Here is a 118288-nt window from a genome sequence, read left to right as displayed (position 1 = left end):
TTTGAGGAAGGGTGGGATAAAAATGAGCTAAACGAATAAATAAACGTCTCCAAGCCAGATTGGTCTCTCCCATTGCTGCTTTGGAGCAAAGAAGCAAGCTGTTGATGGCGGTATAGTGGTTAAGAGCGGTGGACTCTAATCTGGAGAACCGGGTTTGGTTTCCCACTCCTTCACATGAAGCCAGCAGAGTGACCTTGGGCTAGTCTAGGGTTGCCAGGTCCCTCTTTGCCACCGGCGCGAGGTTTTTGAGGTGGAGCCTGAGGAGGACGGGGTTTGGGGAGGGGAGAGACTTCAATGCCATAGAGTCCAATTGCCAAAGCGATCATTTTCTCCAGGTGAACTGATCTCTATTGGCTGGAGATCAGTTGTAATAGCAGGAGATCTCCAGCTAGTAACTGGAGGTTGGCAACCCTAGGCTAGTCACAGTTCTCTCCGAACTCTCTCAGCCCCACCTACCTCACAAGGTGTCTGTTGTGGGGAGAGGAAGGGAAGGAGATTGTAAGCCGGTTTGATTCTCCTTAAAAGGCAGAGAAAGTTGGCATATAAAAACCAACTCTTCTTCTTCTTCCTTCCATGTATCTGAGAGGAGTGTGTAGCTGAGCCCTGACAGTTACCGCATCACACATAAGATAGGGGTTGCCAGGTCCCTCTTTGCCACTGGCGGGAGATTTTTGGGACGGAGCCTGAGGACAGCGGGATTTGGGGAGGGGAGGGTCTTCAATGCCACAAAGCGGCCATTTTCTCCAGGGGAACTGGTCTCTGTCAGCTGGAGATCAGTTGTAATAGCAGGAGATCTCCAGCTAGTACCTGGAGGTTACTACTTGACTTGCCGGTTGATTTATTACAGCTACTCTGTTTTACAGCTCTGTTTTTATAGCCTTGTTTGTATTAGGCACGAGTCTTCAGTGGGTCTTTCAGCCTTTGGGGTAGTTCTGACACTGGGATTCATATGGTTAGGATCACTTGCGGCATTTTGTGGTATAACCCTTGTATTTAAATATTGTACTTGTAAGTTGTTAATAGACTTTAAGATTTGTATGTTCAAGGTATCTTGCCAGTTACAACGTTATGTTTAATTGGTTATGCTTATAGAATTTAATAACAATAGAGACAGACAGTATATGTTATTATATGTTGCATCTATCTTCATTCATAGTAAGAACCGTCTTGAAATAACTAGTGAACCATTTGATTAAATAAGCAGATTATTTAGTTAGCCATTAGTGCTGGTTATTTTTTATTCAGTACCTGGAGGTTGGAAACCCTAACATAAGAACATCCATGCTGGATCAGATCTAGTCCAGAATCTAGTTTCCCCCAGTAGCCAACCAGATACCCCAGAATGCCTGCAACGTTTGCTGTGCAAACACATCACAGAGTCTAAGGCCCTCTTGTCAGCTGCAACGCAGCAGCATCCAATATGCAGAAGTATTAGGGTTGCCAGGTCCCTCTTCACAACCGGTGGGAGGTTTTTGGGGTGGAGCCTGAGGAGGGCAGGGTTTGGGGAGGGGTGGGACTTCAATGCCATAGAGTCCAATGGCCAAAGCAGCTATTTTCTCCAGGTGAACGGATCCCTATCAGCTGGAGATTAGTTGTAATAGCAGGAGATCTCCAGCTAGTACCTGGAGGTTGGCAACCCTAAGAAGTATTCTACCTCATATTAAGAATCATACTACCTCTGAACAGGGAGGCTCCATTTAGCCACCATTGCTAATAGCTGTTGATGGACGTCTCCTCCACAAATCTGTTCGAATCCCCTTTTCACTCCGGGAAGAGCGGATCAACTGTCAGGAGCCCGAAAGAAAAAGAAAATCTGTTTCCTGACAAGTTCAGTTCAGTCCTCCTGGGAATGGATGGAAGGCTATGTGAAGGAATGGTCTGTGGATGCACTAGGACTGGGTAATTCTTGAACTTTTGGAGAAAGCATTGCAGAGCACATTAGCTAGTTGGTTGATCGGCAACTGCGTTTCTAAACGATCACTTCTATTACCAGGAGGTAAGGAAAGTGAAGGAGCTTTGCAGGAATCCAAGCAGAGAGGAAGCGATGTGGCTCGCACACCCTCTGCTGGTTAACAATAATAATATTTGTGAGCCATCAAGTCACAACAGACTAGGGTTGCCAGACAATAGTTATGGTTAGAAAGTCAAACAACTGTAAGTAGTTAAGCTAAGTTGAACAAAAAATAATAATGAGAAATGCAGGAGAAGTAATAGCATGGTGTAACATTGATATAAAAATGAATTTCATGAAATAGTATTAATGACATTAAAAAGATTAGCATATAGATCAAATAAAATGATTACACAACAGTAGTCCTACTATTTAGAACTGTAAATCTAAGATAAATATAATATAGAATATTGATAGCAATTCGATCATTTTACGACAGCTTGTTAAATAATGACAAAGTGCTCTATGTATTGGCTCTCTTGAGAAGATGTAATTTTGGGAATGTATGTGTTGTATGTATGTTCTATTTACTTTTAATAAATAAATATATATATCGAAAGACTAGGGTTTTACAACCAGCGGGAGGTTTTTGGGGCAGAGCCTTAGGAGGGCAGAGTTTGGGAGGGACTTCAATGCCATCAAGTCCAATTGCCAAAGCAGCCGTTTTCTCCAGGGGAACCGATCTCTATAGGCTGGAGATCAGTTGTAATAGCAAGAGATCTCCAGCTAGTACCTGGAGGTTGGCAACCCTACAACAGACTCATGGAGCTCCCAGGACCATGGGGGTTTCGACACAAGAGATGAGCAGAGGTAGCTTGCCATTCCCCTCCTCTGTATAGTAACTAGGGTTGCCAACCTCCAGGTACTAGCTGGAGATCTCCTGCTATTACAACTGATCTCCAGCCGATAGAGATCAGTTCCCCAGGATAAAGTGTGGCCGCTTTGGCAATTGGACTCTATGGCATTGAAGTTCCTCGCCTCCTCAGACTCTGCCCCAAAAATCTCCAGATATTTCCCAACCTGGAGCTGGCAACCCTAATAATAACCTAGGTATTCCTTGGTGGCCTTCTATACAAGTACTAACCCCCTTGGCCACCAGCTGGGGGTGGGAGTAGGATTGTCAGATCCAGGTTGAAAAACTCCTGGAAATTTGAGGATGGAGCCTGGGGAGGACAGAGACCTCAGCGAGGTATAATTCCACAGATTCCACCTCCCAAAGCATCCATTTCCTCTCGGGAAACTGATCTCTGTATGGAGATTAGCTGTAATTCTGGAGGAGCCTCAGGTCCCACTTGATTTTAGATTGGAATTGGTGGATTTAAATCAATACTGAATTGAATTTTGAATGTTTTAATTGTATCGTATTTTATGATGTTTTAACTGTTGTTAGCCGTCCTGAGCCCAGCTTCGGCCAGGAGAGAGGGCAGGATATAAGTCAAAAATAAATATATTTTTAAAAACCCTATCTTAGTCTTTGTAATGTTTGTTTTATTTACAAATAAGCAAGTCAAATATAATGGAGACATATTGACTCCCTTACGATAGGCAGCAAATCTGCAAACATCTGATTTATCCGAGTCAGCCCCAACACACCAATCTGCTTTGCCTTCTGCCAGCTCGCAGCTCCAAACTCTTTGTTTATCTCTGTTGTCCATTTAAACTGCAAAATAGCGCTGAGCTCTTTCTCTGCTCTTTTGCTTAGCTCTGACTGGGGTGTCGCTTTTCCAGAGCTTGATGGGAAAGAATGGAGAGAGATCCCCAGTGACCAATAAAACATTCCTGTTGTTGAAGATCACAAAGGGTCTTTGGTTGAAGCCCCTCTCCACTCACCAGCAATCAATTCACATTGTTCTGGACTGCCAGGTTGTACAGCTTATTAAAATGGTTTGTTGTTTCTGGGATAGAAATAAAGAGAAGGGGTAGGGTACCCTACCTATCCTATCCTGTGGGGTCCCATGGGGCACAATCCTATTCCCCATGCTCTTCAAGCTTTATGTAAAGCCCATAGGCCAAATCATTCGTAGTTTTGGGGTTGGCTGTCATCAATGTACAGATGATACACAGCTATATATATCCTTATCCAAATCTCCTGGGACTGTGGTAGAAGTCCTAAATGGTTGCCTGGCTGCTGTGCTTAAATGGCTAAGAGTGAACAAATTGAAACTAAATCCTTGAAAGACAGAAGTAATGCTGGTTAGGAAGGCGGAGGACTTGAAGGTAGGGCTGCCAGCTCCAGGTTTGAAAATATCTGGAGATTTTTGGGGTGGTGCCTAAGGAGGGCCGGGTTTGGGGAAGGGAGAAACTTCAGTGCCATAGAGTCCAATTGCCAAAGCATCCATTTTCTCCAGGTGAACTGATCTCTGTCGGCTGGAGATCAGTTGTAATAGCAGGAGATCTCCAGCTACTACCTGGAGGCTGGCAACCCTACTTGAAGGACATTATGTTTCCTACTTTCAGTGGGGCTCAGCTGACCCTTGCCACTCAGTTAAAAGCGTTGGGATTATACTGGACTCAACATTCTTGCTGGAGAAGCAAGTGAATGCAGTTGCAAAAAAGGCTTCCTTCCAACTCAGCCTAACTCGAGAAATGCCCCCTTACCTTGATATGGCTTATCTGGCCACCTGGATCCATGCCTTGGGGACATCGAGACTAGACTACTGTAATACACTGTACATTGGTCTCCCCTCAAAATCAACTGGGAAACTCCAGTTGGTGCGGAATGCCGCAACTTGGCTATTATCGAGAGCTAGATAGAGCATGCATTCATCCATTCTCCAGTCAGTCCACTGGCCACCCATCAGTTCATAGAATCATAGAATTGAATGGGACCACTAGGATCATCTAGTCCAACCCCCTGCACAACGCAGGAAATTCACAACTACCTCCCCCCACACCCCGGTGACCCCTACTCCATGCCCAGAAGATGGCCAAGATGCCCTCCCTCTCATGATCTGCCTAAGGTCACAGAATCAGCATTGCTGATAGATGGCCATGTAGCCTCTACTTAAAAACCTCCAGGGAAGGAGAGCTTACCACCTCCCGAGGAAGTCTGTTCCACTGAGGAACCGCTCTGACTGTTAGAAAGTTCTTCCTAATGTTTAGATGGAAACTCTTTTGATTTAATTTCAATTCATTGGTTCTGGTCCGACCTTCTGAGGCAACTGAAAACAACTCGGCACCCTCCTCTATATGGCAGCCCTTCAAGTACTTGAAGATGGTTATCATATCACCTCTCAGTCTTCTCTTCAGGCTAAACATACCCAGCTCCTTCAACCTTTCCTTGTGGGACTTGGTCTCCAGACCCCTCACCATCTTTGTTGCCCTCCTCTGGACACGTTCCAGCTTGTCTACATCCTTCTTAAATTGCGGTGCCCCAAACTGAATACAATACTGTAGGTGAGGTCTAACCAGAGCAGAGTAAAGCAATACTTAATCAATACTTAATTTAAAGTATTGCTTATCCCATACAAAGCCCTTCATGGCCTTGGACCCTCGTATCTGCGAGGCCGACTCTCCCCCTATGCTCCGCCATGATAGCTTCGCTCATCTGAGCAAGGCCTTCTGCACATGCCAACCTGCAAACGGGCCAAATCAAGAACTGCCCGTACAGGTGCCTTCCTTGCCTGAGACCTTGGAGAGCCGCTGCCGGTCTGAGTAGACAATACTGACTTGGATGGACCAAGGGTCTGGTTTAGTATAAGGCAGCTTTATGTGTGTGTGAACTATGCATATTTACAATATGGACATGTGAATTTAAAATCAAAAGAGTTGACTGTGTCTTAAGAAATACACGTGTCTTCTGCACAATGCATGCCCTTGACTGCTCTTAAAAAAAACAGAGGAGGGAAAGATGCTCCTCTTAGGGAGGGAAACAAGGCCCTGCTGCCATAGCAACCCGCAAGCCCCGCCTCCTCCCCGCTCCCCTCACAGAGGCCGCACGCCATCGAGGCGGCGGCGAAGCCCAGCGCGCCCCTTTACCTCCGAGGGGGTCCGCTCTAGGGCCGCTCTTTTCTGTGGTCTCCGCCGCCCTCTCCCGGCTTCCAGTCCTCCTCGGTCTCGGCTGAGGCGTCCGCGGTGATTCCTGGGTGGGGGAGCGCGACGATCCAGCGCCATCCGCCAAAATGGTGAGCGATCCCTTGGGGGGGAAGGCCCGGGACCCCCGGGGGGGACCCCCGGCCGCCAGCCCCCGGCCCTATTTCGGGGCGCGGGCGCCCTCCGGGGACTCACGACCCCTTCCTCTCCCGACCGGCCCTCCTCTCCCCACAACCACCATTTTCAGGGCAGTTGCTCCCTGGGTGGGTGGGGGAGGGGAGGCGCCGCCGCCATTTTCCCCCCGCCAGCCCCCCCCCCCCGGGGTCCTTAGGCACCTGTCACTTGGGGGCCGAGGCAGCTGCCCCACGGCACTGGGGGAGGCGAGAGGAGATGGTGTGGGGAGGGGGGGACAGGAGAATTTCCCCTGCATGGCACATTTGTATGTCGCATGAACAGGTTGGCAGCTTTGCCATTGCCCCCCCCCCAAAAAAAACCTCTGTTATCCCCCCAAAAAAACCCTGTTGGTCCCTTATTTATTTATATATAAAATGGCTTTTGATTTGGGGGGAGATTCTCCCACCCATGAGCAGGTTGGAAGCTTTGCCATTGCTCCCCCCTTTGCCATTTATCCCCCCCCCCCAAAAAAAACCCTGTTGGTCCCTTATTTATATATAAAATGACTTTTGTTTTGGGGGTGGATTCTCCCACCCATGAACAGGTTGGAAGCTTTGCCATTGCACACACCCCCCTCCGATTTATCCCCCCCCCCAAACCCTGTTGGTCCCTTCTTTATTTATAGATAAAATATACGCAATGGCTTTTGTTAGGGGGGGGGATTCTCCCACCCATGGACAGGTTGGAAGCTTTGCCACCGCACCCCCCGCCTCCGATTTATCCTCCCCAAACCCTGTTATGTTTGGTCCCTTATTTATATATAAAATATATGATATGACTTTTGTTTTGGGGGTGGGATTCTCCCCGTTTGGGCCTGCGAGGCAACCTGCGTAATGGTGGTTTGACAGCCTGGTGCATGTTTATCTGAGAAATGGCGAACCCGAATCCGCTGGCTTTAAAATGCAAATAGGATCCAGGTTTACCGTAACAAAATAAGCCGTCCTTAGTGATGAAATCTCCAAAGCGGGACCGACGGTGTCGCCTGAATGTCACTGTGGATTTGTAGAAAAGGTAGAGAGGTGTGCATATTCAATAGGCGACTAAATTATATTGCTGCATCTGCTGGAAAGCGGGTGGGAGGTGGGAGATAAAGTGTATTTCTTCTACCCCGAACATCCTTCATCTTGGCACGAAATGTCCTTTAAAATGTGGACGTTTCTTTCCTCCTTCCTCCCTTATCCAGGTGGCGGATAACTGCGTGGCTTGTGTTTATATTTTTTGCATGCACATGAACACAGAGATGCATAATTATTGCAGTGTTCTGATCTGGTCGGGTGCCGGGAAATCAACTAGGACTCTCGTGCGGTGTAATTAAGGACTGGCAGAATTTAAAATAGTGGAAGAAAAAAAGTGTGATTGTTTAAAAAAAAGCTTACACTGTAATTGTTGTTCTTTGGGGTAATTTTGCACCTTGTCCTACATAGATCAACTGTGTTCACCAAGGGGGAATCCGTGTACTGCAGGTCTCTGCATGTGTATGGGCGATATGTATTGTTTGTGTGTGGGGGGGTTGGCTACCCCCCACCCCCTCCAGCTTTAAATAGCAGCAGAACAAACCATGTTCAGAGAAGCACAGCCAGGATTTTTCTGTCTACATCAGTGGGGGAAATTGAGTCAATGCCATTTGGCAAAATATTAATAATAAAGCTTAGCAGTTATACAATGCACTTCAGGTACTGAATGTGCTTCATGTATATTCTTTCAGTAGTTCCTTACAACAGCCCTGTCAGGGTGGTCAGTATTATGGCACCAGTAGACCCAGCGTGGTGTAGCGGTTAAGAGCGGCAGACTCTAATCTGGAGAACCGGGTTCAATTCCCCGCTCCTCCACATGAAGCCTGCTGGGTGACCTTGGGCCAGTCACTCTTCTCTCCAAACTCTCTCAGCCCACACGAGGCAGGAAATGGCAAACCACCTCCAAAAGTCTCTCGCCTTGAAAACGCTATGGGGTCGCCATAAGTCAGCTGTGACTTGATGGTACTTTCCACCACCACCAACAGTGCTCATACGGAGGCCCACTAGCAGTAATAGCTGTGGTGACATTTGAACCAGGGACTTCTCAACTTGTATTCACAAAGCCTGATCCTATGTGTGTTTATTATGAGGCGTATCCTCCAGAATTTAATGTGCTTTGCTGGGAAATAAGCGTGCCTAGGATTAGAGCCGCCCTGACCTGGATGGCCCAGGCTAGCCTGATCTCGTCAGATCTCAGAAGCTAAGCAGGGTCAACCCTGGTTAGTATTTGGTGGGAGACCACCAAGGAATACCAGGGTTGCTGTGCAGACACTGGCAAACCTCTGTTAGCCTCTTGCCATGAAAACCCCAAAAGGGGTTGCCATAAGTTGGCTGCGACTTGAAGGCACTTTACACACACACAGGATTGGAGCCTCCCTGACCTGGATGTGCCAGGCTAGCCTGATCTCGTCAGACCTCAGAAGCTAAGCAGGATTGGCCCTGGTTAGTACTTGGAATGGGAGATCACCAAGGAATACCAGGGTCGCCATGCAGAGGCAGGCAATGGCAAACTACCTCTGTTAGTTTCTTGCCTTGAAAACCCTACTGGGTTGCCATAAGTCGGCTACGACTTCATGACCGTTTACACACACTGGATTGGAGCCAGCTAAATATATCTGTTCCTCTGGAGATCAAATGGCTGGAGGGTGTCCCATCTTTGTGGAGCTCCCTTCCCAAATTCCACCCTTCCCAGGTTCTACCCTCAAATATCCAGGAATTTCCTGACCTGGAGTTGGCAACCCTAGCGGGAAGGGAGGAAGAAGACTGGTGACCCCTGTCATGATTTCCAGTAGTCTAAACAAACAGGTCGCGAGCGTGCAAGACTGGTGCCGATGAAACCATCCAAAGCATTCTTTGTAGCTCAGGTTTTTCTGGTACAGTCTTACCAAAAATGTTAAAAGTTGTACAGTGGTTTACTCTAGAAGCCGGCCTGTAATCAGATGCTGCCAAGACAGTTGTGCAAAATGGTCATGACGGAAGAGTGTGTATTGAAGGATAGTCAGCTGGCCGTATCAGGCCTATAACAGCGGTTGAGTCCTGCAGCTCATTCCTGGAAAGGTTCTTGGTTGCCTACAGAGGGGAGTGACGGGAGGACACTGGCTTGCTCTTCTGTTCTAGCACTGTCCTCTGCTGTACCCTGAGCTCCTTCGTGTGCTTAGAGCAGAGTGCTGTGAGAAAGCCAAGGTGTAGGGGTAGGATCAAGGTTGGGGTGTGAATTCAGCATCGCCATCCCTGTTCTAACGCTGCCCCTGTCTCTAAAAATAGTCACACAGTCCTGCCTGTAACCCACCTTTTCAGGATAGGTGAGGTAAAGCAAGCCTCTGCAATATTTCTTTAAGATACAGCTCAAAAAGTTAGGACCCAGACTTATTTTTTTGGCCTTCAGGCTGCCCCTCTGACCTCCTGTAGTCTTTCAATGACTACAGAATTATTACTACGAAACCTAATGCAACCTCTTCTCAGTTTCTTGTAATGTTTTTAATTCTATGACAAATGTATTGTGGTATGTAAACACAGGAATAACCCTGGTTACCATCACAAAAAGCTAACCTCTCTAATCCAGATGTAAAACGCCAATTTTTGAAGAACCGCAAAACTGTCAAAAAGAAAGTCGGTTTGGTTTACAGATATGCTTAAGGGTCTGTTAAGATATTTAGTCCCCTTTTTCTAACCTTGCACCAATAGCAGTTAATTTTTGCTATCTGCTTATGTGTCTGCCCCTCTGATGACCTTCACCATCCAGTCAGTGCAGCTGCTAATCTTGTTGATTAATGATGTAACATTTCTACATCACCTCCTGTTTCCCTTTACATTGGCCATTCATGCAGGGTCAATTTTGATGCTCGCTCAAAGCTCTTTTTTTAAAAGAGACTTTTAAAATGCCTATTCACAGTCCCAAAGCAAAAGGAGAAATTTCACACACACCCCACTCGCCTGCTCCTTCGGTGTCATAGCCATCGGCAATGATCGTTTGCATAGCTAAGCCGAGTTTGTGATTTTTCATGGTTCCTTCAGTAAATGCTTCGGTGTGGGGGTGGAGCAAACACAAAAGGTCGCTTTAAAGGGGCTCTGAAGAAATGCAAAGCAGGTATGTTCTGGCTTTGAAGTCTCTTCCTGGATGACAGTTCAGTGTGAAAAACTCAAAAAAATATGCGGGGTGCTTGAGACTGGACCACTCTAATTACCATGCATAAATGGCCATTTAGATTTACCTTTGAAAGTCTCAGGGAACAATTCACAGCAGGCCTTGGCTCTCTCCACCCCCAACTTTCCCCATAAGATTTCCTGGGAAGATTTTTCCCTGGGAAGATTTTTCCCTTCAGATATCTATCTGAAGAAGTGGGCTGTGACTCATGAAAGCTCATGTTGAAATAAACGTGGTTAGTCTTTCAGGGGCTATTCATAAGGTTGCCATAATTCAGAAGCGACTTGACAGCTCTTGACTACAGTTTCATCCCTGCAGGCACTGTTTGCTTTACATATGCTCCAAGCACTTCTGAGGGTCTGTGTAACAGAGGATGAGTTACTGATACAAAGAAAACAGCTTAAGGGTCTCTACCTTTTCAGTCTCTAAGGGGGTTAAGCTTGCAGTTTTGAGAACTGTAGTGCTGGGATGTCATGTTTATTTTAATCCCCTGTCATGAAGTGGACAAGCTAGGGCAGGGCTGTAAGGCCTGGATTCTTTGGGGTATCCAGTGCAGCATTTGCTAAGGTGAGTGTCCTCTGGCAAGTGTGAAATGAGGCATGACAGAGAGCAGAACCCCCCACCCCCCCACATCATGCAAGGAGTCGTTCATTTCAGCATCTCACCTTAATTCTGTGAAAACACTACTGTCTCAGTATGCCATGTAAAAAATCCTTGGCATGAATATATTTCATCTGTGTGTCTAAGAGAAGAGAATTTTAGCTCAGTTTTCTTTCCCGTTTCTCCTCAGGTGAACTTCACGGTCGACCAGATCCGAGCGATCATGGACAAAAAGTCCAACATCAGGAACATGTCTGTGATTGCGCATGTCGACCACGGGAAGTCGACTCTCACGGACTCGCTGGTATGTAAAGCAGGCATCATCGCTTCGGCCAGAGCAGGCGAAACACGATTTACCGACACGCGGAAAGATGAACAGGAAAGATGCATCACCATCAAGTCTACGTGAGTGTCATTTAATAGTGCGTCGGATCTGGTTGGCTGTGCACCACCAATCGAGCGGGAGGTGGGGTGTTTTAAGACCGGCCTTCTCAGAATTGATTTCACGTATTCTGGCGTAATTACTGTACGGCTCAGACTCCGATCCAGCAACCCAGAGCTGTCAGGTTGCTCGTAAGAAAGGCGCGAAGGCCACAGTCACGGATGGTAGGCTAGGCAAGAGGATGGCGAAGTCGCCGGATGACGGTTCAAGTTCAGTAAAGACGAAGCTCCCAATTGGAAAACTGTTTGCAAAGGCTGCAGTTGCAGCCAGCGTGGTGTAGTGGTTAAGAGCGGTGGTTTGGAGCGGTGGAGTCTGATCTGGAGAACCGGGTTTGATTCCCCACTCCTCCACATGAGTGGTGGCAGCTAATCTGGTGAACTGGGTTTATTTCCCCACTCCTACACACGAAGCCAGCTGGGTGACCTTGGGCTAGTCACATTCTCTCAGCCCCACCTGCCTCACAGTGTGTCTGTTGTGGGGAGGGGAAGGGAAGATGATTGTAAGCCGGTTTGAGTCTCCCTTAGAGAAAGTCGGCATATAAAAACCAACTCTTCTTCTTCGAGAATAAGCCCCGTTATTTCAGTTGGCTTAAACTCTGCAAGGGTTGCCTGTGTATCAGTATGCCTGGTTTTATCAGTATGCCTGGTTTTATCTGTGCTTCAGACCTGCTGCAGGCTCAGGGTGTGGCTTCAGCAGCTGCTTTCAAAGTGGTACAAAAACAGATGTTTTCATATTTTCATACTTTTTATTTATTCAAATGTTTATACACCATCTTTTCCTCGTGGGTTCAAAGTGTCTTGTGATTCCAAGATTAAAACTGTATGCATTGCAGCAGTGGTTCCCAACCTGGGGTACGCATACCCCCAGGGGTACGAACCAGGACATTTAGGAGTACGTGAAGAAAATTGAATAATGGTGGGAAAGGGCATTTGAAATAACAGCAACTATATTAATTACAAACATTTTTGTAATATAAGTAGTACAATTTATAGAAATGGGTTGCCAAGGCAACTAGTGAACAAAGGTGGGAACCACTGCATTACAGTAAATCCTCAATGTTGTTTGTTTAAATACCAAGCCATTTCCCAACTGGGCCCACGTTAACTTTGCAGGACCCAACATTTAAAAGATACCTTTGTTCTGTTTCCCTGGTTTATTGCCTTTATTATTACATTTCTTTGTCATTCTGTTCTCTATAGTTTTTTTCTTCTTGTGTTATGATCACCTGAGTGTAAGCTGGTTTAATTCTTCCCTAAGTGGTAGAGAAAATGGCATATAAAAGCCAACTCCTTCTTCTTCCTCCTATCACCTGCACATCACACCTGAGGTTTCTGTGCAGCTAATCTTAATTTTTATGAGATGGGGGTAATGTAATATTTTTACCTGACTCAAGCCTGGTGGTACGGAGTGTGCTAGAACTTTCACAAAGTAACTATTTTGGGCGGGGGGATCTTCCCCATTCTTACAGGGCCATTTCTCTGTACTACGAACTCTCCGAACACGACTTAGCCTTCATCAAGCAGTCCAAAGATGGCTCAGGCTTCCTCATTAATTTAATCGACTCCCCCGGGCACGTGGATTTCTCCTCCGAAGTCACGGCTGCACTTCGTGTCACCGACGGCGCTCTTGTGGTTGTCGACTGTGTTTCAGGTATTGGGCGGCTCAGAACTGGGCGGCTTTCGCTGCATCGGAGGGTTCTTGTTTGGGAGGCAGCCAATCACGGGAGATTCCAGGCATACCTCATTGTATTGCTCCTTGCAGACATTGCGCTTTTGATCAAGTATATGGGTGTCATTTTTCCAACACCATGTGCTCACTTTATGTCTCTGTCGCATTTTGGTAATTCTCGCAATAAGTTTGAAATGTACTTGCTCCAGCTTCCCAGAATAGTTATCCACCTGTGTGAAGACAGAGACCCTGCCTTCAGGCTGGTAACGTAACTGAGCGCTCCTGGGTTAGGCTAGTAAGCTGACAATAATAGCTTCAAAAGCTTTACTGATAGAAAAGTATTCCCAAAAGTTACAAACTCACAAGTTGCATTGTCAGAGGCAACAGCATCGATAAAACAAAGAAGTCTAGCTAACGACATGCTTACTGAAAGGTTTCATAATAAATGCTGGGTGTTAAAGCTATAGGTCTTGTTCAGCTCAGCATTATTCAGAGCGGCCAAGTGACGTGCTGACAAGCGAGAATGAAGAAAGAATTGGCAGCATTTCAGCCTACTCAAACTTATGCAAAAGGGAACCAAGAACGGGTGACCCTAAGCTCCCAATCAGGATGACATTTGGGGAGAACTCTAGGCGCTACAGACCAGAATAAGGTTCTCAGGGGAAATGAGCGATCTCACCCCTCCCGTCTCACACACAGGTTTTCACGGAGTTGGATTAAGAGTGGTGTGAGCAGGTGACCTTGATGACTAGGCCTTGTCAATGGTACGAGCTGCACCTCGCGTTATGAGGGAATCGGTCGGTGTGGTGGTTAAGAGCGGTGGTTTGAAGCGATGGACTCTGATCTGGAGAACTGGGTTTGATTCCCCACTCCTCCACATGAGCGGCAGAGGCTAATCTGGTGAACTGGATTTGTTTCCCCACTCCTACACATGAAGCTGGCTGGGTAACCTTGATCTAGTCACAGCTCTCTCAGCCCCACCCACCTCACAGGGTGTCTGCTGTGGGGAAGGGAAGGGAAGGTGATTGTAAGCTGGGTTGATTCTTCCTTAAGTGGTAGAGAAAGTCAGCATATAAAAACCAACTCTCCTTCTTGCTCAGATCTTGCAAATTGAGGGCCGTGGCTTCCACTGGAGTGGCTGCAGGCTTACTTTGCTTGTAGTAACTTGGCCGAAACCACTGCACTTCCAAGCTGAGAACTAGCGTGGTGTAGTGGTTAAGAGTGGTGCTTTGGAGCAGTGGACTATGATCTGGAGAAGCGGGTTCGATTCCCCACTCCTCCACATGGGAGGCGGAGGCTAATCTGGTGAACTGGGTTGGTTTCCCTGCTCCTACACATGAAGCCAGCTGGATGACCTTGGGCCAGTCATGCTTTCTTAGTCCCACCTACCTCACAGGGTGTCTGTTGTGGGGAGGGGAAGGGAAGGTGACTGTCAGTTTGATTCTTCCTTAAGTGGTAGAGAAAGTCGGCATATAAAAACCAACTCTTCTTCTATGAATGGAAAGTTACTGAATGCTGCATCTAAGGGAGACAACAGATGAAGCAGAGGTAGCAGCGGTTCAAAATGGTTCTTCTGTCTTGACAACCTGTTAGGTAGCAAGCCGTTGCACTCTGCCCCCTCTTTGAGAGCCGGCGCTTTTGGAGAACATTAACGGGGTCCACCTTTTCTGCGAGTGGTTCCACGACGGGTTCTCTCTAGAACAAAGCTTCTTAAACTGTGGGTCGCAACCTCATATGGGGTTGCTTAACAATGTGGGGGGTCGCAAAAAATTTGGCAGCAGTAAATGAATTGTTTTAAAATAAATTTATTTATGATTTATTATCAGTAAATGCTTGATTTGCATACCTATTTTATATACCTATATACGCGGTGTCGCATAAAAATTTCTCGGGCAAAAAGGGGTCGTGAGCGGAAAAAAGTTTAAGAAGCCCTGCTCTAGGAAGCAGCCTGGAAAAACATAGGCCGCCCGCTTTCTCGCCCAGGGGTTTGTGTGCAGACGGAGACCGTCCTCCGCCAGGCGATCGCTGAGCGTATCAAGCCGGTGCTGATGATGAATAAGATGGACCGCGCTCTGCTGGAGCTGCAGCTGGAGCCGGAGGAGCTCTACCAGACCTTCCAACGCATCGTGGAAAACGTCAATGTTATCATTTCCACTTACGGAGAGGGTGAAACCGGACCCATGGGTAATATTATGGTAAAGAAAACTCACATACAGATTGCGGTGGATCTGAAAGTTAGTTTAAGGATGGCGGGTGCGTACATGCTAGACATAAACCCCACTAGTCAGAGCCTGTTGTTGAGGTGGGATTATCCGTGCACAAGTTGCTCCAGTGGTCTGTTAATCCAGAGCCAGCGTATTGTGGTGGTTAAGAGCGGTGGACTCTAAATCTGGAGAACCGGGTTTGATTCCCCACTCCTCCACATGAAGCCTGCTGGGTGACCTTGGGCTAGTCGCAGTTCTCTCCGAATTCTCTCAGCCCCACCTACCTCACAAGGTGTCTGTTGTGGGGAGAGAAAGGGAAGGTGGTTTGTTAAGCTGGTTTGATTCTCCTTTAAAAGTAGCCAAAATCAGCATATAAAAACCAACTCTTCTTCATGATGCAAAAGTCACTGATGCAGTCTTCCCATCTTTTCCCAGCATTACATTACTCCCAACTTATTGCATGGAACCCTACCTTATTGCACATGGTTTGTATGCAAAAAGTCTCAATTTCAGTTCCTGGCATCATTCAATAAAACTATTCAGTTAGGAGGGAGGGGAAAAGCCTGAGGCCTTGGAGAGCTGCTGCTGGTCAGAAAGACACAACTCGGCTAGAGAGGCCAGAGGCAGACTTGTGCTCACAGTGCAGGCGAGCAAAACAGTCTAGCAGGGGTCACTGGGGGAGTGGAGGGGGAGGGGAAGATAGTTGTGAATTTCCGTTGGGCAGGAGGATGGACTAGATGACCCTTGATGTTCCTTTCAGCTCTATGTTTCTTAAGTAAATAAGTTTTAGGGTTGCAGATCAGTTAATTCTCCTTCTGTTACAGATCGATCCGGTCATCGGTACAGTCGGCTTTGGCTCCGGCCTGCACGGTTGGGCTTTCACTCTGAAGCAGTTTGCTGAGATGTACGTGGCCAAATTTGCTGCCAAAGGAGAAAAGTCTCAGCTCTCGGCAACAGAAAGAGCGAAGAAGGTGGAAGATATGATGAAAAAGCTGTGGGGAGACAAGTGAGTCACCGCGCGTGCACTCTTACGGGTCGCTTTGGACGTTGCTCCCTGTAGTCGGTTTAGGGAATGTTTACAGTGGAGGGCTGGGCATCTGCACGTTTAATGGAGCCAGTGTGCTGTGGAGAGTTCGACTAGGGTCTGGGAGGCCCAGGTTCAAATCCTGGCTCTGCAGAGGAAGGTTGCTAGGTGACCTTGGGCCAGTCTCACACACGCTGCCAGCCTAACCTACCTCACAGGGCGGTTGTGAGGATAAAACGGAGGAGAGGAGAACTTTGTAAGCTGCTTTGGGGTCCCTGTTGGGGAGAAAAGTGGAGTGTAAAATGAAAATAACACAATGGTGGTAAGAAATTGGGTTAGTTGCTGACAGGCCTAGAAGCAGTTTTGTCTGTGGCAAAATGGCGCGGAGGATGTTGCGGAGTTGTTTTCTGTTGCCCCAGAAGGCCGGACCAGAACCAACAGGTTGAAGTTAGATCAAAAGAGTTTCTGTCTAAACATTAGGGGATCTTCTGGGCATGGAGTAGGGGTCACTGGGTGTGTGGGGGGGGAGGTAGTTGGTGTATTTCCTGCGTTGTGCATGTGGTTGGACTAGATGACCCTGGTGGTCCCTTCCAACTCATTGATTCTATGATAAATATACAAGTCTATTAAGTTCCCTTCTGGAGCTGTAAATTAATAAGTGTGAGACGGAGGAGGACGGGCTTTCTTTTACAAATGAATCGACTAGGGTGTCACGAGAATCGGCTTCTTTCCCAGTGCCTCAAAATTGATATGTAAAATACTGTCCCATTTTTATCTAGGTATTTCGACCCAGCAGCTGGGAAATTTAGCAAGTCAGCAAGCAGCCCTGATGGAAAGAAATTGCCGCGGACGTTCTGCCAACTTATCCTGGACCCCATTTTTAAGGTAAAACTGTCCTTAACAAAAACAGGATCGCCATAGAAACTTCAGTTGTTAATTTTCTCCTCTTAACACTTAGAACTCAGTCACCAAATCCCTTTTTCCAAGATCTGGTTACTTTCTTCTCAAGGATTCCGCCATTTTTAAGATGGTATAGCCTGAGGAACCCCAACCACTTACTACCAACAGAAGGGATGCATTAATGGTTACTCTATAAAGTATAAGTAAATACTTTAAAAGTGGATTGCCAAACTAGTTGAGCCAGGATATTTAGTTTTAAGACTATTTACATCCCAATCCTAAGCCTGATTGTGCCACAAAGGAGACCGTTAAGTTACAATGACTACTGCTCTTGAAAAATCACAGAATCATAAGAGTTGGAAGGGGCCACACAGGCCATCTAGTCCAACCCCCTGCTCAGTGCAGGATCAGCCTAGAGCATCCCTGACAAGTGACGAACATCCAGCTGCTGCTTAAAGACTGCCAGTTGTGAGGGTAAAATGGAGGAGAGAATGATGTAAGCCACTTTGGTTGCCCTTTGGGGAGAAAGGGGGGGTATAAAGGAAATAATAAGTACAAGATATGTGTGGCTGTTATTCTGCCGAGTTTTGCAGGACACTTGTGTTCAGAGCTGATTTAAAGAAGCTTGTTTAGTGGAACTAACAAATTTAGCAAGGCCTGGCTCTAGAAGCTTACCCAGAGGGAAATAACTCCCTCCCTTTGGCTTTCAGCTCTCAGTTCAGGGCTGCAGGTTGACAATAACGTCCAGGGGTATCTGGTGGCAAATAAAAGCTTCCCTTTTTTAAAAGCTTGTTTTTATTATTATTTAATAATAGGAACAGAGCAACAATATTAAAAATAAAGCATAGAAATATGATACAAACAAAAAGATACAGAATAATAACATACAAATATTAATAACCTAGCTGAGTTTGGTGCAGAATATACTTTTACCCTAAGATATTAGTTACTTTCATATATTCATTTACTCTAGTCTACCTTCATAACTTAACGTTGCTCCCTATATCCAGGAGATTCGAGGAGTAAGACAGCCAATCTCTATGGGCTTAACAACAATCAAGCAAAAGCTACAATAAAATACCCAAGAGATACCAAAGCTCCCCTTTTTGACCTCCTTTCATTGTGCCAGGTCTTTGATGCCATTATGAACTTCAAGAAGGAGGAGGCATCCAAGCTGATAGAAAAACTGGACATCAAGCTGGATGCTGAAGATCGAGAAAAAGAAGGGAAGCCCCTTCTTAAGGTAATTTGGGATCCTTTCCCTCCTTCCCTGTTCCCCCCTTCTGTTTTAGCGCAGCAGTCTTTCCCTCCCAGTGGGAGTATTTCTCTTGTGTGCAGAGCGTTCCAGAGCCATTCTTTCATACCAGGGCTGGGGAAGGCCTCCGCTTCGTATGTTCAAGCGACACAGGCGGGCTTTGGAAACACATTCCGTTTCTTCCACCTGCTCAAAGTAATTCAAGAAGGACACCCAACGATTTCTCAGTAGCTCAGGCAAGGTCTCTGTGCTTCCCAGGCCGTCATGCGTCGCTGGCTGCCCGCCGGAGACGCCTTGCTTCAGATGATCACCATCCACCTTCCTTCCCCGGTCACGGCCCAGAAATACCGCTGCGAACTGTTGTACGAGGGGCCTCCCGACGACGAAGCTGCAATGGGTAAGACGAGAAAATGAAGCCCTTCTAGGTAGAAACAGGGCTGCTTTGGGAACTGACAATTGTCCGATTTAGGTCTTCAGAGCCTTTCCACAAATTGCAAGATGTCATAGTTCCACTGTACACAGCATTGGTCAGGCCGCACCTGGACTATTGTGCTCAGTTCTGGAGGCCTCACTTCAAAAAGGATGTGGACAGAATCGAGCGGGTGCAGAGGAGAGCAACGAGGATGATCAGGGGCCTGGAGACGAAGCCCTATGAAGAAAGGCTGAGGGAGCTGGGAATATTTAGTCTGGAGAAGAGGAGGTTGAAGGGGGGACATGATTGTTCTCTTGAAGTATGTGAAGGGCTATCACTTAGAGGAGGACAGGGAGCTGTTCCTGTTGGCAGCAGAGGATAGGACTCGCAATAATGGGTTTAAATTGTGGTTCCAGCTGGATATCAGGAAAAAAATTACAGTTAAGAGTTGTTTGACAGTGGAATCAGCTACCTAGGGAGGTGGTGAGCTCCCCTCACTGGCAATCTTTAAGCAGAGGCTGGGCAAACACTTGTCAGGGATGCTCTAGGGTGATCCTGCATCAAGTAGGGGGTTGGACTAGATGGCCTGTATGGCCCCTTCCAACTCTATGGTTCCAAATAAGGAGCGAATCCTGGTAGTGGATGGGGTACAGCATTGAGAAAGGGCCTCCATCCTGATGTGTGGAAACCGACGAAACGCGTTTTTCTGTTTCGTCCCTGCAGTGAGTCAGATCTGACTTCTGTCCTGGCAGTCTCCTTTCACCCAGTGGTGTAGTGGTTAAGAGCGGTGGTTTGGAGTGTTGGAATCTGATCTGGAGAACCGGGTTTGATTCCCCACTCCTCCACATGAGCGGCAGACGCTAATCTGGTGAACCGGGTTGGTTTCCCCACTCCTACTACAGATGAAGCTAGCTGGGTGACCTTGGGCTAGTCACACTCTCTCAGTCCCACCTACTTCACAGGGTGTCTGTTGTGGGAAGGGGAAGGGAAGGTGATTGTAAGCTGGTTTGAGTCTCCCTTAAATGGTAGAGAAAGTCAGCATATTAAAAACCAACTCTTTTTCTTCAGTTAATGGCTGGTATCTGCCCGCATGTGATATTTTATTTAGGTTAGAGGAGAAGGAAGGCAAAACCAGACTGCAGTAATGGCAGCTAGGCTTTAAAAAAACCCATCTTGTTTCCCTGCAGGTGTGAAGAACTGTGACCCCAAAGGCCCTCTGATGATGTACATCTCCAAAATGGTCCCCACGTCCGACAAAGGTCGTTTCTACGCCTTTGGGCGAGTCTTCTCCGGCATCGTCTCCACCGGCCAGAAAGTGCGCATCATGGGCCCGAATTACACCCCGGGAAAGAAAGAAGATCTCTACCTAAAACCCATTCAAAGGTAGTCGGGGCGTGACTTCGCTTCTTTTCAAGATGAGTGCATGCAAAATATTCGGAACGTTACGAAACTCGTTTTGTTTTGCTGGGGGGGGAGCCCGATAGGAGGAGATGCACTCTCTCTTTTAATTAGTTCCCCTTCTCGCTCTGAGGGGGAGGGCAACTTGAGAGTCGAGTGATTCTCCTCCCCGTGCATGGAGAGGCAGGAACTAGTTCTTTCGCTTCCTGTTTCTGTGGCGGGGACACCCACCCGCCCAGTTTCCCTCCCCTGCCTCGCCACAGAGTGGCAGCAGCAGAAGTTGCTCCAGAGAAGCAACCCATACCTAGAAAAGTAGGCTCCGGATTTTGCCTACCAGCAGCAAGAGAGACCCCCTGATCTCTCCACAATCCCAGAATAGAGGAAAAAAGAAGGGAATGAAACCCAACCTAGAAAACAGAAGCTGGGTACCCAAGGTTGGGTGGGATAATAAAATATACAGATAATGAAAATATAATTTATTTAAAGCGCTATGTCAAGATAAAAATTATTTTAAAAACATTAAAACAGCACAATGGCATTTCCTAAGGTTGATGTCTATAACCACCTGCCAGATGTGTTTTGGCCTATTTGGCCTTCCTCAGTGGTCAATTGAAAACCATGTAAAACATACGCACATTTACAGATATGTATACATATACAATATATCAGACCAGGCATGCATATTGGTTGTATCATATATTACCAATTATGCAAACATCTGGTAAGATTGTCTCAAGTTGTTATACGTCTCCCATATAAAATGTGTGCAGTTATCAACCTGGTAAAACAAGGGAACCGACCATTTGGGCACACAAGGCGGATGGGCCAGGAGACCAAAAGGGACAGCTTCCTCTCCAAAGAGGACCACGTGGCTGGCCTGGTCTCTCTATGCACGGGTAAGGGAATCACCCGACTCAAGATGCTCTCCTTACCTCAGAGCAGAAGGAACCCTCACGGTAAGTAATCAGGGGTCCATTTTCTGGGGAGGCAGAGCCATCAGAATATTAGTAACTGAAAGGTACGGGAGAGAACTAAGAACATCTTTTACGTTCAAAGGGGTTAATTAACGATACTTCAGATGATAAAAAGAAACAGATGTTCAAGGCTTGTTACCCCCCAATCCTCTGTCTTTGTAGAACCATTTTGATGATGGGTCGTTATGTTGAGCCCATTGAGGAGGTCCCTTGTGGCAACATTGTTGGTCTAGTTGGTGTTGACCAGTTTTTGGTGAAGACGGGCACCATTACCACCTTTGAGCACGCCCACAACATGAGAGTGATGAAATTTAGTGTTAGCCCCGTGGTGCGTGTGGCAGTGGAAGCCAAAAACCCCGCCGACCTGCCCAAGCTAGTGGAAGGTCTAAAGCGTCTCGCCAAGTCTGACCCTATGGTCCAGGTGAGTGGTCAGTCGTACCTTTGTGGCTTTAGAGTGGTTGGTTTTGCAGTGGCGCTTCTCTGAAAGGGGAGAACTCACCGCTGTCCTTCTGCTACCTGTGCTTGCAGCATGCCGTTTAGGCTGAAAATAGGTTCCTTCCCAGTTCGGCCGGAGATCTAAATTCCCTTGAAATAGCTCAAAGCAAAGTCGGTGGGTACAGAAATAAAAGGTAAAGGTAAAGGTCCCCTGTGCAAGCACCGGGTCATTCCTGACCCATGGGGAGACGTCACATCTCGACGTTTTCTAGGCAGACTTTGTTTTGCGGGGTGGTTTGCCAGTGCCTTCCCCAGTCATCTTCCCTTTACCCCCAGCAAGCTGGGTACTCATTTGACCGACCTCGGAAGGATGGAAGGCTGAGTCAACCTTGAGCCGGCTACCTGAAACTGACTTCTGTCAGGATTGAACTCAGGTCGTGAGCAGAGCTTTTGACTGCAGTACTGCAGCTTAATACTCTGCGCCACGGGGCTGTACAGGAATAACATATTGCTAAATAGATTTCCAAATCGTTTAATCTCTGGCTTACTCCAGAGTACATTATTTTACTCCTTTTTGCTTACTCTATATTATTTTACTTCTCTCTGGTTTATTCTAGAGTGCATTATTTTACTCCACCAGTAGGGAGGTTTAGAAAAATAGTGTAAGATCTGTGTTTGCTGATCAGATGTTCTACTGTCCAAACGGGTGAGGCTTATTCGGAGTACTCTTTTTATATTTTAATTGTTGAGTAGCTTTCCCTGAGTGGAGACCATTCTGGGAATCTTTAGAAATCTTGGTTAAAAAGAAAAATACCTTTCATGTCGCTTTAGTGTTTTTACCTTGCTCGCTCATGAGAGATTGGGACGGGATGATGGAAATGCACCATCATCTTGGCTTTCTTGGGAAAATATGAACAGGAAAGGCAGTTCCAGTCGGCAGGAGAAGGGTTTCAGAAAGTCTGGATCAGGTGGGAAGCATGCCTTTTAGAGCATGTTGGCCGGTTGCGCCCTCCGTGCTGGAGAGGTCACAGAGGCGTCGAGTAGCTTCGCTCCTGATCTTGTACACCCCTTGTGCTTCCACCTCACTTCCATACAAGCGGAGAGTTCTGTTGGAGAACAGAGAACCCTGGCACAAGCCGAGCTCTATATATTTTTTAATTTGTTTGATGAAAAAGCTAGTTTGTAGAGGAAATAAACAGGATAAAAAGCCTGTACTTATTAACATAAGCACGCTTAGTCCTGAGGTCTAAATTTTAGGTTGTGTACATTACTTCGACGCTTTCAGAATCAGGATTCACACCTTGCCTGACCCCTTTTTCTATATGGTAGTCCAGCTAATGCATTTCATTCATTAGTACATGAGTGCTAGAGCAGCAGAGTTTCACCCGGCCGTGCTCTGTATTTCACACACAGGTGTATTGCTGGGGGAAAGCATGTGAAAATGGCTTCTGAAACAGCGTTCGATTTCCCCATGATTACTCTTGTATGGCTGTTTTGGAATCACGTATACTGAGTTCGTTTCAGAGCTTCAGTACAATGCCGTACTCGAACGATCAGATTGCTGTGGTGTTTTGATTCTGTCAGCCTGTGGGAAACGATCCCGGAACAGTTTCATTCACCGCTTCCCTCCTGTTCTCTAGTGTATTATCGAGGAATCCGGGGAGCACATAATCGCTGGGGCTGGCGAGCTGCATCTAGAAATCTGCCTCAAAGATTTGGAAGAGGACCACGCCTGTATCCCCATCAAGGTGTGCCAGCAGAATCCTTGGGCGGGCAGGTGGGAGGACATGCTCAACACCAGAGGTCACGATAACGGTGGATCTAAAATGAGAATTGTGTGACTGGCTCTATTTCCGAGCCAAATGAGTAATGCCGAGAAATAACTTACGAGGAACTGAGTGTGTATATAGCTGTGAACAGTGAACTCTGCTTCTAAAGCTTGGATTAAGGTTGAATTTAGTGGGGTGGGGATTGAGAGCCAGCGTGGTGTAGTGATTAAGAGCGGTGGTTTGGAGCGGTGGACTGATCTGGAGAACCAGGTTTGATTCCCCACTCCTCCACATGAGCGGCGGAGGCTAATCTGGTGAACTGGATTGGTTTCCCCACTCCTACACATGAAGCCAGCTGCGTGACCTTGGGCTAGTCACAGCTCTCTCAGTCCCACCTACCTCACAGAATGTTTGTTGTGGGGAAGGGAAGGGAAGGTGATTGTAAGCTGGATTGATTCTTCCTTAATTGGTAAAGAAAGTCAGCATATAAAAACCAACTCTTCTTCTAAGGGTGGGAGAAGGCACAGATAAAGATTGGGAAGAAGGTTCAGTGTTGGGCGTAGAAGCCGTCCAGGTGTTCATTAAACTTGTTTGCTGCGTAAGATGCTCATCAAAGTGAAATATTGAAGCAGGCACCAGATTCTGGGCTACCCCCTGGCCCCTTCCTCTCAGCCTCTATTGATAAGAACGTAAGAAGAGGCCTGCTGGATCGGACCAGCAGTCTCTGTGGTCCAGCATACTGACTCACACAGCAGCCAATCAGTTGCCAGGGAGAGCCAAACAAACAGGACGTAGAGGATGGGGTCTTCTCCCGATGTTGCCTCCTGAGACTGGTGTTCAGAGGTTTACCACCTCTGTGTGTGGCGGTTCCCTTCAGTCACTGTGGCTCGTCGCCATTGTTAGACCCCCTCCTCCATGAATCTCTCTTACCCCCCCCCCCCTTCTAAAGCCATCTGTGGTCATGGCCATTGCCGCTGCCACCTCCAGTGGCAGTGAATTTCACAATTACTCTTGGAGTAAAGCAGCTTTCCCTTTTGTCTGTCCTGAATCTGCTGCCCATGAACTTTATTGGGTGCCCCCAAGTTCTCACGGCAGAGAGAACAAAGCCCCTTCCGTTGAGCATCAGCTGAAACAATTACCGTGTTCTGCCGCTGCAAATTGTAATAGCACGGTGGTTTTATTGTCATCAGTGTTTTTGTTTCTTAACTGAGTTTGAAATAAATATAAATGAACTCCATAGAATCTGATTGTGGGGTGCAGGTTCCTAACAGCGTAGTTGCACTATTGCGTCTGGTGTAGTTCTGGTTGTTATCTGCGAGGTTTCTGCAGAACAACTGCCTAGAAGCCCAAGCCAGCATGGTGCAGTGGTTTGGAGCGGTGGACTCTGATCTGGAGAACTGGGTTTGATTCCCCTCTCCTCCACAGGAGCAGCGGAGGCTAATCTGGTGAATTGGATTGGTTTCCCCACTCCTCCACATGAAGCCAGCTGGGTGACCTTGGGCTAGTTACTCTCTGAGCCCCACCTATCCTCACAGGGTGTCTGTTTTGGGGAGGGGAAGGAAGGTGATTGTAATCCAGTTTGACTCTGCCTTAAGTGGTAGAGAAAGTCGGCATATAAAAACCAACTCTTCTTCCTCATGCCATATTCTTTGGGAATTTCCCTTGCTCATAAAGTTCATGCTTGCAAAACCCCACCTGCAAAATAACACTCCAGAAAATATGTCCCCAACTATGTTGAAATGGCTTTTAACTTTCTGTGCTGCTCATACAAGTGCCTGAGCGGAAGGCTGATCTCACGCATGCCTGTGTTGCAGGTTCGGCCAGGCAGTAAAATTTGCAGTGCACAAAACGTCTCTGTGGGGTAGGGTATCCCATGCCCTGGGGCCCCCAAATCAAAGGCCTGCTTTGGGAAGAGGGAAGTGTCTGTGTATAGCAGGGGTCTCCAGTGAGGTGCCCACCAAATGTTTCTAGAAAATGGGCGGGGCCAGGTGGGGCTTTTGCCCAGCAAGGCTTCTGATTGAGCGCTGGAGATTTGATTTGACCATGCAGATTTTTAAATATGTTGCTTTGTCAGCAGCTGCCACCACAGCACAAGGATCTACACTATGTGGTTGAAGGTAAGTGGTAGCAGCTGTTTTGTGGCTGTGCCCACCCTGTGTGTCAATATTCCAGAGGTGCCCACAGGCTCTAAAAGGTTGGGGACCTCTGGTGTGGAGAGATTCTTTCCCTTATGTCCTTCATCTCTGAACAAGGTGGAAATTTTAGGTCAGACTCGGTAGCAGAGGTTGATTTTAGCAGATAACAAACACACAAGAGGGGCTATGTTTATCTGATGGGTTGTTTGTCGCATTGCAGAAATCAGACCCGGTTGTATCTTACCGAGAGACGGTGTGTGAAGAGTCCAGCCAGATGTGCTTGTCCAAATCCCCCAACAAACACAACCGGCTCTACATGAAAGCCCGCCCATTCCCCGACGGGTTGGCAGAGGATATTGACAAAGGGGACGTCAGCTCCCGCCAAGAGTTGAAGCAGCGAGCCCGCTACCTGGCTGAGAAGTACGAGTGGGACGTGTCTGAGGCCCGGAAGATCTGGTGCTTTGGCCCTGATGGGACAGGCCCCAATATTTTGGTCGACATCACTAAGGGTGTCCAGTACCTCAATGAAATCAAAGACAGCGTGGTGGCTGGATTTCAGTGGGCAACCAAAGAGGTACGTCTGACGTTTTGTAAACATTTCCTGTATCTCCGTATCATCAAGACTATCACTGTCTTTTAGTGAGACGTTACTTCCCTTATCTTTTCCTAAAGCTGTACTCTCTCTCCCCCCCTTCTCCAGGGTTAAGTCTTGGGATAGGCTGTAGTGACTGACAGCTTACGAGTGTTAGGCTCTAAGATCAGTTCTAGGCATGTCGGATAGCAGGACTGGGAAAGCCTTCTGCCCATTAAACAGGGTTAGATTGTCCCAGTCCTGCACGGCAGCTTCCTTTGTGGCTTGGATTGGCCATTTTTCAGTTAGGAAGCTAGGCTTCCTAGCTGAAGATAGGAACTGCTGGGGTGTGGCCCTGATACAAAGCAATTACACCAGCTGCCGATTTGCTCCCCAGCTCAATTCAAGGTGTTGGTTTTGTCCTTTACATCCCTACATGGCTGTAAAGGGGGAGGGGCTGTGGCTCAATGGTAGAGCATCTGCTTGGCATGCAGAAGGTCGCAGGTCCAATCCCCGGCATCTCCAGTTAAAGGGACTAAGCGAGTAGGTGATGTGAAAGACCTCTCTACCTGAGACCCTGGAGAGCCGCTGCCAGTCTGAGTAGACAATACTGACTTTGATGGACAAAGGGGTCTGATTCATGTGTTCATGGCTTGGGACCGGGGGAATCTTAAGGACCATACGTCCCATACGTTCCTGCCTGGGAATTAAGATTACAAGGTAAGGCCATCCTGAATGTCCCATCAATCGAGCTCATTTAGTGAGTACACAAGAGAGGGCCTTTTCAGTGGCAGCCCTACAGTTGTGGAACAAACTCCCCAGGGAGGTTTGCCTGGCCCCCTCACTTTGAATCTTCAGTAGGCAATTGAAGACAAGTTTACTTTAGGACTGCCTTTGACTACTTTGGTTTTTATTTATTGGCAGTCCTAATTGTGATTTTTATAATCATTGTTTTATTTGCAAGGTAGAAAGGCACCTAATAAATGGTTTAAATAATAATAAAAAGTACCATTAATGTTTACATTTGTAGTCCTCACTTTGTTTGGGAGGGGCTGTGGCTCAGTGGTAGAGCGCATCTGCTTGGCATGCAGAAGGTCCCAGGTTCAATCCCCGGCATCTCCAGTTAAAGGGTCTAGACGAGTAGGTAATGTGAAAGATCTCTCTACCTGAGACCCTGGAGAGCTGCTGCCGGTCTGAGTAGACAATACTGACCTTGAAGGACCAAGGGTCTGGTTCCGTATAAGGCAGTTTCATGTGTTGTGAATACTTACCCTTAGTTTTCTGTAAGCCTTCCAGCACCATAATAGAGCGAGGTCTTCCTAGTAACATGAAGATTTCTACTCTACAATCAGCAACATAAGGTCGTGTACAAAAATCTGAATATTTGTTTCAGCTGAAGTACCAGCTTAGTCATAGAATCATAGAGTTGGAAGGGAGCACCAGGGTCATCTAGTCCAACCCCCTGCACAATGCAGGAAATTCACAACTACCTCCCCCCCACACCCCCAGCGACCCCTACGCCATGCCAAGATGCCCTCCCTCTCATGAACTGCCTAAGGTCATAGAAATCAGTATTGCTGACAGATGGCCATCTTGCCTCTGCTTAAAAACCTCCAGGGAAGGAGCACTTACCACCTCCCGAGGAAGCCTGCTCCACTGAGTAACCTCTCTGTTAGAAAGTTCTTCTTAATGTCTAGATGGAAACTCTTGATTTAATTTCAACCATAAGTCAATCGTAAGGTGTTGGTCATCTTGAGCTGTCTTGCAGGGCGTTCTTTGTGAGGAAAACATGCGAGGGGTTCGTTTCGACATTCACGACGTGACTCTCCATGCTGATGCCATCCATCGTGGCGGGGGCCAAATCATCCCCACGGCACGGAGGGTCTTGTACGCCTCAGCCCTGACCGCCCAGCCCCGACTAATGGAACCCATCTATCTTGTAGAGATTCAGGTACGTTACCTGGGGGTCGGCCTCAACGGTAAATGGGAGTACGTAGCTGGCTGTGTTTTGGGGATTGAGGGGCAGGCGGTCTCAGATTCTCATTTCCCTCTATCTTCACTCAGGTCCAATGTAGTTTGAGAGGGGCAGAGTGTCAACATATGTCAAAGTTATGCCTAGTCTGCAGTTTGCTAAACAGATCATACTGATCAGAGTGACAGCTAAGTCATGTGATGATGCTGGTCTGATCCAGTTTGTAAAGCCAGGAATGGGGATTTCCAGAATGACTCATCTCAGGTGAACTGTGATTGGTCATGAATGTGTATATAAGTCTGTATAGTGAATGTCAGTTACCTCTTGCTGAAATATATATGCTGGCGGAGCATGCTGTTGCTCAGAGCTGTGAATGTTAACAGCCAAAGGACTCTGTGTAAATATTGTAAATAAACTGTACATAGCAGTACTGCGTGGTGTGAAGTTGCTACCAGGTAAACTCCTGAAGTCCAGACAAGCTGTGCGCGACAGGGTTATGGGCCCAGATAGACTGCGCTGAGAGCTGGAGGTTCTATTGGAGTTGGTGAGCTACTGCTGTGAGTTGCTGCTGTGAACGGTTTGGATGTCTACAGAGGCCAGCGACGCTGAGGACCTTGATATACAGTCTGAAGACGGTTCAGTTGTTTCTGACAAGGAGTCGGAGGAGGAACCAGGGGAGGATAATCAGCTACTGCCGGTGAGAGAAGATATCATGGCGCAAGCTGTTTCTGTCCTGCTGGTTGATAAACTGACCGCAGATAACTGTGCCGTGTGGTCTCTGCGAATGGAGCATTATCTTAAGCGTGAGTCATTGTGGACGTATGTGGATTCTCCCCCACAAGCTCCCACACCTGAGGAAAGTTTAAAAGACCAGAAGGCATTGGCCACGTTGATATTAAGTGTTGCTGATGACCAGTTGGTGCATGTGGCGGGACAGGGGTCAGCTAAAGATGCCTGGAATAGCCTCAAGGCTGTATATGTGCAAGACACGGCTGGATCTCTTATTTCCCTGATGAGAAGGATTTATAGAAAGACTATGGAGCCAAATGAGAGTGTTAGAGCTCATTTGAATACCTTAGCCACGTATTTTCAACTGCTGGCTCAGAGGGGAAAGCAGATTTCTGACCAGGACCAGGTGTTTATTGTCTTAAGTTCCCTGACGGAGCGTTTCGACCCACTTATCTCAGCCCTTGGATCTGTGGATGCAGCAAAGTTATCTTTGCAGTACATCTCAGGGAGATTGTTAGAGGAAGAGGCGCGATATACGCAACGGGAGTTGGCAGTCGGCCAGACCGGGAGCTGTGCCAAGCAAGAGATAAGGAAGGATACAAGCCTCAGCTGTGAAACAAGCAAGCCTATACCTGTGGCTTTACGTGTCAAGAAATGTTACAGATGTGGAAAAGAGGGGCACATTCAAAGATTTTGCCCTGCTGCAAGGAAATACAGAGAAGGAAAAAAGACTCAATTTGTGACCAAACAGCAAGCTACGCTGGTGAGAGTGAGTCCAGACTCCCTGAATGACTCTTGGATAATTGACTCAGGAGCTTCACAAATATTTGTGAGGGAGGAAAGGCTACTAATGAACTCACATCAATCGGTGTTAGGTCATGTAAGTTTGGCAGATGGACGTTCTGCAACTGTTTCCTGTGAAGGAAGTGTAATGTTTGGAAGTTTAAACCATACATTCAAAGATGTGCTTTGTATACCCTCTCTTGAGAAAAACTTATTAAGTATAAGTGCACTAGATTCTGCAGGATTCAGTGTGACTTTCAGAAATAAGTGCTGTAATATTCTCAAAGGTGATAAGATTATGGCAGTGGGGAAATTGAAAGATAATGTGTATGTGCTAGAGAACATGGCAGGTAAAGCACAAACAGTGTTAAATAAAAACCCTCACCATAAGTGTATACATTTGCTACATAGAAAACTCGGCCGGGTGGGCTGGGGCACCTTAAATAAAACTCTTGCCCTGCTGGGCAAAGAGAAGGTTGAAGGGTGCAAAACATATCTGGATTGTGATGTGTGCAAGCAAAGTAAGTCTAAAGCACACCCAGTTGCACCAAAGAGTGACAGAGTAACAAAAACCCCTCTATATCTTATTCATAGTGATGTGGTAGGCCCTTCCCAGACAGTATATCTAAAAGAAAATATCTTCTTTTGATAGATGATGCCACAAGGTTCACATGGGTGTATCCCATAGCAAAGAAGTCAGAGGTGTGTGATACTATAAAGATGTGGGCTAACAGTGTGCAAAGGCAATTGGGGCATAATATTTGTAAGTTCCAAAGTGATTTTGGGGGCGAGTACATGTCTGGTGAAATGGCTCATTGGTTTAAGACTCAAGGTATTGAACATAGAATTGCTAATGTATCTATGAGTCAAGAAAATGGTGTTGCAGAGAGAAAGGGAGGAGTACTGAAAACAGTGATAAAATCAATGCTACTTGATGCTGGATTGCCAAAAATGTTCTGGGCTGAAGCGGCAAAAAATGCTTGTTATATATCAAATAGAATTTGGACAATTGCCACAAATAACATTCCATACAAGGCTTTGTATGGGAAAGATCCCAGTTTGGATCATATCAGGATATTTGGCAGTAAAGCATGGGTTAATATACCACTGAAACAACGTAGGAAAGGTGGTGAAAGAGCAAAAAAGTTGACATTCCTGGGGTATCAGACAGGAATGAAATCTTACCGTTTTGTAAATAACCAGAATGCATTAAGTTTCAGTCGTTCAGCTACATTCTGTGAGGATGCTAATTGGCCTAAGATACATGCAAACCAATTACCATCCACAGTATTGTTATCTATGAATGATGATTCTGATAACATGCCAGAAGTAAAACAGGAGGTGCAGTCACCAATACATGCAGACTCTGAGAGTGTGCAAAGTGCAGATCAGAGAGTAGTGCCAAGAGTGTCCTCTAGATCTACAAAAGGTATTCCACCTCAAAGGTATGGTGTAACTGCTAACCATGTGTTTGTAAAAGTTCCAACTGATTACAATGTGTTAAGTCTAGCCTCAGAAGAGAAAAATGCTTGGCTGCAAGCCATGGAGGCGGAATATAACTCATTGGTGTCAAATGAAGTATTTTCCTTATCTGAATTGCCGGTAGATAAGAAAACTGAGTTGCCGTTGGTTGTACAGACTCAAAACCTTGCCAAATGGGAATGTTAAATATAAGGCAAGATTAGTTGCGAGGGGATTTACGCAGGTGGTTGGACAGGATTATTATGAATCATTTGCCCCCACGATTCGCATGGAAACAATTAGAGTTGCATTAACCAAGGCTGGAGCAGAAGGAATGCTAGTTGATCATTTTGATTTTGATACTGCATATCTGAACGCACCTATTGAGGAAGAGTTATATCTTGATCAAATACCAGGGTTCAAATGTCAAAATGCCAACACAGTGTTAAAATTGCACAAGGCATTATATGGCTTAAAGCAATCTGGACATGCATGGAATATGTGTATAAAAAATGCTTTAACCAAAAAAGGGTTTAAGCAGAGTGTGTCTGATCCATGTCTGTATCAAGTGGAAATATGTAAACAAACCTGTTATTTATTACTTTTTGTGGATGATGTATGTTTAATGTACCACAACAGGAACAGTTGAAATGGTTTATGCAGACCATACAGGAAATGTTTAAAATGAAACATCTAGGCCCTATTAAGAATTACCTAGGGGTGCAAGTCTCCAGAAATGAGAATGGTTGGTGTGCACTAAGCCAGGAGACTGAAATGTTTGAATACTGAAAAGTTTCAATATTTAAAGAAATGGCTGTGTTTAACAAACGTTTGACTAGGGAGGCGTGTCAACATATGTCAAAGTTATGCCTAGTCTGCAGTTTGCTAAACAGATCATACTGATCAGAGTGACAGCTAAGTCATGTGATGATGCTGGTCTGATCCAGTTTGTACAGCCAGGAATGGGGATTTCCAGAATGACTCATCTCAGGTGAACTGTGATTGGTCATGAATGTGTATATAAGTCTGTATAGTGAATGTCAGTTACCTCTTGCTGAAATATGTATGCTGGCGGAGCATGCTGTTGCTCAGAGCTGTGAATGTTAACAGCCAAAGGACTCTGTGTAAATATTGTAAATAAACTGTACATAGCAGTACTGCGTGGTGTGAAGTTGCTACCAGGTAAACTCCTGAAGTCCAGACAAGCTGTGCGCGACACAGAGGAGTTAAAGCTGCTGGGGATTTCCTTTCCCACAGGAGGATAGATTAATCTGCTACAGCTGATGGGAGGAGACGACACGGGTTTTATTGACAGTCTGGAGAGTGGCAGCCTGCTCTGCAAATCACATCAGGCCTTTATCTGGCTTGTGGCAGGGGCGTGGCTTCTCCAGCAACGTCAGTCCCTTTCAGGAGGGAGGGGAAACACTACCTGAGTGCCAGCGGATCTGAGCTCAGGTACCCTTTCATGGTGTAGTGGTTAAGAGCAGTGGACTTGGAGCGGTGGACTCTGATCTGGAGAACTGGGTTTGATCCCCTCACTCCTCCACACGAGCAGCGGAAGCTAATCTGGTGAACTGGATTTGTTTCCCCACTCCTACACCTGAAGCCAGCTGGGTGACCTTGGGTTAGTCACAGCTCTCTCAGCCTCACCTACCTCACAGGGTGTCTATTGTGGGGAGAGGAAGAGAAGGCGACTCTAAGCCGGTTTGATTCTTCCTTAAGCGCTGAGAGAAAGTCAGCGTATAAAAAACAACTCTTCTTCAAGCACTGCAAAGCTAATGTAACTTCTGCCTCTAGCTCACCTCCCAGTTTTGAAAACAAAAATAATATGGGGCATATGCATTCATTGTAAAATGCTTCCTTAATCATTACCAGCAATCTAAAAATTGTTCTTAGCCCGTCTCCTACTGGCTCTGCCTGAGGAGGCAACAGCTTGGTTGCTCCACTGTAATTTCTGATCTTAACCACTCACACTTTGGTTCTTCGGTGATAGAATCATAGAGTTGGAAGGGGCCATACAGGCCATCTAGTCCAACCTTCTCAATGCAGGATCAGCCTAGAGCACCCCTGACAAGTGTTTGTCCAGCCTAATAATCCAGCTGGTACCTCTCCGCCTGCAATTTAAACCCATTATTGCAAGTCGTACCCCCTGCTGCCAACAGGAACAGCTCTCTGCCCTCCTCTAAGTAACAGCTCAGCATCGGCCTGTGAGAGTGTCCACAAATTTAATAATGTGAACCGTTTTGTACATTTTCTGGTTCTGCATTTTGAAAATGCAAAAAACAAAACACCCTGCTTGTAGAAGATACTGAGCAGTAACTGAAAGGGAAAAAAACCTCTCAAACCCCAAGGTGTGATTGGCGTAAAGAGATTAATAAGTGGTCAGAGCTGCAAAGGGCAGCTTCATTTCTGAATTAGTGAGGCTCACCACACCATTCCCACTTGGGTGCAGACAGGCATCTGAAGAAGCTCCTTTGACCACTGTCTAGACTCAGAAAATACTTAGCATTACTTTGCTAGGGCCCATGAGGAGTAATCTTATCCACATTTTTTCACTTTTCTGTCCTCAAAAAGGAGGGAAAAGGAGCATGAGGTAAGCTCATTTGTGTCCCCCAACGGGGGGGGGGGGATGGAAGAGATACATGAAACAAAAGAACAACCTTGGGCCAGTCACACACTCTCAGCCTGACCTACCTCATAGGGTTGTTGTGAAGGTAAAATGGAGAAGAGTTGGTTTTTATATGCCGACTTTTTCTACCGCTTAAGGTAGAATCAAGCCAGCTTACAATCACCTTCCCTTTCCCTCCCCACAACAGACACCCTGTGAGGTAGGTGAGGCTGAGAGCATGACTACCCCAAGGTCACCCAGCTGGCTTCGTGTATAGGAGTGGGGAAACAAATCCAGTTCACCAGATTAGCCTCCGCCGCTCATGTGGAGGAGTGGGGCATCAAACCCGGTTCTCCAGATCAGACTCCGCCGCTCCAAACCACTGCTCTTAACCACTACACCAAGCTGGAGGCAAGGAGAACGGTGTAAGCTGCTTTGGGTCTCCATTGGGGAGAAAGGTGAAGTTGTGAAGTAAGTAAGTAAATATGGGAAGGAATCGGGACTCCGATTGCTAAATAGCATTTGCTTAATATCACTTAACCCTGACAAGAATTTTGCAGCACAAAATTCTGGTCTGGTGTCACAGAATGAAGGTTTTAGTTCAGCTGATGGGAGGAGACTGGTGATCCATATTCAGATTCCTGCTCAGGGTGGAAGCCCTCTGGATCAGGCCTGAGCAAATCCGTCTGCCTTATATAATGGAGCTAAAAAGTGTGTTTGGGAGAGGATACCGTGACCGGCCCCTGGGCCAACAGGAACAAACTCAACTCTTCGCCTTTTCTTCCTAGTGCCCAGAGCAAGTGGTTGGAGGCATCTACGGAGTCCTGAACCGGAAACGTGGCCACGTCTTTGAAGAGTCCCAAGTTGCTGGGACCCCAATGTTTGTGGTCAAGGCATATCTGCCTGTCAACGAATCTTTTGGTAAGAGATCTCAGGGGTTTCTGTTATTTTGCTCTACCAAGGGTTTTTAGTGCCTATTTTATTAGGTGCTTTGGAACACAGGCAGGATGGTGCTGCTGCAGTCGTCGTGTTTGTGGGCTTCCTAGAGGCACCTGGCCGGCCACTGTGCGAACAGACTGCTGGACTTGACGGGCCTTGGTCTGATCTAGCATGGCTTTTCTCATGTTCTTAGAGAATTAATCTTAGGGATGAACATAGGATAGTGCTGAGGACAGGTCCTATTAGGAAAGTAGGTACAGATATCTAACTCCACTACTCTTTTATCAGAAATAAGTCCAGCTAAGATTGTTTTGAGTCCCAGTAATCTAAGGGACAATGGAGGTGAAAGACTGACAATGAAGGTGTTTTTTGGATTAGAGTTTATGGATACCATGGACCTCCAAAAAGACAAATGATGGTTCTAGGTCAAATCAAGCCTGAACTCTCCCTAGAAGCTAAAGTGACTAAACAATGGCTATCGCATTTTGGTCACATTATGAGGAGGCAAGAGTCGTTGGAAAAGTCAATAATGCTAGGGAAAGTTGAAGGCAGCAGGGGGGGAATCCAACAGGAGATGGATTGACAGAATTGTGAAAGCCACCACCCTGAGTTTGTATGACCAATCAACGATAGGATGTTTTGGAGCTCATCTATTCATGGGGTCACCGTAAACCAGACGTGACTTGACAATCCATAACACGCAGGCAATCTAAGGGATGTCTTTAAGCTCAAGTGATGGTTTTGTGTAAGGTTTAAAGCACTGGTTTGCAATCCTGTGTTGGAAGCAAAGAGACCTCCTCTAAGGAGTCTCCTGCTGTGAAGCCAAACATCTTCTCTGGGCTTCAGCCTTGATCAGGATGAATTGATGGTGAAGTAAGTCTAGCTGTCCATCTGGAAACTCATTTTAAAGTTCAAGGAGCACAACAGGTTTCTCTATACCAAACTTTCCTTCCCCCAACTGTGGTTAGCATTTAGGGTGTTCCCCCCCTTAAATCTCACTTTTCAAAGATGCTTGGGGAAGTCTTTTACTGGCTTAGCCATAGGAAATATAGGGCAGTGGTACCTGAGACCCAACAGGGAGGATGTGCATGATAGAGATAAGAGACAATGCCAAGGGTTGGACACCAACAAACAGGTTGATGTAATAGAATAACAGCCCATTCCTGAGCCTAAAGGACAGAAGTCCTTTGGAGGTCAGGAAGGGGCTGTGCTGGCGCCTGGGCCACTTACACCGGCCAGGGAGGCCTGGACGCTGCCCTCCTGTCACTGCCTGTGACTCAGTGGTAGAGCCTCTGCTTGGCATGCAGAAGGTCCCCGGTTCAATCCCACATCATCAAACAGGTGATGTGAAAGACCTCTGCCTGAGACCCTGGAGAGCCGCTGCTGGTCTGAGTAGACAATGCTGACTTTGATGGACCAAGGGGCTGATTCAGTATAAGGCAGCTTCATGTGTTCATGTGCCACAGCAGCGCCTCAGGGACGCCAGCACAGCCTCATGCCAGTGTCTGGACGTGTGCCGTCCTCTTGGGGGCGTTCTGGCACAGGGGCAGGGAAGGAGCCACTTTTAGGAAGCCTCCAAGGCCCTTTCATCCTGGTAACGCCCTTTCTATTTTCCCCGAGATATGCCATCTTTTTAGGGAAGGTATATCCCTGTGCATCCCTATGGAGAGGTTGCACAGGTTTTTCTGGGGAGGTGGTGGTTTTGGCCTCCAGTCGCTGCAGCCCTTCCTCTCAGGAATGGGCTGTAAGATACTCAGCTCACCAGAGGAGGTTCAGTATTTTGCCGCAAATGATTACTTTTGCTGGTAGGGATTTGCCTGATGTGATTCAAGTGACGACGTTGGTTTGTAACTGAAAAGATATGACCTAGCTCTTCATTTTGGGGCATGAGGCATTCTGTTCACCTGACAAACAGCTTTCGAAATGGCAGAGTCCCTCCTGACGACTCCTTTCCCTCTGTCTAGGTTTCACCGCTGACTTGAGATCCAATACCGGGGGCCAGGCCTTCCCCCAGTGTGTCTTCGATCACTGGCAGGTTTTGCCTGGAGACCCTTACGATGCCAACTCGCGCCCCTGTCAAGTTGTGGCCGAAACACGCAAGCGCAAAGGCTTGAAGGAGGGCATCCCACCCCTAGACAACTTCTTGGACAAACTGTGACCGCAGCCAGGCCAGGGCTGTCTCCTTTGGCACCCAACATCATCATGGAATTGGATTACTTCAAAGCTAGGGGGAAGGAAACTGAAAGCAACAAGCTGAAGAAAAAAACACACAAGCCAGCCAGCATCTAGCGATTATGCCATGTTCACCTACTGAGAAATAAAAGTATGTGTTAAAACTACTCAGGTGGTGGTTATTCGTTTCTGCTCTAAGCAGACGCGTTAACTGATGTTTCTAAAATTACTGCAGAAGACTCCCTAGCCAACATTGCTTTAGCATGTCCACAAAATAAATAGATAAAACAGCTAAAGACACTTTCTGAGAAGTGGATACTGCGTTATCTGCCGTCAAATAGATTGGTCAACTGTGTGAGATGTGGCAACTTTTCTGTTTATAGTGTCAAAGAAAAATTAAATTTCATTTCCCCTTTCTAAAGTGTGAAGTGGTTGATGGATAGCCAGTGGCTGTTAAATCTAAGGAAAGGAAATAGGTCTTTCATATCACCTATTTGCCTAGTCCCTTTAACTGGAGATGCAGGGGATTGAACCTGTGACCTTCTGCACGCCAATCAGATGCTCTGCCACAGCCCCTCCCCATGACTTAATAAATTAACTACTCAATTGTGGGGCTGGCTCCTACATCCTAAGAAAGGTTATCAAGGTCTACTAAAGCTTACATTAGCCATAGAACAGCAAAGCACGCAAACATGTCAGGAGTATGAGAAACCAGCATGGCTTTAATTGGAGCCTAGGATACCAGATTACTTCAGTAAGTACAAAATTAGCCAACACAAATCAGATGAAATGCAAGACCCCATCCTGTGAGCTGGGAACTCAGCCTTGCGCAAAATGAAGAGATTTTATTTTTGGCGGGGGGGGGGGTGCAGAACAAACAAGACGCAATATCTGCATTCGACAATTCAAGACACCTCTGGGTAGAGTCAGTCCGGACAGATATTTGTAGAATACCACTGAAGACTTGCCTAGCAAAAAAACAAAAACAAAACCCACCACTGAATCAAGTGCAAGTACTTAACAGGTGGGAGAATGAACTGTTTAATTCTTAACAGGGTAACATCAATGGGGGAAATTACTGTAAAAGATGGCCTTTGACCAATTACCTTTAGTTACTACAGGGGAGCAAAATTCAGGTGCTCAAGTCAACACCTGCTGAAATCCCCTCTTATATAATTACTATAAAGTTACAGGATTCGCAGGCCCATTAAAGGAAATAACCTAAACCAACAAGCAAGCCTATGCTGTAAAGAGCACTGCGAAATATAAGGAAACAGCACAAAGGCTCAAATTCTCAATATATGAAATCGATTAGATGACTAACAAAGCAAAAATAACATAATTATATACAAGATTCCACAAGAGACACACCAATCATACAATCACTGTCATAACATAGAACCCAATAACTGATAGTCCATCAAACATCTAGTAGTATATGTCTAACGGTGTCCAAGAGACTTCTGTTGGTTCACATGTACTGCTTGATGTTTGATGGACTATCAGTTATTGGATTCTATATGTCATGACGGTGATTTTATGATCGGCGTGTCTCTTGTGGAAGGAATCCTGTATATAATTGTTATTTTTGCTTTGGTAGTCATCTAATAGATTTCATATATTGAGAATTTGAGCCTTCGTGCTGTTTTCTTATATTTAACAGGGCCCATTAGAGGCATGGTTGGTCAGCATGACTTCCCCTCCAACCAATGGACAGGAAAATACACACGCCATGATTTTACGACCACTATGAGTAGCCTGCCTTTCCGCCCCGGCTGCTTTTAGTAAGACAGGTCAAAGTAGGGTGCTGTGTGCTTTGGACCCTCTGTCAACACACCTCAAAAGCTGCACCTGTTAAACAATTTACAATTGATGTAGCTCTTTATAGTCCCACCCGGCTTTAAAGAAACAGCTATCGTTAATTGTCACCAAAAAGCCAATCCACATATTTCTCCGATCACTGGAGGATTCCCAGCATGAGGTTTGGGTAAATGGGGGGTCAGAACGTTACAAATGAAGGAGCTACACAAATGAAGGAGCTACACGCCAGCTATGTTTGCGTTCTTGTTACCAAGATGCTCAGGAATTGTCCGCTGATGGGTAAAAACTGTGCATGCCCTCCTTAGAGGTGACCTCCACATAAGGTAAGCTACCTGTACACATGCTGCTCAAAGTATCCATTAGCATCTCGAGGGAAAAGGGCTTAAAAAATGGCGATTTGGCAAAGATTATCAATCGATGCAATCAAGTATTTCGTTCCCACAGCTACTCAAAAGAGGCTGAGTATGTCGTTACCATGAAACTGCAAAAAAAGAAACGAGTTTCCATCTCATGATGGAGGCGAAATGTGGCATAACACCACATTCCCATCTGAAGCACCGGCTGTTCTGTAGGGCATGGCTTGCAGAGATGCAGAAATCTCTTCCTTCATCCAAGGAGAACCAGTCGCCCCAGTCCAGAAGGTGATTGCTGGACTTTGCATTCACATTTTTATTAACATGGATATGCATGAAGCTGACTTTGCATAGCATTCTCTTCCCCTGCAAAGAAAAATGTCATTTTTTTCAAGCTTTTCTTTTTTGTTGTACTTTTAACTGAGCAGTGTTGGAGCAAAAATGAACCATGCCACATTTGGAAACCAGATGGGGATATATTGGGACAGGAAGGCACAAAGGAAGCTCAAAGTACATGCAGGGGTTATTTTCCAGAACTTCACCTTCCTTCTGCATCGAAGACACATTCCCAAGTGAAAGGATAGTTTAAACACCACGGCTCTTTTCTCTCGTCCTTACATCTGGGTTAAAATCAGGCTCTTGTCATGTCAATCCAGAGTAATTAAGTGCTTTTTACTTTACAAAAAAGGTTTTTTTTTTTTTACATTATTGCTGTTTATAAAAAATTAAAATCCACACTTGGACCACCTCCCCCGCCTATCCCAGAATCCATGCAGCAACAAAGTATGTCAGTTTCTTCATAATGAGCTTGAAGGGCTGACTTGTTCCGAAGCAGATTGTATGCCTCCAGAGTAGGAAAAAAACCCCCAAAATATCCTTCCAGTCAGTTTTCTTCTTGCGCTGGTTTTCGTTATCCACTTGACAAGGGTAACTGAAATCCACAGATTTCTCTCCTCCAATAAATACCCCACTGTAAGGTCCATGGGTCCATGCACGCGAGGCTCTTGCGCTCAGTCCAGGGAGATGATGTCGGGAATGCTGGTCCCACTGCTCGTGATGACGGCCGTCTCGCTCCGGCCTGAGGAGCTAACGCGAGTACTGCTCTCGTGGTGGCTGGTGGAGGTGATGATGTTGCCGGGGGTGGTGCTTGTGGGCAACGTTGAGGTGAGACTATCCAAAAACATAGGAGGACAGTACTGCTTGAAACAAACAATGGGGCAGATGAGGAGGAGAGACGAGAGGCACAAAGGGAAAAAAATAAAGCGCAAGCGTCCAAATGGCTAGGCTATGGCGGGTGTCTGCTAAGATCGCATGCAAGTTAACTGCTCTGCCCAAAGCGCTGCTTGGGCCTACAAGGAACCTGCTCATACTGTATGCTGCCATGCTTCTAGACCACGCAGAAGGGTGATCGGACTCCTATAGGCCCCATAGTACTATACCTCCCGATAGGCAGATCTGTCAGGCGCAGGAGGAGAAACATACTTCCTCCACCCCGTCTTGACTGTTTCTAAAGGTACAAGCAGGACTTCTAGGATTCTGGAACAGGTGGGCTGGGCCTTGGAACTAGAAACTGGACCCCTCCCACTACCAAATTATTCCACCTTAATTTAGATTATGCACGTGAGCCACAAAAGCACAAGTGACTCGTTTATAGTCAAAAACACTTACCTGGGGATCAACTGGGATTAAGGAAAGGAAATCCAGACCTAGAGAGAAGAAATTAATCCACCTTGAGAAAACAGGCCACTGATTTCCTTAAAGGCTACATCAGACTTTGGACTCATGCAGAACAGACTGGTGTCACATGAGAACTGCTTCCTGTAAACCCCTCTAAAAGCCCATCCCTAAACCAATGCCTCCTTGACAACAGAGTTGTTCTCAGAAGGGAGGGTCCCCAAAATTATGCAAAGGTGTACAATTTAAGGTGGCCGATCATGGGTCTTCAAGGTTTATCCCTTTTTAAAAAAAATCCAAGGCAGAGGACCAAATCTGGGGCCTTCACAGAACCATAGAGTTGGAAGGGACCACCAGGGTCATCTAGTCCAACCCCCTGCACAATGCATGAAATTCACAACTACCCATTCCCCCCCACACACACACCTAGTGACCCCTACTCCATGCCCAGAAGATGGCCAAGGTGCCCTCCCTCTCATGACCTGCCTAAGGTCATAAAATCAGCATTGCTGACAGATGGAAATCTAGCCTCTGCTTAGAAACCTCCAGGGAAAGAGAGCTTACCACCTCCCAAGGAAGCATTCTGCAGGTGCTGTAGCACTGAACTTGGACTCCTCCCTTAAACACAACCCACTGAGGCACCGCCACCACCAGTGCCTTTTTACTAGCTGATCAGTTCGCTAGACAGCCTTGAAAGAAAACCCAGGATAATTTGTTCAAGGGAACGGGGCACAGTAAATCTGCTGGCCAGTTTACCGCTGGCATATTTCAGAGGCTCCACCCTTTCCCCTCAGCCTAGAAAAGAACAGCAAACGCTCCCCACCCCCACCCCATCGTGCTATTCTTTGGAAACTCAAGGTGAGACCTTCAAGTTAGGTTCAGAGGTTAGCCATGTCGGCCTGCAGTAGAACAGCTAGATCTGAGTCCGGTAGCACCTTAGAGACCCACACGATTTTCGGGGTATGAGCTTTCAAGAGTCAAAGCTCCCTTCGTCAAATACCAGCAGAAATGGAGATTCACGAGCCCTTGTATCCAGCACTGGTGCAGTGGTCAGAGTCCCCACTCGTGCCATGGAAGCTTGCTGGGTGACCTTGGGCCAGTCACACATGCTCAGCCTAACCTACCACACAGGGTTGTTGTGAGGATAAAACAGAGAAGGATGTGCGCCACTTTGGGTCCCTACTGGGATGGAAGGCGGGATATAAATAAAGTAAATAAATATTGCAAGGGGCTCAGGCTTCAGAATGCCAGTTGGGTCATAAAGGCTCAGGGATTACCATTCCTAGTTGTATTTGATGAAAGGGTGCTTTGACTTGAAAGCTCATACCCCAAAAATCTTGCTGTCTCTAAGGTACTACTGGACTCGAATCTAGCTTTGCAATTAGCTTTGCAAGTCAATCTGAAGGGAGGAAGAGTCCATCTTTCCCTGGGGCGGATCCCCTGGAAGCCACACTAGGCCTCAGAGACCCTTTGAGACTTTGCTTCTTTCTGCAGTTCACTGCAACAGGGACCGGACCCCTCCCGCCCAACTCAACAGCTGGGGCAAAGGGAAGGGGGCTCATCCTGGCAGGGCCTCAAGTGTAGGGCAGGGGTCTGCAAACTGCGGCTCCCGAGCCGCATGCGGCTCTTTGGCCCGTCGAGCGCGGCTCTCTGAACTTGGTTCGGAGCCCCTGCTCTCGCGCCCGCTCGCGCCGGCAGCCGGGCTGCGGAGCCGGCACGCCTGAGAGAGAGAGCGAGAGCAGTCAAGCGGGCGTGCTGTCTCTCTCCCCCGCCGTGGAGAATGGCCGGGTCCCCCTTTCCCTTGCCCTCAATGGTTGGGAGGCTAAAGCCTCCCCTCCCCTTTAGCCGCGCGATTGCTGGGCGGTCGGCTCAGCGGTTCCTGCCCCCCCGCCCACCTATCAGCTGTTGGGCGGGGCGGGCTTCCTTTGGTAGACCTGGCCTCCGGCTGAGTCCCATTGGGAGGCCATGTCTACCCATTGGCTTTCTTAGCGGTAGACCTGGACTCCGAGGAGGGGAAAAAGTCCCCCTTCAGAGGCCAGGTCTACCAATTGGCTTCTGTGGGCCTCTGGAGGCCAGGTCTACTGCCAAGAAAGCCAATGGGTAGACCTGGCCTCCCAATGGGACTCAGCCGGAGGCCAGGTCTACCAACAGGCTTTTATGGCGGTAGACCAGGCCTCCAGATGAGGACTCCGGACGGGGAGGGGGAAATGGCAGGGACTTACAATTTAATTTTTATCAATAAATAAGATCAGTATTAAGTATGATATCAAGTTTTATTCAGTGTACCTATAGTTTAATTAAGACTTAAAGCTTTAATTAAAGTTTATTAAGTTAATAAACAGTGTACCTACCTATATAGTTTAAGTTTAAGAAATTTGGCTCTCAAAAGAAATCTCAATCGTTGTACGGTTGATATTTGGCTCTTTTGACTAATGAGTTTGCCGACCCCTGGTGTAGGGTGACCTCAGGCAAGACTGTGCCCCACTCTAGAGGGGGTGGGGGCATTGCTGCGGCCAAAAAAAAAAAAATGGCCAGCTTCCAAGATTACTCTGTTCTTGTAGGCAAATCAACAAATACATTCCCAAACAATGAAATATTTTCTGGGGTGCACGGCAGCATTATGGGTTTTAAACACGTGGATGAAATTCGTATTTCAATCCAAAATGCACCATTTTGCATTATCTCAGAGCCTCGAGAATTTGATGTTTTGTATCACCATCTATTTGTAAAATTTGTTTTTACTTATTACAAGACATCCTTGGGTGCCTTTGTAGCAGAAGGGATAGCATACTCTTAAATAAACTAAAAACGAACGGAACATTGTGGATTGACCTTATTAAAAAGTTGTGAGCCTTTCCATAAGTTCTGCACTAGGTGCACATTCCAAAGGCACAAACCCCTTTATGGGGGGGGGGGGATATGTTGGAAATATTGATGCAGTCAGGAAGTAATTATGATTGCAAGACTCCAATGGAATGAAGCTGCAACAAAATATATTATTAATACAGGTTTGCCAGTAGCACCAAATAATTTCTAAAAAGCAGGAGCAGATACCATTTTGTGCAAACAAGGAGATGGTTAAAGCATGATAAAAGGTAAAGGTATTCCCCGGGTCATGGGATGACGTCACATCACAACGTTTACTAGGCAGACTACGTTTACGGGGTGGTTTGCCATTGCCTTCCCCAGTCGTCTACACTTTACCCCCACATTATAAGGGACATCTTATCCACCCTCTTGAGAACACACTAATATACAGAGCAGGTAGGCTGCCCCTATTTTGGATTCTGGCACCAGAGCTAGGGAGCGGAGCTTGACAGCTTTCACCTGGATCTTGAACAAAGTGATCTTCCAATTGCATATTCAACAAGTGTGGAAATTTAAGTCTGGAATAAAACACAAAACGTTGTTTGTACATGCTAGAAAAAGTATTTGGGGAGGCAGAGAAAAGGAACTGAGCCTTCAGACACTTCCCCCATACATGCATTGTGTCAGAAATGTGCAGAGCATGTAGAGGAACAAACAGGCCCCCGCCACAGAGAGTTTACGGACTCAAGTTCTACAGATGAGGTAGGAGAATGACACATAAAAACACACAAAGCTGCATTATGCTGATTCAGACCCTTGGTCCATCAAGGTCAGTCTTGTCTATTAAGACTGGCAGTGGCTCTCTATTAAGACTGGCAGTGGCTCTCTATTAAGACTGGCAGTGGCTCTCTCAGGCAGAGTTCATGCACATCACCTGGTCCCTTTAACTGGAGATGCTGAGGATTGAACCTGGGACCTATTGAATGCTAAGCTGAGGTTCTACCACTGAGCCACGGTCCCTCATGAAGAGGAGGAAAAGCAAGGGAAACAGGGAAACAAGTATGTATTTGGTTCAATTACATGTACTAGGGCTTAGCAGGGAAGGAGATTAAGAGGCTGCCCTCAAAGGCTATAAAGAAATTAACACATGAAGCTGCCTTCTACTGAATCAGACCTTTGGTCCATCAAAGTCAGTATTGTCTACTCAGACCTGCAACGGCTCTCCAGGGTCTCAGGCAGGGGTCTTTCACATCACCTACCTGCCTAGTCCCTTTAACTGGAGATGCCGGGGATTGAACCTGGGACTTTCTGCATGTCAAACAGATGCTCTACCACTGAGCCACGGCCCCTTCCCATGCTGGGTTTTGGAAAAAAACTGAAAGGAAAGGAAGGGCTGCTGTGTCATGCAGGCATTCCAGAAGGCAGACAGAGAACAAGGAGCAGAAAAATTTGAGCAGGAAATCTTTAGAGAGCTAGTGGGAAAGGAAATCAAGGAGGAAATGGAATGGCTCATGATGTCTCAAGATAAATGCAGAGCGAGAGGGGGGACACGACCGTGAAAAGCTTTCAAGATATGGACAAGGGCGATTGCCCTGAATTTGAGGTGTCCTCTATAATATTTACCAAAATACGTTGGGGCTGGGGAGGGGGGAAAGAGATACCATCTACCTACCAGGCAAGTCTGACGAAATACTCGATATTGGTGGGTGGTGGAATGGTACAGAGTAGTCAGTTAATGACGGCGGAATAGCAGCAGGATCCACTGTGTTCACCCCAGGGACTCGTACAGAAGATGGCTGATACATGAGCACCCTGTTTTGAAACAGCAGGGGGAAAGTTAGAAACGACCCAGTGGTTAGTTATTCGGGAAGGGAAATCGTGTGCCGCAGGGCCCTCCTGCTCACCTACGGGCTGGACGCCACGCAAGATCACAAAACTTCCTGGCTTTGCTTTTCGCCCCACCACCCATTCCTGACCCAGAAACCCCACTGGCGCTACACTGTATTGGCAACCACGGCAGCAACAGGGGAGCCATGCCAGCTCGTCCCTATGTGGGAGCCACCACAGGAAGTGTGTTCAGAATACTGGCTGCCTCTCCAGCTATCTGCCTGATAACATAATGTAAGCATGGTGTAGTCTTTACTGTTGGAACAGTATCAGGAAGACGTGGGTTCGAATCTGCACTGTGATCCAAGGTCACCCCAGTGAGCTTCCGTGGTGGTCACAGACACAGCCTGACCTACTGCACAGGACGGGTGTTGTGAGGATAAAACGGAGAAGACGAAAATAGTGTTAGATGCTTTCGGCCCACGTTGGGAAGAAAATGGGGCAAAAGTAAATAATGAAAAAACATTAAGAGTAAATATCAGAAGCGCACAACCCCTACAACGGCACAGCTTAAAGCTGCACAGTATATTAGAGTGACTTCGAATAAGATATGCCATCAAGCTAACTTTCCTGTAGCGTCAAAATGTACAAAAAAAGGTATAGCAAGTGTCAACACGAAGCCTAAAACCATGATGCACAGAACTCTGCAGGCAAAAGAATACCATGGTTCTGCAATGAAGACTAGGCAAATTCTCAACACAGCTCACCCACACTACTAGTTTGGTTCACTCGGTATGGTAACAACTCATACCAGCCTTACTAGAAGTTCTCCCCCTGGGATTTCAAAAGCAATCTTAAGAAACAAGGACATGAATAGATGGAGTACAAGCAACTAACACCTCATTATTCACTAGAAAGTTAACAAACCCCTTGGTGGGACTTGCTTGTGTTTCAGACATATAGATGCATTTTCTTTTGGGAGGCATATCGTCTTCCTCATCAGATGAACTCTCTACGGTGAGGTCAATGACGTCAACTTTCTTCTTGCTGGCTTCGCTGCCGGCCACTGGCATGGAGCATGGCTTTCCGACAACACTGGAACCTGAAAAAGAGGAGCACACCCAAAGGAAGAAGACGGCAAAACGACTCCCACTATAAAGAGGGAGATAACAGACCGATGATTTAATATAAATTTCTACCACACTCTTCAGCGTTTAAGTTGCCATGGGGCGATCAACTCTGCAAGGGTTAACTGTTTTGAAGCACTCTACACCTTTGGCTGTGAAGCCAAGCTCCTTGAGTAAGTTGCTTACCTGGTCTCCTTCACAGAAGGATCCCATCTCAAAAGGATAAGGTCTCGCAAATAGTTTCAGAGGGTAGTCATGTTGGTCTGCAGCAGAACAGCTCAGTTTGTGGCCAGTAGCACCTGAGAGACCACCCAGATTTTCACGGCATAAGCTTGCGAGAGTCAAAGATCGATGAAAGCTTATGCCCCCAAAACCTGGTTGGTCTCTAAGGTGCTTGTTAAAGAGAAGTCCAGAAATGGCTGCTACGCCATTAGCCGAAGCAGGCAAGTCATGTACGCCTCACAGCAACAGCACAGGCCTATCAGGCCACCAGTAGCTACCGAATCATATGTCAGCCCGCCAAAATCCAGTTTCTATAAATGAAATGTGTGAACTCTAGTAGGGGTCCTCGAGCCAGAGTGGTAGAGTGGTTAAGACTAGTGGTCTGGAGCGGTGGACTCTGATCTGGAGAACTGGGTTTGATTCCTCACTCCTCCACATGAGCGGTGGAGACTAATCTGGTGAACTAGATTTGTTTCCCACATGAAGCCAGCTGGGTGACCTTGGGCTAGTCGCACTCTCTCAGCCTCAACTACCTCACAGGGTGTCTGTTGTGGGGAAGGGAAGGTGATTGTACGCCAGTTTGAGTCACCCTTAAGTGATAGAGAAAGTTGGCATATAAAAACCAACTCTTCTTCTGTTCTTGGTCCCGGGCACATTAAATACATTCTGTTTCCTGTTTTAAGGAGTCTCTGGTTTGGGTGTTTGTTTCTGGGTTCAACTTTCAGAGTGACCTGGCGTGCCTACAAGTAATTCCAGGATAATGCTACTGGACTCAAAACTAGCTTTTCTCAAATATGTCTTTAATCCCTTTCACAGGGTGTAAATATCTAGGGATGGAATGTAGGGAGCACTTGCCCACCTACCCCACACATCACTTACTTTCTATTTTTGTGCACTGTGGGCCAGCGACTTTCAGAGACTCCTTCTTCGGCCTCATGGGACACCAGCTTCCATCCTCCTGGAATTTGATCTCATCTACATCTGAACATTCATTTAAAATTTCCATAAAGAGCCTGGAAAACACCATCAAACATTCATTATTTGCTTCCATCAGTTGTGCTGAGGGGGGCTTAGAGGAGGGTAACAAAGATGCTGAGGGGTCTGGAGACCAAGTCCTATGAGGAAAGGTCGAAGGAGCTGGGCATGTTTTAGCCTGCAGAGGAGAAGACTGAGAGGGGATATGATAGCCATCTTCAAGTACTTGAAGGGCTGTCATATAAAGGATGGTGCCGAGTTGTTTTCTGTTGCCCCAGAAAGTCGGACCAGAACCAACGGGTTGAAATTAAATCAAAGGAGTTTCCGTCTAGACATTAGGAAGAATTTTCTAGCAGTTAGAGGGGTTCCCTCAGTGGAACAGGCTTCCTTGGGAGGGGGTAAGCTGTCCTTCAGTGGAGGCTTTTAAGAGGAGGCTACATCTGTCCTCAATGTTGATTCTATGACCTTAAGTAGATCATGAGAGGAAGGGCATCTTGGCCATCTTCTAGCATGGAGTAGGGGTTGCTGGGTGTGTAAAGGGGAGGTAGTTTGGATTTTCCTGCATTGTGCAGGGGGTTGGACTAGATGACCCTGGTTGTCCTTTCCAACTTTGTGATTACACACAAAAACACTGAGGGGGGAAAATCCATACAGAGCTATAGAGTGAGAACTGGGAGGGGTGAAATGGATAAAGTCCTCACTGAAGCTGCTAAAGCCTGGCAGCTCATAGCATAGCGTGGGGGTGGGGAAGCCTTCCACAGCAACCCAAAATGTTCTGCAGCCTGCGCAGCTTTCAGAACCCCTAAGGAAGCCTCTGACCCACAGCTCTATACGGCCCTGTAAAGGGTTTATGAGAGATCTGGACAGCTTGAAGAGATGGGCAGTGGGCAGAGTGGTCAGATGATTACTTCGGAGAGACTGATGCACTTTCCCCAAACTAGAACATCTTGTCCTCCTCAGATTTCCACGCCCCTCACTCTAATTGCCAATACTATTGCAGCTGGAGTTGAATCCCACCTGTAGACCCTTTCTTCTCTTCCCCTTCTGAAATAAGATGGTGGCACCATCAGGTAAAACAAAGATTATAAAGGCTTAAAAGGTACACTCGCATACTATGACTGTGAAGCCCTGCTAAGTTCTGACATGCACATATTGTCTGTCTCCTCCCAGCGATCTTCAGGTCTTCGTCCCCGCCCCAGCCAAAGTCCACATGGAGTTTGGTTGGGACAGGAAAGATTGCACTAGTTCCTGGAACCTGCAGTAACACCAGCCAGCAGCGGGTAAGTGAGTGAGAGAGGAAGGGTTCTTTTATTATTATTTTTAAATGGTGGCAGGGCCAAAGCAGCCCCAAATAATGCCAAATAAATTCAGCACAATTCACGGATCTGTTTTTATGCTCTTTTTAATTGCTGCCATTTTTGTACCGGTAAAAAAACAAAAGCAGCAACCGAAAATACCGAAAAGGTATTTTGTTTGTGAATTTGGCATATTGATATGCACACCTCTATCCAGACCCTGAATGCCAGGCTCTGAGTCTAGGATATCCCCTCCTCCTCCTCCATGATGTGTGTGTGGCTGCTTATAATTTTCTCGGTAGGGAAGTCCAGCTGCCTGCATATGCTCAAAGCCCAATTTACTGGCGGTGGGGGGAGGGGGGTAAGGAATAGCCAGCTGAGATTTCTCAAAAACGGAAAGTGATATATCGAAACCTCTCTCTCTCAACTTCGCAGAAAATTAAATAAAAATACGAGGATGAATGTAAGCTAGCTGTGCTTTGGAATTGAGGGCAGTCAGGCTAGCAGATACTTACAGGCAAGTTACTTTTGTGGACTTATCTGTGGTGTAGTAGTTAAGAGCAGAAGACTCTAACCTGAAGAACCAGGTTCGATTCCCCCCTCCTCCACGTGAGGCCTGCTGGGTGACCTTGGGCCAGTCACAGTTCTCTCAGAACTCTCTCAGTCCACACGGAGGCAGGCAATGGAAAACTACCTCCCAACATCTCTTGCCGTGAAAACCCTTCGGAGTCGCCATAAGTCAGCTGTGACTTTACAACGCTTTCCACCACCATCTGTAAGGCCAGTTTAAGATTACCAGCCAGTGCTTTGCCTGCACTTGATCCTTTATGGGTTTAGGATCAGAAGAACACTTCTGGCAATGGACATTCCAGGTTAGTTACTGAAGCTGCCGCCAAGTATTAATTCACTAAAGGGAGCAAATATATATACTTTAAAAAAAAGAATTTTAAAGACAATTAAAAGCCCAAGGCAACATCAGCATCATCTTTGCTTACCCATCTAATATGAGACTCTCATAAGCAGCCTTCTTGTCACACACAGGACAGATCCAGGTAGGTTTCTTCTCATTCATTTGGAGATAGAGGGCAGCATCAAAGCACTGCAGGTGAGTACAGGTAACAGCTCGGCAGGGGATGGTCAGCCTCATTTTCCCTAGCTGGGGACCCGGCCAGATAGAAAGAGAAAGGAAAAAGGGAAGAAGGAGAGAGAGTTGGGAATCAGAGGGGGGAAAGAAACCCATTGTTTGTGTTAACAGTGATGCCTTGCTAGTGAAAGCCCAAAAGTGAGTTCCGCATGTAGCCCACAGCCTACAATTTTCAACTTGGGTGGGCTGGTGGGTTTTTCGAAGTACAGTGTGAAGTCCTCTTTCACCCTCCCCGCTCAAGGTACCATGCTCCTTTCCAGAAGGTTTCAGTCATAACATTTCCCCATTATCTCTACAGTTTAAACCACTGCATAAATGTGGTGGTGCTATAAACAGCAAGCAAAGTCTCCCTGACGACCGGGGGGGGGGGGAGTTGCAAAGGGGGTAGTAGCTGTGTTAGTTGGTTATAGCAAAATAAAATTCTGGGGGTTCTGGCTGGGGGAGGCAATGAAGTGAAGGCTTGCACATTGAACCATTACATACTCAGAATCCCACCAGCACTGCCTTAAAGCAGGCTCACATCCATTGTCCATGAATATTTGCACACACACACACACCAAAAATAAGGTTACACAGCCTTATCCCGAGTCAGGCCACTGGTCTCTTTACCCCAGTATTGTCTATATCAGCTGCTCTCCAGGAGAGGCATTTCCAGGCCCCAAGATCTTTGAGCTGTTCCAACTACTCAACATGGTGTCTTCTGTAAGCCAAGTGTGAGGGTCCACCTGAGCTACAGGCCCCCTCACTCCCCTCTGGAATCCCTGCAGAAGCTCTGCTATAGACAGGACATCTCTACACTTGTTTCAAAAGGAAGGGGAACATTGTTTTCCCATCATGCACTTAAAATGTTTTAAGGGGATTCAAAATGACAAAATCCAGGTCCCACCTCTACAAACCCCCACTGGAATCAGCACGCAAACTGCTGTAACTTGCCAACATGGCAGCTCATGTAATTCCCAAAAGTGAAAGAAAAACAGGGCTAACTATCAATGTGCCGGCAAACAAGAAAAGGAAAAAAGATACCAGGTGAGAGCTTTATTGATCTGTGAAGCCCCTACATGTTTCGCTGTACAAGCTTTGTCAGGGGGATCAGAGTTCCTTTGTGCTGATCCTCTCCACAACAACTGAGTTGAACAATTGCTGTGGAGAGGGATCAGCACAAATGACCTCGGATCCCCCTAATTAAGCAAAATGCGTAGGGGCTTCACAAATAAATGAAGCTGTCACCTTTTTCCTTTTCTAGCTCATGTAATTGCCTTCCCCCAAGTAAGGCTAAATAACACCAAGAATTCCCTGTAAATGTTCATTCATGTGATTTCACATCTCTACTTACAGGACACATCAGCGACACCCGCAGGCTGGTAGTGGCAATTTCACTATCTGGATCCGCAGTGAGTTTCTCTTTAACTGTTAAGAGAGATTGGTAAAGACAAGATGCAGCTTTACTGCAACATAGTTGACACGACAGCCAGGAACAGACCATAACACCGCACAATTGCCAAACCGTGGCTTGGCAGTGAGTCTCCTCTTTGATCTTATGGGCTTCTCCCCCTCCTGCTCATAAAGGTATTCTGTCTCCCTTCTGTTTCCAACCAAGTCACTGGTTGAAACGCTGAAAAAGCAAGTTTGAAAACTGTGGTTCAGGCCAAAGTTAGCAAGAAACACTGGTAACAGTATTAATTCTCCCCCACCCACCTCCATCCAGTTCTGACGGAGAAATACTGAAGGATAAAGGGAGGAGAGAAACCACCCGAGCCCACATGAGCTCCTAGTCAACATAGAACTAAAATAGCACTTGTTGCTTAAGAGCTTGGAAAAAATAATTCATGTCTATTTCACCAGCTTGCAGAACACAAAACTAGCAAGTTTCAACCTGCGTGTGTGTGTGTTAAGTGCCGTCAAGTCAGTTCCAACTCATGGCAACCCTATGAATTAATAGAAAAGAGCAAGAGTCCAGTAGCACCTTAAAGACTAACAAAAATATTTTCTGGCAGGGTATGAGCTTTCATGAGTCACAGCTCACTTCTTCAGATATCTGAAAAAGTGAGGTGTGGCTCACGAAAGCTCATACCCTGCCAGAAAATATTTCTGTTAGTTTTTAAGGTGCTACTGGACTCTTGCTCTTTTCTACTACTGGAGACAGACTAACACGGCTACCCACTTTGAATTAATAGTGTCCCATTGTTAACTGCTTCGCTCAGACCTTGCAGACTGAGGGTCGTGTCTTCTTTTATAAAGTCAATCCATCTCATGATTTCCTGCTGCCTTCAACTTTTCCTAGCATTATGGTCTTTTCCAGGGACTCCTGTCTTCTCAGAATGTGACCAAAGTACGATAGCTAGCCTCAGTTCAGGCATTTTAGCTTCTAAGGAGAGTTCAGGCTGGATTTGATCCAGAACGCAACGTACTCCTGCTTTCAAAAAAAGATATTCTACACTGAGCTTGTAAGATGAAACGGGCAGAGTATGGGTCAGAAAGAGGTGGCCTGGTGCCTTACTGCAAGTTGGCATGCCAGTCTACCGGCCAGTCAAACATTATCAACCAACTGCTTATGCGTTGATTGCATTCAAATGTTCTGTGAAGCCAAGGATGCGACTGTGCAGGTGGGCAGCGGCAACAAGAGTCAGATCTAGCATCACAGCTAATCTCCCAGTAGCCAACAGGTAAACGACCACTTCCACCAAAACAGGGCCTGCTGCCCACATACCACACGTGCTCTAAAAGCTGAGTGGTTTAATAGTTGCTCTCTCTTTGCTTTGTTTCGGTTCTATTTGGCTTTCTTCTTTGGTTTCCAAATTGTAGGGTGACCCTGGTGTTCCAGGATAAAAGCCAAAGAGAAGAACCACTTATGGAAAGTTGATAATATATATATATAATTAATTCCTCGTAGAATGATGTAGCTATGATCCAGGAAAAAGAAAGCTGCGTGAATCAGCGTTATAGGTGGTTTGATTCCCCACTCCTCCACATGAGCGGCGGACACTAATCTGGTGAACTGGATTTCTTTCCCAATTCCTACACATGAAGCCAGCTGGGTAACCTTGGGCTACTCACAGTTCTATTAAGAGCTCTCTCAGCCCCACCTACCTCATAGAGTGTCTGTTGTGGGGAGGGGAAGGTGATTGTAAGCCAGTCAGTTTGAGTCTCCCTTAAGTGGTAGAGAAAGTCATCATATAAAAACCAACTCTTCTTCTTCTCTTTTCCACTGTATATGTGAAGGGGCACCCTGAAATCTGCCCCTAGCATTAGGCATGAAACGATGCAAGAGCACTGCACACTGCTTCCAACCTATCTGTCTGTCTGTCGTGCCTCTTTAATCCTTGCAGAAACAAGTTCCTGCTCTGGCAGTTGAGAGCTCCAGGGCCCGGGGCGTTTCTCTGAGACAACGTTCCTAAGCTTCCAAAGTGGCAATTTCAGAGTGCCTGCCACTATAGGGGGTACATTTTTGTCCTTAACATAATTTGAGGCTTGTAAACAAAAGTTAACAACATAAAGCCAATCAACAAGCAAGATAAGACTTAATGACAAGCATTAATGACAAGCAGTAGACAACCTGTTATTTCACAAGATATCCATAATCCAATAAAATCATAAGCAGCAGAGTAAGAACAGCCTGGTAAAAGATGCTATGAAACCAGTCCAGAATACAAGCCTTACTAAGTGATCACCCCACTACTATGTGCCTGCTGTAAAATATGACCAGAGCTAGTCACGTGTACATGACGCTTTAGAATCTTAATTTAGAAGCGGCTTTTTGAAAACCATGTTCTCCTGAACTCTGGCTGTATCTTGCTCTACCTCAAATTTAAGTTATATGGCACTCCACGAATCCAGGAGACACTGTACTGCTTTTACTGGAGAAATCTAGAGCTGATGACAAACAGGACACCAGAATAAAGAAAAATCACTCTACTCACTTAGTGCTCTTGAATGATCGGGGTTTCGAATGCCTTTCAGTTTTAGCCTCTGTAATAACATGGCTGAAGTGAGCTGGCGCACAAGATACACAGACATTGAGTAATTCTATTGGGGGAGACAAAAAAAAAAGCAATGTCATACCGACTCACTGGATAGGTCCCTCTAGTTCCAGTGATGTGGGTTTTCTGGAAAAATATGAAATCAGAAAGTTTTCCAAGAAGTATTCTGATGCCCTAAATTCAGTATATTTAGCATATTTACTGTGACCTTATTTATGCTCATCTGAAACTGTTCTGAATTTTTTAAAGGCAATTAATTTTGCAGCATACAAAAAGCTTCCAACTTACCTTTCCAATTTCAGATGCCCAAGAAATGGAAATCTGATTTGGCACTGCAGAGGATAGCCTAACTAACGACGTAATATTCAGTGGGCGTCCAGGTCTCTTTTGCTCAATCCCATTTTTGGGTGGTGGAGCATAACCCTGGAAAGCAGAGGAGAAACTATTTTTCTTCTTCAAGAAGTAGCTGGCTTAGCTACAAAACTCTAGAAAATTGGGGAAAGCACAGCCGGAATGGGATTTTTAAAGGGCTATAGTTATTTCACTGAAAGAGTTATTCAGCATTTCTAAGTCCCATTAATTTTGCTAGGATCTACCTACATGGTTAAGGAAACTTATACATACCAGAGGAAATTCCATCATGCCCCCCCTCATGAGAGGTCTTCTGGCAGCTTTTAAACACACCTTTGGTTCTGGAAGGCCTTCAAACAGGATTTTATGTCACTCTTGGGTTGCATCCTGTTGTAGACTGTGTTCATGGCATTTTGATAATTGATACTGCATTTTATGAGTTTTAAATTTGTAAGCTGTTTTATGCTACCTAAATTAAATATTCCTCTATGCTGACAAATAAGGCTTGGGTTTGTAACCTATGGCTCTAGAGCTAAGTGTGACTCAATACAAAACCAAATGTGGTTCTTAAAAATAAAACCAGTTTTTTAAAGTTAAGGTATGTTGGAGGAATAACACACTTTAACTTTAAAAAAATTATTTTCTTTTGGAGGAGGAGGGGTGCCTGACCTGGAAGGCCCAGGCTTGCCCAATCTTTTGTCAGGTCTCAAAAGCTAAGTAGGATTGGCCCTGGTTAGTACTTGGATGGGAGACAACCAGGGAAGTCCAGGGTCACTATGCAGAGCAGGCAACTCAAACCGGCTCTGAACATCTCTTGCCTTGTAAACCCTACAGGTCACCATAAGTCAGCTGCAACTTGATGGTACTTTCCGCCATCATATTACTACCGCAATTTTTAGCTATTATTGCTTTGTATGCATAGTTTTATTAAGTATATTTATTATCAATCTAGCAATTTTTAACCTAGTATTTTCCTTTTATTATGTGTTTATGGTATTGCTGACATGTTTGTAGTGGCCTACGGCTATATGCAAATAAAACCATTCATTCGTCATCATGTTGGAGGTGTAGGTGGGATGCTGGAAAACCAGAATTGACAGGAATGGAAGGCAAAGGTATTTTGGGATTAAAGGGATTCTTACAGATGTTTTACAGAAAAGTAGAGGTGAACTGCTGCCAGAAATTCAAGTGGGAATCATGCACAGATTTACGCCAGTGTACTGAACAACTGTGCAAGGTGCTCCTCTGCATATCACACTGTGAGATCTCATATGTGCCACTTCCTAATAAAGGACTTGCAACAGCCAGCATTTAGACTGCCAAAACGTAATGGATTATCAATCAACCTGTCAATTATCGGTAGCATTAAACTGTTTCAGTTATACAAACAGGCTCTCTTGTATATGGGCTCTGATGGTCTCTTTTTCTGAATTTTAACACACTATATGGCTCTTTAACTGTAAAAGGCTGGGAATCCTGCATTAGGCTTTCTAGTTTAGCACCAGGAGACTCTTCTCAAATACTTAAGAACTTACCGGCAATGGGAAAAGTTTCCCATTCACTTTTATGCATAAACTACTAGGGTAATTATCCTCTTGAGGGCAGCTGGTCTCTGCCAGGCACAACCTGTTTGCAGAAGAGAATCTTGTTGAATGGCAACCTCACAATCCAAGTTAAAGTGTATGCCAATTTTAACAGGCACGCATAAAACATTTGTGAGTAAAATTCACCTCAGCTGAACTTGCACAGTGTAATCCCTTCGGCCTCCTGGCAAGAAATCCCTGTTCACAACAAAAAGCAGCAGTTAGACAGTTCTAAAATGGCTTATTGGTGAGAAAAGCCAACATGTCATAAGAACATAAGAAAAGCCATGCTGGATCAGACCAAGGCCCATCAAGTCCAACAGTCTGTTCACACAGTGGCCAACCAGGTCCCCTACCATATGGAACACCACCTATATTTTAAAGATTACTTTGCTCAAGTGTGTGGATGCCTGCAACTGCTATGTGCTCTAAAGCTGCACATGCTTCCTAAGGATTGCTGCTGCATATACAGGACAAAAGGTGATATAACCATTTGCCACCGTAACCAAAGCTATGGATGCCTGCAACCGCTATGCGCTCTATTTAAAGCTGCACATGTTTCCTAGGATCGCTGTTGCTTATACAGGACAAAAGGTGATATAACCATTTCCCACCGTAAGCAAAGTCTGTGATCATGCGATCAGCCTCCACAGCTGTAGAGAAGCTGAAACTGGGAAGCTGACAAATCTGCTTTGAAGAAATTAATCAAGGAATGAACAACTAAATTCACTAGCTGGGTCAACTTGTATTTTAAGGGTTGACAGATTACCCTTCAGTGCTGTCTATTTCCTTGCCACGTTGTAGTGTCACATGCAGTAAAACGTAAAGGTGGCTGTAATCCCACAGATAATCACACATTTACAGTATGATTCTCAGTTCTGAAGAAGCAGCCAGCCCCATCTTGAGGTGGACTAACAAAATGTTTCTAGCTACAGCGAGGAGTCTTGTATCGTATTTCTGGTATTGGTATCCATCTTGGTGCTTGTAAGGTTTGTCTTTGTCATACATTTGGCCCCACGGACACTGAATATGCATTATACGTTCGCCGCAAGGATGTTGAATCAAGCTTTAGTCCCCAAAGGGAAAACAAGGTCCACAGATAAACCCAAGTGGTTTCCCCGCAGTTTCATTTCTTTTCCATTTTTGCCCAAGGAACTTAATCAAATTCTGCATCAGTAAACTCGTGAAAACATTCCATCGTTACCTGGAAATGCAGATTTCTCTGACCTGTTGAGGTGTTAAAGCGAAGATGAAGAACTTCTCCTGAAACCTCTGAATACTGCTCTGTACTAAAGAGAGGCACACAAAAGTAACCTTTATGGTGATAACTGCTGAAGTAGTCCAGAATGCAGTTGAGAAAAAGGCAAGAGACTATACTTGAAAAGCACACACGTATGACTTTAAACTGAATGGCTACTGTGTTGTTTTCACATATTCAGGACAAATAGAGGTCATGAATGAATCCCCCTGTAGTCAGAAGGCTTTAAAGTTTGTAAGGAGCCATTATATTTTTCAGTCCTCAGGAGTTCAGCAAGCTTATAACAGACTGGAAAGGATTTGATTGTTATACATAATGGATGGTGAGAGAGACTGCTTCTTCCTTGCTTAGTCCTGTTTATCCTACCTCATTACACTTTTGCCTCTGCACCCCCATGAATCACACCTGAAAAGATTTGTGACTCACACCAAGCCCCTCTCTGCACCAACTTTCTCTCCGACTTCTGTAATCCTTACAAAGACATCCAAAGCCATCTCCTTCCCCTACCATTGGCAGAAGTAAGCTCAGACTCTGAAAGCTCACGTTGTAAGGTGCCACGGAACTCCTGTCCCAATTTAGCCACTGCAGTACTAGTAAGTTACATACTATCATTTACAAACTAACTCCGGAAGGCAACACTTCAAAAGTAAATGTTTTAGGTGGCTCTTGACAAGTTACCATATAAAGCACAAACTTTTTGCTCCAGATTCTTAACAATTAGGCGCACTAATGGACCTCATAGGAACCTAAATCTCTGCGCAACATTGCTATTGTTAAGAATCTTTTGTTACAATTCCAATGGTTACTTTTTTTCAGCATTACATCCACAGTAGATTTTATGCATTTCTTATTTACTTCATTTATATCCTGCCTTTCTCCCCAATGGGGACTAAAAGCGGTTTACATCATTCTCCTCTCCTCCATTTTATCCTCACAACAACCCTGTGAGGTTAAGTTAGGATAGGCTGAAAAGAGTGTGACGGGCCCAAGGTCACCGAATGAGCTGTCAAGGCAGAGGGCGAATTGGAACCTGGGTGTCCTGGGTACAAGTCTGACACTAACCACTACATCAGTGGTCCTGAGTTACACCAATATCTGAAGTTTTCCTAGGGTTTTTTTTAAAAGAAGTGCGTGCTTAACATTTTTTCTATACTATGGCACTCCTGCATTCTGGCACTGAAGATTCTTCAGTGCCAGAATGCAGGAAAGTAATTAACAGCTGTGCCCTGGTGTTCTTCCTTGCACACATAATGCAAGTTTTGTTTCTACCATTCCTCCCTTAGAGAAGTGAGATTATGGCAGCCTTTTCAGACATTATGACTAGAGGCTGACAGCCATTCTGTACTCAAGATGTTAAGCAAGGCTTTACTTCTATTGAAGGGGTATGTGAGAATATGCTTAAAAGCCAATGCGTGGACACCAGACTGTGTAGCACCCGCACACTAGTGTCACTGCCTCCATTGTGCATGTGGTTGTAACTTTTAAAACTTCCCCGTGAAAAGCTTTTAGCCCGAGAAAGGGCATTCTCGCCACCTCTGTTTGATCCAGTGAATTATGCGCCGACATTCTAGCAAACGCTTACCTAAGCTGGTAGGTTTGATGAGAACGTCGAGGACATCATAAAATGGAAGGCTCTTCAGCTGGACGTCAGGATGCACCGGTGGGATCGGTGGGGACGGCTGCTGCATCTCAAAGCGAGGCTTCGTCTCCTGGAGCAGCACTGAACCAAGTGGCGAGGAAGGGGACTGAGGAGTGACTGAAGTAGAGGGTATCGGCTGCGGCTGGAACCCGCCCAGGTCAGGCTCCACGGGGGACGAGCTGCTGTCCAAGTTGAAGACCGGAGGTTTTATAGCGGACAAGTCGGAAAGGCCTTCTATCGTCCTGGGATAGCGCCGCCTGTAGAGTTCTCGGATCTTTATCTGAACCGCCGGGCTGCAGCCACTCTTCAGCAGGTGCAGTGCCCTCATCAGGAGGTCATGTTTGCGTCCACTTTTGTTACGTCCAGCAAAGCCCAACAGCACTTGTAGTTCAGAGACTCGAAAACTTGATACCATATTCTGACAGGGGAGACAGATTAAAAGCATCAGTGTGTGGAGCTGGAGGGGGTGAGGCACATGAAAGTCTCAAAATAAGGAGTTGAAGATGACCACACATGAAGCTGCTTATACTGAATCAAACTCTTGGTCCATCAAGGTCAGCCCTGCCTACTCATAAGCAGCTCTCCAGGGTCTCAGGCAGAGGTCTTGCACATCATCTACTAACAGCTCCTTTTAAGTGGAGATGCGGGGACTGAACCCATGACATTCTGTATTCCAAGCAGATGCTCTGCCAACCGAGCCATGGCCAATGTTCAAGGGGGCGAGGGCTCTTTTTCTTCCAATTTCCTTCTAGTCCCATTCATAACATTCAATAGCATTCCACAACAGCAAACAGACAGGGCTACAGACAAGTATCCTTAAGAAAATGAACCTGTGTAATTTAGCACTGGAATACCAACCCAATGAATTCACTACAGCAGGATTAGCAACGTTGCCTGTATTTAACCAAATTAATCCAAGTACCACTGAGAGTTCTCATGTGTTCAGCTAAATAAAATGATATGCTCCCCGCCCCGCACACACAATTCCTGCAATATGACTAGCTAGGTTCAGATCCAGCAGCAGCTTAAAGACCAACAAGACTTTCAGAGTATATGTTTTTGAAAGTCAAAGCTCCCTTCATCAGATATGACTACTAACCTGCATGTTAATGAGACTGAAGCAAGTCTTTACAACTCCCAAGGCAGCTTCTGGGAAAGTTCAGCATACACATCATTCAAATGTTACAGAAAACACCTAACACATTTCAGATACAACACAAAAAAAGATCAGTTCCAAACATGATCCTCTCTTTGAGTAGGCTCTAGCATTGCGGTGGTAGTCATGTGAGATATGGTCTCATTCTGAACTGTATTTCTCCCCACTTTCTGAAATCTAAACCCTACATTCATCAGAAATCAAACACAAAGCTTCACGTGAACTAGTCAGCAGAAACGCTGAAAACCACAAACACCACCTTATATTCTTCTTGTGCGCCAAGCTGAAATAGCATGCAAATACACATGGAAAGCCATTCTTGGTGAATACCCCCCAACAGTGGGTCTCCTTTTTCCTAGAGAGCCACTGAAATCTGGTCCTGACTCAATTCACTTCTGGAAAACCTGGATGATTTTCCCTATCCAAGTTAAGCAGTGTGTGTGTGTGTACGTACTGTCCACCATATATTTTAACTGGATTTTCCATTTGTTCCTACCTGCTACAAGGAAAGGAGAAGGAAAAGAAACTGAAATAGCATCCTTCTGCAGTTGAAATTTCAGCTTTTTTTGATCAACCAACCAGCCCAGCCAATTGTCAATGAACAGGTGAAAGGTCTCTAGTAAAGTGAGCGCTTTGCACACTCTGATCATCCCTGCTCTTGCTAGCAGCTTATCAGCACAGCGGTGAAAACCCATAAGTAACACAAGGTTTTTGACATGGCTTCTGTCCAGTCATGTGGAGCAATATTTTCAACGGAAGAAAAAAGCCCCCCACCCCAAATGGACTGAGCACTGGACTAGTCTGGAGGAAGCTTGCTGATTTATCAACTAGGCAGTCACTTCATTTCATATGTCACTGACTTCTGACCCATAGACACAGGAGTGGAATTCTGCAAGGTCCCAGCATATCACCAAGGACCCAACACTGGGAAGCAAGGTACCAGAAATAATAGGCATGAGGACAGCCATAACTTAAACAAATGGAGGGCAAAGAAGAGGCCCAGGGTAGAAGAGGGGGCATAAGAGACAGGGAAGTTTCAGTTATAGAAAAGTTTGTGGTTAGCTTGGAATGTCCCGAGGCCATCAAAAATAACTTGCTGGATCAGCAACACATTTTGGGTTAAGGGAAGTGGGTGAAATGATGTAATGTATAATTTTAGGACTGGCTGGAAAGGTGTGACCTCTTTCTTCTAACCTATAGAAGAAAGGGGAGGGACTATTGAATTGGGCTTGTAGGGCTATAAAAGCTTACCCCTGAGTATTGTAAGCATCAGGGACCCTTCCCTTGGTGGCTCCTTTATTGATCAATAAATATATGAACAGATCTCTCTCTGTGTCTGGTCTTCTCTATTCTCAGGTAATTATTAGATTAAGAGGATAAGAGTGTTGTGTAGCTTCTGACAGCCCCACACTTCAGAGTGTAAAACCAATAGAGGTTTACTGTCTTAAGGTACCTCTTCACTATTGCATCCTGTATCTTTAGGCATTACAGACAACAGGCTCATGTTATAACCATACAGGAAGGGCAAGCATTCTGACTGACAACAGCAGTAGCCACAATATAAGCAGTTTGGCCAAGATTAACTGCTGTTCTTGTGTCGATCCTGTATGACTGGGAATCCAGGCAGGGAGATAAGTTGCAAGAACTGGTGCCGCAACTGCAAGACAGGTTTTACTATGCACAAATATGCACTGCATAGTTGTTGCTTTTTTAATTTACCCAACAAAACAGGGTAGCTTTAATTCATTAAAAAATTAACAGTCAGAACAGCAAAGGCACAATAAGGTAGAAGTAGTAGCAGCAAAAACTTAGCAACATCAATTGCAGAGTGATAAAAGCAGCCATTTAAAGGGGGTATATTACATTACAGACACACACAAACGGACACGTCCTGTCCCTAGAAGTGAGGCTGCCACCACAGTAAGAGATGGAAAGAAAGGGTAAAGTCTGGACAAGCTGCAGTGCAACAGCAACAGAATAAGCAGTCAATTGCCAGTGTAAACTAGTGATGTGAAAACCCAGATTTTCTTTAAAAAAGGTAAGTCAGCATTTCTCGAGGACTTTTTCCAACAGAAACACTCAAGAGTTTAGGGGAACAATGGAAGGGAAAAGCTCTTATGAAATACTCTGTCATTGGAATGAACAAACAGCTTTCAAAGTTTAAGTCACTTAAAAGATACAGTACGAAGACTTTTATGTAAGAATCTATAGCATTAGGAAATGCTAATTCCTGTTTTACCATCGACATATCAAGGATATATATTTACAGCTAAAATGCAACTAATTTTGTCCACAATTAATATATTATGCATAGGAATACTACACTGAAATGCTTAATGACTTCAATATTCTGCTTAACTATAAAATATGCTACTATTTCTGTGATAGAGGCTGTTCCTGTCCAAACACCCACTTCTGTTCACCACAAAGTGTGCTTTCTCTATTTTTGGTGTTTATTTTTTTCCAACTTCTCCAATGGCAAGAACTAAAACACATGTGCTAAAGGCATCACTGGGTACAACAATCTGCAGCTCCATCTGGCATTGGTACGATTTTATATGCCAGGTTATAAAAGATGCCTTTTTATGTTAAGGCAGAAAAATAAATTTAGGTATGATTATAACTGGACACCTTTAAATTTTTCCCAGTATGTCATCCCCACCCCCCAAAAGTCCATCCCAGCCATTGCTTTAACATTTCTGGAAGCCATATGTATTTAGTATGAATGTCTAGGTTTAACTCAGGCATCACATCAAATCATATTTTCTGCTAAACACAGCATGGAACAAAACAAATGATTTTAGCTTAGAGCTGATTGTCTGCTTTTGTACTCTTTTCCTGAAGCTCAGAGCTTCATAAATTCACCTTTCCATGGTGCAGCAGCCCCCAAACACAGACTGAAGTCCATGAACTATGGTTTTTCAACTCAGACATTGCATCAAAACTGTGACTATGCTCAGCAGTCATAACAGACTGGGCACAAAAAAACAGGCCGCAGTCATGTTCACACTTCCCCCGCCCGTTATTGCAGAGCTCCATTTGGTTTGATCCAACTCCAATTTGCTGCGATGCTGAAAAACAGGCACCTGAACCAGGTGAAGCTTATTTAGAATCACGAGCTGGAAGGGGCCATACCAGACATCTAGTCCAACCCCCCACACAATGCAGGCTCACCCTAAAGCAACCCTGACAAGCATTTGTCCAGCCACTGCTTGAAGACAGCCACAGCCCTAAGCCGCTTCCACTGCCAAACTACTCTTACCGTAAAACCACAAACAGGTTTTTCATCTGAGACAGGTGAAGAATCCTGACTTGAGAACAAACTCACTCCACTTTGCCAAGGTAGCTGAGTTTAGATGTCGTGGCAACTTGAAGCATGATCCGAACGGGAGATATTGATTCAAGAGGGAGTGGGCCAACACAGCAGCAGCCTGTATTTATGCTTCATCCATTTGCTGTGACACCTAAAAGCAGCCAATGTCCGTAGGGACCAGTTTGCAAACTCACTCCAAAACCATGGTTTCCACTTCTGAATTGCCAGTCTCCAATTCATTAGAGCTTTCTTAACTTTGGCATGGTGTCTGAATTTACCTCAAGGTAGGGGCAGAAACACCTTTAAACAAGTAAGTAAAGTAGTCTATCAGGCGTGATCGGCAAGACAAACTAGTAAGACATAATACAGAATGAAGTTTGTTGAAAAGTTCAATATAAATGCATGTAGTCTGAAATAGTGAGCCTCATATGTCTAGTCTAATTTTTAATATCACATATCCATTCTTCTCCCGTAGGAACACTAGAAGCACAAAGAATTAAATTTATGGCAACTCTCTAACCTCGCTTATCTGGAACAATGCATAAATGTTACGATTTGTGTGTTCAGCTCTTATGAAAGTTGATCAGCCGCGATAGATGTTTACAGTTTTCTCTCTCGTATTTTCTTGGAAACTTTTTGCACATTTACGACAATGTTTCTAGTCTGTTTTTCTCACTGAGACTCAAGGCAGGATGGTTGATGCGGTGGTTTTTCAGAATCCAGAGGAAGGATTTGTTGTGAGGTTGCCTAGTCATAACACATACTGCAACATTAAGCAACAACATCATTGGCAGCCAGAAGAAAGGGTGGGCAAGCCGGGCCAGACCAAGAAGAAAATGGTGGCTGATAGAGGGAGCTGCTGCAAGCCATAGAAAAAGCCAGGCCTGCAACAAGGGGACTGGAAGGGGAAAGTGGTAGCTGGTGGGGCGGGGGGGAAAGCAGACAAGCAGCGGAGACTGGAAATCGCGCCGTTTTCCTCTCCCTAACTCTCATCCCAGGGAAGAAGGCCCTCAAGAGGCTGGGAAAACGAGATTATACTGCTTTCTCCTTTTTTCTTTCCTTGCCCTGCTATCCCAGCTCCTCCAGAGACAGAAAATGGCAGGGCAGAAGAAGCCCCCCTCCACCAACACCCCCGCAAATTTCTCACCACTTGCTTTCCACTAGTTCTGAATACAGTTTTGAATTTTATTTCTTCTAGCCTGGTCAATTAATGTTTTCATTTTAGCATGTAGTTATTTATGAACAAATGACAGACATTTAACATTTGAGGAGAGTTTGCAATGGGGTTTAAGAATGATAAAAGAATGTAAATGGTCTTTGAAATTGTATTTTATATAGGCGGGTAATTTCAGGAAATCTCTTTACTGAAACCAATTTGAATTCAATCCTCACTGTACTAATTCTGTCAAAACGACAGCACATAAGGTTCTAACTAAAGCGTTTGTAATTTCATTGTTAGAACAATGTTAGTTTATGATAATTTGTGGGTAGTCTTACTTGCATGACAGAAGTTTCCAATGCTAATGGAGTAGGTTTCTGTGGCTTAGCTATGTATCTTGATCGGCTTTGTAGGCGACATTTTCTTATAACGGTCACCATGTTTGTGTCTGGAAAACAAAAAAAAAATAGTAGGAAAACATAGGTACATGGAAAGTGCCTATGAAGATTTTTTTTTGTTTGAGCTCCATAGCACTCCTATTACTTTTACTAAAGAATTTAGGTGAACTAAGAATAGGAAGACAAAATTCACCCATGTTCAAAGGCTGGGTAATCTGACCAAACACATATTGGCACTGATGTTCTCAAGTACTGTTGAAGATGTATTGGAAGAAATGTAATCATCAGCAAGGAGTTAAGTATTTCTGGTGTTGCATTAGTGTAAGTTTGCCATTAATTTTCTAGCAACATTCAATGCATCATAAGAAAGGGTATTTTTTTTCCAACTTTTCAACGTAGAAAAGCAAATACTGAAAAGGAGATAGGTTGATCTTCCCTTTGGTTTTAATGAAGTATAACAGTCTCTTCTATAGTTTACTGTCTCATAGTATCTTGTGTTTCAATGTAGCGAACAGCAATTTTTCTTCCAGAAGACTCCACTCTGCCAAAGGAGATTTATAGAGCATGCTGCCAAATTAAGGGAGGAGGCGCCCAATTAGTCCTAAGCAAAGCCTCCTTGTGCTCTCGGAGATGCCAGTTTGTGCAATTAAAGTAGATGTCCAATGGGAAAAGCTGCCCCACACTGCTGACTACGCCATCCTCAGCTTCACAGAATCTTGGCCAAGGTCACACAATAGACCAACTGACACCACTTAGCTAATCAATGTTTGCATGCAGCTTCCTATTCCTAAATACAAGAACTAAGCAGAGAGCTAGTGAGCGAGGCATAGAATGGAAGTGCAAGAGAAACAACCTACTTGCTGTTTTTGTTATGGAAGGAAAAAACACCACAAAACAGAGCTCCTTAACATTTAAGGTTAATGGGAAAGGGTGGCCTTCCCCGACCCACCCAAGAAAGCTTACATCTTATGGCTTATTTTTACACTGGGTGATATTATGAACTACAGATAGCTCAGAAGACAAATAAAATGAAGTATTAGTAAGAATAAAGCTGAAGATGAATATTATAGCTGGACAAGTGGGGGGGGGGTCTGTGAAACTCAATCCCTCGCCAAGCCCGGCACGGCTCCACCACCTACCACTGAGCCTGGCTGCCAGCATCCTCTTCCGCTGTTGTGCCCAGAGCAGCTGCCGGGGGCCTGCGCTGCTGGGTCCAGAGCAGCTGCCTTCTCTACTGGTAAGTGTGCTGTCTGCACATGTGCAGAGAACGCAATTGTATTTTGAGGGGGATATAAACTTCCCCATATATTTTATTTTTTTATTTCATATTTTTCTGCAGACCTGGGGAGTCCCTCAAGTTTGCAGGAAAATCTGTTTAGCATTGGTGTGGCCCCAGTCCGTGGATTTACGTATCCGCAGGTGGAGGCTATACGTCACTGTTATATATAGATACTATTGCACAGGAGGAAAAAATTAAACCCTGTCATAAGTTGTATGTAAGAAGGGCCTATACGTTCATAGTACACGCAGCGTAAGTGTCTTGGCACGTGATTCAATCTATTTGAATCATTCAGCAAAGGTTTAGAACAGGAGTGGGCAGGCTTCCTGCCCTCTCTCTCTCTCTCTCTCTCTCTCTCTCACACACACACACACACACACACACACACACACACACAGCTAAAAAAAAAGAGGTAAATGAGTTTGTTTTTTTGCCATATCAAGTTACATCTGCCTTAAGGCAACCCAGTAGGGTTTTTCAAAGCAAGAGGCTAACAGAGGTGGTTTGCCATGGTCTTCCTCTTCATAGAGACCCTAGTATTCCTTGGTGGTCTCCCATCCAGGGTCGACCCTGCTTAGCTTCCGAGATCTGATGAGATCAGGATAGCCTGGCCTATCCAGATCAGGGCTGGTAAATGAGCAGACAAGCTCAAAACGTGTGACTTAAAAAAAAAAACGGAGAGCAGTTTTTTTTAAAAAGAGACATGAAGTGGAAAAGACATCACAAGACATTTGCCAACATAAAGGACATCACAGAAAGGTTAATATTCCTTCAAACAACTGTCTTCTCATGCAGAAGCCTGGCAAGCAGGAGTGCTAATTGGTGATAATCAAGGACCCACTAAAAGGGTGAAGTACAGAAAGGATCAGCTCTTCCGTCTGCTATTTCTAATAACATGGTGTGAAAAATCAACTGAAGGTAAAATACTCTTGCAACAGTCAATACACCATAACTGAATGGAACAGATTCAGTATTTTGCATTAGATAGTTGAATTCAAGTCCAGTAGCACCTTAAAGACCAACAAGATTCTCAGGGTATGATCCCAGCCCCAGGAGGACTTGTTTCAGAGAGAAAAATCAACTGACTTCTCAAAGTTATGAAAAAGACAGATGTCAGCCAATGAGCATGAATGTGTATTCCATTCATCTATTTCACCTAAGTTGAAACTTTCCAGTGACTATACCACATTGCTTATTTATATACGTTAACATAGTTTGAAGACAAACGTTATCCAAGGAAAAGAGCCATCACATGTAAGAACAGAACTCTTTCACTTTGTATCACTTTACTTCATACAGTTTCTCTCATGCTCACCAGACAGTTCATACCAATACAAGCCATTAGGATAACTACACAGTGATTTTTGTCAAGATAGCTTGAAAAAGAAAATAAGAACTTGCCTAATTCCCACTAAAGTAGTCCACCTCCGCATAGGAAATAAGACCAAATAAGTAATAAAGGACACTACTAAGTCGAAGAGCAAAATCCACACCACCTCTTCAATGAGATGTGCAGTAACTGGAGTCACAAGCAATAGGAAGTTGTTGAACTTCAGCTCTTTATTTCTGTAACTGACAAATAATACAAACATAGCTCACATTGGGAAAAGATCACCTCAGAATCCCGAACTATCACTCGACCTAAAAGTGGTATAGGACCCAAATGCATGTTTCTGAGGAGAAAACTAGCCTTACAAAGGGCAGGGAACAGACTACAAACCGCACACAAGAAAACAGAAGACATAACAAGAGGGAAAGGAGAGGAGGTAGTGTATTGCAAAGTGTGCAAAAGTGATTTGAAGAACACTTGGGGGTCACCAAAGAAACTCAGCAAAAGTGGGGGGTGGGGGGGAGAAGGGTGAATGGAAACGTCACAGTCTGACCTTCAGATACAGAAGGAAACAGCTATTTGCTGTTAGCAAGTAGCACCTCTAGACACCAAGAGTTTCAGGGTATGACATTTCCAGAGCCAAAGCTCCCTTAGAAGATGAACAGATGAGAAAGGGCTGTGGAAAGAGCCTCAGGAAGCCAGTCTTTTCACATGCAAAAAAAGAAAATTGGGGGGGGGGGAGAGATGCAGAGGGAGAGAAAGAATAAGGATTTTGGTGATGGGCCTTAAAGGGGCACCAACTGGGAGAAAGGCTGGTGGGGGAGGGATGCAAAACCTGGGGAGAAAAAAAATCGAGTCTCTTAAGCAGCCAGGTGAATGGCACAAGGGGACAGGGAGACAAAAAGAGAGAGACCAAGGAATGCTGAATGCAAGTGTGTGTGGGGGGGGGGGACAGAAGTGGGACTTTATTGAGGGGGAGATTAACTGCAGGATAGTTCCAGAAGGGGTAGCCCAGCTGATCACAGAATCATAGAGCTGGAAGGGACAAGGGTCATCTAGTCCAACCCCCTGCCCTAGATCAATTAGATCTAAGTCCAGCAGCACATTTGAGACCAACAAGATTTGGGGGATACAACACATGAAGCTGCCTTGTACTGAATCAGACCCTTGGTCCATCAAAGTCAGTATTGTCTATTCAGACTGGCAGCAGCCCTCCAGGGTCTCAGGCAGAGGTCTTTCGCATCACCTACTCGCCTATTCCCTTCAACTGGGGACGCCGGGGATTGAACTGGGACTTTCTGCATGCCAAGCAGATGCTCTACCACTGAGCCACAGCCCCTCTCCATGGCTCTCTAGGGTCTCAGGCAGAGGTCTTTCACATCACCTACTCGCCTGTTCCCTTTAACTGGAGACGATGGGGATTGAACCTGGGACCATCTGCATGCCAAGCAGATGCTCTACCACTGAGCCATGGCCCCTCCCCTCAGGATAATAGGCCAGCAAGACAAAAAACGTTGAGACAAGTATATCAGGACAAGCTGACCCTGGAAAAAGGTGATAACAGTTAAAAAGTGGGGGGGGGGAGAGAAAACAAGCAAAGCAGCTAACTGTTTTATCATAGAATAGAATCACAGAGTTGGATGGGACCACTGGGGTCATCTAGTCCAACCCCCTTCACAACTACCTCCCCCCCACACACACCCAGTAACCCCAATCCACACCCAGAAGATAGCCAAGATGCCCTCCCCCTCATGATCTGCCTACGATCAAATAAGGTTTTAAAAGGACAAAAAGGGCGAAGGTTTTTTTTTTGGGGGGGGGAAGGGGGAGAAGTCATGCTAGGAAAAGTGGAGGGCAGCAGGAAAAGAGGAAGACCCAACAAGAAATGGACTGACTCCATAAAGGAAGCCACGGCCCTCAATTTGCAAGATCTGAGCAAGGCTGTCAAAGATAGGACATTTTGGAGGACTTTCGTTCATAGGGGTCGCCACGAGTCGGAAGACTTGACGGCACTTAACACACCCACAAACACAAAGGGAGAATACAATAGGGACATCGGTCCTTGTGGGCTATCCGTGGTCTTGGTGCTTTCTTTCCTGACGTTTCCCCAGCAGCCGTGGCCGGCATCTTCAGAGGAGCAACACTGAAGGGCGGTGTGACAGCAAATAAACTGTCTTCTTGAAATACTGATCTCAGGTCTCTCTCTCTCCCCCCCCCCCCCGCCCCCACGAACCCTTGTTTGCCATATCAACGGTGTCTCTAATAGGGACAGTTTATAGGCCGGAGAGGCTGAGCTTCGAGCACTTAAAGCAGGCTGATTCGAGGAAAGGAAGAGGGGTTGATAAAAAGGCGGAGGTGGATATTGGGGGGGGGGTAGAAGCAGGCCACCAGAGGGGGAGGGGGGGAGGAGAGGGGGAGGGGGGGGGAGGGAGGGGGGGAGGGAGAGGGGAGGGGGGGGAGGGAGGGGGGGGGAGGGAGGGGGGGAGGGAGGGGGGGAGGGAGAGGGGAGGGAGAGGGGGAGGGAGGGGGGAGGGAGGGGGGAGGGAGGGGGGAGGGAGGGGGGAGGGAGGGGGGAGGGAGAGGGGGAGGGAGAGGGGGAGGGAGAGGGGGAGGGAGAGGGGGAGGGAGGGGGGAGGGGGGGAGAGGGGAGAGGGGGAGGGGGGGAGAGGCCTTTCCTCCCTCCCCCCCCCTGTCTGGCCGGTCCTCAGCGTGTGGAAGTCGGGACGGGGGGGGGAGGGGAATGCCCCCCAGCAGCAGCAGCCCCAGCGCCCGTCTTCCGAGGCTGCTCCGAGGGGGGGGAGGGCGGGAGGCGGTCCCCGGGGGCGGGGGAAAGGGAAGAGAGGCTCCCTCCCGCCACTCCTTCTCCCGCCGGAAAGATGGACGCCGCCGAAGGGGTGGAGGGAAGGGGAAGGGGGGGGATCCGGAGGGCGAGGGGCCCCGCCGGAGGAGAGGAACCGCGGCCTCCCGTTCCCCCCCCCCATCCATCCCTCACCCGCAGCTCCTCGAAATCCGCCATTTTCTACCCGCCGCCTGACTCCGCCGCCGCCGCCGCCGCCACCATCCTGCTCCCGCCGAGCGCCCCGCCTACCCCCCGGCCGCGTGACAAGGCGGGGGGCGGGGCCCGCGCCAGGCCACGCCCCCTCCGCCGGCCGTTGGCGGAGGCCGTTGGGAGGCGGAGCCGGCCTCGGAGTTTTTCCCGCGCGAGCCTCCCCCGCACCTCCTCCGCGCCCCCCCCCCACAGGCGGACCGGCCCTTCCCCGCTCGCTTTTGGGGTGGGGTGGGGTAAGGGGGTCAAACGGACCAATTTTGGCCAAAAAGACACCGCCTCGAATCCGGGGTTTTGTTTTTTAAACCGTTTTCCTCTCAAAAGGGGCGCGCGCGCGAGTAAATTTGCCTCGAGGCAGCAGGGTAGATTTCCCCTGACTATGGAAGATCCACTGATTTAACAATTTGCAATGATCCCTTTTCCTTTCTGTAAAATGTATTGGAGGAAAGTGTTGCGGATTCCGTGGGCTGCCAAAAAAACAAATCAGTGAGTTATAGGTCAAATCAAGCCTGAACTGACCCTAGAAGATAAAATGACTAAACTGAGGCTATCGTATTTTGGTCACGTCATGAGACGAGAAGAGTCACTGGAAAAGACCGTCATGATAGGAAAAGTTGAGGGCAGCAGGAAAAGAGGAAGACCCAACAAGAGATGGATGGACTCAATAAAGGAAGCCACAGCCTTCAGTTTGCAAGATCTGAGCAAGGCTGTCAAAGACGGGACATTTTGGAGGACTTTCATTCATAGGGTCGCCATGAGGCGGAAGCGACTTGACGGCACTTAACACACCACACAAAATGTATTGAAATGTATCAGGACAGCCAGGGAATAGCTGGTTGCTGGGCAGGGTATCTCTGCGCGCCTGTGTGCTAAGGAATTGGGGCAGGAGTCACGGAGGGTGACAAGGAAACATAACAAGAACTGGGTGAAACTGTGACTATACTGCCGCCTCCGCGTCTGGAGTGCTATCAGCTTTACCCTGAATGTTGATGGGCTGTCGTCTCTTGGAATTTGAATAAATATCCCTTCCTCAGTATGATCGGGGCTCAGAGATTTTTACTCGGTAGAGTGCTCTGGGTAGCAGCTGCTCCGAATAAAGAACTGTTTTCTTGCAAACAACGGTCTCGGGTCTCCTTCTCCCCCACGAACCTCTGGTTTACTGCATCAGCCTCGAAATGCGGCCTTCCTCGCACGTTTCCCGCCTTTTCTTTCCCGCCTCACGTTTATTTATTTCCCTTATTAAAGTCTGGGTTTTTTGGGGGGGGTTGTTTCCTCCCTCCTCCCCCACTTTAATGCCACCTGTATCCCGGCCCAAGGCTGGCTAACATCATTAGAATGACATGATATAATAGAAACCCGGTGTGCAAGGCTTGCCGCCGAGCACGTGCCGCGTTCAGTGCCTCGCCTTCCTCCCCAACGCCTTCATACATCACTCCCCTCCTCGCTAGTAGCGTTGCCAACTTCCTGGTGGGGCCTGGAGATTGCCAGGGATTGCATTTATGGGCACTCTTTAAAAAGTAGGGTTGCCGGCCTCCAGGTGGTGGCTGGAGATCTCCTGGCATTGCATTTATGGGCACTCTTAAAAAGTAGGGTGGCCGGCCTCCAGGTGGTGGCTGGAGATCTCCTGGCATTGCATTTATGGGCACTCTTAAAAAGTAGGGTGGCCGGCCTCCAGGTGGTGGCTGGAGATCTCCTGGCATTGCATTTATGGGCACTCTTAAAAAGTAGGGTGGCCGGCCTCCAGGTGGTGGCTGGAGATCTCCTGGGATTGCATTTATGGGCACTCTTAAAAAGTAGGGTGGCCGGCCTCCAGGTGGTGGCTGGAGATCTCCTGGGATTGCATTTATGGGCACTCTTAAAAAGTAGGGTGGCCGGCCTCCAGGTGGTGGCTGGAGATCTCCTGGGATTGCAACTGATCTCCGGGAGACAGAGGTCAGTTCCCCTGGAGGAAAGGGCCGCTCTGGGAGGTGGCCTCTATGGCATTGTCAGAGTAACAAGTTGCCCATAATAATCTGACAGAGACAGCTGACAGGTAGCTGTCAGATCAGAGGCATCTAAGATGATGCAATAGGCGGCAATAGCCTTGCAGGTTCTAGGGTGAACTGCAACTAACCGGTTTCAAGCAGTAAGGATGATGTAATACTGTGGCCAGGTCTGCAGGTGGCCTTATTGGTTTCAGGTGGTGGTATGTATATAAGCCTATGTAACTAACTCTGTGTTGGGAAGTTTGGTGGAGAGAAGTGTACGTGACGGTTTGTCTTTTATCTGTGCACTGTAAATTAAACAACACTGTTTTCTATAAAGCAAGGAGTTCTGGTGGTGTGTCCTGGATAACTGCTAATCCGCCTGCTTCCACGTCAGGGATTGTACCCCATTGAAGCCCCTCCCTTCCCCAAACCCCACCCTCCTCAGGCCCCGCCCCCCAAAAACCTCCAGGTATTTCCCAACCCAGAGTTAGCAACATTATTGTTGTTAATGTTACCAACTCTGGGTTGGGAAATACCTGGAGATTTGGGGGGGGGGAGAGAGAGTTGGGGGGGAGAGAGTTGGGGGGGGGGGAGAGAGTGGGGGGGGGAGAGAGTTGGGGGGGGGGAGAGAGTTGGGGGGGGAGAGAGTTGGGGGGGGGAGAGAGCTGGGGGGGAGAGAGCTGGGGGGGAGAGAGCTGGGGGGGGAGAGACTTCAGTGCCATAGAGTCCAATGGCCAAAGCAGCCATTTTCTCCAGGGGAACTGATCTCTATCGGCTGGAGGTCAGTTGTAAGCTCAGGAGATCTCCAGCTAGTACCTGGAGACTGGCAACCCAATGCACAGGTCAGAGATGAGATTACACTGGTGGTCATTGAAGACAATGCAATATGGCAACAAGCTATTTTTTATAGGGTTGCCAACCTCCAGGTGGGGCCTGGGGACCTCCCAGAATTAAAACTCGTCTCTAGGTTAACAAAGATAATTTCCCCTGGAGGAAATGTTGGCTTTGGAGGGTGGACTCTATGGCATTATATCAAAGTCCTGCCCCTCCCCAAACTGTTCCCTCCCAAGGCTTAACCTCAAAATCTCGAGGTATTTCTCAACTCAGAGTTGGCAACCCTAATTTATACCTCACTATTGCAAGAAGGCCCTGGCCACAGTGGGCACTGAGTGGGCACAGTGATCTCTAGCTGAGACACCCCCTCCCCATTATGTATTTGATTTGCACTGTTATTTACACTGTATTTTAATTGGCAGGAACCTCTTTGACAGCCAATTTTTTGCTATAAAGCAGGGTAAAGGTGTAATTTATTTAACTGGTCATCTGCAGGAACCAACGTTTGAACCTTTATATAGCTATGAGAACATTTAACTGCCTTTCCTGCAGAGGTCCAGGAAATAACTGCAGATGGCTACATGGGGGGTGGGGAGGCAGGCATGCTGAACATTAATTATTTAGTAGTGAACCAGTGTTGCATAGTGGTTAGAGTGCCGGACTAGGGTCTATGAAAATTCTGGAGATTAATGGTGCAATTATTTCCTGCCCCGAAGCATTATTTTCTGCCCAAAGGCTTACAGATATCTTAACAACAATAATAATCCTTGTAAATGGGTATGGAATTTACAGGGTGTGGTGGTAGTTTTTCCTGACTAATTAGCATTACGCATAAGGCTGTATGTAATGTAGGCCCTTCCCATTTCTTAGCCCACCCACTCAAGTCACATCTTCATGCAAATGAACGCAGAATCACAACACAACATAATTAGGTCACATTTTGAAGCTGTGCTCTAATTAGAAACCTGTTAGAAGGAGATCTTCAGTTCCATTAGATTAACACTGAAAAAATAATCCTGTGCACACTTATTTAATTTACTGCATTTATATCCTACCTTCCAGTCTCGTGGGGACCCAAAGCAGCTTATATGATTTGTTTTTCCTTGTTTTTTAGCCCCACAACAACCCTGAGAGTAAGATTGCCAGGTCCCCACTGGTGGGGGATGGTGGAAGTAAGGTTGCCAGATACAGGTTGGGGAACTCCCGGAGGTGTGTGGAGCCTGGGGAGGACAGGTACCTCTGTGGGCATAATTCAATAGAGTGCACCCTCCAAAGAAGAAGAGTTGGTTTTTATACCCCGCCTTTCTCTACCACTTAAGGCAGAATCAAACTGGTTTACAATCACCTTCCTCCACAACAGACACCTTGTGAGGTAGGTGGGGTTGAAAGACCTGTAAGAGCTGTGACTAACGCAAGGTCACCCAGCTGGCTTCATGTGGAGGAGTGGGGAAACCAACCCGGTTCTCCAGATTAGAGCCTGCCACTCATGTGGAAGAGTGGGGAATCAAAACCTCTGCTCCAAACCATCACTCTTAACCACTACACCATGCTGGATCTCCATTTTCTCCAGGGGAGCTGATCTCTGTAGTCTGGAGATGAGCTGTAATTCCAGGGGGTCCTCAGATCCCACCTTGAGGCTGGCATCCCTACCTGGGAGGTAGGTAGCACTATGAGGAGTGACTGGCCCAGTTACCTAGCAAGCTTCCATGGAAGAATGGGAATTTGAACCTGATTCTCCCATGGACTACTCTCATACTCTAACCACTGCACCATGCTGGCTCTCTCGTTGAGAATAAGCCCAACAAACCTCACTGAGACTTGCTTCCAATTAAATATGCATGGGACCAGATGGCACAGAACAAATATTGAAGCTGATGAACTCATGTTGGCTGTGCTGTACTTCCCTTCTGTAGCTTTAAACAGCCAAGGAAAAAGATAGTCATGGAAACAAGAGGCTCATGAAATCATTCATTCCAACACAGCATTAAATGGGGAGGGGGGAGCAGATCCCTACCTTATTCTTAAAATCCCTCCTTTCATCTAAGTTTAAAGTGTATACCTGTAGATTCCCCTGCCCCACCAATAAGACCCTCAATATCTTTTTCTTGAGCAGTTAACATGAAGCCAGAATCCATAGGTCTGTAGCATGAATTAGTAACCCCCCCCCACCTGTATGCATTACTTCATGCTACACACAGAACCTCAGTGGTTGCAAAGTTTGGGGGTTGTGGTGGTGCTAGGGGGTGTATTCATATGGCATTAAGTCATCTAATGAACTTCTGCTGAAAAGAAAAGATTCCTTTTCAGGTGGTGGGTAGAAAGGTCACCTGAAATGCCAGTTGTTGATCAAGTCACAATTTGTCTCAGTCCTTGCTGTTTTAAACTTAAAACTAGTATGTGTAATAATCTACTGATGGAGTGGGAAACAGGGTAGTAACATGTCACACCTGTATTGGAGGGTTTTTTTTTTTTTAATTAACCTAGAAGGCTATTTCTGCACTGATTTGTAAATGTAGTAAGACCATATGCAACTCACCTATAATAAATTTCACCTGGGTATAATTTTCCATTGTATGACTATATGGATGCCTAAATGATTAAGTCCGGCTGACAATGTTTACAGCTAAGGAAGCCAAAAGAGAATAATTCTTCCCCACATAGTACAGACATAACTTAAGCCAATTGTTAACTCAGCTCACTGGCATCATGGCTGAACCTTCTGTGTGTTTGATAAAAGGATTTTACACCCATTTTACTCTAAAGGAGTTATTTTATTTTCCATGCTGTCTCCTTTCTTGCGCTCTCCATCCCAGACTTCAAAATGAATTTTAGGCTATGCTGCCCATATTCCCCTTTCTCAATTCTCCACCTATCGGCTCATTCTAACAAGCTTTTCTATTTATCTCTTTTTGCACCCCTTTTCCTTTATTTTATTCTCCCAATTTAAAATTTTTTTTTTGCCATCAAGTCACATCTGATTTATGACAACCCCATAAGATTTTCAAGGCACAAGACATTCAGAAGTGATTTGCCATTGCTTGCCTCTGTGTCGTGCCCCTGGTATTCCTTGGAGGTCGCCCACCCTAATACTCGCCAGGGTTGAGACCAGGAGTGTGTGACTGGCCCAAGGTCGCCCAGTAAGTTCCCATGGCAGAATGGGGATTTGAACCTGGGTTTCCCAAATCCTAGTCCGACACCTTAACCATTACACCACAGTGCCTCTCAGTACTTGTCCATATATTTTGATTTCTGCAGCAGAACAGCTTTACAGAGAGTTGCAAACTGCAGCCTGGGAAATCACTGGAAACTGGGTGGGGGCAGTGCCTAGGCTGAACTGAGTTTGGGAAGATAGAGGGGTCTAATGCTATAGAATCCACCCTCCAAAGCAGCCATGTCCACTAGGGCAAAGCTTCTTAAACTGTGGGTCACGACCCCATATGGGGTCACGTAACTTAGGGTTGCCAGATCCCTCTTTGTCACCAGCGGGAGGTTTTTGGGCTGGAGCCTGAGGAGAAGGGAGGGACTTCAATGCCATAGAGTCCAATGGCCAAAGCGGCCATTTTCTCCAGGGGAACTGATCTCTGTCGGCTGGAGCTCAGTTGTAATAGCAGGAGATCTCCAGCTAGTACCTGGAGGTTGGCAACCCTAGTGTAAATGAATGTGGGGGTCGCAAATTTTTTGATCTATTATCATCAAATGTTTGGTTTATATACCTATTTTATATACCTACATAACCAGGGTTGCATAAAAATTTCTTGGGCGAAAAGGGGTCGCAAGTGGAAAAGGTTTAAGAAGCCCTGCCTAGTAGTCTGGAGATCAGTAGTAATTCTGGGACACCTCCAGGCTTCACCTGGAAATTAGCAACCCTAGATTCACACCTTCTCCCCTTTTCCTGACCACACTACACTCCCTCTGCCTTTCTGTACCGAAAACTCAATACAGAAAACGTTCAGGAATCTCTTAGGGCACCTTTAAAAAAAAAAGAACTTAAACATACCTCAAGCTTTTTGGGTTTTCTTTTCCTTTGCCATCGCGGCCACCATTTAAGCCTCCTAACATGCCTTTGTGAGGCTCCAGCGTTATCTTCAACTTCTATTTTTATTCTTCTGAGTTGGGAAGACATGGGGTCGGTTGAGGAAGCAACTGCCGGGGAATGTCCTTTCTCTTTGGGGTAGAACCATCAGAATAACTGAAGCAACCGACAAGCCATACAGGAGGGTACCATCTGAAATGGAAAGGGAGGGCTTATTTCTAAGTAAGCTCTGAGCCCTGTTGGAAACTGAGGCTGATCCCTCTCAGCTATTCCCCAGATTTGCCAAGAGCAATGCCTAGCCTGTGTTGCGAACACCTGCAAGATATTCGTTATTCTACAGGGTTTTCCCCTAGAGCAGTGGTTCCCAACCTTTTTTTGACCAGGGACCACTAGGACTTTTTTGTTCGGTGCAGGGACCCCAAGGTTCAAAATAAAAATTCCGAGAATTTGAAAATAAACTTTAATTATAACTGTTAAACATTAAACTTAGAATAATATTTGAATATATATATTTTATAATAGAGAACTTTTAATTGAAAATATTAATTTATTATGGGTTTATAACTTTGTTTCGCGGACCTTAATTTAGTTCTCGCGGACCCCTGGTTGGGAACCAGTGCCCTAGAGGTTTCATTAGCTGTCCATTAGGCAAGGACTAGGCAGTTACCACCACTGACATGTAGTGTAATGGTTAGACTGTCAGACTAGGAAGACCCAGGTTCGAATCTCCGCTTCTGTCATATGGAAGCTTGCTGGGTGGCCTTGGGCCAGTCACTCCCTCCCACCCTAACCTACCTCAAAGGGTTGTTGTGAGGATTAAAATGGAGGAGAGGAGAACAATGTGCTTTGGGTCCTCCCCGGGGAGAAAGGCGGGGAATTAAATGAAGCAAATAAATATTACAAATGCTTTTCTTCTACTTCTTGTGGATATTCCTAATTCAAGAGTTCTGCCCGTAGTAAAATAGAAACTTCATTATGAACAGAGTATCACAAGTTTAGTATCGCAAGTACTTTGAATGCTCTTAGGGTGCAATATTAAGGTCTACTCAGAAGTAAGTCACATTGTTGTAATAGGTCTTGTTCCTCTGGAAAGTGCTTTCAGGATTGCCACCTAGAGCACTTTATAAATGTGTATTACTTCGCTAATGAGAAGATATAAATAAACAGCACTGCACATTAGAGATTTGTTTTATTATAGTCTCGTAAAACCGGCCCTTTCCCCCCACATACAAGATATAACAGCAAACTCTTTTACTGCCCATTTCATGTAGCCTATGAAATGTTAGACTTCAAGGTGCCACAGGCAAAACTAAAAACCAAGTATTCTACAAAATGTGATGTCCAGCAATTTGTACTGAACTCTCTGGCTGGTTTTGGTGTTGTATGTTTATATAGTTTTATTGAACGATTTTTTTCTTTTTAAATGTTGTTTTTTAATGTTCAAATGTTTTCATGTTCACTGGCCTGGAGACCCTAATAGGGTGGAAATGTGGCATAAAATATATTAGATGAATAAACAAATAAACCATCTTCTTTACTTTGCTCTGGTTGGACCTCACGTAGAGTACTGTGTTCAGTTTTGGGCACCGCAATTTAAGAAGGATATAGACAAGCTGGAACGTGTCCAGAGGAGGGCAACAAAGATGGTGTGAGGTCTGGAGACCAAGTCCTATGAGGAAAGGTTGAAGGGCTGGGTATGTTTAGCCTGGAGAGGAGAGGATTGAGAGGTGATATGATAACCATCTTCAAGTACTTGAAGGGCTGTCGTATAGAGGAGGGTGCTGAGTTGTTTTCTGTTGCCCCAGAAGGCAGACCAGAACCAACGGGTTGAAATTAAATCAAAAGAGTTTCCGTCTAGACATTAGGAAGAATTTTCTAACAGAGCGGTTCCTCAGTGGAACAGGCTTCCTTGGGAGGTGGTAATCGTTCCTTCCCTGGAGGTTTTTAAGAAGAGGTTAGATGGCCATCTGTCAGCAATTCTGATTCTATGACCTATGATCATGAGAGAAAGGTCATATTGGCCATCTTCTGGGCAAGGAGTAGGGGCACTGGGGATGCAGGGGGAAGGGAGTTGTGAATTTCGTGCATTGTACAAGGGGTTGGACTAGATGACCCTGGTGGTCCCTTCCAACTCTATGATTCCCTGATTCTAACATGCCATATTTGAAATGGACAAGCAGTATATATTATGGGTATTTGATACATTCACGGTGCAATCCTAAAATATACTCCCTTCTAAAACAATGGGATTAGAAGGGTGTAACCATTTAAGGTTACGCTTGTTGGTCTGCTTTTGTTTCGTAGCAAGAGTTTAAGGGGGAAGCAGGAATTAGTTGTTCCAAGAGCTCTCTCTCTGTATGCGGTCAATTAGGGTGCTCCTGTGCCCTGGAGGAGCCATCAGTATCTTCTCCTGTGCATATCTATCTGTTACATTTTTTATCCCACTTTCCAGCCCCAAAATTAGCTTCAAAAGAATCAAAATCTAATGCCATTGAAGTTAAATACAAACTGCTCCCCTGGAAGGTAATTCTCTGGAACAGATGCAGTTATGGGGTTGCTGGCTGCTTCCGACTACAATAGGAGTTACAAACTCTGGGTTGGGAAATTCCTGGAGATTTGGGGGCAGAGCCTGGGGAGAGGACGGAGGTCAGTGGAGATGCAATGCTATAGAGTCCACCCTCCAAAGCAACCATTTTCTCCAGGGAAACTTATCTCCAGTTTGGAGATCAATTGTAATTCTGGGAGATCTCCAGCCCCCACCTGGAGACCTCATCAATGCAATTTGGAAGCAGGGGGGCTCTTAGCTGGATTCTGATTTCACGTCCCAAAATCAGTGTTTTTCTCTCTCTAATATGTGGAGAGATTTCTAGTGTGCTAATTTAAGTTTCTCCAAGTGCAAAGCCAGCATCGTGTTGCGGTTAAGGCATCAGACTAGGTTCTGGGAAACCCAGGTTCGAATCCCCTCTCTGCCATGGAAACTTGCTGGGTGACCTTGGGTCAGTCACACACTCCGGTTAGGGTTGCCAGGTCCCTCTTTGCCACTGGCAAGAGGATTTGGGGGCAGGGCCTGAAGAGGGCGGGATTTGGGGAGGGGAGGGACTTCAACGCCATAGAGTCCAATTGCCAAAGAGGCCATTTTCTCCACTTTCCCACTAGAGGTCTCCGTAATTCAGATGTGATTTGATGGCAAAAAAGAAAAGCAGAAACCCATTCTGCAGGAGTCTCCAACATGCACTAAAAGGAGCTTTGCGCTGCCAAAACAAAAAGCATGTATTTCATATTGTTAGTACCGCTCTCTCCCCGGATAATTAATCCAGAGAGTCGGTTGCAGCAAAAATAAACATAAGCCCCTTGAGTCAGCCATAGGCTTGCCAGCTCTGGGTTGGGAAATATCTGGAGGTTTTGTGGGTTGTCAACCTCCAGGTAGTAGCTGGAGATCTGCTAATACATCTGATCTCCAGCCAACAGAGATCAGCTCACCTGGAGAAAACTGAACTTTGTGGCATTGAAGTCCCTCCCCTCCCCAAACCCCGCCCTCCTCAGGCTCCGCCCCAAATACCTCCCACTGGTGGCTGAGAGGAACCTGGCAACCCTAGGGTCAGAGCCTAAGGGGGGGGGGGAACCTCACTGGTGCCAATAGAGTTCGCCCTGCAAAACTGCCATTTAATCTAGGAAAGAGCAAGAGTGCAGTAGCACCTTAAAGACTAACAAAAATATTTTCTGGCAGGGTATGAGCTTCGTGAGCCATCTGAAGAAGTGAGCTGTGGCTCACGAAAGCTCACCCCCTGCCAGAAAATATTTTTGTTAGTCTTTAAGGTGCTACTGGACTCTTGCCCTTTTCTACTGTTGAAAATATAAGTACATTAAAATAAAATATAGAGACTTCCCCTCCATCTCCGTCTATCTCATTATAAATTTATATACTCTCTTGTATAAGGTTCTAATCCTAATATTGTCAAATACTATCTGAAGAAGTGAGCTGCGGCTCACGAAAGCTCATACCCTGCCAGAAAATATTTTTGTTAGTCTTTAAGGTGCTAGTGGACTCTTGCTCTTTTCTACTACTGCAGACAGACTAACACGGCTAACCCACTGTGATTTAATCTAGGGCGCTGGTTCCCAACCAGGGGTCCACGGACCCCCAGGGGTCCTCGAGAACGAAATGAAGGTCTGCGAAACAAAGTTATAAACCCATAATAAATTAATATTTTCAATTAAAAGTTCTCTATTATAAAAATATATATTCAAATATTATTCTAAGTTTAGTGTTTAACTAACAGTTATGATTAAAGTTTATTTTCAAATTCTCGGAATTTTTATTTTGAACCTTGGGTTCAAAAAAGTCCTAGTGGTCCCTGGTCAAAAAAAGGTTGGGAACCACTGATCTAGGGGAATGGACCTCTTTCGTCTGGAGATCAATAGTGGGAATCTCCAGGTGCTACCGGGAAGTTAGCAACCCTAGCCAAGAAGTTTTCCATCTTCAAGGAGGCCGGGGGAAATACGAATCCCAGATCTGTGCACTGATTGGCCAGACCCTCCACTTCTTACTGCAGCGCCTAAACTGTTCCCGCCCTTCCCTTAAACGGCCCGTGATTGGTCAGTCTTTCCCCGTTGCTCCAATGGCTAGTTCTTCATCCCGCCTTACCAGGTGGTTTAGCCTCCTATTGGCTAAGTTTTTTACCGGCTCAGGGATGTTGATTGGTCCGATCCGTACCTCGAAGGGAGCTGCCCAGAGTCCGGCGCTGCTCTTGCAGGGGCCGAGGCGGCTTCTGCAGCGGAGCGAGCGGCCGGGAAGGGAGGTCGAGGCGGGCCTCTCGCTTAAGCCTCGCCGCAACAATGGAGCTCACCTATCAAACGCTGAAAACGACCTATCAGGCCAAGGAGGCGGTGAGTGATAAGGAAGCCGGGTTCTGTTTCCTCCGTCGCTATGGTAACCAGAGACGAGCCCTGGTGCGCACGCGCCAAGGGTTGGCCCTTCCCCCTACCCGTACGCACGTGCATCAATGTGCTGCTCATATGAATGATGTCCGTCTTGCTTTTGCGCCTGTGTTTGTACCAATGTGGGTTGTAATATTTTTTTAAAAACCACTTTAGGGCACTATATATTCTACAAATTATATTATGTATTGTAATTTTATTGGCTGTAAAAGTGCTTTTTTTTGTGATTTTGTGTTTTTATGTTGTTGTTTTTGTATTATGATTTCATTTTTTATCATTATTAATATTATTTTATTTCTTATTACAAAAATATTTTTTAAAAAAATAAAATAAACTACTTTAACGCAGGAAAGGATGCAATCTAGTTTTTGCCACAATAATACGCTGTTTGGAAAACAGTGTTACCCTTTGCTTTATTAATAATCGTTACTTAATTCTAGTCTCTTGACTTAAAATGAGATATAATCATGGCCGACCCTGCTTAGCTTCTCTGTCACATCACAACTGAATGACAGCAATCTTCCCCTGGGTTTTTCAAGGAAAGAAGTGAGCAGAAGTGGCTTGCTATCACCTTCCTCTGGGTAGCAACCCTGAGGCCAGAGACCTTTTTGTCATATCTTTAGGTGTTTGAACACATGAAGCTGCCTTATAGTGAATTAGACCCTTGGTCCAGCAAAGTCAGGATTGTCTACTCAGACTGGCAACGGCTCTCCAGGGTCTCAGGTAGGGGTCTTTCACATCACCTATCTGCCTAGTCCCTTTAACTGGAGATGCTGGGGATTGAACCTGGGATCTTCTGTACGCCAAGCAGAGGCTCTACCAATGAGCCACAGCCACTTTCCCGAAAAGAAGACCAAATGTTTAGGGCTTTGACCTTGACCAGGCTGATGTCACACAGCCAGGGAGACAGGAGGGGATGCTGGCTTTAAGTGGGCGTCAACCTGCTCTGAGTGCGGGGACGTGGGACAGCTGATTAGGGCATTTGCTGAAGGTGAGATAATTGAGGAAGTCATGACCTAGGTCAGTATTGAACAGTGAAAAACCTGGGTGTTACAGCTGGTTGCAACAGAGGCCCGTGCATCTTTCCTTAGAAGCAAGTCCCATCTCAGTGAATGAAACGTACTTCCATGTATGCATGCCACCTCGATGGTGGCCGCCCCACTGATTATAAGAGGTCTTAAGTGCAATTGTAAGAACGCTTTCCTGGGAGTAAGCCCCATTGGATAGATCTGAGTAGTGTTCTGATTAGACCTGCTTAGGATTGCTCTCTCTTAGTCCGACCTTTACGCTGTCTCTTACCTCAGACTCCAGAGGGGGACTTGACTAGTGAGTCAGAGAGATAGAGGGGACAAGACACATGGACATCCTTTACTCTTATGCTCTGAACTATCCCTTTAACATGCCGATTGCTACTCTTAGGGAAACTTCCTTCTTGCTGCTTCTTCACTCTCCTCTCACACACAGTTAATACCCCAGAGGACAGGGTCAGAGTTCAGAATGACCTTGAGAGACTGGAGAGCTGGGCCATAAGCAATAAAATGGATTTCAATAGGGACAAGTGTAAGGTGCTTCACCTCGGCAGAAACAACATAAGGCACAGGTACAGGATGGGAGATAGTTGGCTTGACAACAGTACATGTGAAAGAGATCTGGGAGTCTTAGTGGACCACAAACTGAACATGAGTCAACAGTGTGATATGGCGGCTAAGAAGGCCAATGCAATTCTGGGCTGCATCAATAGGAGTATTGTTTCTAGATGAAATGAAGTAAAACTACCACTGTATTCTGCATTGGTCAGACCTCACTTGGAATACGGTGTCCAGTTTTGGGCTCCACAATTTAAGAAGGATGTTGACAAGTTGGAGAGTGTCCAGAGGAGAGTGACCAGAATGGTGAAAGGTCTGGAATCCATGCCCTGTGAGGAGAGACTTAAGGAGTTGGGTTTGTTTAGTCTGGAGAAGAGAAGGTTAAGGGGTGACATAATAGCCATGTTTAAATATTTGAAGGGATGTCATGTTGATGAGGGAACTAGCTTGTTCTCTGTTGCTCCAGAGACCAGGACACGGAGTAATGGATTCAAACTAAGAGAAAAGTGATTCCACCTAAACATTAGGAAGAAGTTTCTGATGGTGAGGGCTGTTCGGCGGTGGGATGCGCTGCCTCGGAGGGTGGTTTAGTCCTCGTCTTTGGAGGTCTTCAAGCAGAGGCTGGATGGCCATCTGTCCGGAGTGCTTTGATTGTGGGATCCTGCATGGCAGAGGGTTGGACTGGATGGCCCTTGTGGCCTCTTCCAACCTTGTGAACTTGTGAACAGGCCTGATCCTCCATCTTGCCACCATGAGGGAAGGACTCAAGTCCTGGATCTCCCTCCATCCTAATTAGTTAGAATACACAGGAAACTTCACTTTTCTCTATCTTATCCTGAAATGGTTTTCCTTCAATAAATGAAGTATATTAGTTGAATTAAAAAGGGCTCTGAGTAATTTTGTCCCTGGCACACACAGAGGTTTGGATGAGCTTCTCTGCCCACAATACCCTTTGTGCACTCTGCTAATTTAACAAGGATTTGGGCATAACGAAGCCCTAATAATACCAACAGGCACCATTGATTATAAGAGGTCTTACAGTGCAATCGTAAGGACATTTTCCTGGGAGTAAACCCCATTGGATAGATCTGAGTAGTGTTCTGAGTACACCGGCTTAGGATTGCTCTCTCTTTGTCTGACCTAAAGCAGAATCCTCCGCTCAACTCAAAAGAGACAATTCCAGGCGGTAAAGAAAGACACACGACACATGTCATACGATTCAATTGTGAAAGTTTATTAGATTAAGTTTAAATGTTATATAATTCCCCCCTCCCATTTTAACTCATTGTGTTAGTTGCCAGCCATGATGGGGCATCCTAGCAAAATGAAGGCAGTGCAGAGAAGGAGAAAAACCTGCGTCCATCAGGACCGAAAGGCCGGAACCCGGGGGGGGGGGGCAAGCACTCCAGGTGCAAGGAGTGGGGCGGGGGACATCACAGGCCTCGAGGAGCGCCACTGCCGTGCCGCAGCAGAGATGCAGCTTCCTGCCCGTGGCACGGCTCGTGTGTGCTCTGCAACCTAGATTTAGCTGCCCGCTAGGAGGCTAGCTAGTACATGGTGGCAGCACGGCGACCACTTCTCTGGCCCCCAGCGACTGACTCCTGTGCATGCCACGCCGCTCTCTCTCCCTTGCCCCAGGCTTTCCTTCCCCCAGCTCCGTGCCTGACCAGGGCCACTGGAAATGAGGCCAGAGGGCTGCCCAGCGCCTGACTCCTGCGCATGCCACGCCGCTCTCTCTCCCTTGCCCCAGGCTTTCCTTCCCCCAGCTCCGTGCCTGACCAGGGCCACTGGAAATGAGGCCAGAGGGCTGCCCAGTTTTTATGACATGTCGCAATGAAGTCAACACAGCCTCCCCAGCATCATAGTGGTCCAGGTCCCCCGAGGTCATAAGACTATGGCCTATAAAAACCCTCACCATTTGAGGCCTGCTCAGCAATCCTAAGCAGGTCTAATCAGAACACTACTCAGATCTATCCAATGGGAAAGTGTTCTTATGACTGCACTGTAAGGCCTCTTATAATCAATGGGGCGGCCACCATCGAGGTGGCATGCATATACGGAAGTACGTTTCATTCACTGAGATGGGACTCGCTTCTAAGGAAAGATGCACGGGCCTTTGTGGCAACCAGCTCTTAACACCCACCTGGAGAGAATGGCCACTGCGGCATCATATCCTATTGAGTCCTTCCCCTCCACAAACCCTGCCCTCCGCAGGCCCCACCCCCCAAATCTCCAGGTATTTCCCCACCCGGAGAATCATCCCCAGGGAGCAAGGCAGCAGCTTAAAATGGGTGTGGTATGTGTCTCACGACTTCTGTGAGTCTAGAAGAGCATAACAGATCTGAGATCTGGAAATCCAGCCAAAGCGAGTGGAATCTCAGAACTTTCTGGGTTTGGTCTTCCCTTTCCAAACAACTAAAGGTATGACAAAAAGGTCTCTGTCCTCAGGCTTTGCCCTCATGCTGCCTAGCTATAGGGGCTAGTAATAAATGCAAGGGGAATAAATGTACTAAAAATGTCAAATCTGTAAAAGCCCAGATTCTAAGGAAAGATGCACGTGCCTCTATTGCAACCAGCTCTAACACCCAGGCTTTTCACTGTTGAATACTGACCTGGGTTATGACTTCCTCAATTATCTGACCTTCAGCAAATGCCCTAATCAGCTGTCCCACCTCCCCACTTCCCAGCACTCAGAGCAGGTTGACGCCCACTTAAAGCCAGCATCTCCTCCTGTCTCCCTGGCTGTGTGACATCAGCCTGGTCAAGGTCAAAGCCCTAAACATTTGGTCTTCCTTTTCGGGAAAGTGGCTGTGGCTCAGTGGTAGAGCCTCTGCTTGGCATGCAGAAGGTCCCAGGTTCAATCCCCAGCATCTCCAGTTAAAGGGACTAGGCAAGTAGGTGATGTGAAACGCTTCTGCCTGAGATCCTGGAGAGCCGCTACCAGTCTGAGTAGACAATCCTGACTTTGCTGGACCAAGGGTCTGATTCAGTAGAGGGCAGCTTTATGTGTTCAAATACCTAAAGATATGACAAGGTCTCTGGCCTCAGAGTTGCTATGTTGTGGAAGGCGATAGCAAATAATCTCTGCTCACACCTTGCCTTGAAAACCCCATGAGATGGTTGCTGTAATTCAGTTGTGATGTGACAGAGAAGCTAAGCAGGGTCAGTGCTTGGATTTGTGTTTGGCTGAGAGACCACCAAGGAAAACAGAGGAAGGCAATGGCAAACCACCTCTGCTCAACTCTTGCCTTCAAAACAGGTCTCTTCCCTTATACACATTGTGGCTACATAAAGTTACTCCTCAGAGTCAGGGGACTTTGAATTCTTCCTTTGTGCCGTAGCCCCATATTAATGGTTGCCAACCTCTAGTTACAACTGATCTCCAGGTGACAGAGATCAGTTCACCTGGAGAAAATGGCCACTGTGGCATTATACCCTTTTGAGTCCTTCCCCTCCCCAAACCCTGCCCTCCACAGGCCTCACCTCCAAATCTCCAGGTATTTCCTCACCAAGAGTATTATCCCCAGGCAGCAGCAAGGCAGCAGCTTAAAATGGGTGTGGTATGTGTCTGACTTGACTTCTGTGAGTCTAGAAGAGCATAAGAGATCTGAGATCTAGGAATCTAGCCAAAGCGAGTGGAATCTCAGAACTTTCCGGGCCCTCTGGAGGTTCTCCGTGGATCTGGCTTACTTCTGGGAGCCTGCTCCAACCCGAGACTTTGTAATGAACTGGTTCAAGAGCCTGCCTAATAGAGACAGAACTCAACTCAACTGGAATTCTCTTGGAATGGCAGTTCAAGGCAACAGAGACCCTCTTTTAAGTCTGATGTCCAATCCAATCAGATAGGTTTCTCCCAAGGACGCTTACTGGGAAGCCAACTGGGTTGAGCGCAGTGTGACATCGCCCTGGTCATGGCCAAAGCCCTCAGCATTTGGTCTTCTTCAAACATCTAAAGGTATGACAAAAAGTTCTCTGGCCTCAGGCTTTGACCTCATGCTGCCTAGCCTTGGGGCTAATAATAAATGCAAGGGGAATAAATGTAGTAAAAACATCAAATCTGCTAAAGCCCACAATCGTACCTCTTATCAATAATTAACAATGAATCCAATTCTAAATTTATAAATTTCAATCTTTTAAATTAAGCATACAGGTTGTCAATTCATCAGGTAAAGTAAAAAATAAACCTTGGGAAATAGTAACCTAGGAGCCCTGTGGCACAGAGTGGTAAGCTTGCAGTTCTGCAGTCCAAGCTCTGCTCACGACCTGAGTTCGATCCCGACAGAAGTTGGTTTCAGGTAGCCGGCTCAAGGTTGACTCAGCCTTCCATCCTTCCGAGGTCGGTCAAATGAGTACGCAGCTTGCTGAGGGTAAAGGAAAGATGAAAAGGGGAAGGTAAAGGGGAAGTCATTGGCAAACCACCCCGTAAACAAAGTCTGCCTAGTAAACGTCGGGATGTGACATCACCCCATGGGTCAGGATGACCCGGTGCTTGCACAGGGGACCTTTACCTTTTTAATAGTAACCTTCTGCCGTACAGTTGACTCATGGGTCCGCCTTGGTTCAACCCTCTCTGCAGTGAGACGTGTCTATTTGGACTAGCTAGTCAATAATTTAATTGGATTAATATGCCCTTTTGCAAACAAGGGCCCACCAAATTGTCCAAGGACTACAATAATGCCGTGCATTAAAAAAAGAAAGAAAAAGGTCGATCGTCCCGTCTTCATTAAAATTAGCAGAGCAACATCAGGACCTTTCAAAGGGGGAGGGGAGGAAACCTTGAGAAATTATTGGGTGGTAATATTAAACCTTGATTGCACGCTAATTCATCTTTTGGCAGCTGCAAAGGAAACAGTGTGTGGCATTTTAAGAAATGAGTAATGTGCTCTGTAAGCATAGAAGCTAATTAGGGAAGCGCTTTTCAACGTCTAAAACTAGCTCCTGTTTAAGTGCCTTAAGCTTTTATTAATTGTATGGACCAAAAACCCCTTATAGTAATTGAAAATTTAATTACACACATTTTTTTTTTGGTTCGAGGAATGGGAGCTTATTAAACTTTAAACACTTAAACATCTATTGAAATACCAATGGCTGTAAAGATGGTGGCGTGCTACATACCAATTAAAGAAGTGAGTGTAAATCACGATAAACCTAAACTGAATTTTAAGTAATGTTTTTTTGCTCGTTAAGTGCTTCTAACGCGTTTGCACATGTATGAGAACTACCCCTCGTGTTGTAACCACCGACGGCGGTAGTGTTTGGCGGCTCTAATGTCAAACAAAATCTAAATATTGCACTCGGAATGGATTGCTGAATTCATGCAAATTGGTGCAAATACCCCTGATTTGCATAATTTATTCTGTGTGCAGGGCTTTTTGTTGTTGTTGCTGTTGATGAAGCGTGTGGTATGTTAAGCAAAGGGAAAAGCAGGAAGGACTGGGGGTTGGAAGGGAAGGAGGAGCAGAACAAAGTATCTGGAGATCGGTTGCAATTTTAAGAGATCTCCAGGCCCCACCAAGAGGTTGGCAGTCTTCATTACAACTGATCTCCAGATAGGGTTGCCAATCTCCAGGTACTAGCTGGAGATCTCCTGCTATTACAGCTGATAGAGATCAGTTTCCCTGGAGTAAATAGCCGCTTTGGCCATTGGATTCCATGGCATTGAGGTCCCTCCCCTCTCCAAACCTCGCCCTCCTCAGGCTCCGCCCCGAAAACCTCCCACCCATGACGAACCTGGCAACCCTATCTGCAGACTACAGATATCAGTTTAGAAAACAGCTTTGGAGGTGGGCTGTATGGTATTATATCCTGCTGACCTCTCGCCCCAAACCCTGCCCTCCCCATATTCCACCCCCCAATGTCCAGGAATTTCCCAGTATGGAGTGGAAAACCCTAATTCTAGCAAAGCCGGGCTTTTGGTTGGCTAGGAGCATCAAGTATAGGATTCCATGTTGTCAATATGAGTCCATCACTACTCCCCGATGGGCCATAGTAACAAGCATTTGGGAAGGGGCTGTGGCTCAGTGGTAGAGCCTCTGCTTGGCATGCAGAAGGTCCCACAGGTTCAGTCCCCGCCCCGGCATCTCCAGTTAAAGGGACTAGGCAGGTAGGTGTTGTGAAAGACCTCAGCCTGACACCCTGGAGAGCAGCTGCCGGTCAGAGTAGACAATACTGACTTTGATGGACCAAGGGTCTGAATCAGAATAAGGCAGCTTCATGTGTTCAAGCATTTGAGAGGTTTTAAATATGAAACAGGAAGTACTGCTGGCTTCTGCATGCCTGGCGTTTTCCTGCCCATGGGGCCTGTCTACTTGGCCAGATCTCTCTTTTTCTTTTAATTTTTGCCGTCAAGTCACAGTCAACCTATAACAACCCAAGAGGGTTTTCAAGGCAAGAGACATTCAGAGGTGATTTTGCCATTGCCTGCCTCTGCGTAGCAACCCTGGACTTCCTTGGTGGTCTCCCATCCAAATACTGGCGAGGGTTGAGGCTGAGCATGTGTGACTGGCCAAAGGTCACCCAGCAAGTTTTCATGGCAGAGAGGGACTTCAAACCTGCGTTTCCCAGATCCTAGTCTGACACCTTAACCACTATACCACGCTGGCTCTCAGAGCTCCTCTTTCATATAACAAAATCTCTAGGAGGAGGGAGATGGCCTCTAAGATCAATGCAGGGTAGGCCTGCTAAATTGCTCCCCATCATGGAAAAGCTTACACAGGTTGTTTATGCATGGGTACTTTCACGTTCGCCCCTGGTCTGTCTCGGTTGTTGCTTGGAGTTATACATGAGTTTTCCGTCCCTCAGACATGACCTCGCTGCCAGCCCTCACAAATCCCGGGACTTCCCGTTCCTCTGTTAACCCGATCCCTCTCCCGTGAACTCAGCCCGGGTGAAATCCCCATACAGAAGGCAAAGCGTTTGACACGGAAACTTGCTTTCTCTCACAGCCAATTACAAAGCAGCGTATAAAGAGGCGTGGATTGAAATGCTTCCTGCTTCCTGGGAGCTCTTTCTGAGCAGAAGAAAGGCTTTTTAAAACTGAGACTTGGATTTCTTCTCCCCCCCTTTCAGATTGCTTCTTTTTTTGTTTTGTTTTGTTTTTTGTTCTTAAAATGCTTTTTTATGCTGCCATTAGGTTTCAGGGGGGAGGGCTTTTCTCTCACAGTAAGCGCCACAAAGTAAGCCAATTACAAAGCAGCATTTCAAGGGGCGGGGACTTGATTTGAGCTTGGAGACTGCTGGTGCAGAGATTCCCAAGAGGAAAGTGTGGGTCCAGCGAGCAACGAACCTCAGGTCAAACTCCCAGACATAAAACTTCTGGAAATTTTGAAGCCACAGGAGAAAAAAAAGTGTCTCTCTTTTGTTAGGGAAAAATGGTAATCTATGCAATACTTTCTTTCCTACTGAGACCCATATTGCTACTTTAACAACTAAAAAATGCATCATGTATAACTTAGCATATAAAATAGAGTTCATTGGTATATTTGCAGAACTTAGAAGTATAAATGCCATTGTATTTTTACAAACAAAACTGCAAATATACCGATACTAAAGCAAGAGATAGCGTAGTGTGCAGCAGTTTGTGGCATGTTTCACTCGTTCCAAAAAGGAAAATTTGTATTTATTGTCATGTGCTCCCCAGAATTTCAGTTTTCCATCTCAAAAATGGAAAAAGCCTTAGACGTTTTCATGCTATGTGTGTTGGCCAAGGAAAACTTTATTTTAAAAAGCATCTCTGTCATTCCAAAAGGAAAACAAAAAGTTACATAGGAGGGTTTTTTGGTGCTCCCTGAAATTGCTCAATTTTCACATTGGAAAAATGGGGCGGGGGGGGGGTCCTCAGAAGAAATGTGGGAAGATGTAGCTGTAACAGGGAATCTTTTAACTGTGAATCTTTTCAGAAATTCGTGTTACCCAAACAGTATTAAGAACAAATAGGGTTACGTTGTGAGAAGTGTGATCAGTATAATGTAATGCTTTATTTTGTCTGACTGGAACATAATTTTTGCACGTGAGAAGGTTATATTATGGCCTGTTATTTTTCAAATGGGTATTACGGATTAAAAGAAAGGCATACGGTACATCATTGTTGCACCTCAAGACGGCCTGATTTTAAACTGAAAGAGTAAAACAGAAACCTCTCCATTCTAGTGTGAACCTCTTGGGAGGTCAGCCCAGAGCAGTAACTCATGCAGAGTTGTGGGAGGCAGGCTTATCTGGAGCTGATACAATTGCAACCGGTGCAGAGGCATGGTAAAATTATGTGAGCTGAACTGGATAGAATTCAGTGGTTCCCAACCTTTTTTTGACTAGGGACCACTAGGACTTTTTTGTTCGGTGCAGGGACCCCAAGGTTCAAAATAAAAATTCTGAGAATTTGAAAATAAACTTTAATCATAACTGTTAGTTAAACATTAAACTTAGAATAATATTTGAATATATATATTTTATAATAGAGAACTTTTAATTGAAAATATTAATTTATTATGGGTTTATAACTTTGTTTCGCGGACCTTAATTTAGTTCTCGCGGACCCCTGGGGGTCCACGGACCCCTGGTTGGGAACCAGTGGGATAGATGGAAGGCCGCAGCAGTTATTCATGCAGAGACATAACAGGCAGCATCTTCTGGGCATGGACTCAGGTCTGCCTCTGGCTTTAATTTCTGCCTCTGACTTTAATTTATGTCATGGTGACAGTTCTTTCGCAACACACAAGAGTTCCCAGGGGTTTCCATATTGGGGGACTGCTGCATTAGCTCATTAAAGACACAAACGCCACTGGAACAGAGGATAACTTTTCTTCTCATGCCACTAGATGGAGCTCCGTTTCCTGGGAAAAGGTCCGTCCCTGTCCTTCTAGGCAACTGTTCAAAAAAGGCTAAAGAGTTTTCATTTGTCAAAATAGAGGATGCTCTTGCTTTGAGTGTGGTCCTGGTTACAGCATTACGCTTCATGCGTTTATTTGGCATTTGCACCTTCCTTATAAGTGGTGGAAAGGGCCACCAAGTCGCAGCCAACTTATGGCGACCCCGTTGGTTTTTTTGTTTTTACAACTCTGTTTTAAAAAACTAAATACAATACAAGAGTCTAGAACAGAAATTACTAAATGCATCAACAACAAAATATACAAGCACAAACTGCACATTCGAGACAAAATGTTTGAAAAATGTTTTTTCTCTAGGGGTTTCAAGGCAAGAGACTAACAGAGGTTGTTTGCCATTGTCTGCCTCTAGTTGGCGACCCTGGTATTCCTTGGTGATCTCCCATTCCAAGTGGTAACCAGGGCTGACCCTGCTTAGCTTCTGAGATCTGACAAGTTTGGGCTAGCCTAGGCTATGCAGGTCACGGCAAAAGACATACGGGGTGGTTTGCCATTGCCTGCCTCTGCATAGCAACCCTGGACTTCCTTGGCCATCTCCTATCCAAGCACTAACCAGGGCTGACCCTGCTTAGCTTCTGAGATCTCACAAGATCAGGCTAGTCTGGGCTATCAAGTTCAGGGCAGCAGCTCTGTTAGGGCTCACAGTCAGCGGCTCTCAATCGGTGGTATGCGTACCACCGGTAAGACTCAGAAGTATTCTAGGTGAGACTTGCACTAGGAGTTTTTGCACTAGGAATGCACTCTCCTTCGATCCCCATATCCACTCACGAGTGTGACGTGCCACTTACTTAGGGTTGCCAGCTCCAAGCTGGGAAATATCTGGATATTTTGGGGGTGGAGCCTGAGGAGGGTGGGGTTTAGGGAGGGAAGGGACTTCAATGAGGTATAGTACCATAGAGTCCACCTTCCAGAGCAGCCATATTCTCCAGGTGAATTGATATATGTTGCCTGGAGATCAGTTGTAATAGCAAGAGATCTCCAGCTACCACCTGGAGGCTGGCAACCCTACACCTACCATTGACCCAGCCTCCCTCAGATTATTCATCTGTGACCTTGTGGCTTGCTAATAGTATTAACAGAATGCCTGTTAACTTACAAAGTTCTTCTCGGAAAAAGTTGGTTTTTTGTTTGTATCAGGGGAGGGGCTGTGGCTCAGTGGTAGAGCATCTGCTTGGCATGCAGAAGGTTCCAGGTTCAATCCCCGGCATCTCCAGTTAAAGGGACTAGGCAAGCAGGTGATGTGAAAGACCTCAACCTGAGAGACCCTAGAGAGCCATGGAGACGGGCTGTGGCTCAGTGGTAGAGCATCTGCTTGGCATGCAGAAGGTTCCAGGTTCAATCCCCGGCATCTCCAGTTTAAGGGACTAGGCAAGCAGGTGATGTGAAAGACCTCAGCCTGAGACCCTGGAGAGCTGCTGCCAGTCTGAGTAGACAATACTGACTTTGATGGACCAAGGGTCTGATTCGGTATAAGGCAGCTTCGTGTGAGTTCATGGTGGGGGCCCAGGTTCTTTGAAAGAGTTGCTTGATGGGATGAAAGATACCAAATGTTGCAAACCACAGGTCTACAGTATACATAGGAATTCTTTATCTAACACTACAGGTCGTCTTACACAAGATCTTCTTACGGCACAGTTGTTAGAAAGCATTTCACTCGTTTCATTATTGAAATTGTTGAGAAACAGTTATTGGGGATGGGGAACTGACCGTCTCTGGCCTCCAGTTATACTGTTTTTCCCCCTGGGCTTTCACATCTCTGTCTCTTCCTGTTCTCTTAAAGACGTTCAGATATTATACTAGCCCGGGATGTGATTCGCTCCTGAAAATCCATATTTGGGGGGCTGGTAAAATAGCTGCTAAAGAATTAGTGCACAGGGGCAGGGCATCTTTCTTCCCTTGATCTTTCAGGCTCGAAGACCAAAGAGAGTCCTAAAATGTACAGATGATACCTTTTATGTGTGTTTTTAAAACTATGCCGTTTTTTGAATTACACAGAATCATAGAGTTGGAAGGGGCCATACAGGCCAGTTAGTCCAACTTTCTGCTTAATGCAGGATCGGCCCTAGAGCATCCCTGACAAGTGCTTGTCCAGTATCTGCTTAAAAGCTGCCAGTGAGGGGGAAGCTCACTACCTCCCTAGGTAGCTTATTCCTCTGTTGAACAACTCTTACTGTAAAAAAAGTTTTCCCTAATATCCAGTCAGTACCTTTCTGCCCTCAATTTAAACCCATGATTGCGAGTCCTATCCTCTGCTGCCAACAGGAACAGCTCCCTGCCCTCCTCTAAGTGACAGCCCTCCAGATACTTCAAGAGAGCAATCCTGTCCCCCCTCAACCTCCTCTTCTCCAGACTAAACATTCCCTTTTAGGCAGAATGAAGGAATTGCCAGTTTTCAGTTCCCTTTGTTCATCTCATCTTAAACATACAAACACCCTTCATCTCCACCTTCAAAAGTCGTCAAGGTGGGTTTTATGCAGCGCCACAAACGTACGTGTGCGTTGTAGTATCATAAGCCTCAGAAGAGAGAAAAAGTCAGATCTGTGTCTCCAAGGAATTAATGCCCTAAAATGGAGAGTGCTGCTGCCTGAAAAGAGGATCATGTCCTAAAACACTCCCTTTTGTTCACAGGAAGAGATGCGAACAGAAGCCCGTCGAAAAAACCTTCTTATTCTGATTTTACATTATTTAACCGAAGAAGGGTATGTGTTCCGATTAACAAATTGTATATTATTTTTATTGATTTTTGATGAAAAAGAAGGAGAGTAGGTTTTTATACCCTGCTTTTCTCTACCTTGGTAGTGGTGAAAAGTACCATAAAATCACAGCTGACTCACGGTGACCTCGTAGGGTTTTCAAAGCAAGAGACGAACAGAGGTGGTTTGCCATTGCCTGCCTCTGCATAGCAACCCTGGACTTCCTTAGATGCTGGTACGTGGCCCTATGCAAATACTAGCCAGGGCTGACCCTGTTTAGCCTCTGAGATCTGATGAGATCGGGCTAGCCTGGGCCATCTAGGTCAGGTTCCCTACCTTTAAGGAGTCTCAAAGCGGCTTACAATCGCTTTCCCTCCCCCCCTCCCCACAACAGACACCTTGTGAGGTAGGTGGAGCTGAGAGAGTTCTGAGAGAACTGTGACCCAGCAGGCTTCATGTGGAGGAGTGGGGAATCAAACCCGGTTCACTAGATTAGAGTCTGCATTAGAGGGGAAGGGGGATTCTTCCTTAAGTGGTAGAGAAAGCCGGCATATAAAAACCAACTCTTCTTTTTCTTCTCTAATCTGGAGGACCAGGTTCGATTCACCGTTCCTCCACATGAAGCCTGCTGGGTGACCTTGGGCCAGTCACAGCTCTCTTAGAGCTCTTTCACAGCCCCACCTACCTCACAGGGTGTCTGTTATGGGGAGAGGAAGGGAAGGAGACTGTAAGCTGGTTTGAGTCTCCTTTCATTAAAAGTGGGGTATAAGAACCAACCGTTCTTCTTCCATTTACCTCCCAACATTCATTTTCTACACAAAGGCTATGGGGTGATCCTAGGCTGCTTCTATCAGTGCAGCCCTAAGGAGAGTGACTCCAGTCTAAGCCCTAAGATTACCCAAAAAAAGCCTTAGATGGTGAGTAAGTGGCTCTGCTCCTCCCCCCTCCCGAAGCACGTCCATTCACTTCAATGGGCTTAGAACTAGAGTAACTCTGCATTGGATTGCACTGAGACAAAAACACAATTCACGCCTTCTGAGCTAGCCTGCTATGCTCTGCCATCTTTTTGCCTTAAAATTTAAACTCTCAAATCCTTAATATTTTTATCTTTGTTGAGTCCTGAAATCTCCGCATGGTCATCCCCAGGTATACGGACGCTGCAAACGCACTGGAGCAAGAGTCGAAGCTGGGCTTGCGTCGCTTTGAAGTTTGCGACAACGTCGACCTGGAGACTATTCTCATGGAATACGAGAGCTACTACTATGTCAAATTCCAAAAGTACCCCAAGATTACCAAGAAAGTCTTAGATGCTGGTACGTGGCCCTGCTCCCCTCGCTCCCAAAACATGTACGTCAAAAAAAAAAAAAAAGTAATCGCCCCAAGAATTTACAGTTTCTTTAGCACCAATAGGATGTGTGATACAGAACATGGTAGCTGTATGGTCTTTGCCTTTAAGATCCTGATCCCAGATAGAAGAGCAAGATTCAAGTCTAGTAGCACCTCAAAGACTAACAGGATTTCTAGGGTATGAGCTTTCCAGATCCAAAGCTCCTTTTGTCAGATACAAGCAGGATGGAGAGAGCTTTGGCTCTTGAAACCTCATACCCAGGAAATCTTGTTGGTCTTTGCGGAGCTGTGTGTGTGCTGTGTGTTAAGTGCTGTCAAGTCGCTTCCGACTCATGGTGACCCTATGAATTAATGTCCTCCAAAACGTCCTATCCTTAACAGTCTTGCTCAGGTCTTGCAAACTGAGGGCCCTGGCTTCCTTGATTGAATCAGTCAAGGACATGGTTGCTCTCTTGAAGTATTTGAAGGGCTATATAAGCTAAAATCCGTACATTAAGATCTGTATTATACAATTTAAAAACATGATAAATCATCCAACCTTTACCTTAAAGGTAAATTTAAATGTCCCCTGTGCAAGCACCGGGTCATTCCTGACCCATGGGGTGATGTCACATCCCGACGTTTCCTAGGCAGACTGTGTTTACAGGCTGGTTTGCCAGTGCCTTCCCCAGTCATCTTCCCTTTACCCCCAGCAAGCTGGGTACTCATTTTACCGACCTCGGAAGGATGGAAGGCTGGGTCAACCTTGAGCCGGCTACCTGAAACCGACTTCTGTCGGGATCGAACTCAGGTTGTGAGCAGAGCATGGACTGCAGTACTGCAGCTTGCCACTCTACGCCACGGGGTTTAACCTGTGCCGTGGCATCCCTCAATTTGGATAATAAAAGAAGCCACACTAGGCGTAATATTTGAATTAACATCTGCCATTAAAAAACTTATTTGAGCTTCGTCTGTGCCCAATACATATTGAATATTCTGTGTTAATCTGGGTCGGACAGAGGTATATAAGGAGCAATGGAAAAAGAGATGTGGGAGACCTTCTATTTGGCCTACAGAGCAGGGGTATAGGCGCCGATTATAAGCCACCTGTTGGCGATGCCCGTGAGAGTTTTACAAGAGATGAGCTTTTGATTGGTGGGAGGCCAATTTTTTTCAAGCAGCTGAGACAGTAGTGGAGATTTTTCAACAACGTAAAGATATCTCAGGCAAACTTGACGTGTTGGATTGTAGCTACATATATCGAAAGCTAAAGCAAGCTCCCCACGGCCTTTTATTCATGTCTGTTTCTCTCGCAGTCACCCTTCTGATGACTCTGGGCCTTTGTTGTGATTACTCATGCCATTTCTGACTGTCAGAAGTTGCTTCAGTTTCCCCCTACGTTTCCCCACGTTTTCATATTCAAGATAAAACAAGTCCCTCGAAACGTGGGCAAAATACGGGGAAAGGCAGGGGGGAGAGAGGTGACCTCTGAGGGTCGGAAACGGCATGCGTAATCAAAACGAAGGCCTGAAGTCATCGGAGGGGTGACCGCGAGGGAAATAGCCGCGCATAAAAGACCTTGCTCATATCCCTTTTCTTTTCTCTCCGCAGTGGACAATAAAGCAAGCAAAGGGGCCAAAATAAAACGGTAAGAGAAACTGCAGTTACAGCAACAACAGGCCAGCTACAGAAGGTTGGTAGCCTTGCCTCGTCACCACCTTTCTTTTCGCCTTGGGTTGTGGTTCATTGCGCAAAATGGTGATGTGTGTATAGCAATCGCCTGCAGATATTGGCTGTCTTCAAGCAGAGGCTGGACAAGCACTTGTCAGGGATGCTCTAGGCTGATCCTGCATTGAGCAGGGGGTTGGACTAGATGGCCTCTATGGACCCTTCCAACTCTATGATTCTGTATTCCCTCCATTACTGTGCATGGTGGACTTTCATTTATTATACTTATTTCATTTATACCTCACCTTTCTCCCAGCTGGGGACTTAAAGCGGCTCACATCATTCTCCTTTCCTCCATTTCATCTTCACAACACCCCTGTGAGGTAGGCTAGGCTGAGAGTGTGTGACTGGCCCAAGGTCACCCAGCAAGCTTCCATGGCAGAGTGGGGATTAGAACCTGGGTCCCTCTAGGTCCTAGTCCGACATCCTTTAGCATTGCCCTTTTCTCTCAATCTGTCAGCATTTTGAGATGTCTCGCTAAGCCTGACACACTGAAAGCCAGCTTGGTGTAGTGGTTAGGAGTGGGGGACTCTAATCTGGAGAACTGGGTTTTATTCCCCGCTCCTCCACATAAGCGATGGACTCTAATCTGAAAGCCAGCTTGGTGTAGTGGTTAGGAGTGGGGGACTCTAATCTGGAGAACTGGGTTTGATTCCCCGCTCCTCTACATGAGCGATGGACTCTAATCTGGTGAACTGCGTTAGATTTCCCACTCCTCCACATGAAGCCTGCTGGGTGACCTTGGGCCAGTCACAGTTCTCTCTGAACTCTCTGAACCTACCTCACAAGGTGTCTGTTGTGGGGAGGGGGAGGGATTGTAAGCTGGTTTGATTCTCCTTAAAAGGTAGAGAAAAGCAGGGTATAAAAACCAACTCTTCTTCTTCTGCTCCTTCTCCTCCTCCTCCTCCTGAAAAGTCTCTCTTGTGTCCTAGGGCAGTCAGCAGCACATACCGCAACCTTCCGAAGATCAATCAACATCAAACTGTGCAGAGACCAGTATCGAAAACTTCATCAAACCGGGTAGCTGAAACCAAGCTGTCTAACAAGGACAGCCCGAAACAGGTGGCCATTCCCGTTTTTAATGTTGCTTTCAGGAAAAGAGTTTAACTTTAGGGCTGCAGGACTTTTAGTTAGCAAGTACAATATCTGGTGTATTATTAAGACTGAAGAATATGGAACAATGTGATAGTTAAAAGTAATGCTGTGTATGCTGCCTTTTTGGTGGCAGGGTTCCAAAATTTAGCGCTCCGTGAGAGCCAGCGTGGTGTAGCAGTTAAGAGCGGCAGACTCTAATCTGGAGAACCGGGTTTGGTTCCTCACTCCTCCACATGAAGCTTGCTGGGTGACATTGGGCCAGGCATATAATTGAGAGCCACAATATTATACAACAGATCTGTTGACGGGCCTAGACCTTGGGAGGCCCCCCTCCCACAGTATGCATTAGGCATACTATTGCTTTTTAGCGCCATCTATTGTACTGTTTTAATTTAGTTTTAATCTATGTATTTATATAGTGTATTTTAAATGGTTGTTACCCACCCTGAGCTCTGCTATGCAGGGGGAGGGCAGACTATAAATATAAGTAAAATAAAATAGATGTATCATCATCATTACCTTTATTAGGCATTTAAAATAGATAAGTAAATATAATAGATAGGTAAAATATAAAGTAAAATAAAATAGAAGTATAAAAAGTTCTCTCAGAACTCTATTAGCCCAAAAGGTCTGCCCCAGTATAAAATGAGTGGAATCCATTTGCCCCTGTGTCCCAACTAGGAATCTTGATCAACGAACCTTACTGGAGAGCCAGCGTGGTGTAGTGGTTAAGAGCAGTGGTTTGGAGCGGAGGACTCTGATCTAGAGAACCGGGTTTGATTCCCCACTCCTCCACATGAGCGGCAGAGGCTAATCTGGTAAACTGGATTTGTTTCCCCACTCCTGCACATGAAGCCAGCTGGGTGACCTTGGGCTAGTCATGGCTCTCTTAGAGCTCTCAGCCCCACCTACCTCACAGGGTGTCTGTTGAGGGGAGGGGAAAGGAAGGGGATTGTAAACGGGTTTGATTCTTCCTTAAGTGGTGGAGAAAGTCGGCATATCAAAACCAACTCTTCTTCTTCTTGGTCAGCTTGCCCATTGCAATAATCTCTGTTACCTTGATCAGCCACCCCTCAATTGTCAGAATTATTTCGGGTTTCCATTGCTGAGTGAGCGGCAGCCTTAGAGGCTGGTAAAATATTTAATACAAGTAATCCACTAGTGCCTTAGTAGTTCTCCTGAAGATAATTTACCAGTACCGTCAATCGGCGTCATGCTTGCAGCTAAAGCCATGAACTGAGATTTCAGACTGTTTCCCCCTCTTTTTCCTCTAGGAGAATGAAGGTGTCTTAGGCTCAGTGCCATCCGACTTTGGTTTAAACGTATCTGCAATCCACAGAGGCGGCGGCGGTGAAGGCTCTCATCCGAGAAGGGTTAGTAGGAATCCTGCACGCACAAAACACATCACGTGAGATGTCAGGTGTCCGATGGTGGGGAGGGGGGAACAGCTGGTATCACACGTGGACACATAAGAAGCTGCCTTATACTGAATCCTTGGTCCATCAGTCAGTATTGTCTACTCAGACTGGCAGCAGCTCTCCAGGGTCTCAGGCAGAAGTCTTTCACAACACCTACCTGCCTAGTCCCTTTAACTGGAGATGCCGGGGATTGAACCTGGGACCTTCTGCATGCGAAGCAGATGCTCTACCACTGAGCCAAAGACCCTCCCCAATCAGACCCTTGGCGCATCAAAGTCAGTATTGTCTACTCAAACTGGCAGCGCCTCTCCAAGGTCTCGGGCAGAGGTCTTTCACATCACCTACTTGGCTAGTCCCTTTAACTGGAATTGATGAGGATTGAACCTGGGACCCTCTGCATACCTTGCAGAGGCTCTACTGCTGAACCACAGCCCCTCCCCATATCAAGAAGGGGGACGTGTTTTGCATAACTTACTGCTGATGTCTTAGTGGGTGGTTTGGGCATTCTTTTTTAGGGAGGGGATTCTAAGACATCTACCCTTCAGGGCCTGGTGGAGCTCTCTGTCTAATGAGACCCTGGCCCTGCGGGACTTAGCTCAATTCCGCAGGGCCCACAAGACGGAGATGTTCTGCCAGGCCTATGGTTGAGGGCAGCAACAGTTCCATCATAGTTGACCTCCTGTTCCACCCTTACTTTGGCCTGCCTGGCCTTCTCACCTGACTGCTTGCCATCTGTGCAGGTATGAAAACGCCACCTGGGCTCTTTTGGTTTTTAATCTGTTAAATTTCTGGGATGTTATAGGCTTTTAATTTGTCATTTATTATTCCCAATATATTGTATTTTAACTGGAATGTTGTGAATGATATTTCTTGGACGTGAGCCGCCCTGACCCCGACCTCAGTCGGGAAAGGGCGGGATAAAAATCTAATTAAATAAATAAATAAGGTCTTCCAGTCCAGGCTTTTTCTATGTCACTGTACAAGATGCGGAAGCTGGGAAATGGCAGTGAAAGAAAAGTAGATCCGGGGGCCAGAACCAGCCCCTCTCTTCATGGTTTGGACCAGAGAGCTCGCTTGATGGGGAACCTTTTATAGGGTAGTCCTTAAAACATTCAACCCTGAATTCTCCCTAGAAGCTAAAACGACTACACTGAGGCTATTGTATTTTGGTTACATCATGAGAAGACAAGGCTCACTGGAAAAGACAGTAAGGCTAGGAAATGTGGAAGGCAGCAGGAAAAGAGGAAGACCCAACATGAGATGGATTGAATCTTTAAAGGAAGCCATGGCCTTCAGGCTGTTAATGACAGGATGTTTTGGAGGTGATTAATTCATAGGGTCGCCATAAGTTGGAAGTGACTTGACGACACTTAACACGTACACCGTACCACATATCTTGCTCTGGCTTACCTCCATTCAGCGGTTTCCTTGCTTGTCTGGTTTTGTTACTCTTTAATTCAGGGGTGTCAAACTCAGTTGTTATGACATAAATGTCACTTGGTCAGGCAGGCCCACAGGCCTTATGTTTGACACCCCTGCTTTAGTTCTCTGTTGTAGCCAGTGTTTGGTGACAGCAAGGAGTCTAAGCCCACCAGGATCCAAGTTCAAGACTCACTGGGGGGTTGAGACTGGGGTGCATCAGCCTCTCTTAACAAGTGCTGCTTCTGCCTCCCTCAGGGTCAAATCATCGATTTCCGTGGGATGATCCAAGACGCTATCAAAGGAGCGTCGAGCGAAATTGCGTTGCACAGCCTGAACTGCAATCCCGACCCTTCAGTGAGTGACCGTCTTTCCTTCCAGCACAATAAATTTGAGAAGTAATTCGATGAGTGGAAAACGTCTGTGGAAATTATAGTCCAACGTGTGTTTGGTTTTCTGGGGAGGAAAAACAAAGCCAATAAAAACCCTTAGTATTTTGGAGCCAGGAAACCCAGATTATTGAGTGTGAATGTTAGGGAAATATGCACATGTTTGCTTATTGTTTTAAAGAGTTAGAAGTGTATGCAGGCAGGGGCTAGGGTGCTTTAGGCAGAAGTGTCAGTTGATAGGATCCCACCAACAACTAAGGTTTAACAAGGGCAACAGTTTTGAATTGAGAAAGGGGTGGTCCATGTTGGCTCTGCCCACAGATACCCAAGGGAACCAAGGCATGATTGAAGAGCCTCTTTAACCAGTGTGGTGTAGTGGTTAAGAGCGGTGGTTTGGAACGGTGGACTCTAATCTGGAGAACCGGGTTTAATTCCCCACTCCTCCCCATGAAGCCAGCTGGGTGGCCTTGGGTTAGTTACAGCTCCCTTCAAGCTCTCTCAGCTCCACCTACCTCACAGGGTGTCTGTTGTGGGGAGGGGAAGGGAAGGTGATTGTAAGCCGGTTTGATTCTCCCTTAAGTGGTTGAGAAAGTTGGCATAGAAAAACCAACTTTTCTTCTTCTTTCCTGGCGCCAGCCAAATGTTTTTTAAAAGTGTGGTGGGGCTTTCTCCAGCAAGGCTCTGACTGGCTGTGTAGATTTTTCAAAATGTTGCTTTGGCAGAAGCTGCCTCCACAGCCCAAGGATCTTCACTGTACGATTGAAAGCATGCTGCAGGAGCCATTTTGTGACTGGTTTACTTCCAGTGGCAGCCATTTTGTGGCTGCTCCCACCATGCTGTATCTGGATTCCAAAGGTGCCTACGGGCTCAAGAAGGTTGGGGACCTCCTGCAAGAGCCCTATTATGCTTTATTAAAAAGCCCTCCTGAACTGTTCTGTTTTATACAGTTTGTAGACTGACAGAAGTGTTTTTATTCTGTTGTTTTTTTTTTATAGGAACGATTATTAAAACCTCTCGGGGCCTTTATGGGGATGACCGGGGAGATGAGAGAACTTGCCACAGTTGTGAGCCGGGTAGGATTGACTCTTCTGTCCCAGCTCACGTGAATCGTCTCTGATGCTAGTTGGTTGAGGAATTCCCACTCTGCTTCAAGGGCTCTGTCTCAGTCTCAAAACCAGATATTAGGGCTGCCAATCCCCAGATGGGGCCTGGAGATCTCCTGGAATTACAACCGTTGCGGGAAAACGGGGGTTCGAGGAGGAGAGAGACCCGAGACTGTTAGTCGAGAAAAGTTTTATTGCAGCTGCGGCTCAGCCCACATTAACAAGCACAAAGACTGAGCCCCGATTGTACTGGGCCATCAACTTTTATCTTTGTTCCATGTTAAGACGTGGCACTTCAACGTTCGGTGCCTGTATAGCTTATCTGGTAGTTTCACAGTGTCAGGAGCACAGCACTTCACCCGGTTCCCTTATCATTTACCGTGACTTTTCCCCTGCTGTCTCAACACATGAAGCTGTCTTATACTGAATCAGACCTTTCCCCTACTGTCTCACAACTGATCTCCAGACTGCAGAGATCAGTTCCCCTGGACAAAATGGCTGCTTTGGAGGTTGGATTGTGTGGCATTATATCCCTCCCCTCCCCAGGCTCCACCCCAAATCTTAGTGGAAGGGGAGAGCAACAATTTACTTCATAAATAAAATAATTTCTACTGGGAAATAGGACTAGTTTTTTCCCCTCAAAAAGATCAAATGATCCTTTGCAGGATATTTACCTTCATAACCCGAACATCAAGTGGGGGGACATTATCGGACTCGATGTGGCCAAGCAGCTGGTGAAGGAAGCAGTTGTGTACCCCATCAGGGTAAGGAAGACGCCTTTTGAAGTAAAGGCTTTCATTTCAGAAACAGTGGCCTGTGGCCCTGAGGGCTAGGGAGTGGAACAGGGAGAGAGGAAAGTCTGAACTTGATTAACACACATGAAGCTGCCTTCTACTGAACCAGACCCTTGGTCCATCAAAGTCAGGATTGTCTACTCAGACCGGTAGCGGCTCTCCAGGGTCTCAGGCAGAGGTCTTTCACTTCACCTACTTGCCTGGTCCCTTTCACTGGAGATGCTGGGGATTGAACCTGGGACCTTCTGCATGCCAAGCAGATGCTCTACCACTGAGCCTTGGTCCCTCCTGTAGTGGAAAGATAAGCCCAGGCTGTGGCTGGGTGAGATACGGGGACTGAATGTCTACAGCGGTGGCAGGAATTTATGTTAATTTTCAAGCCGCTCCTCTCTTTTCTGCAGTATCCACAGTTGTTTACGGGCATCCTCTCTCCGTGGAAAGGACTGCTCCTGTATGGACCTCCAGGTACTGTCTTAGCTATGTGTGTGAATCCAGCTCTTCTTCTTCTATTTCAGCATGTATCTTGTCTCTCACACACTGAGTCAGGTCAGTCTTAACAGTGGTCGCCATGGATTTTTATCTCTCTTCCAGCTTTGCAGCTTGCCTCATGCCCTTACATGCCTCACAAGCCAAACACCAGCATCTTCCACACATACCTGTCCCACCTTCTCCTTGAGGTGGGATGTCACCTCCTAAATAAATACTTTAAGACCCCCTAAGTATGTTCATATGCATATGAGTCATTCTTTTAAAAACAAAATTATTTAAAAATTGTTATAAAACTGTTCCAGGGATTCTTGGAGAGGGCAGGGGCTAGTTTGTTCGAGATGGCATGGGCACTAGCCAATAGGCAGCTATCCCATCCAGCTTCTCCCTGAGAGGTTGGAAATATGACAAATGCTATTTCGTATTCCAGAGCTTGTTGTTAGACAGATGACTATACATACAAAAATATACACATACATATTTAATAATAATTGTGTGCGATGAAGTCAGAACTGATTCATGGGAACCCCAGGACCCTGGGGTTTTCAAGGCAAGAGACATTCAGAAGCCGTTTGCCACTGCCTGCCTCTGCATAGCAACCCTGGACTTCCTTGGTGGTCTCCCATCCAGGAACTAACCAGGGCCGATTCTGCTTAGCTTCTGAGATCTGATGAGATCAGGCTAGAACTGGGCCATCCTGGTCTTGATGTTTTCCTTCCCACTCCTTCTAGGTACTGGGAAAACGCTGCTCGCCAAGGCGGTTGCCACTGAGTGCAATACCACTTTCTTCAACATCTCTGCTTCCACCATCGTCAGCAAGTGGAGAGGGGATTCGGAAAAGCTAGTCAGGGTAAGAAACCATTCTGGGGTTCTTTCTGTCCTAGCAGGAGTATCTGTATTTAAAATAAATGAAAAAGCATCACCTTCCTCTGCTAGTAATCAAAACTGTGGATAAATTCTCTGGTACTCCATTCAGCTAAATGCACGGGCAGTCCATTCATATAAATCACTTGCAGCTTCCATGTTTTGTCCTTGGGACTTTCCTTAGATACTTTACAAATCTTCATTCATGAGTACAGTGTAGTGCTGAGTGGCGTTTTCTGATTTGTTGTAGCGGTTAAGAGCGGCAGATGCAAAGCTGGAGAGCTGGGTTCGTATTCCCTGCTCCTCCACATGAAGCCTGCAGGGTGACCTCGGGCTAGTCACAGTTCTCTCCGAAGTCTTTCAGCCCACACGGAGGCAGGCAATGGCAAACCACCTCCGAACATCTCTAGCCTTGAAAACCCTACGGGGTCACCATAAGTCAGCTGTGACTTGATGGCACTTTCCACCACCGCCATTATAATACACTGTGTTCCTCCTTGGTTTTTTTGTACAATATTAGTTATTCATTTATACCCTGACTTTCTCCCCATGAGGATCTAATGCAGCTTCAGTCGTTCTCCTCTCATCCATTTTTATCCTCACAACAATGCTGTGAGGCGTATTAGACTAGAGTGTGTGACTGGTCCAGGGTCACCCAGGCAGGCTTCCATGGCAGAGCAGGGATTCAAACCCCAGGTCTCCCCAGATCCTTGTCCGACACTGCAACCATTTTCCATCGCTGCCTTTCAAAGTAGCAGGATGGAAAAGTCATGGAGGGTTGGCTTAGAATAATAGAATCATAGAGTTGGAAGGTATCACCAGGGTCATCTAGTCCAACCCCCTGCACAATGCAGGAAACTCTCAACTACCTCCCCCTCCCACCCCGTGACCAGAAGATTGCCAAGATGCCCCCCTCTCATGAACTGCCCAAGTTCATAGAATCAGCATTGCTGACAGATGGCCATCCAGCCTCTGCTTGAAAACCTCCAGGGAAGGAGAGCTCACCACCTCCTGAGGAAGCCTGTTCCACTGAGGAACCGCTCTAACCGTTAGAAAATTCTTCCTAATGCCTAGACGGAAACTCTTGATTTAACTGCAACCCGTTGGTTCTGGTCCTACCTTCTGGGGCAACAGAAAACAACTTAGCACCATCCTCTATATGACAGCCCTTCAAGTACTTGAAGATGGTTATCATATCCCCTCTCAGGCTTCTCCTTTTCAGGCTAAACATATCCAGCTCCTTCACCCTTTCTTCCTAGGACTTGGTCCTCACCATCTTTGTTGCCCTCCTTTGGACACGTTACAGCTTGTCTACATCTTTCTTAAATTGTGGTGCCCAAAACTGAACACAATACTCTAGGTGAGGTCTAACCAGAGCAGAGTAAAGTGATACCAGAGTAAAGCTTGTTTCAAAAATAATAGTGTTGCGGTCTGCCAGCTTCTGATACAAATTGGAATGCTCTTGTTCCATTGAAGGCATGCAGAAACAGATGAATGCACTGGGTTAGATCCTACCAACCATGAGCACAAAATAATGATATAGCAGTGCACATGACACGGGATGTGGAATGGTATGGTATAGCCCGATTTCGGAAGCTAAGCCAGGTCAGTACTTGGAAGGGAGACTCCCAAGGAAGGCTCTGCAGAGGAAAGCAATGGCAAACCACCCTCTGTTTCTCACTTGCCTTGAAAGCCCCTTGCTGGGGTTGCCATAAGTTGGTTGTGAGTTGACAGCAATTAACCTACATATGTAGGCATAAAACTCCCTCAACTGCAATCAAAACCCCAATAAAACTCTGACATAAAAACAGCAGTAATCATCTGTGTTTTGATTTTGAACATTTTAGTTTCACCAACTTTATTTTATATTGCATTTCAGCTTTGAAAAACACACCCTTATTTAAAAACCTACTGATGTAGCAATCATAAAAAGAAAGCAAATGTTTTAATCTCTGTTGCTGCTTTGGGATTTGTCCAGAATCATTTTCTTCTATCCTATTATTCTCCATGTACTTGGGCAGGATTTAGGAGAAAAGATTTAAACCATAAGGACAGGATTATTTGTGTGTATTGCTCTTTCTCTTCTAAGCTGTGCAGATTTAAGAAATGATTTATGATTTATATCCCCATGCCAAGATGTATATTTCAAAAATATTCCCAATTCTTGTGGCACATGCTCAGTTTTGTTCTCAAGATTCAGAATTTAGCAACGGTCTCGGCCAAAGTCCGTCATAGAAATAAAATGCATAACATGTAATTAAAACGTTTAGCATCATGACAAAACCAAGGCAGATCCCAGAGTGGGACTGAATCATAGGGCAGAATCGGAGATATTTCTCCAGGGCTCTTTGTGAAAACTTAGTGTTCTGTTTCATTTTTTTGTTTTATAGGATGCTCATGTTGCCTTTACTCCAGCTAAATCAAAAGAGGCTTCTTCCTGGGAACACAGAAACATAGAGCTGGAAGGGGCCTCAAGGGTCATCTAGTCCAACTCCCTGAACAACTCAGGCAATTCACAACTACCTCCCCACCACTCCCCCAGTGACCCCAGCTTAGGGTTGCCAACCTCCAGATAATAGCAGGAGATCTCCCGCTATTACAACCCATCTCCAGCCTATAGAGATCAGTTCAGCTGGAGAAAATGGCCACTTTGGCAATTGGACTCTATGGCATCAAAGTCCCTTCCCTCCCCAAACCCCGCCCTCCTCAGGCTCCGCTCCAAAAACCTGCTGGCAGTGGCGAAGAAGGACCTGGCAACCCTACCCCTGCTCCATGCCCACAGAAAGGCAAAACCCTTCCAGGATCCCTTGCCAATCTGCCCCGGAGGAAAATTGCTTCCTGACCCCAAAGTGGCGATAGGCATTACCCTGGACATGTAAGAAGGGGTCACCAGAGCCAAGCACTGACTCATCCTGCCCTCCCGCTCATGATCTCCCTAAGGTCACTGCCTGTTCCGCATCTGTCATTCAATTGATACCTATTTATCTAAATAGGAGTGCTGCTCCTGCTCGGTCTACATCAACAAGTGCATCTTGGATAGTGGGCTTTGTCAGAGATTCTTTTTAGGCAATGCATTTGCAAAACTTGCAGCGGTTGATTCATTTGCCCCCGGAACGTTGGATAACAAAGGGCCGAGCCTAGAGAGAAGTTCTTTCGCCCAGGCCCCACTGAGATGAACAGAATCAGAGGGCTATACCTTGTGGCAGAGGCTATACCTTGCGTGCAGAAGGTCCCAGATTCATCTCCCAGCATCTCAAGCGAAAAAGACGAGAGGCGATACAGCGTAGTGGTTAGAGTGTCGGACCAGGATCTTAAGAGACCAGGGCTTCAAAGGCGAATGGAACTCATTTGCGTGACCCATTGGGCCCGTTGCACGTTCTTGGCCTGGTTACCCCACTGGGTGGCTGCAAGAATAAAATGGGAACGGGCAAACCCTGTATGCTGCCCTGAGCTGGAAAAAAAGATCACAACTCAAAAGGCTGGGATCAGCCACCGAAGAGGCCCTGTCGCGTGGCATACTTACACAATGCCCGGCTGTACAGATGGCTGGTTTGGATCAGTAGGAATAACCTCCGTATGTTCAGGTGGGGCCGCTTGGTCTGGCATTCCCCCGCTTCATTTGAGAGACTCCCCCAGGTGCAGCTCGAGATGACTCCAGAGCCAGCGTGGTGTAGTGGTTAAGAGCAGTGGTTTGGAGCAGTGGACTTTGATCTGGAGGACTGGGTTTGATTCCCCGCTCCTCCCCATGAGCGGTGGAGGCTAATCTGGTGAACCAGGTTGGTTTCCCCACTCCTCCACAGGAAGCCAGCTGGGTGACCTTGGGCTAGTCACAGTTCTCTCAGTCCCACCTGCCTCACAGGGTGTCTGTTGTGGGGAGGGGAAGATGATTGTAAGCCGGTTTGATTCTTCCTTAAGTGGTAGAGAAAGTCGGCACATAAAAACCACCTCTTCTTCTTCTTCTCACTTTGTCCCTCTTTGGGCTCTTCCCCTCTGAACAGGTGCTCTTTGAGCTGGCCCGCTACCACGCTCCCTCCACGATCTTCCTGGACGAGCTGGAGTCAGTCATGAGTCAACGAGGCCTCTCTCCAGGGTAAAAGAGCTCTCTGCGGCTTCCGGGCCCTTGCTCCTGGACTCTTGCTCTTTTCTACTGACAGCGGCCCACCAGTTCCTGTGAAGGGCCAACAGTGGGGCCTGGAGGCCGAGGCCTTCATCAGGACATCAGAAAGCCCTGCTACATCAGACCAGTGGTCCATCTAGTCCAGCATCCCATCTCACACAGTGGCCAACCAGTTCCTCCGGAGGGCCAACAACAGGGCATAGAGACCTTCCCCTGAGGTTGCCTCCTGGCACTGGGATTCAGAGGTTTACTGCCTCTGAATGTGGAGGTTCCTTTTAGTCACCATGACTAGTAGCCACTGATGGATCTGTCCTCTGTGAATGCCTAATTCCATTTTAAAGCTGTCTATGGGTTGTGGGCCTGATCACAACAGGGGTAAGCTTGACAGCCATAGTAGAAAGTCCTTTTGGTCTTTTCCCGAAGGCCCCCTTGTCCTTCCTCCTCTTTAATCATCCTATATACGTACGTGCCCTAACCCTGATAGCCCTGATCCTGTCAGAGCTTGGAAGCTTAGCAGGGTTGGCCCTGGTTAGTACTTGGATGGGAGACCACCAAAAAAGTCCAGGGTTGCTATGCAGAGGCAGGCAATGGCAAACCACCCCCCTGTTCATCTCTTGCCTTGAAAACCCCAAGGGGTCACCATGAGTTTGGCTGCGACTTGAAAGCACTTTACACACACACATAAGAAGTGAGAGAGCCAGTGTGGTGTAGTGGTTGAGGTGTCAGACTAGGATCTGAGAAACCCAGGTTCGAATCCCCACTTGTGCCATGGAAGCTTGCTGGGTGACCTTGGGCCAGTCAAACATTCTCAGCCTCGACCCAGGCAAGTATTTGGAGACCTCCAAAGAATACTAGGGGTGTGACGTGGAGGCAGGCAGTGGCAAACCACCTCTGAACTGAACGTCTCTTGCCTTGAAAACCTATGGGGTCACTATAAGTCAAATGTGATTTGATGGCAAACACACACACACAAAGTATGGTAAAGTCTTGCAGAGAGGGGCTGTTGCTCAGTAGCAAGGCTCTTGAGGTGTATATTTCTATCCTTCCCTTCCATTCTCTAGTCCCTGGAATAGCAATCATTATATAACAATCCAAAAACGGTTAATAAAACCTTATTTTGCATTTAAAATAAAAGTACAAAACAAGCCAGCATCCATAAAACCAGTGGAACAGAATAAGACAAACAGCCATTTCCAGAGGGGGGAGAGGCCACAAAATAAACAGACCAAATCAGCCAAACGCCTGGTGAAATGAAAATAATCTTTCCCGGTACTGGTGTCAATAGCCAAGATCAGGCACCAAGTGAGCATTCCGGTGATAAGGAGCCGCTAAAGACCCTCTTTCTGGAAAATAAAAAAGTCCAGTGGCACCTTAAAGACTGACGTTTATTTCAATGTGAACTTTCATGTGTCGCAGTTCGCTTCCTTGGGTGCTTGGAAGAAAATCAGAATGGGAGTTCTCTCACCCTTAAATAGAGAGGAGAGCAACGAGGATGATCTGGGGCCTGGAGACCAAGCCCTATGAGGAGAGGCTGAGGGACTTGGGAATGTTTAGTCTAGAGAAGAGGAGGTTGAGGGGGGACATGATTGCTCTCTTGAAGTATTTGAAGGGCCGGCACTTAGAACTTAAGAACATAAGAAAAGCCCTGCTGGAGCAGATGAAGGCCCATCAAGTCCAGCAGTCTGTTCACACAGTGGCCAACCAGGTGCCTCTAGGAAGCCCACAAACAAGAAGACTGAAGCAGCAATCTCCTGCCTGTGTTCCACAGTACCTAATATAATAGGCATGCTCACCTGATAGGGGAAAGAATAGGTATGCATCATGATGACTAGTATTCATTTTGACTAGTAGCCATGGATAGCCCTATCCTCCATGAACATGTCCACTCCCTTCTTAAAGCCTTCCAAGAGGAGGGCAGGGAGCTGTTCCTGTTGGCAGCAGAGGATAGGACTCGCAATAATGGGTTTAAATTACAGGCAGCAAGCTGGACATTAGGATTATTATTTTTTTACAGTAAGAGTAGTTCAGCAGTGGAAGCGTCTTAGGGAGGTGGTGAGCTCCCCCTAACAGGCAGTTTTCAAGCAGCAGCTGGACAAACACTTGTCAGGGATGCTCTAGGCCAGGGGTGGGGAACATCAGGCCCGGGGGCCGTATAAGGCCCGCGAAATCATTTGGTCAGGCCCTCCATGGGTCCTGGCTTATCTCTAGCTCAGAAGGATGCTGCCCTGCCTGAATCTCTTGGGCCCAGCTGGGGACGGCAGAGCTCAAAAGCAAGTCGCTCTGTGTGGCAGACACTTCGAGCCATCTCCGGTTGTGCCTCTTGGCTAAATGTTTGACCAAATATAGCAGGCTAATTTTTAAATTGATAATTTTGTATGGCCCGCGAATGATGTCATAAATATCCAAATGGCCCTTGGCAGAAAAAAGGTTCCCCACCCCTGCTGTAGGCTGACCCTTCATTGAGCAGGAGGATGGACTAGGTGACCTCTATGGCCCCTTCTAGCTCTATGATTCTATAAAATAGAACCCCCCGTTTGATTTACCTCCATGTATCTGAGGAATCGAGCTGTGACTCACGAAGGCTTGTATTAAAATAAACATTATTAGTCTTTTAAGGGGCCACTGGGTTTCTGTTTTATTTTTCTGTAATTGTCCGACATGGCTTCTCCTCTGCAATCCTCATTCAGGAAACCACGCACGTCACCTCAGCATATTTGGGAGAGTGTGGCAGGCACACACTGGCACTTGGAAGGTGTCCTATATTGATGGGGGAGGCACACCACATGCAGAAAGTCCCAGGTTCAATTCCTGGCATTGCCTGTCAGGGGATCTTATATAGTGGATGTTGAGGAACTTTATCTGAGTTACTGAGATCCTGGAATCCTTGTGGGCTGGGCTACAGTTTGGCACCAAGTGCAGGGTCATATTGGACTGCAACCATACCATGCACCACTAGTCCCAATTTGCCCCCCCTTTTTTCGAGTATTCCTGCATTCTGGCACTTAACTATGGCTGGGGTTGCCAACCTCCAGGTGGTGGCAGGAGATCTCCTGCTATGACAACTCCAGGCAACAGAAATCAGCTCCTCTGGAGAAAAGGGCCACTTTGGCAACTGGACTGTATGGCACTGAAGTCCCTCCCCTCTCCAAACCCCACCTTCCTCAGGCTCCACCCCCCAAAATCTCCAGGTATTTCCCAACCCGGATCTGGCAACCCTAACCGTGGTCCATTTCTGTTGCTCGTAACGATGCAACACGATCCGGCAGACGGCACCTTCTCACTGAACACCAGCTCTAGTGTTCGGCTCAGTGCTTTGGTCCTAATCTGTGTCTGCGAAGATAAAACTAAAAATGGATGCTTTCTTTCTCTCTCAGTCTCTTAAGCGTGGGTTCATTGTAGAATTAATACCCTGAAGTTAATCATCACAAAGTTGGACATAATGCTCGGGGTCTTAGCTAATGGAACTTAATCGTGTTTGGAAGTGGAGGGAGGGCGGGAGAGAGAGTCAAAACCTGCAATTGGGTTTCAGCCTCTGAGCTCATCCCCGTCGAAATAAAGGCCCTCACTCTGGTATGCTGCAAAGGAATAACATTTCTCTTTGCTCCCCATCAATCTTGGTAGCGGTGAACACGAAGGAAGCCTGCGGATGAAAACGGAATTACTGGTGCAGATGGACGGCCTGGCCAGATCGGATGATCTTGTCTTTGTTTTAGCGGCTTCCAACCTGCCATGGTAAGAGATCCTGAGAGTCCGTTTTGAATACATTTGCGTGAGCTTCTAAACGCAGATAAAGATTTTTTACTTAGACAGGGGAGCAGCCAAAGCATTGATGTTTGGTTAAAGCCTTTAAAGATTAATTTGGAGCTTTTTAACTTCTCCCCCCGCCCCACTACTGCCATTCTTGTCGGCTTGAGCCGCGGCCGGACCTAATCCTCCGTAAAGTCAACATATGCCAGCAGGAGCCAGCTGCGAATATTTAAAAAGGGAGTATTTGACTTGATAGCCCAGTTATTTACTATGGCTAAGCCGAAGAAGGGTTTCGGTAGAGGACTCTTAGGTGCTTAAACCATCCAGGGGGCTCAGCGAAGATACGCTCTATAAATAGGAAGGCTGGGGTTTTATTGGTATTAAAAGGTGACCGTTAAAAGTTTGAGGATAAAAAGCCTTTAGTGTTGTTTTAATATCTTGTCTATCTAGAGAAATAAACAGCCCATAATGGGGGAGGGAGTAGTATCTTCAAACATTTTATAGGGAAAAAAATAAGGGAAGGAGATTGCAAGACGTTCTGCCTGTGCCGCTTCAGCTCTGGACCGAGGGCGGCTTTATTTCCTTCCCTATGGGATTTTAAGCCACTTCTCAAAGATTTCATATTTGCACAGCCCCCTAGAGTCCAGTAGCACTTTAGAGACTCAACAAGATTTTGGGGGGTATTGGCTCCTTGTCAGAGAGTTTTGACTGTCGGAAGCTCATACCCTGAAAATCCTGTTGGATTTTGGTGCTACTGGACTCAAATCTTATTCTTCTGCTGCAGAACACACAACTGAGAGCCAGCGTGGTATAGTGGTTAAGAGCAGTAGTTTGGAGTGGTGGACTCTGATCTGGAGAACCGGGTTTGATTCCCCACTCCTTCACATGAGCGGCGGAGTCTAATCTGGTGAACTGGATTTGTTTCCCCATTCCTACACATGAAGGTGACCTTGGGCTAGTCACAGCTCTTTCAGCCCCACCTACCTCACAGGGTGTCTGTTGTGGGGAGGGTAAGGGAAGGAGATTGAGCCTTAAGTCTTCCTTTTCTTCTTCTACCCTCTGAAACTATTTTCAGTGGGAGTGTGGCACATGCTTCTTGAAACTCTGAGCTCAGACCATTTTTAAGCCTAATCGTCTGAGAAAAAGCTTTTCCCTACCACAGAGGTGAGCGTAGCGGGCTAGGATCTGGGAGAACCAGTTTCAAATCCCCTACAATGCCCACAAAGCTTGCTGAAGGACCTCGGGCTAGTCCCACCTTTTGCCTAACCTTCCTCACAGGGTTGTCGTGAGGCCGTAATTGGGGAAAGATCCATTTTGCCACCTGGGAGGAAGGATGGGAGGGGAAAAAATGTGCCGGGCCAGTCGGTTTCTCTTTTCTTCCTCTAGGGAACTGGACTGCGCCATGCTGCGCAGGCTGGAGAAGAGGATCCTGGTCGATCTCCCGAGCAAAGAGGCCCGGGAGGCGATGGTGCAGCACTGGCTCCCTCCCGTCAGCAACAGCGGAGGGGTGGAACTCAGGACAGATCTGGACTACCCCTCGCTCAGTCAGGTGAGGTGGAAGCAAAGAAGCAGTGGTGGTGCAACCCGGACAGCGAAGGCTCGGCCTCCTATTCGCTGTGGCGAAATTGTAGAGGGGAAGGGGCCATGGCTCCATGGAAGAGCATCTGCTTGGCACGCAGAAGGTCCCAGTCCCTGGCATCTTAGTTAGAATCATAGAATCACAGAGTTAGAAGGGGCCATACAGGCCATCTAGACCAACCCCCTGCTCAATGCAGGATCAGCCTAGAGCATCCCTGACAAGTGCATGTCCTGCCTCTGCTTAAATACCCCCAGTGAGTGGCTGGATATCTCCTGGGATTACAACTGACCTCCAGGTGACAGAGACCAGCTCACCTGGAGAAAATAGCTGCTTTGGAAGGTGGACTCTATTGCATTATACCCCTAAGAAGCCCCTCCCCATACCACACCCTCCTAAGGCACCCCCCCCAAATATCCAGGAATTTTCCAACCCAAAGCTGGCAAACCTATTTGAAACTATCTTCAGTGGGATGTTTTTGGGGATGGAAGTATATTTCTTTTCTGACTTCATGCTAGGAGATGGACGGCTACTCTGGCTCTGATATTAAGCTGGTCTGCAAAGAAGCAGCCATGCGCCCTGTCAGGAAGATCTTCAGCGCACTAGAAAACCACCAGCCAGGTACGGCGATGCTCAGCGCTCATGTAGATCTGGGCTCTGCCCGGATAGGAAGGGCTTCAGGCTGGACTTGGTAATCACTCATGCTGGTAAACCTGGCCTAAGCTTCCAGGGGCAAATGATTGCTTACACGCATTTGCACTTGCCAGCAGGTGGCAGCGTTCTGTTTTCCTTGTGTGTGTGTGCATGCGCACCATCAAGCCACAACTGACTTATGGCGACCCCATAGGGTTTTCAAGGCAAGAGACGTTTGGAGGTGATTTGCCATTGCCTGCCTCTGCCATGGGCTGAGGGAGTTCTGAGAGAACTGTGACCGGCCCACGGTCACCCAGCAGGCTTAGATCTACTAATTTTGATTGGTGTAGAATAGGTATGAGAGCCGGCATGGTGTAGTGGTTAAGAGCTGTGGACTCTGATCCGGAGAACCGGGTTTGATTCCCCACTCCTCCGCGTGAGCGGCGGAGGCTGATCTGGTGAACTGGATTTGTTTCCCCACTCCTACACATGAAGCCAGCTGGGCTTCCTTGGGCTAGTCACCGCTCTCTTAGAGCTCTCTCAGCCCCACCTACCTTGCAGGGTGTCTGTTGTGGGCGGAGGGAGGGAAGGTGATTGTGAGCCGATTTGATTCTTCCTTAAGCGGTGGAGAAAGTTGGCATATAAAAACCAACTCTTCTTCTTCTTTTCCCTGAGACCCTGGAGAGCCACTGTTGGTCAGGTCAGAGCAGACAGTACTAAGCAAGGTCTGGTATGAGGCAGTTTCATGTATTTACAGATATTCATCATTTTTGGCTTCATGCCACTCAGGCAGAGTCTTGGGCAGGTGACGCATCCATTTCCTGCTCCATTAAGATGTTATACCAGTAAGGAGGGACAGCCACGGGCAAGTCTGAATTTTCTGTCATTGTTCCACTCCGTTTTTCTTTAGACAGCGGGGATTTACCCACAATCCGCCTGGACACTGTCACGACGGAAGACTTCCTGGACGTGATCGCTCACACCAAGCCGTCCGCAAAAAATTTAACCCAAAAATATGTTGCCTGGCAACGAGAATTTGAGTCTGCCTGAGCTGGATTTAGACTCTGGAAGCCTCACCGACAGCATCAGCCACCCAGAAAGGAAGAATACCAAGAGTCTGGATGCTTAAATTAACGTGCTGTTTGAAAGCAAGGCACTCTGGGAAAATGGAACGGGCCACCCTCTTCTCAGAGGTTAATTTTTGATGATTGAGGTGCCAGTCGTGCTTGACAGAACCCCTGGCTGGTAACTCTTAAAATGCAAGATAAATACTTTATCACTGATTTCTTTTTCACCCAAATCCAGCTGTTAACATTTTATCTAGCCACCAATCAAGCACCCAACTCGGGACTAGAATTTCTCAGGAGTTGCCCTCTTTACAATACTACACATCTTTCTCGGGGCGGGTGGGGGGAGGCAAATAGCTTTGGGGGCCAGAAGCCACAGGAGCTGGAAGTAACAGATGTTCTGCAAGACTTCTCGTAAATTCTTGTATTAAACCAGCAGGTTACGATCAGAACTGACAAAGCAAAGAATAAACTTTTTTGGTCTTCTCGCCAGAGTGTAGTTGGGGGATCTTATTTGCTGGGATTGATTTTGCTCTCCTTGGCTGGTTCCTGCAGAATTCAAGGCAGGAAAGTTATTGTCTTTCAGAGGAAAAGTCACTGGAGTCTTCCTTGGGAGGTGGTAAGCGCTCCTTCACTGGAGGTTTTAAAGCAGAGGCTAGATGGCCATCTGTCAGCAATGCTGATTCTATGACCTTCGGCAGATCATGAGAGGGAGGGCAGGAAGGGTTGCGTCAGTGCTTGGCTCTCGTGGCCCTTTCTTGCTTGGTATGTTTAAATCTGGAGAGGAGATGACTGAGAGGTGATATGATAATCGTTTTCAAGTACTTGAAGGGCTGTTGTAGAGAGGATGGTGCCGAGTTGTTTTCTGTTGCCCCAGAAGGTCGGATCAGAACCAACGGATTGAAATTAAATCAAAAGAGTTTCCGTCTAGACATTTGGAAGAATTTTCTAACAGTCAGAGCGGTTCCTCAGTGGAACAGGCTTCCTCAGAAGGTGGTAAGTGCTTCCCTGGAGGTTTTTAAGTAGAGGCTATGTTTCTATGACCTTAAGGAGATCATGAGAGGGAGGGCACCTTGGCCATCCTCTGGGCATGGA

The 118288-nt window shown here is 46.4% G+C and overlaps 3 protein-coding genes and 1 non-coding gene across 4 annotated transcripts; 2 read left to right on the top strand and 2 right to left on the bottom strand.

The window, feature by feature from the left end:
* Positions 1–5939: 5939 nt before the first annotated feature.
* Positions 5940–36754, top strand: LOC130476851 (elongation factor 2-like). The gene is made up of 15 exons (XM_056848855.1): positions 5940–6075; positions 11106–11320; positions 12826–13007; positions 15009–15220; positions 16054–16235; positions 17033–17138; positions 18283–18396; positions 18667–18805; positions 20008–20203; positions 21355–21613; positions 23268–23375; positions 25752–26105; positions 27871–28053; positions 34444–34576; positions 36559–36754. Exons 1-15 carry the CDS (start codon positions 6073–6075, stop codon positions 36750–36752), a joined length of 2580 nt encoding a protein of 859 aa, XP_056704833.1. The 5' UTR covers positions 5940–6072; the 3' UTR covers positions 36753–36754.
* A 3187-nt stretch (positions 36755–39941) lies between these two features.
* PIAS2 (protein inhibitor of activated STAT 2) lies at positions 39942–70467 on the bottom strand. The gene is made up of 14 exons (XM_056848860.1): positions 70448–70467; positions 58764–59238; positions 57128–57212; positions 56071–56121; positions 55876–55966; positions 54278–54412; positions 53930–54035; positions 51346–51419; positions 49864–50024; positions 47478–47611; positions 46177–46351; positions 45095–45234; positions 40609–40646; positions 39942–40139 (listed from the first exon to the last, which is right to left on the bottom strand). Exons 2-14 carry the CDS (start codon positions 59233–59235, stop codon positions 39951–39953), a joined length of 1851 nt encoding a protein of 616 aa, XP_056704838.1. The 5' UTR covers positions 59236–59238; positions 70448–70467; the 3' UTR covers positions 39942–39950.
* Positions 70468–96620: 26153 nt separating this feature from the next.
* KATNAL2 (katanin catalytic subunit A1 like 2) lies at positions 96621–117176 on the top strand. The gene is made up of 14 exons (XM_056849077.1): positions 96621–96744; positions 98369–98405; positions 99418–99547; positions 100855–100953; positions 102676–102774; positions 103802–103879; positions 104575–104673; positions 105105–105168; positions 105921–106039; positions 110052–110143; positions 113792–113902; positions 115304–115466; positions 116012–116114; positions 117037–117176. Exons 1-14 carry the CDS (start codon positions 96672–96674, stop codon positions 117174–117176), a joined length of 1407 nt encoding a protein of 468 aa, XP_056705055.1. The 5' UTR covers positions 96621–96671.
* Positions 101174–101248, bottom strand: TRNAA-CGC (transfer RNA alanine (anticodon CGC)). Its single transcript has one exon. It is a non-coding gene; the product is annotated as a tRNA-Ala (tRNA).
* Positions 117177–118288: the final 1112 nt, after the last annotated feature.

Source organism: Euleptes europaea, chromosome 4 (genome assembly GCF_029931775.1).
Source record: "Euleptes europaea isolate rEulEur1 chromosome 4, rEulEur1.hap1, whole genome shotgun sequence".
NCBI lineage: Eukaryota > Metazoa > Chordata > Lepidosauria > Squamata > Sphaerodactylidae > Euleptes > Euleptes europaea.
The sequence above is the reverse complement of the archived record's forward strand: the minus strand, read 5'-3'. Positions and strand labels throughout refer to the sequence as shown.

Excerpts from the sequence above, each read along its gene's own strand:
- PIAS2 (XM_056848860.1), bottom strand. The coding sequence starts at position 59,235 with ATGGTATCAAGTTTTCGAGTCTCTGAACTACAAGTGCTGTTGGGCTTT. Across the intron at positions 50,025-51,345 it reads GGGTGTCGCTGATGTGTCCT|CTAGGGAAAATGAGGCTGAC; the intron begins GTAAGTAGAGAT and ends CCGGGTCCCCAG. Across the intron at positions 46,352-47,477 it reads ACAGTGCACAAAAATAGAAA|GTTCCAGTGTTGTCGGAAAG; the intron begins GTAAGTGATGTG and ends CCTCTTTTTCAG.
- LOC130476851 (XM_056848855.1), top strand. Across the intron at positions 11,321-12,825 it reads TGCATCACCATCAAGTCTAC|GGCCATTTCTCTGTACTACG; the intron begins GTGAGTGTCATT and ends CCATTCTTACAG. Across the intron at positions 26,106-27,870 it reads TTCAGTGGGCAACCAAAGAG|GGCGTTCTTTGTGAGGAAAA; the intron begins GTACGTCTGACG and ends GCTGTCTTGCAG.
- KATNAL2 (XM_056849077.1), top strand. The coding sequence starts at position 96,672 with ATGGAATACGAGAGCTACTACTATGTCAAATTCCAAAAGTACCCCAAG. Across the intron at positions 105,169-105,920 it reads GCTCCTGTATGGACCTCCAG|GTACTGGGAAAACGCTGCTC; the intron begins GTACTGTCTTAG and ends CACTCCTTCTAG. Across the intron at positions 113,903-115,303 it reads GCGGCTTCCAACCTGCCATG|GGAACTGGACTGCGCCATGC; the intron begins GTAAGAGATCCT and ends TTCTTCCTCTAG.